This window comes from Anastrepha ludens, chromosome 3 (assembly GCF_028408465.1).
Source record: "Anastrepha ludens isolate Willacy chromosome 3, idAnaLude1.1, whole genome shotgun sequence".
Lineage (NCBI taxonomy): Eukaryota > Metazoa > Arthropoda > Insecta > Diptera > Tephritidae > Anastrepha > Anastrepha ludens.
In genome coordinates, this window is record NC_071499.1 from 18,668,393 (window position 1) to 18,812,571 (window position 144,179).

The 144,179-nt window shown below is 38.6% G+C and overlaps 2 protein-coding genes across 4 annotated transcripts; both read left to right on the forward strand.

Moving 5' to 3' along the window:
* Nucleotides 1-34,424: 34,424 nt before the first annotated feature.
* LOC128857082 (uncharacterized) lies at nucleotides 34,425-78,491 on the forward strand. The gene is made up of 5 exons (XM_054092650.1): nucleotides 34,425-34,478; nucleotides 39,358-39,501; nucleotides 50,069-50,262; nucleotides 54,304-54,400; nucleotides 72,405-78,491. Exons 3-5 carry the CDS (start codon nucleotides 50,122-50,124, stop codon nucleotides 72,548-72,550), a joined length of 384 nt encoding a protein of 127 aa, XP_053948625.1. The 5' UTR covers nucleotides 34,425-34,478; nucleotides 39,358-39,501; nucleotides 50,069-50,121; the 3' UTR covers nucleotides 72,551-78,491.
* LOC128857081 (protein spaetzle-like) lies at nucleotides 61,304-63,523 on the forward strand. Of its 3 annotated transcripts, none has more exons than XM_054092648.1 (2): nucleotides 61,304-62,703; nucleotides 62,792-63,523. In XM_054092648.1, the coding sequence occupies exon 1, from the start codon at nucleotides 61,972-61,974 to the stop codon at nucleotides 62,677-62,679; it is 708 nt and encodes a 235-aa protein (XP_053948623.1). In that variant the 5' UTR covers nucleotides 61,304-61,971; the 3' UTR covers nucleotides 62,680-62,703; nucleotides 62,792-63,523. The 3 variants fall into 3 exon arrangements, with proteins under 3 accessions (XP_053948623.1, XP_053948622.1, XP_053948621.1); XM_054092647.1 differs by lacking the exon at nucleotides 62,792-63,523 and having other exon boundaries at nucleotides 61,305-61,429; nucleotides 61,500-62,768; XM_054092646.1 differs by lacking the exon at nucleotides 62,792-63,523 and having other exon boundaries at nucleotides 61,305-61,429; nucleotides 61,509-62,768.
* Nucleotides 78,492-144,179: the final 65,688 nt, after the last annotated feature.

Consider the following 144,179-nt stretch of genomic DNA (forward strand, 5'->3'; position numbering starts at 1 on the left):
GCGAGAGCCGTCACTTGCAGATCTATGTAAATGCAGAGCTTTTCGTTATGCAGTAAAATTTAACATAAACTTAGTTAGTTAGTTAGTTAATATTTAGTTAGTTTTTAATTTCTTTGCTGTGCTTCATTCGCCTTTTATTTTGTTGTTGTCGAAAGCAGCGCTCAGCAAGAGTACATACACATTCAGAGTACGTGCTCTGAGAACGCGCGCTCAATACGACGAATATGCTGCCGATCACTCGTCTAAAGAATTCAAGCAACAATAAAATGCACGCCACTGACAAATTTGATATTTTGTGTTTGCCATTTTATAGGTTTTAAGCAACAAAATACACGCTATTGTTGTTTTAGATCTACTGCTATTACCTTGCAAGTATGAGAGAGTGAAATAGTTTCTGTACACCGTGGCTACCTCGTAGATATGCCTTGATTTCAATGGCTATGCGTCTTGCCTCTTTGTTGTTGTTGTTGTTGCCTTATTTGTTTGTTTCCATTCGAATTGAAAATTTGGTGCTCACACCTTCCATGAATTCGCCATTCTCAATTAGTGCTGCTGCGTTTCTCTGGTAGTACTTATTTTTGTTGGTTGTTGCTATGCACTTATTTAGATTTGCCCAGAGCGGGAATGAGCATTGCGAAACGAGCACGCTCTTCCGTTAAGTATATATGTATGTATGTATGTTTTGTATAAATAGCCGAGAACTTTACTCTCACATATGGTTGGGAAAAATGCTGGCGAATGCTTTGGCGATAATTTATTTTCCATTGATTTCTATTACACGTGCGCGGTTTGGGTTTCTCCTCGGAAGTATCATCACATTTTGAATCGTCAGTTTAAGTTTTTTCAGTTTCTGCATAGTCGAAGTCACTCACGATGCACAGAATGCAAAGGTGTGGTCAATATCAGACCGTTAACCGGCTCTCAGCAATTTTGAAGGAATCAACTGATTTTTTGATGTAGCCGAGGTGGTGAGAGCGGTTTGTTTACGAAAAAACTGGGATCATCTTAGATGTATACGAAAAAAAAGGCAACGCAGCCTTCACCTATGTATGTCATTTCATTGGCGATTGCATAAGTGTTGAAGGATTGTGTGAATACGTTTAAAATGCGCAGGCAGAATTCTGCATCCAGTTCCCGATGATGTGGCGGCCGTAGTTACTTACCTAATTTTGTTTCAGATGGCCGAAGTCTGTAAGTTAGCATCCCTGGGAGTCACTGCTGGTCTCACCGTCCAGTACAATGCCATAGGTTTTTATATAATCGCCCTCTTGAATCAGCGGCTCGGTTCCCTCAAAGAACTTACGTCGACGTGCCGCCATGCGCAATGCTGAACGGCGCCGCACCCTTTTAGATGATACTTCCTCCTTGTTGTTCCCACAATTTGCAGCTGTCTTACTTGGTTTCAGTTCAGTGTAGGACGGAAAACCGTTTGGTGTTAGCTGCCCAGCCAATGCGTCTGGTATATGTTGCGAAGGTGAGCGCGAGCCCATCTCTCGTATGGGTGAAACCTTACGTGGTGTGCGTGCTTTCTCTTCAAAAGCATTTTTCCATGAATCATAGACTGGATCGTAATTAGCACGATTACTGAGCGGTGATTCTGGCGGTGTGCTATCCATAACTCGGATGGCGGCGGCAGCAGCAGGTGGGGCCACGGTTGAATCAGCATTGGTTTTGTGTAGGCTCGTGAAGGAGGAGCAACGTGCGGATCGTTTGTCAACAAATGGTTTTTGCGTAATGGAATTATATTCGTTACTCAATTTTTTAAATTGCAGGCCACCCATGACTGCGACGTCGCGGACACTTAACACGAGTTAATAAATAGTAAATAACAAATTACTCCGCACTGGATGTGGTTCTTACGACAAACTGAAGTTGAATAATAATATCCTCACTACCGCTTGCCCTTTTAAACCTTTTTTACAACTATTTATTTTAATGTGCAGCAGGAATTTATCTGATGCTTACCTGAAGCACCAATGTTTTGTTCCAAGTTGTGCTTGAAATAGTTAGGCGCTGGGTTTTTTACCTGTTTATTGATTGTTAACCTAAAACGTTTCGAAATATTATGTATATTACATTGCGTATGTATATATGTGGTATGCATGTACAGTCGCTGAAACAATTGCACGTCCGAAAATATTTCCGACTGAGGTAAGTAAGAGCAAAAGGTAGTGAGGAATTTATTATTTAGCAACAAATATTTAATAGAACCACATCTCATACGGAGCTATTCAAATCACTCACAACCATTTTTGCACCACGTGCTTGACTTCAAAAATGATAGATGGCAAGATTTGACTATTCGAATCGAAAATGTGAAAGTAGCTTCGGCTGCCACGTTATGGGGTTATATACAGTTAGAAGGTCGAAAAAAAGCGAATTTGCCTGAATTTTTTCTGAGAAAACTTTTAAATTTATTGATCTAAAAATTTGTGCACATATTATGTTATCTTTTAGCTGTATTTTAAAACTTAGTACTAGTAAAAATATTTATATGGAAAGAAGCTAAAGCTCATCTCCGTGAGGTCCTCTCAAAAAACGTTATGACCACTATATCTCTGAACTGGATTCTCTGAAGTTAAAAAACCAAGCAGATTTCTTTAAAGTAATGTTAAATCTAGTAATTAATCGAAGGAATAAGCAAAATAAATTTTTTTGACAAAATGGCAGTTTTACAAAAAAAAAAATCGATTTTCGACCAAAATTGCAACCTTAAATTGTTTATAAAAAAAATATTTATCGGTGAGAAAAAATCTTCGATTAGGTTAGGTTAGCCTGGTTGGCAACAAGCCACGCATAGACCTTTTGGTCCCAAGCGATACCAGATGGAGACCGACCTCTATGAATACCTAAAGTAGACATCATGTAGGATGTTAGCGCTTTTGGCGAATCAAAGTGGAGCTGGAAGCTCCACTTTTGAGACATCCTCCAGACCCTCAAACAGTGGGGCTCCCAGGCATTTTAAACGCGTTTTTAATAATGCCGGACAGACGCGCAAAAGGTGTTCTAACGTTTCCTCCACATCCTCTCTGCATTTCCTGCATTCTCCGTGTTAGCAATCCCTATCTTGTACGTAGGTGCAGCCAATAGATTATGACCTTTTAGCATACCTATGATAGTTCCGCATTGCTTTCGCGAGAGCGTAAGTACGAATTGAGTCTGTTTTTTGCCGTTAGTTCTAAACATGACTTTTGCTGTTGTGCATGTGGTTAGATTAATCCACCTAGCTTCCACTCGCCTTTCATGTAGTCGTCCATTTCATTTTATATTGTATTTAGCGGTTTTGGTATGACGTTCTCTTGTCCAAAAGGCAGTCTAACAACACTTTTTGCTATCTCATCTACTATTTCCTTTCCCATAATACCTTTGGGTACCTGGCCACCCAATAGATATGCCGCCTACTGTTTGCAGCTAGCCTTTCTATGGCCTCCCTGCTCCGTCGAACATTTTTGGACTTAATACAATATGAACTTATTGCTTTTATTGCGGCTTGACTGTCCACGTATATATTAATTGTTGAGTTCCTTCTTGTTCTAGTGTAGGCTAGCACCGCTAATAAATAAATATTTGTAATATGACTCATAAAAGTTTTTTGGAATATGAGTTTATCCACCAGTTGCTTTATGTCCTTTTGCTTTATTTGTGGAAGCGATAGCCTTTCCGCATAAATGGCACATAAGATAAAAATATTATTGGTAAAAAAATGTTTAAAGTTTTTAAAAACAGCAAAATAAAGTAAAGCAATTTGTATTATGCTTCTCAATTCTTACTTGATGCAACTCCAAGGCTTTAAGTTGTTTCTTAAACACACTTCCTGAAAGTCGATATCTTTATAAGATGTTTTATAAAAAAATGAATGTGGGTCTTCTTTATTGACTTAGAGAACTTTAATATCACGCCATATCACTTTCTGATTGTCTTTATTTGTAGAAAAATTGTGACCCCACTCTTCTTGAAGAGCCTTTGAATCATAAAACGCTTCATATGTATGACAATTCTCGAACTTTATATGGGGGGGTCAGTCTTTTTTGCAGTTGCTATTAGACTTGTGTATTGGGCTGGCGTATAAATGGGATTACTACTTAAATGCCTTTTTACTTGCTTCTCAATAACGCTGTGCACATTGTCTCCTTCATTTTGAGAGTGACCTTTAACCCTAGAAGGGTACGGTTAAATTGTAGGCGCTTATAGGTACCGATGAGTAAATTTTACTCACTTCATAATTTTTACGTTATTATCTGATTTATTTTGTAAAATAGTAGTTTTAAATGAAAAAAATTTAAAGCCAGCATAAAATATAAGTGTAATTTTTTATTATAATATGTAAAATAAGCAAAAATAATACTTTATTATTGATTTTTTACGATTATGAATACATAAAAATTGTTTTTCAAGCACATTCAGGGCACTTTTTTGTGCATGTTCACCGCAAATAGCTCATCCACAATTGCAATAAGTGGGGTGTATCTACGTTTGGTATAACTACAAAAATTACAGTACTTTCTTGGCCCGTTTTGGTCTTCTCCGGCGCTATGGGCCTCTTGGCTTGCGCCTACAATATTCTGAATGAATTTTTTCAACGCCAGGATCATGTTTGTATTATTTGCTAATATTTTACTTTGAAATCCTTCCGTTAACTCCTTGTGTAGAGATAACATAAAATTAAGTCGGGATTCTGGCTTTTGCCCACGGCTACACATGTTGTGCGCGTAAATGATGTATGCGTTTATTGCAGCTACGTTCATCATATTTTGGAAAAATGCTAGAGGCCACCTTCTGGTTTTCCTGCCATGGTTAATGTTTTGGCACATCTGGTCAAGACTGTCAACTCCTCCTTTTGTTGAGTTGTACACATGCACTATTTCTGGTTTTCCAGTGGTCTCATGAATACTACCCATACTGTGCATACTAGACGCCAATAATACAAGTTTATTATTATTGGGCTTGTATGATACAACTGTCAAATCCTCATGAAATATAAATAATGAAGTGGATGCGACTCGTTTTTGTAGCATCAATAGGCAATTGTGGTTTATTTTTTTTATTGTGTCAACAGTTGTTATTTTGTATTCATGACGGAGACGTTGAATAAGTGGTACACTCTTAAACCAATTGTCTATCGTGACATTTTGATTGGTGCCCTTTACATTTTTCAGGAGCTCAAGAACATAATATTCACCAGCAGCTATTGCAAGAGGAACACTTTCTTTTCCAAGGTAAACAATGGCATTCAACATATACTTTGTTCCGCTATCACAAGACATGACAATTTTGATGCCATACTTGTTGTGTTTAGCGGGAATATACATCCTAAATGGACATTTGCCTCTAAATCCAACTAGTTGCTCATCAATGGTTATATACAATAGCTTCCAGCCTTATAGTTCACTCTGCAATTGTTTAGAAGTTTGTCCCAGATAGAAGAAACTGGAGCTACTTTGGTCATTTCTCTTCTAGCAGTTCTTGTTTCTTTGACATCGAACCTTAGACAATTTAGGATAAATTTGAACCTTCTCTCAGGCATGGTTGCCTTGTACCTTTCCCCACAGTAGGTAGTGTCAAACATCATATGTGTTGCCAAGTGATTATCTTTGAGAGCAGCGGACAAGACTAACAAACCAAGAAATGCTTCAAGTTCGTCCGTTTTCAAATTTGACAAAACCGCGAGAGATTTATCGTTATAGTTCTCCCTTTGAATGTTTATTTCTTTATTTGTATAAACCAAAATCTCGTCCAATATGTCTGCGGTAAAAAAAGTTTGAAGCAGCTGGCAGGACACAACGAATTTTTTGCATTTGCTGTTGGGCCCGGGAGTATGTGAACAATATTTTTTGAGGGAGTTTTTTGACCTAGCGCAGCAACAGGTTCCTTACTCCAAAAAAATGTCCATCTTTTCCGATCAGATTGTTGGTACTAGGAGTAATAATTGTAATTACCTCTTCTTTTTCACGAATTTCTTGGGCAGCTGATCTTTCATTTCTTCTCCCCTCAATAACTTTCTGTTTTTTACGTTTGCTGCTTCCAGGTGTTTCCTCCCTTTCTTCCTTTTCAGCTTCTTCTGCATTTATGATTCCGTGTATCAAATTTTCTTCGACATCATTTAATTCTTCCGGTTCTGGTTGATATTCCGGATCTGCAATACTGTCCCAAGAGTCCTCATCAAAGTTACAAAACTCCAACTCCAAATTGTCTTCTTCCTCAAATTCTAGTTAAAGTATTGCATCCAAAATATTTTGTTCTGATAGCCCGCGACCTGCCATTTGTATGCTCTGTAGTTTTTTACGGTAACATAATACAAAACATAAACATAATTGTCATAATTCAGCACAAAATATATTTTTTAGACACGTAGTAAGTTACTGATAAATAAATTTGACTCACACAATTTAGTACGTAAAGGGTACCGATGAGTAATTTTTACTCACTAACTTTTTTTAAATTGTCCAGAAGCGCAATAAATCAAACAACACCATTCAATGCTTGCGGCAGCAGACTAATGACAGAGTGGGCCAAGCACTGCTAGTGGCTTGACTTTCAGTGTGGCCAACCTGCAGATTTACGACCAAATCTATTCCTTATGTGAGTAAATTTTACTCACAGTACCCTTCTAGGGTTAATAAGGTATTTATGCGTAATACTTTTCAGATTATAAGGCGTTTTTCAATAGGTGCGCTTCAACTTTTTTCCGATAGGGAGGGCGAACGACCCAATATTTTTTATTTTTCGCTTGTCATTTGTAAACTTCATTAGTATACATTTCATCATGAAACGTTACACACTTGAGCAACGCTTGCAAATCATTGAATTTTATTATAAAAATGCGTGTTCTGTTAAGAAAGTTTAAAGTCGAAAAATCATCTTCAGTGATGAAGCTCACTTTTGGCTCAATGGCTTTGTCAACAAGCAAAATATGCGTTACTGGGCAGAAAGCAATCCACACGTGATTCATGAGGCACCGTTGCATCCCGAAAAAATCACTGTTTGGTGCGGTTTACATGCCGGCGGCGTAATTGGCCCATATTTTTTCGTTGACGAGAACGATCGCCACGTTACTGTGAATGGAAATCGATACCGCGATATGATAAACGATTATTTTTGGCCGCAATTGAATGGTATGGACTTAGACGGCATGTGGTTTCAACAGGACGGGGCCACAATCCACACAGTACATGCTACAATTGATTTGTTGAAGAGTAAGTTCGATGAGCGCATTATTTCCAGAAATGGACCGGTCGAATGGCCGCCGCGCTTGTGAGATTTGAAGCCTCTAGACTATTTTCTTTGGGGTTATGTGAAGTCATTGGTCTACAGTAACAAGCCGGCGACGGTTTGTGAGCTCAGAGCCAATATTGAACGCGAAATTGCTGGAATTTCGGCCGATTTATGCAAAAGAGTGGTCGAAAATTGGGTTCAACGATTGGACTTCGTAAAACGTGCACGCGGTGGTCATGCAAAAGAAATCGAATTTCATACTTAAATGTATATGTTCAAACTCGATAATAAAAAAAAAATTAGTTAAAAAGGTCAAAAAAAGTTGAAGCGCTCTTACTGAAAAACGCTTTACTTATGTACAGCATATGCATATATTGAAATAATGTATTTATTTTTTTGCTGTCCACAGCAGTTATCAGAATAAAAAATTAGATCTAAGTCTAGAGAATTTTTTGCCTTTTGTACCAGATTTTCAATATATAAAAGCACACAGGTGCCGATCTCATTACTCCCACGTTTTCCTTGTACTTCAGTCCAAAAAAAACATTCTACATTTTTGGCACTGAGGTCACTTACAGTAAAATGGTAACGGTTAATTTTACTTTTGTAGTAAAAACAAGAAGTAAAGCCTTTTGGCAATGGTAAAACAGCCTGTAAGTCATACACAGCTACATTGCTTTTTTTCTTATCTATATCTTTCTCGGTACTGCATAGCTCCTTTTCTTCGTGGTGTGTGTTGTAAGCTTGCACCAAATCTCTTTTTCCATTTTCATTAGCATTTAGGAAAGAGTCGCAGAGATCGCATTGATCTTTCTTTGGTTTGAAAAAAGCAATGTTGAATTCTGTGTTGAATATTCGATAAAACATAATTTTACTCCCAAACTCCAAATTTTCAGCTTCACGAGATTCTTTGTAGTCGTGGTATAGATCTGCTATACTTTTACTGCTTTCAATGAACTCGCGAGAAGTTTTAGCACGTAAATACTGCGACTCGATTCTTGGAATATTTTGAATAAATTCTCTCATACTGTTTTTGATTTCTGGGCCTACTGTAATATGATTATCATGCTTTCCACGAAGATCCAGCTCAATGAAACCACGTTCGTCCTTCTTTTTTATAACTGTTCGTATAATTTTGTCATTTACGTCAAGGGTTGATTTAAAAAAAGTCTTTCACACTCTAATAGGCTTTGAGTTGAGCTCAAAGAAAAAAGCATTATTAAGTTTGCGAAGCCCATCTGTACAGGTGTGTCTGTATTTTGGTTTAATTTCTTTCATATGCCTGGCTATAAACTCTCTCTGTCTATGCAAGTCACTGCAACCCCAATATATTTTAAATATTTCAAGGCGCATCGATTCGGAAATTAGTTCGTTGCATCGAAGTCGGCACTTTGCTCCGCAGGGTGGCCTTATACATCTGGCATTTACTTCTTTTTTCGACTTGGAAAGTGATGTATAAGAGGCGCCAGAGTTTCTTAAAGTTTTTTGTTTCTGTTGTTTCTTGTTTTGATATGTATATCTAGAACGAGTTCTAGATAGATAGTTCCTAATTAATCTTTTTATATCTTCTTCTTCTTCTTCTGAGTATTCTTCCGAGGTGCTGCTTATTCCGGACACACAAAATTCACTCCCTGAGTCACTAAATGCATTAGTACTACTATCATCATTGTGACAAGGCACACTACAATCAGTTTCCATTGTTCAAGATTTGGGCAAGACATTTTCATCAAAGGGATCACAACTAAAAATTCAATTTTGTATTGCAAATTATTTAAGATTTTACAAAAGGCATGCAAAATAAGTAAACAAACAAAAGAACTCACTTTTCACAACTAAAGAGGCACAATGCAAAATAATATACCACGAAACTTATCACTTTTTACAGTTACAGAGACAGAACTCAAAATAAAACTCTTTATGTGTAATAAAAGTAATCAGCTGTTCTTGAGCCCATTAACGCAACTAAAAATAATTCTCTTTAGTTGATCGTGCAAAAGCAACACACTTGACATAAAAATAGACATAACTGTATTTTTCCAGTTAAAGAAGATAGTTATGTGAACGAAATATTAGCAGCAGTTAGAAATGTGTACTCTGAATTAATTTATGCAAAAAACTCAGTTTTGGAAAATTTTGAGTTGTGACCCTTTTGTATTTAGGGTGCGATATGTACATAGAGAAAATAAAATAAAAAAAACATTTTTTTGGAAATTCTAGCTATAAATTTCGCTTGAAATTATAATTTTTGTTTTGCGACTGCCACTTGTTGACCGCTCCTTTCGGAAAAACGTCAATGGTTGACTGTACATGAAATATGTTTACTTTGCTTCGTGACTTTTCGTTAACTTGACAACAAGAAGTTCTATATTTCTCCATATGCTGGCTATGTCTGAACCGCATAAATAGGGTAGTGCAGGTAACTAAAGCAGTGATTTAGTGAAATGATACTTTAAAGCCTTCGATACAGTTGACACCAATTTTATTCATACATCCATACATATGCTGTCTCACACCTGACCAGTCGGTTGACAACAGGTGTGTCACGTGTTGCCAATTTTCCGTTTTAAGGCTTCGAAAATGGATTAGCTACGGCTAGTGATCATACGACACCGCCTTAATATCTATACTTTTACTTAATTCTGGTATTGGGACAAAGTATCGAGTACTGAATAAATAACGGTAAAAACTATCGCGTACATTCAAGTATCGAGTAAATGGTTTAAATTGTAAGAAATTAGCAGTTTTTTTTAATTGAAGGGAAACAGTGGCGCTTTCCTCCCTCGCGGATCCATAGGAAATTATATATTGAAAAGAAATTAATTTTTTCTTGTTTTACTTGGTTTTTACAAAGGGAAATTCACAAAAATTTAAATTTTTTATTTTTATTTTTATTAAGCAAAAAAATCAACCTCACTAATTCAAGTGCAAAAAGCAATTTCTCTAAATATTTGCTTTATGGGCGTTTTTTTTCCATGTACGAGTATTCGCATTTCCTGCTTTTGAGAAATATCTATCAAGTATGCCACGATAACTAAATACACCCTTCTTGGCCTGTACACCCTTCTTGGGTGTTTGGCCGAGCTCCTCCTCGTATTTGTGGTGTGCGCCTTGATGTTGTTCCACAAATGGAGGGACCTACAGTTTCAAGCCGACTCCGAAGGGCAGATATTTTTATGAGGAGCTTTTTCATGGCTACAACTTAATACGTACGTAAATTTTTCAAAATGCACGGAAAGAAAGTTGCATGCTTTCCCATTCCTGTAGCGAATTTACTATAAAATTCAGGTAAAATTCACAGTTCTGAGTCACCTTATCAATATTACAAATTCAAATTCACATGACCCTCTTTGCCATGATGGAATAGATTTATGATGAATGATATCGATATGGCCTTTCTATATAACAAATACTACAAAAAAGTCGCTATACTAAGTACCAAACTCGAAAAAGCATCGACCAATAAAAACTGCTTACTTCGTAGAGAAAATATCGATAGTTGCAGGTGCAGTTATCAAGGCATCACTAACAAAAGCATCAATTGTGCTTAGCGGTGCATACGCCTCGCTAAGCGAACAGGTGTTAAAACAAACAAACTGTTGGTGACGAAAATATCAAACGTCCATTTGCTTTGCTAAAATGTCCGAAACGCTGCATGCCAGCTGTGCGATTAATACATACATTATTGTACCTGTTTCCCCGCAAACACTTGGCAGGCCTTGCTTTCATGATTTTCTATGTACTCAGTTCTGCCAAATCGATACACACACACTCGTACATACATTAATTTCTCTCATCCCATCGAACCGTTGCTAACTCAATAGTTTAACAATACGTTGACCTGCTATCTTCATGCTTTTCTATATATAATATATGCTCAGTCCTGCCTAATCGATACATATGTACATATCAATTGCTTCCTCATCCCATAGTACCGCTGCTAGCTCAACCTTTTTAACAATACGCAGAGAGCAGGTCACTCTTACAAGGGAGAGTTATCGTTTAATTCCGTTATTACACAACTTCTTTGGCTCTTTTCACACTTATTTTATTTTTTAGAGTGAGATGTGTTGTAAAATACTTGACTAGCGTTAACACTTCTTTGTCAATCTCGCCAAAACTATGTGGCCTTGTCACAGCGCTTAAGGTGCGGTTTCGCAGCCAATCGTGAAGGCGAAAATCAAAAAAGAAGGAATGGAATAAAAAAAAATTGTGTTTTTTTTAATATTTTCGAAACAACATCATTATCTACTGTGGGGACGTTTATTTTTGCATGGTTTTTATATCCTGCAAAAAAAGGGAAAAAGCCGTCTAGACTTAGTCATATGAGATGCCAGAGGATGTGCAGCGCAAATTACGGTTATTCATACGTGGCAAAGGAAATGTTTCTTACAAAATCAACGTTAGGGCTTAAGTGATTTTAATACTTAGATTATATTTGTGTGTCTAAGCACTCAGTCAGGAGACCATTGTACTACACCCGGATAGAATTCAGTAGAAAGAATAGAGATAGGAAAGATGAAATGTGGGTGGTAAGACGGAAAAATTAGTTTGAGGTCACTATTCCATAAATCTCTTGAATTCATTGATGAATATTAAGAGATCCGGAAGCGGAAGAGTATGAACCTTATCCATACTCAGTATATCGCAACCCAATATCCTAAATCTGATTCTGGAAAATGTTGGACAGCTATAGAGAAAATGCTCTGCAGTATCGTCATCCTCAAGACAGGTTAGGCATATCGGGCTGTCGACGACCCCCATGGCAGCCATATGCTGATCACAGAAGTTGTGCCCTGTGATTATACCCACCAATACTCTCAGGTCCTTTCTGCTGAGTTTTCGGAGAAAGGTCGCTTTTTCCTGTTTGATTCTTTCACAAAGCACTTGGCTACTCTGCACGAGTTCAATCCTCTTCTATGGGCAGACCTCGTAAAGTCGTCAATCCATAGTTGAATCGATGCAGAATTGACACCTAACAAGGGTTCAGGGCCTAGTGGCATACTTGTAGAGCATTCATTAGGCAGTTTATCAACTAACTCGTTTCCTATAATACCACAATGTCCAGGCGCCCAAATAAGACCAACTTTGTTGTGTCTGTATTTTTTCTTATCTTACTGCCTCAATTGGTTCTATGACCAAAAAATGAGACTCCAATTTTTTATTTATTTAATATTTACCAAACAAGCGTATCCTTGAAATAAATAAGCAATCGGGCGCAACGCGAGGTATGTGGGATCGCTACCGGGAGCTCAAAAAGGAAGAGAGACGTATTACCAGAATGAAGAAATGAAATACGTGAGGGCGAGGAGCTTGAGTTGCTGGCCAAAGGAAAAATGCCCGAAAATTCTACCAGGAAGTTCGGTGGCTTACACAAGGTTCAAAGAGCTGGGCGATTTCCTGATTGCCATCCAGATCGTGCTTGTATTATGGAGGGGAACACTTTTCAAACCTGTTAAACAGTGACAGCTGCGCATGTCACAGAGAATGTGAAGATCCCGATACCCCAATCGTTGACGACGGAATTGTCGTTCCGTTACCTGACCATGACGAGGTGAGAATAGCGATAACGCGGCTAAAGAACGACAAAGCTGTGCGACGACGGACTGCCGGCTTAGCTATTCAAACATGGCGGCAAGGAGCTGGTATGGCGCATGCATCAGTTCCTATGCAAAATATGGATGAAAGCATGCCTGCCGATTGGAATTTAAGTTTCTCTACCCAATCCATAAGAAGGGTGATCCTGCACTCTGTGCCAGTTATTTAGTCTTCTAAATATCGCCTATAAGGTTCTAGCGAGCCTATTCTGTGAAAGACTGAATCCCACCATCAACCAACTGATTGGACCTTATGAGTGTGGCTTTAGACCTGGAAAGTCCACCATCGAGCAGATATTCACAATACGCCAAAACTTGAAAGAGACCCGTGGAAGAAGAATCGACACACTCCATCTTTTCGTCGACTTCAAAGCTGCATTCGACAGTACGAAAAGGAGTTGCCTATACGCCGCGATGTCTGAATTTGGTTTCCCCGCAAAACTAATACCGCTATGCAAGATGACGTTGCTCAATACGAGCAGCGCCATCAGAATTGGGAAGGACCTCTCCGACCCGTTTGATACCAAACGAGGTTTCAGACAGGGTGACTCGCTGTCGTGTGACTTCTTTAACCTGATGTTGGAGAGCATCGTACGAGCCGCAGAACTTAATCGCTCAGGCACAATATTTTATAAGAGCGTACAATTGCTCGCGTATGCCGATGATATTGACATCATCGGCCTTACCAACCGCGCTGTTAGTTCTGCCTTTTCCAAACTGGATAAAGAGGCAAAGCGAATGGGTCTGGTGATAAACGAGACAAAACGAAGTACCTCCTGTCATCAAACAAACAGTCGGCGCACTCGCTTATCGGCACCCACGTTACTGTTGACAGTTATGATTTCGAGGTTTTAAAGGCCTTCGTATACTTAGGAAACAGCATTAACACCGATAACAATGTCAGCCTTGAAATCCAACGTAGAGTCCCTCTTGTCAACAAGTGCTACTTTAGACTAAGTAAGCAATTGAGCAGCAAAGTCCTCTCTCGACGAACAAAACTCATACTCTACAAGGCTCTCATCATGCCCGTCCTATGGTAAGGCGCAGAAGCTTGGACGATGACAACATCCGATGAGGCGTTGCTTGGAGTATTTGAGAGAAAGATTCAGCGTAAGATTTTTGGACCTTTGAATGCTGATGACGGCGAATATCGCAGACGATGGAACAATGAGCTGTATGAGCTTTACGACGTTGGCTGTGTCATGTCACCTAAATGGATTCAAACGCTCTGGCTCTGAAAGTATTCGATGCGGTACCAGCTGTTGGTAGCAGAGGAAGAGAAAGGCCTCCTCTGCGTTGGAAAGATCAGGTGGAGAAGGACTTGGCTTCACTTGATGTGTCCGACACTGGCGCCGGTTAGCGCGAGAAAGAAACGACTGAAAAAAATATTACTTAAAACACTTCTATGAAACCAGTAGTTTATTCTTATATGTTTCCAAAGAGATGAAGACAATTATTTACGCAATCAGTTTTATACGAGGTGTGGCTAAGGGATAACGAGGCTAACGCTGCTTTTGTAGAAATTCGCAGCCTCTTGCTGTTTAGCGCGAAGCTTTCTATGTAACAAACCGTTATTCGGCTCTGAGCCAATTTGACAAAATCAGCTGAAGAGCTGACGTCGCTTGGGCTGTGTTTGCAAAAAGATCTGAGATTGTGCCGGTGATTTACGAAGAAACATCAACACAGTTTTGCTCGTTGCTTCGTTGTTGTGTTCCGATTTACACAGGGAAACATTTTGTTCGTGGGAGAAGTACGGACGAGGAAAAGAGAGCGGTTTTTGTTTCCCGTACCGACAATTCGCTTTGTGCTTTTTATTTGTATTATTAAACTTAAAGAAGTAAACGTCAAAAGCAACGAATTTTGCCGAAAACTATTTAGTCCGTGCCCCCCCTGTGGCATGGCAGCCGAGGTTAGCTTCCCTCTCAATTTTCTTTTTCACAATAGTTAGAGAGGTAACCTTGTAAATCTATCACCCTTGTTCTATACCTATACTTCCTGTAGGCAGAAATAAGCTTAGTCATGATATTCATTCACATTAGAGTGACTTTTTGTTTCACCAAAAAATGTTAAGTGCGGCAACAGAGCAAGACAATGTGCCGGCTCATTCCGAATTGTCTACCAAGAAGTTTTTAATGAGCAACGCATAAAATCTGTAGACATCACTTGACATATTTATAAGTACTATTGCAACCAATATTCTCAAAATCATAGGTACAAAAACAACACAATGAAAATATCTGAATTGAAATTTACTGCTTTAAGAAAATTTGTACGTCTGTGAGTATTAGAACCCAAGCTTTAATAATTTGTGTACATACATACATATGTACGTATGAGTATACATATATTACATACATAAAGTATCACATAATGGGAGTGATTTACGTATATGTATTACTTCCTGTGCTCCAACAACTCTCTCCAATTACGAAAATTGCCATTTGTGTTGCTCAGCAGCTTTTAGGCCAAATATTAGAAAACACATGCGATGGCACTACTAAACGCACATTCAAATGCCGTTTACGAGCACAAACAGACAACATCCCCACACATTCGTATAGAGGTTAGCTTGCCTAAACAGAAGTCAGTGAAATCACATTCTAATTACGCGGAAAAGCGGCGAGCACTGGTAGTTGTACAATATAGAGTGAGCGCTAATTGGAATGCTTTGAATGGTTTTTGTGTTTTTTTGTGAGTGCCCAATATGAGAGTTATACCAGTATGCGTGTAAGCATACATGTTCACAGCATTACACTATGTATTGCCACAAATAGCTGCTGCTAAAATGAGCTGCTTAAGTTAATTGCTTTATCATCAACCCAATCGAAAATCGACTGTGCAATCATCATCAACAATCTTGGTAACAGCATTGTTCTCATCATCATTATCAGCAGCATCATTAACAACAACATGGCGCGCACAATTATCGACATGATTTTTGTTAATAAGCGCCTTAATGTCATTAATGTTAATGTTGTTGTCAGTGAGCGCCTCTCACACCATGTACGAACGCCTACCACAAAAGCACACGCAAATTCTTCAATTCTCGCATATGAAAATATGCATGTATGTGTACTCAGTACTCATCGAGTAGCTGTGAGCGGCCTGGCAAATGTGCGCCTTAATTACTAGCAATATGCGACGACAACGGCGCCAAATAAAGAGCATCCAATTTAGTTTCGGTGTAGAGTAACTTTGATAGCAATTAAGTGCGCATTTCTGAATGTTGTAGTTGGGCATTCATTCAGTTTCACAAATTATCGTCTAGCTGGCTTAAATATCATACATACATACATATGCATGTATATACGCATTAGTACGAAATGATGTGGGGGAATGTCGCTGCTCTCTTGACAGCGTTAAATCGCTTTAGCTTTGCTTGATCACCTCATAAGCGCTGACTAAAAATGTTAATTAAATGGAGAAGCGGCTGCGAAGCGTTTAAGAATGGCGACTTAGTTGTGAATTATGTAGAGATTAAAATCATTAAAGCTGCTTACTGGGTGGTGGGTGGGTGGTCTTCTCATGGACATGCAGATGTGTGGATGTTGAGAATGTCTGTCAGAAGCACTAATACTAACTACTTTGAGACTCTTCACTGCATTGGTGGCGCTATGTAACTGAGAAAGTTTTCTCATAAAGTCGTTTATGTGTGGAAGTGAAAAATTTGTTGAACGGAGGCGTGGGAGAGGGAGAGATAGAGGGTATATTCTTTTAATTAACACTATTTGGCGACTTGATAAATGTTTAAATACTAAGTTCTATTCAATTCCATTTTATACCAGTAAAATATCGGCAGATGAGCAGGTCAATCGACAAGAAAGCAACAACAACAACAACAAAGAGAAAAGTGAGTTTCGTATTTTAAGGAAGTTTCTTACTGAGTAAACGAAAACGACAGCAGTCTTCATTGGAAACATTTTATCTGCTTACTGGAGCTTTAGTGTCGGAAAAATTATGAATTTTATTTGAAGTGGCATAAGTTAAGTTATTCAAGTAAGGCGGAGAGTCAAGCCGACTGAATGAGGTGACGTCCTCAAAATATGTTCAAAGAGCGGAACAAGTTGTTCTAGATGGGACTTTCAAGAAATTCTTTGTTGGTTGTTTGCTCCTCGATAGAGTGTTCTTTTTTGCCTATTTTAAGATAAAAAGCTTAAAACACTCAAAACGGAGGGATATAACGGGTTAAAATGTACTAGAAAAATATTTGTCATAAAATTTTACTATAAGTCACTGAATACACCAAAGCTCGAAATTTAACTTAAATGCCAGAAATAAGTCAAAATGGATAGTGTGAATGTTGACAACAAGTTATACTAAACACAGTAACAAAACTAGCCGTCTCCTCCAGAAACCATAATCGGAACCCTGTTTTTTTTTGTTTTTGTACAGTGCAATGAAAGTATTTGCTCATAAAAAAAAAGTACCATGCCTGCGTCCCACCTTCCAGTTTCTCAGCAGCTGCGAGACATCAATACCAAAATGTTATGAATTATTATATGAAAACTTAGTTATTTCCCCATTCTCCATTTCCCCATTCCCCATTTCCCCATTGTTATGCTCGCATTGGGCGCAAAAAGCAAATAGCCGAACCTAAAAGTTTCGCCAACTACAATGTGGTTTCTGTCGCATGGATGTATATCAATACATACTTACATGCATACATACATATACATACATTCATACAGACACACATACACACATACACGCATACACGCCTACATATTAAGTGCAAGTATGTGGTAAGCGAGCAAGTCGTCAAACTTTCTTTGGTCTGTTTATTTTCCGCGTTTTTATTTGACAACTTCTAAGTGGTTACAAACTTTCTTACATTTCATACACAATATGTGTGTGTGTGTGCGTATATTAGCAGCACAGGAAACGGTACATGCAGTGGGTGGACACATTATTGTAGCCATATAAGTTTTTTATCAACCCCATTTATTTGATTGAAAATAGAAAATAAACAAACGAGGCAAGTCAACCTTTTTTGTGGATTGTTTTTGATGGCGAGAATTTTTTTGAAGGAGGTGCAACCTGGTAACACTCGAATTAATTCGAGAATTACGAAACTGTATGAAATAATTTCTTTATATTGTAGTTTTTCTATATTACTTCACCTTGTCAGAACGCATCAGAGGAGCTCCCATTAGTGAGGGAAGTTGAGCTCTGGGTATTTTATATTTCCTCGTAAATAGGACGAACTCCGTCTTAAGAGGATTCACCGACAGGCCGCAATCCGTTGCCCATCAACTGGAGATGACCAGTTAGGAATCCAGGCCAGTTAGGAATTAGGCGTCCACTTGCAGATCTCTCTAAGCATCCTTGTGACTATTTCACTCATCCTTAGTTGCCGTTAATTTTTTAAATTTTTTCTCCTTAGGTGCCACGCCTTTTCTTCGATACAACGTACATTTAATTTTTTTTTGTACTTTCTTCGTTCAAGAATAAATATACGTTACTTCTTTTCAAATGTGCATAATAATTCGTCTACTTACTGCATGCGTTTCCCTACAACAAAGACTTCAATAACAATGACAATGTAAAATCGCCGCAAGAAGTCAGCAAACAGCTCAGTAACATTTCAATTTCTGCGACACAGCAGACAACTCGCCGAAGGAACAAACGATTTGTGGTGTTCCACGCAAATTCTGCGGTGACGTGCAGTAATTTTCAAGGGACATTTCATGTCGGTTGGTAAATCGAAAAACGAGCAAGGGAAACTAAATGCGAGCTAAGAAATTCGTAACTGCGTGTTTTGACATTGTTCTTGTTTTTTTTTGTCATTTCTGTTTTTTGACTGCATAAGAATTTGAAGTATGCCAATTTATTGCGAAAAGTTGAAAATTTGAGTTGAGAGCAGACATTTCGCTGACAAAGACCCACTCACGAGGTAGGGAAGATAAGTGACTTTTCGCCAGTAACTTTTCAAAGTCGCACGCGCACTGAAATTAACTTAAAAAATTTCCAATCAAGTGTGATATGTAATTTGTATTTCTACGTCAGCATTTCAGGTTCAATGAAAAAAGAGCGTAGCGAAAAATACAAACTGGTATATGGGGGCATTTATTCATATACAGGGTGGCCGGCGAACCTTTATACATTAATTTTTTGAATAAATTTTCTCAATTTATGTACATTTCATTTTCTCAACAACTCGGTAAATATTTATTTAAACCTAAATAGTGATTGGGTGAAAAAGAAAATGTCGAAATCAGGTGTTCAGGTAACAAACTTCAACTAAATATTGCGGTTTGTGGGGAAAGAAGTTTTAAATATACAACTCATTAATATCAAAAAATCAAGGTTAGTTTAGGTTGGACTTAGTTAATCCTGTATATTGCACATAGACCAAAAATTCATCTGTAGTGTTACCAAGTGTTTATGGATACATAAAATAAGGAAAAAAGAGGCAAGAGAAGAGTTGGTTGTTCTAACGTAGGTTTGACAGAGGAATACAACGGGGTGATAGAGAATAGAAGTAAAATGCACCGATGTTTTGATTTTGCGGTAGCTACGAAAGTGAGCACTCAGACACAATTTAATCCATTGTACTGCACTCGGATTCCCTTTTTAATTTTCTTTAAATCTATTCGATCTCCGAAGAAATCTGAGTAGATCTTGTGGTGCCAAGGAGCCAAGGTGGTCGCTTCTTAACACATCAGTGCCAAAGACCTCAAGCCTGATTCGAGCGAAGGCGGGGCAGACGCACAGAAAGTGGTCCACCGTCTCATCCTCCTCTCCACATGCAGAAAGGCAGAATGCACTGTCTGAGATGCCTACCTTTCCCATGTGCTTCGCCCACAGAAAGTGGCCCGACAACAGTCCATCCAGGTGTCTGCAGTCTCTTTTGCTTAAGGGGGGAGCCTGCTTTAGAGGCTTCAAAAAATCGATTTTTCGTGGATTTTTTTGGGAAGGAAAGAAATATTCGACTGAAGCGAAACTTTCAGAGTTTATTGTTGTATATTTTAACAGTCTTCTCAAATTTTTTCATTAAAATATGTGTCATATTATGCCTGATACAAGCATTTTGCCGAGGCGCCTCGGGTGTGCATGTGTCGTGCGGAAGGAAAGATGCAAGTCGCAATTTTCATCTGAAACCAAAAACCAAAAAAAAATTTTTATTTTAGTATAGTATAGCTTCTAGTTAACCCAAGAAAATTAAAACAAGTGAGAAATTCAACAATTTTTCGCTAATTAGAAAAAAAATCATTTTTTTGGAAAAACAAATTCACTTTAGATTGTTTAAAAAAGTCTTAAAGTTTTTCGGTTTACCTAGAAGATAATTTAATTCCGAATACAATCAATGTTATCTCGTTTCGATAGGATGTTTAACTTCGCACTTCGAGCGATCCGGCCGCTCGTATACCTGCTCGACGCTTGCTCACAATTTCTTCTGTAACTCCGAAAATATTTTGAATTTGAGAACACATTCTTGGATAGTTTGGGAAGACATTTCCGCAAAACAAAAAGATTTTTTGAAGCCTCTAAAGCAGACTTCCCCCTTAAGGTTGCAAGAGCCTCATTCGATAACTTACAAAGCTTTTGTCTACAAAACTATAGAGCATATCAGGCACTTTTTCTCCTTAAACAATTATTGAAAAGTCTGAGCAGAAGCAATGTGCTTCGTCCAAACCCGTATAAATGAGTCCTTTTCTAAGATTAATTAATTCACATTGTGAATATGTAAAACATTAGCAGTTAAATAAAAGCACTTGATAATTCGAAGTTTTATTTATTTTCTCTCAAAAATTTGGAACCACTGAATATTCCAAACACTCGATAATTCGTAATATTTTAAGAGTTCCTCGAATTTCGAATTAACGAGAGTCGGCTGTAGCAACTTGTAGGGGGGAAAAAAATAAAAATGGAATGAATTTGAAAAAAGTTAAAAGTTCTTTTATAGCAACGCTTTTCAACAGCCATCCTGTGAATATTTTAAAATTAAAACTTCTGCCTTTAAAAGCCTATTTTTTTATCTTGCCTTCGTGACACACGCCAATGCGTAAACGTATAATTTTCAAACCAACATACATACATTCATACATGCGTACATACACGCATACATATATACATATATGTATTTATGTCCTTTAAGTCGCGTTTGGACACGTGCCTGGCATTTAAATTTCACTTACTTACATTCGATTTTATTTTTATCGGCAATGTTTCATTTTTCTCACATTCATTTCCCGCCACATCGCATTTCCCAGTCTTTTCGTTTGCATGTTTCGCTTAATTCCCTTCCCCTACTTTTTTCTGCAGGAGCTGCAGACAATTTAAATTCCATCTGTGCCCCACTTAGCGCCATGCTTTCGATCTAATGAGCCATGTCTTAATTACTCCATTATTTTATATTTTACACAGCATTTAGGAATTCGGCTTAGCAACTGCGTTTGGTTTTTCTTAAGAATTTATTGTTATTTTTGCACTGAGATTTCCACTTGATAAATATTGTTTCGCCATTACGGACGAGGGACGGCCGACAGTGGAATTGTAATGAATAGCTTGGCGATGGGTCATTCAAGATATTCCAGCTATTTTAATCCCATATCTCATTCGCATGCCCGTAATTGCTGGACGATTATAGTGAGAGGCCAAATTGTGTTATATTTCATGCGTATCTGCACTGGTGTTAGTGGAGTGAATGACTTTTTGACTTTATTTTGATAAATGATAGGCACTTTGGACAATTTTGTGTGGGATTAGAGTGGTTTAATTGTATATTTGAGGAATTTTAAGTAGTAGTTAGCTCCAGAATACTCATGAATCATATAGATGGGGTCAGGATAAGTGGGGTTATATGACTGGCGCAAAAGAAAAGGCGAAGGGAGATACACATAGACAGTTGAAAAGGAAACCAGCCATTGAGAGACCATTTGGAAAAAACTAAATATAGGAAGAAATAGGAAAGAAAAGATATGATGGATAAGAACGAATGGCAATTAGTTTCGAATTGTGGAAATGAGGTATTTAGTATGCAGCTGAGAAGCTCCTCAAATTTAGCTAAAAAGTCAGAGATAAAATGCCCAAAACATAATGACCAAATGGTAAAAAACATAATGACCAAACGCAAACAGCTCGGTCCTAAACTCACTTCTCTACAATGGCTTATGAGAAGAGGCTAAGTGCTGTTTAAGAGTCGTTATTAAACCTATGTTGACTTACGGGATGCAGCTATGCGAAGCGGCGGCAAAAACGAACATTGGCATTATAGAGAGGTTCTAGGCAAAGACACTCCGAATTCGAAGGTCCCATTTTGCCCCCACAATTCTTTTGCATGTATAGAGTGCTGCGGCTGCTTTTTTTACACTATCATTAATCGTATGTTTCCACGAGAGCTTCCTATCTAATACTAGTCCTAGGTAGCCGGCCTCTTCTCTAATGGACAGTGCGATTCCCTCAAGGGTAGGGGCGCTTAGAACAGGCCTCCTGTATTTTCTCGTGAACATAATTAGTTCCGTTTTGTTGTGATTTATCCCAAGACCACTCGATACAGCCCACCGGCTTACATCGCTCAAAGCATTTTGCATTATGTTGCAGAGGGTATCTGGGATTTTCCCTCTTATTAATATTGCAACATCGTCTGCGTAGGCCACTACGTGTATCCTCCTTTCCTCTAGATTCTTCAACAATTGATTCATTGCTAGAATCCACAGCAGAGGAGAAAGTACACCGCCCTGAGGGATGCCCCTCTTGACGGATCTGCGTATAGTCGAGGGACCCAACGTCGCAATTACGAACCTGCCTAGTAGCAACTGTTCTGTAAGTTTCACAAGGCCCTCGGCGACACCCAAATCAGTCATTGCGCTTGTTATGGCCTCCGGTAAGATGCTGTTGCAAGCGCCCTCTATGTCTAGGAAGGCCACCAGAGAATACTTCTTATTCTCTATTGATTTCTCTATCTTCGAAACTAGTGAATTTAATGCTGTCTCTGTGGATCTACCTTTAGAGTAGGCATGTTGTGAATTCGCGAGTAGCGACGGTGTCAAGTTTTCTCTTATAAAGGCGTATATTAAACGCTCTAGCGTTTTCCCTCTCTGACCTCCCTCCACCTTAGGGGGACTAATTAGTCGTAATGTTGCTCTGCATATGGTTACCAGCCATTTCATAATGTTGCCCAATGTTTGTTGTAGTTGCGCAGGGATTATCCCATCTGGTCGCGGTGTTTTATATGGTTGGAAGTTTTCTACAGCCCAAGTTATCTTGGCTTCTGTGACAATGTTCAGGATTTCAGAACCTAGTACCGCATCCGAAGTTGGGATATTGGCAATTATCGCTTCCTCTGAATTACCTGGGAAGTGAGTATTTAGTAACAAGTCTAATGATTATTCGTTGGATTCTGTCCATCTGGATTCTGGCTTCTGAAGATACCCTATGGGTTGAGCAGACTTGGTTAGGATTTTCCTCAGCCGAGATGCTTCTAACGTAGTTTCGATCTCCCCACAAAAAATACTCCATGAAGACCTTTTTGCTTTACTTATTTCTTTCTTATAAAGGTATTTTTAGTTTGTCATTATAAACGTCCCATTCGTTTTCGCTTTGGGAGAGTTTGGCTCTGTTGAATTGTTTCCTGTAATTCTCTTGTAGCTTTTTCAGTTCGGATGACCACCAGGGTGGCTTATTTTTCCCTCTATGCCTAGCTGCTGGACAAGCCTTATGCAGCCAATTCGTCCTAAGGACAAACTGAGAATTCTCAGCGGGTGTTCTCACAGGTCACTGCAGATTGCGCAGCCTTCTGAACAGGACTGAGATATGGTCTACTGACTCCTGTTATTTCTGTGACCAGTCCCCGCACATTCCAGCACACATTCTTCTCGAATGGGATGCTATAGCGCGAAGAAGGAGGAGCTATCTCTACCGTATGCGGCCGAAAGAAAGGCACGTTTAGCCAAACCAGCTCTTTCTTAGGTTTATTAAAGGAACTGGGTTTGGATGAAGTACTGCAATGATTAAAATTAGCACAAAAGACTATGCGATTGAAGTGAAGACCTCATTTTCGTTCATCCATTTATTCATTTTTTTTTACCATTCTCAAGGCTTTCATAAAATAAATAATTAGATAATTAGCGCGCACACTGCTGTTAGGGGACTCCTCCTCCTATTTGTGGTGTGCGTTGTGATGTTGTTCCACAAATAGAGGGATCCACAGTTTTAAGGCAACTCCGAACGGTCATTGATTGCAGAGAGGCCACCCGTATAAGCAAAAACTATTCATTTTGTGGTTTCATATACGAAGATTCGAACCTACGCACCTCCGAATAATAGTCATGCCCCAACTCATGCGGCTACGGCGACCGCTTAAGGTTTTCATACCATAGGAAATAAATAGTTTATGATCAATCAGTCTACCAGCGCTGGTTATGAAGTATCCTCAAGTCTAGTATCCTGATTTCAATTGAACCGCCAGAGACGTTTCTTGCCTTTAGCATCGAAACTTTCTTGAAGCACCGCAACTATGCACAAAACATTGTTCCGCAAGCGGTAGTCTTCCCATGGGTTTTCAGAACCATTTGAAGGCTCTCATTTGACTCAAATTTATTTTAATTAAAAGCACAAAACGACGGATCAAGTACAACAAAAATATTTTATATCGTCTATAAAAAATCAAAAATTAAATTATGAGAAGCTGTTGACAGATGGAAAGCTCTCTTCTTGCTTCATTTTCTAGTCGCATTTACCGCTAGCGCCACCAAGAAGTATTGTGCCTCAATCACCTTTCACTCATGGAAAGAAAATATTGCATCCGGGATATCTTAGAAGACTAGACAAGATCAGGTTTTGTGGTACCGAATTTTTTTTTAATTTTCTCCCAGACGACGAAGTAAATTTAGGTACTGAAATCGTCAGCTATGTGCAAATTAACTAGTTGAGTTAATGCACCGAATAGGCCTTGTTGCAGGCGTTGAACGCTGACACCTGTAAAGACAACCTGCAGGCGGCATGCAACAACAGAGGGCGGTCACCACACTGGCGCACAAAAATTGGTAATTTCACACAGACGAAATGCTTATTTTGAAATTGAAGGATATGTTTTGAAAACTCCAGAGCATAAGTACAGCTGTGCTCAAAATAATAGAAGCGCGACAAATTATTAAGGACCAAATATTTTTTTTTGTATTTAATTTTTTGTTTTTAGTTTTCTTTTTAAGCATAGTATATGCTACAACAAAAACCATAACCAAAACCAAGGTAGGTAGGTTAGGTGGACCATTACTTTAATGTGGACCGCTACCTGCGAAAAAATTTAGGGAAGAAAAAAACAGCCATCCAGTGCTGTTGATGTAGTGGAGGAGAGAAAAGGATTCTAGGCTGCAGAATTTCTTCAAGCCATCCACAAAGGGCACGCTAAGGAATCTCAAGCGCCTAGCCGCCAGAGTCGGACGTTTGCAGAGAAAGTACTCAACAGTCTCTTTCTCTGCAGGGTCCCCACAACTTCTGCCTTACGAGTTGTGTTGAATTCCAAGCTTTTCTGCAAGAGTACCGATCATCCAGTGATCAGTGAACACCGCAATGAGTTTAAAAATTGAAATGCGGGGGATTTCCATGAGAGAGATGAGACAGACCTGCTTCTTTTTTTAGAAAGAAATTGTGTTGTTTCCCCTTAACAACGGTCAAGGGGACATCGACTTCTGAGAAACGAACAACTGAAACCGGTTCTGCGACCCCTTTCTGGAAAGCTCATCGGCAATTTCATTTCCCTCTACATTCCTGTGCCCAGGAACCCAGATAAGCGAAATATTTCCTGCACGTTCGAGACGTTTGAGTTCCTCCTTACAGGAGTTCACCAGAAGAGAGCTGCAATACGGCGACGACACGGCCTTGATCGCAGCTTGATTAGCGGAAAAAATATTAATGTCTCCCTCCCAACAGCGATCCTTAAGAATTTTGCTTGCTTGAAGGATCGCGAAGACCTCTGCTTGAAAAACGCTGCTCGTTTCCGGTAGTTTAAAGGATACCGAAAAGCTGGCTGATAGGGCAGGATAGGGCTGATGAGATAGCCCTAGCACAACCCTCAAAATCCAGTTTGCGGATGGAGAGATCAGTGCAAAGTACCGACGAGGAAGGGGAGATCTGCTTCAAGATACTACTATGTTCTACAGGAAATTGTCTCCAGAGGCCAATCTTCTTCAACCTAATAGCGCTCCGAGCAGCAATGGATTTAACTTGCAGATCCACGGGAAGTAAGTGCAGAATGACATTGAGGCCAGCAGTGGGAGATGTTCTACAAGCACCAGGACATCAGTCTACACATGCACTTCTCTGCACTCTCTCTAGTTTAGTGGTGCTGTAGCCCTTCTAAAGAGCTCTCCACCAAACTAGGCAACCATATATCAAAATTGGCCAAACCACTAAGCTGTACATCTAAATTACGACACGTGGTTTGAGATCCCAGTTTTTGCCCAACATAGATTTACAGGCATAGAAGGCTACACTGGCTTTCTTAGCTCGATTTTCTATGTGCAGCTTCCAGTGGAGCTTGGGGTCAAGTATTACACCAAGATACTTGACTTCCGATGAGAGTGTAAGACAGTGGTTGTTCAGTCTTGGAAGCTTAAAAGTTGGAGGCTTGCATTTCCTGTTGAATACCACCAGATCCGTTTTGTCAGAGTTGACTCTGAGACCCCACCTGGAGGCCCAACTACTGAGTGTAGCCAGTGACCTTTCCAAAATGTGAGCCATGACTGAGGGAAACGGTCACAATACCAACAGGACCAAGTCATCGGCACATGCTACCCCCTTTACCCCACCCCTGTTTAAGCGAGTTAAAGCTTCATCAATAGCTACTAGCCAAAGAAGAGGCGAGAGGACGCCGCACTGCGGTGCATCCCTATGTACGAACCTGGTGATTCTAGCTCCTCCTGCCACAGCATTTATTTCCCTACCAGCAAGCAGGGACGAGATCCAGAAGTAGATAGGTCTTTCTACCCCTAGCCTGCAAACAGACAAGCAGTGGAGTACGCAAAGGTGAAAATAAAGATTTTGTATAAGCCGACCAAGGAGAATTCTCGATATCGTATGCAAAATCAATTGTCAAAAATCAACGCGATTTTTGAGCGAGTTTGAAGTCTTTATTATACCAAAATTCTATGCGGCAAAAAACTGTATAAAGCTAAACTAAAAGTTTTCTAAAAATTCTAATTAAAAAGGAGAAAAAGTTTGTTGTTTTAAAATTTCTTAAACTTTTGTGAATTTTGTACGAAGCTTGAAGCTTTGAGTGAATTTTGCTGTAGAAAGCACCATAGTTATATATAAACTGCATCATTCATCACGCTACAATTATTTTGAACACAGATGTACGCATATTTAATTACACTCACTTATCCAAGGTGACGAATATAAATAAGTGCGCCTACCGGCCACTGGTAGCGACGACAACTAAGGGCCGTTTAATGTATGCTGGCGGGCTACTGTTGCACTTTGGCGCATATTGACACGTCTGACGCCTAGATATGTGCATGTATGTACCTCTTCCCTCACACATTCGATAGTGCGAATGGCGACAAACTGACTGGCATTTCATGGCGCTTGGCTTCCTCCGAACATTTGCTGTCAGTTAGTTGGCCGCAAGCAGCAGGTAGATAATGCACACAAAATACAAGCAAAAAAACAGAAATGTGCTTAAGGCTGTTTGGAGATGTTTGCACACATTAGGGTGACTCAGCAAAAAAAATTGCGATTTTTTCATTAGTATTGAAATTTTTTTTCATGTTTTAAACTGTCCACCAAAATATTTCGGAAAAATGTTAAGATGTGAGCTGAAGGAATTTGAAAATAGTACCTCCAAAAAGCAGGTTCCTATAAACAAAATTAATTTAAAAAAATACGTTATCCAAAAAACTACCTCACATGATAGAGTGGCTTCAACTTTAAAGGTCTGACACCGACTATGATACATTGGCAAAGCCGGAATCGGTTATTGCGGAAATATACCAGCAGATATCCACGCGAGAGCGCTACATCGCTTATATGGAGTACGAGGAGCAAAACCGACGGTAGCAAACAAAGGTACGGAAGATCTATGACCGAGTGGCAAAGAAGATAGGAAGAGGCTACAAAAGGCCGTTGGACGTACAGACTTATCCCAAGTTTGGAGAAGTGAGTGCATAGAAAACACGGCAACACTGACTATTAACTCACCCAATAAATCACCACTCCATGCTTACTTACTTACTAAGGTGGCCATAACAACCCGTTACCGAGTTACGGTCAACCTCACTAGCTCTTCCCCGGCGCCTCTGCTCCGCGCGCGCCCTCTCCAATTCTGTACACCAAGCGAGCATAGGGTTTCCTCCACCTGGTCTTTCCACCGGATCAATGGTCTTCCTCTGCGTCGGCTCCCTTGGACTCCGCCCTCGAACACCTTCTTTGCTGGAGCTTCTTCATCCATACGCACGACATGCCCTAGCCAACGCAGGCGTTAGATGGCGATGCGTTGAACTACGTCAATGTCGGCGGAGAACTCATATAGCTCGTGGTTCATTCTTGAACGGTAGTCTTCGCCAACACGCACAGGACCGAAGATCTCACGAAGAACTTTTCTCTCGAACACCCCAAGAGCGGCTGCATCGCTTTGTGACACTACCCATGCCTCTGCGCCATAAAGCAACACGGGTATGATGAGCATCTTGCAAAGTGTCAGTTTGGTCATGCGAGAGAGGGCTCGATTAATTGCTTACTTAGCCCATAGTAATACCTATTAGCAAAAGTGATTCTCCGTTTGATCTCCATCAGCCTGGAGCCTGGATCGTTGTTGCTGTTAACGGCGGTGCCAAGATAAATAAATTCTGGCACAACTTCGAAAGTATAGTTGTCCGCAATGACGTGCGTTCCTACACGCCGTGTGTTCCGCGTGGTAGACAGCATACACTTCGTTTTACCCTCGTTCACCGCCAGACCCACTCGTGATGATTCCTTTTCGATAGCAGAAAACGCAGCGGTGACATTTCGCTTACAGCGACCGATAATGTCAATGCCATCGGCGTACGCAAGGAACTGGACACATTTGTAGAAAATAGTGCCATTACGATGAACACCTGCTTTTCGGAGCACCCCTTCCTGGAAATCCTTTGAACAAAGCTACCGATTTGTTTTTTTCTTTTTTTTTATGGAGACCTACGCACCCTAGTGCCCATATGTTTACATGTGTGTGCACTCAAGTGTGTTGAGCACACTTCGCATTCTTAGCCGCTTCGTTCATCCTACACCTGGCGTCAGGTCCTTGTTATGTCGTTGCACTTGTCGACAATGACCTCTGTCCGCCTCAAGAGCCCTCCACTCAATGCTCGATTGTTATTACATTGTTGTTTCATTACAGCATTGCTGTTATTGCTATTTTTTGAGGATGCATAAGTGCACGCCCTACTGTCGCAAATAATTGCTGGCTACTAGTTTCGTGATTTTTTTTCGTCGCTCCTTCAGCATTAAGTAGACATAAGTAGACAAAGACAGTTCCTGTAGCGGTGAGAAGATAAAGACACAAAGTTTGTGTGTATGTAAGTAGAGTGCGGTGTAGCTGAACAGACAGTTCTAATGACTTGTTGTCGCCATTTCAGTGTTACCCAAATTTTAGTGGTATATCATTTTCATAAAAATAATAATTCTTAGCCTTAAAATTGTCTTCTTATCATCATCAATACCATTTTGACCCAAGCCAGTCATGCACTTAACTGTTCAAGGACCTTTGTGCGTAGGCGACGACGAATATCGCTGACGGTGGAACAATGAGCTGCATGGGCTTCACAGTGGTACTCGTATGCGACGCTGCCATCTTTTGTTAGGTTTTTGACTTCTCCTCTTAATGCGTGCTGTTCGCGCCGGGATCTTACACGCAGGGGCCTAATCTTTATGACGCCTTTGAGGGGCAGATGTGTTTCTTTGTTGTGAGCAGTTTTTCATGGCGAAAATGTACAGCAAAAGGAGGTTTGTCACTGCCTGCCGAGACGCACCCACTTTTTGGAAAAATTTGTTCCATTATTCGATTTTTCACGTCCTCGACCGATCGAATGGAAATCATATACAAACTCAATCGGCTATGGTGGCTGCCATAGAGATAAGTGAATAAAGATACGGCGACTTCGCTGACTAATTTGTGTGATAAGAATGAACAGAAATGCTGAACACTTTGAAAATATTCGATACGGTATCGGGTAGTGATGACAAAGGCAAAGATAGAAGAATGTCCACTCTGCGTTGGAAGACTCAAGTCGAGAAGGAATCGGCTTCGGTTTTTGTCTCTAACTGACGCCAGTTAACACGAGATAGAGAGATAGAGAGAGAGAGATAGATAGATAGAGAGAGATAGAGAAAAACTGGCAAAATTTATTGAACTCAATGAAGGTCGTGGCTAAAATTGAGTCTACATTGCTTTCTAACCATTATTACTATTCAATTTATTTGGAGTTATAGAAAATTAGAATTTTAGAAGTTCGATTTATAAAAGTTTGACTGTATTTCAATGATGAAATTAACATAGTTTGAAGTCCCCGATTTAGTTCAAATATGCGCCGTTTTGATTCACAGCTTTTGTCCATTTTGAAGGCAATTTCATAACTCCCCTAATGAAGAAGTACGGCTGGTAAAAAAATGAAAGGCTTGACAGGCTCATTTTCCAGAGCCTCTTTTGAGGTCCGACGCGACGATGGTGAGATGTTTCTTACCACAGCTATCGAAAGAGAATTTGTTAGAAAATTCTACTTCACCCAGTATTACTTGGCCGAAAATTCATAGAAAATGTGATTTTTTACGTTTTAGTATAAAAGTTTATATAAAAAACCTGTACATAAGTTGATGTCTCGTAATTTTTTTATTAAATTATTGAATAAATAGTTTTTTTTTTTTGGTGTGTGATGTAGGGTTCAAAATACATTCGCACTTACAGCGACCGTCGTCCACTGCGTCGAGTGGTGGGACCACTAAAACAATACCTCCTCTCCTCCTGGGGAGACGCCCTTCCCGGAACTACTTTCTGCATTACTTCGAGAGAGACCAGAACGACATCTATTAAAGATCAATTCTATTCACCCACATCTGGGTCCACCATATTTGTAGCCAGCTTCCATGCTGCCAGCTTTCGATTTCTTGTGTCTCTATCTGTGCGGCTTTGCTTTGTTCTACTGCGTCGAAGTCTGTCTTTTTTCCCTGTAATACGTATCTTTTTCCAGTTATCCTTGCCTTCAAACATATCGCATTCCATTTACCCATGCTATCAAGCATCTTGCCGGCCATGTGGGTCAGCGCGATATCACCAATCTGCTACCTTAAAATATCTCTTTCCACAAGCCATCTGTCACAACTAAAAAAATTTATTATCGCTGGGCTCTTCGCAGTATAAGCACCTGTGGTCGCTTACCTTACCTATGCGGTATAGGAGTTTCCGGAAATATCCGTGGCCCAAGAGGAATTCAGACATGAAATAGCCCACTTTCTCGAAGTTCCTTTGAACCCATTCACCTATCGGAGGAATCAGCTTCGCCATCCATCTGCCACTCGATTCAGTGTCCCATCGGCTTTGCCACCGCTGCATGATTTGGCGTGTTTTTTCCTAGAATCACACGAGTATTGCGTTTGTGTTGTTCATGATCAGCCTTCTTTTACTCTGGGTTGGTCCACCGATGTTCAGCATTCACGTGATCTTCGCTGCTTTAGTAGACGCATGGGGCCCAGAACGTAAGCCTGCAATTGAGTTGATTGGCCAGGTATTTTACCGCTTTTTGAGATACTAGGGACGTGTCGACTAGTTGCATGCTGACCTCGAGTGGCATGTGGCCCCTTATCATCAACATTACTTCGGTCTTAGGTTTGGCGAGCTCCAGACTATGGTCCTCAAGCCGAAATTGAGTCTTTGACATGACTTGGTTCAGCTTCCTCCTGGCATCCACGGTATCTCGAATCGGTATATGATCGAAGCTATACCGTCCGCATATCGCACCTACATATATGTATGTGTCTTCTGGCTTTTCTATACTCAGGATCTCGTCGTAGCTCAGATTCCAGGGATTGGCACCGAGAATAGGTTTTTAAGCTGCGCCATACGTTTCCGCTTTAGTTTTCTGACCATCTGGTGTGTCGTACAGAAGTTCACGCTCGCTTAGGTAGCTCTGGAGGATCCTTAGCAAGTATGCGGGTATTCGAAACCTTTCTCGCAGTACTTTTATTATGTCTTCCCATCGAAAGCTATTAAACGCGTTTCGTACATCATGCGTTGCCAGTTTTTTCTAATAGCGTTCGCCCCCGGCAGGCAATGGCGAACCTCCGAGTGCATTTCTGCCATGAAAAAGTTTCTCATGAAAAACCATTTGCCGTTCGGAGTCGGCTTAAAACTGTAGGTCCCTCCATTTGTGGAACAACATCAGCTCATCTCGGACTTTCCTTAAAGATCTTAGACGTTAGACGTGAGTCCTTAACCTCTGCTTTGAAGCGGAACTGCAGGAATTTTTTATGTTTTTAGATAGACTAATATTTGGGGAAAGTTTTGGTTCAATTTTCAAATCGCTATGATGATTTCTACGATTTCAGTTACGTCATAGAAATTCTATCGTACAAAAGCATGAGTCACACAAAAAATCTGCTTGGCTTCCAATGAAGATTTTCATAAAATTCGATGGCAGTCCATGTAGATGATTAGAAATTAGAAATTTGAAAAAGTCGAAATAAGGAGCATCAGGAGATTTGGTGGCTTCTAAAATACTCAGGTTAAAAAGAGCATTGTATTCAGAGCTCTGGAAAGAGGGTAGATAGTCAAGGAGGGAAGGAGAAAAGTATCAGAGAAAGAGATAGGAAAGAATAGAGGCAGAGACAGAGATAGTTAGTCCTGTGAGAATTTTTCAGTTTTAGAGAACGAGTATTACTCGTTCTCACGACATCGGAACCCAAAACTCGTAGTCTTGCTCTAGCAAAGGCAGGACACTCACAGAGAAATGTTAGAGAGTGTTATTCGCCTCCTCTAAGCAAGACAAGCACATCGGGGCCATCATTGACTCCAATGGTGGTCATATGCTGTCCCCATGGGTTGTATTCTGTAACAATACCGCCCATCAACCGAACGTCTTTCCTTCCAAATTTTAGTAGAAAGTTTGACAGTTTTCTGTTCGGGCTTGTCACAAAACACTTTGCAGTTCTGCAGTGTTCTAGACCGGACCATCGCTCTTTATGTAAATTGCCTACATAATCGCTGATCCAATTCATGATTTCTGCGGAACTGATTCCGATTATTGGCTCTGGTCCTTGTGGTAGAACCGCTGATCCACGGGTGACCGATTCATCGGCAATTTCGTTTCCTTGAATTCCGGAGTGTCCTGGAACCCATATAAGTACAAACCTGTTTTGTCTTGATACAGAGTTTAGCTTCTTCTTATATTCTTGAACAATCTTTGAGGTTTGCTTCGCGTTCTCAGCGGCCTTCAGTGCAGCCTGACGATCACTGAAAACTCCAATCTGCTCCATCTCCTCTCGATTATCCATTCGGCTATTTTCAGGATGGCAAAAACTTCCGTTTGGAAAACAGTTGCCACAGTTGCCAGACAGATGATTACTATCACTCATACCGAAAAAGTTGTACCTCAAATGTACACCCTTAACTGTTTTGCAAGATGTTTAAAATTTGACACTTTTGATCTTCTATCAAATTTACGGACTAACCACAAACTTTTCAACCACAAACACCTGTCTGGCGGCATTTACAGACAACTTGCCAAGTTGGCAGTTTAAGTAGAATGAAAGCGATAAACCGCAAAAGGATGTAGCCAAATAAAGCCCAAAACAAACAAATTTACTACTCAGTGCGTCTACTAAATACAGCAGTCCAAAGTTTTGGCAAAAGTTTTCTGGACGCTTTTGTTGTACTACAAACAAAACACATAAATTTAATTCTGCAGCTAGTAACGGTAAATAAATGAGAGCAGAAATTAAAGTACAGCAAAAGTTTAAGTTTTAAGGAAACTCAAATCCAGAATGCTGAAAAATTTTACTAAGGGGGTTGCTTCAAAACCATTAGAATTAATGTAATTAAAATTATCACAAAATGAGTTCTATTTCATTAAATTTAGTTAATGTTTATTTAAATTTTTTCCTCTTTTTTGCTCACTGCGATTTGCATCGTTTGCTTTTATCTGTCTCCTTCGATCTAATAGAGTTGAGTGCTGCGGACAAATACTTAATTAGGCGGAAATAAATATGTTTGTTGTTGTGCGGTATCAACATCTTCAGAGTCTGTTGCACGCCTAGTTTGTGTCAAATGTTGTATAATGGAAATTTTACTGCTTCCACGTGGCCGTGAAATTTTTGGATTCAACAAGTCTATGCAGCAATTTTTGTTGCAAAAAAGTTCTGCCGCAACTGCAGATATTGAAAATTCACTAAAAAGTTCCATGAATAGAAGACGAAGAGTTTGCTTTGGCGCATTGCCAATTTTCAAATACGTACGTATGTATGGATGTATTGCATACATGCACATAAGTAGGTGCAACAGTTCACACTTTTTTCTTCGAGTGAAATTTTCAATGTAAATAAATAAACATCAATGCAAAGCTTACCATCAAATACACACTTACATATGCACATGGATGTTCTGAGTTTATATTCTCATGCTCTTTTTTTATCTCTTTTGCATTGCAGCTGTCAAACTGGAGAAGTTATTAGCGAGGCTAGAACCAACGCCAGGAGTTTCAGAAGGTAAGCAATCACTCTAGCATTTCACAGAAATTTCCCAAATTATTAAAAATATACAAAGTAAATTATCACAAATATACAAATGATCAAAAATATATAAAAAAAATACAAAAAAATTAAGATCAAAAATACACAAAAAATTGACAAAAATAAACGAAGAAATTATCAAAAATATACAAATACTATATTCAAAACTATTCCAAAAAATGATCAAAAAATAAAAAAAATTATCAAAAATGAACAAAAAAATTATCAAAAATATACAAACAAATGTTCAAAAATACACAAAAAAAGATATCAAAAATATACAAAAAAATTATCAAAAATAAATATTCCAAAAAAGTATCAAAAACATACAAAAAATTATCAAAAGTATACAAAAAAAATTATAAAAAATATACAAAAAAATTAAAAAAAATACACAAAAAATATCAAAAATATACAAAAATATTATCAAAAATAAATATTCCAAAAAAGTATCAAAAACTTACAAAAAATTATCAAAAGTATACAAAAAAAATTATAAAAAATATATAAAAAAAATATCAAAAATATACCAAAAAAAGATATCAAAAATATACAAAAAATTGACAAAAATACACAAAAAAATATCAAAAATATACAAAAATATTATCAAAAATAAATATTCCAAAAAAGTATCAAAAACATACAAAAAATTATCAAAAGTATACAAAAAAAATTATCAAAAATATACAAAAAAATTAAAAAAAATACACAAAAAAATATCAAAAATATACAAAAATATTATCAAAAATAAATATTCCAAAAAAGTATCAAAAACATACAAAAAATTATCAAAAGTATACAAAAAAAATTATAAAAAATATATAAAAAAAATATCAAAAATATACCAAAAAAAGATATCAAAAATATACAAAAAATTGACAAAAATACACAAAAAATATCAAAAATATACAAAAATATTATCAAAAATAAATATTCCAAAAAAGTATCAAAAACATACAAAAAATTATCAAAAGTGTTCAAAAGAAATTATCAAAAATAAATATTCGAAAAAAGTATCAAAAATATACAAAAAATTATCAAAGATATACACAAAAATTATCAAAAATATACAAAAAAAAAATTATAAAAAATATACAGAAAAATTATCGGAAACAAACGAACAAAATATCAAATATATACAACAAAACTTATAAAAAAATTCCTAAAAAATATACCGAAAATTTTCAAAAATACAAGAAAAAGTATCAAAAATATACAAAAAATTATCAAAAATATACGAAAAAAAAATTATAAAAAATATACAGAAAAATTATCGGAAACAAACGAACAAAATATCAAATATATAGAACAAAACTTATAAAAAAATTCCTATGATGTTCTAAAATACACCAAAAAATTATCAAAAATATACAAAAAATTCATCAGATATATAAAGTTTTTTTATTATTGTATATTATATAAAAATATTATCAAAAATAAACAAAAAAATTATGAAAAATATACAAATAAAATTACCAAAGGTGATCTAAAATACACAATAAAATTATTAGAGGTATATGAATTAGTTAAAATATACAACAAAAATTATAAGAAATATACAAAAAAAAAAAAAAATTTCAAAAAAAAAAGTTTTTTTACATATACAAAAAAATGATCAAAAATACACAAAAAAGTTATAAAATTATACAAACAAAAAAATCCGAAGATGGTCTAAACTACAAAGAAAAGTTATCAAAAATATGACAAAAACGTTATCAAAAATATGACAAAAACGTTATCAAAAATATACAACAATTTTTTCAAAAATATGCAAAAAATCATCAAAAATATATAAAACAAGAATTACCAAACATGATCTAAAACACACAAAAATATTATCAAAAGTATATAAAAAAATTATCAAAAATATACACAAAAATTATCAGAAACAAACCTGAAACCACTTTAAACTTGCATTAAAACTGAATGGGCTATGAAATTGCATATCCAGAATTTTTCTAAAACTTCGAATGTAAAAAGTTTAAGCTTTGAGTTATTGCCACAAGCGCCATAAACTATAAATTTATACAAAAATAAAATAAAAAATTGATTAAATATAAATAAATAGTCGAAACTTTGCAATACGTTGCACTGCTATTATGTGACCGGCACTATATGTACGAGTAGGTGTAGGTTGCCCGGTGGCAGTATTAGGAATTGGAAGCTAAATTAAAAAAGAATTACCAAAATGGAAAGTTTATTTCGATAACTATTACAGACAAGACTCCGCTCTTGTCTTCAGTTTGTTTTCTTAATCATTTCCTCTAAATTTGACCGTTGCGTCGAATACACTTTTGGAATTTGGCCTCCGTACTCCGTGCCACTCGCGGAAGAACAGATGTCGAGATGTCATTAACCTCGCGAACGATATTTTCTTTTAGTGCTGGTTATCTGGTCATTCAGTTTGTTTCATAAACTTTACTGTTCAGATGACTAGCGTGACCAGAATATGCCCCTGACACGGTTTATCAGTTTGTTATGAAAGAAGTCACACAGTATCGCCATGGTTTCTCTGGTCATGCGCGCGGAGTGGCGCCAGCTTGCTGAAGCTATGGGTGTTTACTGGAGGAAGGATACTCTCTCATTATTAGGAAAAAATAATCGTTCAGAGACAAATGTAGTACAAATTTAGATATTTCTCAATAAAAAAAAAACACTATTATAGCTAAGAATTATATTACAAATATTTTTAAATTTTCCAAGTCAAAGATATTATTTTGTATTTGCAAAATCAAAAGAAAAATTTTAAAACGAAGTGTTTTTTCTAATCTAAAGGCAGCGAATAGGATTTATCGACTTTTAATTAATTTTTTGTTTAATAAACTTTTTTCTTTTGCTCGAAAATGCAAGTAGTGTTTTCTACTCGTACGGAATGAGGAGTTAAGCCATGGATTGCTCGGGTAAAAAACTCATCTACGATAATTGTTCCGTATACCTTAAAATTAACAGTTCGCATGCGATAACTCATCGCAAATACAGATGTGCGGTCAGTAAAAACGTTTTTGGAATTTGTAAATAACGAGAGAGTTCATTGTTTCATTGACATAATTATAGTTTTTTATTTATAGTTTTTTATTCCAAAGTAATCTCCGTGGTATCCAATAGACATATTGCAATATTCCAATTCACCTTTGTCGCCTCAATCTTCTCAAATCGCTTTTCGTGAAATGGTAAATTGAGTTGTGAAAAAATGAAAAACTCAAGCTTGTGGGAGGTTATTGTCGTTGTTCTGGGTCAAATAGTCGCTTACTATATAAAACCATGGTGAAAAGAATTGAGAAAGTGTGGTCCATAACAGACTATTATTCAACTCGCAATTTGACGTACCTGGGGCACGAAGCGGTTTGTTTACGAAAAGTCTAAGATTGGCTAAGTGAGATACGTAAAAAATTAACCAACTACATTTCATTACCGGCTGAACAACAAATGATTGGTCGCGTGTGTGAATACGTGTGAAATGATCGTGTAGAATTCGGCTAGCAAATTCCCAAGTGACGTGACAACTAAAGTTCACTTCACAATTTTCTTTTTGATCATAGCTAAATAGTAAACCTGGTAATATATCATGGTGGTATCGTGGTGAATAAACCGCAAGTTATTTCTCCACGAATGAGTTTGATAGCATCTATTCTAAGTGTTTACTGTAATACGCATATCAGCCTCAGATTTCCTTAGAACATCCTAGATCTACTCTACAGTTTAGTTCAGATTCATTTATATATAAAAATAAATGCATTAAAACCATGTTTTCGGATAGAGTATTACGACAGCTGTCGACAATGAGCTTGGGAGTGATGATTTTTCTAATACCAGTCACCCCTCGGCAGGCATTGGCAAACCTCCAAAGGTTTTTCTGCCATGAAAAAATTATCATAAAAAACCATCCGCTTTTCAGAGTAACCAATAAACTGAAAGTCTTCTATTTATTGGACAACTTCAAGACGCACACCTCGAATTAGAGGAAAAACTGCGTTAAACATCTAAAACGGAATTCACCTGCCTATTACTCATACAAGGATCCAATGCAATTTGTTTTACATCCAACAGAGTCCTTCAAGAATATATTCACCTCCATACCTCCTTTTCTACCACGAGTTGAAGTCCACTATCAGTACTTAAGTTAGTTTCATGATAGAGTTATCCTTGGCATTTGTGGCGAACCTATTCCCATCTATTGACATTTAATTGAAGCCAGATTAAAAAAAAAAAATAAATAAATAATTGGCGCGTACACTTCTGTTAGGTGTTTGGCCGAGCTCCTCCTCCTATTTGTGGTGTGCGTCTTGATGTTGTTCCACAAATGGAGGGCCCTACAGTTTCAAGCCGACTCCGAACGGCAGATATTTTTATGAGGAGCTTTTTCATGGCAGAAATACACTCGGAGGTTTGCCATTGCCTGCCGAGGGGCGACCGCTTTTAGAAAAATGTTTTTATTAATTTTGCCTTCACCGAGATTCGAACTAACGACCTCTCGGTGAATTCCGAATGGTAATCACTCACCAACCCATTCGGCTACGGCGGCCAGATTACAATACCAGATATTTGCAATTGTAGTGAGCAAAAGAAGTTCAGTCATACAGGGATTCAAGCTCATCCTTCCACTTGTAATCTTAGCTCTTTTAGACCTCTCTACAAGATATCGAACTAATCACTTGGTTGGACAATCCGCATACAGAAGGTGATGTCACGAAAAGTACCTTTATTTATTTGTAAAAATACTAAGTGAGAACAGAAAATGTCTTTTAACATTACAGCAGCTTTCCTTTTCGTTCAAGTTGAGGTATTCCTTAAGCTCACATTTAAGAATTATGTCTAAATAATTACATTAACCCAATTGTTCTGTATTTACTTTTAGAATGGGGCTCCGGCTGGACTGGCCCAAATTTTATTGTGGAAATCGAAGAGACTGGATCTGCCTCAGTAACGAACTCAGACTATCTCAACAGCCTCGAAGATGTGACCAACGAAACGACATTGAATTCCACCACATCGGGGAGTGGTAAGCTTAGCTGAAATACGAATAAAAACTTTTTTATTGTTTATTATTTTTTTATTTCCACTTTTCTCGTGTGATGCCTTCGTATTCCTTTTTGTTTTTTTTTTAGTCAGCTCCATTTCGTGAGATCCAAGTATAAGAGCAAACTTTTGATCTCTACGTCTGAGATTTCATCAATTTGCTGTAAGAAGGGCTTGCCGAAAGAGCGGAGTTTTGCTCTAGCTAGACCTTGACATTCGCATAGATAGTGGAAGAGACTTTCTTTCACCCCTTCGCAGATTTTGCAGATGGGAGTGGAAGGGAGCTTAAATCTGGCTGCGGGATCCTCTACCTTGCAGTGACCTGTAAGGGTTGCAGTGATGCATGAGATGCTTGGACAAGAGCATCCTAACAGATAATTCGTCCTTTGATGTTGTACGACGGCCATGCTCTTCTTGTAGTACTACACGCATTCATTTGCTTCCACCTTCTTTCGGCTTAAGCATAGTAACGTGAAGAAATGGAAGTTTTATTGTCTCGAATGGGGTAGCAATTGCCACCGTCTCTGCTATGTTTAGTGTCGAACCTTTTCATGGTAGCTCATCTGCTATCTCATTACCCTTTTTACATTCCCATGAGCGGGAACCCATATCAGAGTAATTTGAAGCCAATCACCAAGCAGTTCTAGTTCCTTTCTATACTGTAGAACTAATTTGGATGAAACGGAATTGGAATCTAAGGCCTTGAAAGCTGCTTGACTGTCTGAAAAGATAGCTACTCCTGCACCAATTTCTTTCTAGTATTTTAATGATTTGCATGCTTCTCTGATTGCTAAGAGTTCTGCCTGTCGCACGCTGGCATAGTCAGGAAGTCAGATTGATTTGGATATGTTGAGCGGAGAGGCACAGAGGCCAGCTCCAACACCACAGTTCATCTTAGAACCTCCATTCGGCTCTCGGTTTAAAAAGTACCGTAAAGTCTTTCTTGAAGTTAAGGTCGGAAACTGTGTAGTCTGATTTGTTTTTGAGCAGTGAGAGTTCCTGTAGTCTCCGTAGGAAGATCTTACTGTGACCGTACAGCATCCTATATCTCTGAGACTCACTATGAGTCTGCATGTGGCGATTTTTTTTATATGTAAGCCTAATGGTAATAGGTGTGTTAGTACATTAAGCGCTTCAGTAGGACTGGTGCTATTGTGGGCCACCAGACTAGTGCCGCATACCTAAGTTAGTATTGGCTTTATAATGGCTTTATAGGACCAATTGGACAGTTTTGGTTGGATACCCCATTTTTTACCCAACATTCTCTTACACGTGTTAAGGCATAAGGTCATTACTTAGACTCTGTTTTAAATTTTTAGAGAAATAAGTCCGATTTTCCTTATTAGGTTCAAAATTGGAAAAACACAGGCTGCGCTCATCGTGAAAAATAAAGAAAATATTCAGTAAAAATGGATGTGTGGGACAATCACTTTACTGCTTTTGAATTGCTAAGAAAATTGGAAGCTCATTTGCAAAATAGTTTCTATTTGGTGAAACAAAAAAACTTATTATTATTATTAGAAGGCCATTACGCACTGCGACCAGAGCTGATCTATTGTGAAAGGCCTATTTTGTAACCCTAGAGTTTTAGGCTTTTTAGAAATTTTAGCACAGTTTTGGGTTTGTTGTTCCAAAGATTGCATGGAGATACTACGATACCACCAAGGTGATGAAGTCTCTGACTGCCCAACGCAGGACATTCACAAAGCACTTGTTCTGAGCTTTCTATGTCCATTTCGCAAAAGCGGTAGACATTGGTCTCAGATAGACCAATATTATTTAGATGATACCTCAGGCTGCAGTGACCTGTAAGATATCCTGTTAAAAGACGCAGATGTACTCTGCTTAGTGAGAGTAGCTTGTCAGATATTCCTTTGTTGGGACTTAGGAATAGTTTGGCTTGACGCTGACCGGCACAGTTTAGCCAGTGTGCGGCAAGTTTTCTTTCCTCCCATTTCCTAAGGAATTCATTAATGAGAATCAGTAAGTTGCATATTTGGTCCTTGTTTTGCAAGGTCGTCAGCCATTTCATTTCCCTCATGTCCTTCATGTCCCGGAATCCAACATAGTGTTACTGTGCTGAGGTTTCCTAACGTGTTTAGGAGGTTTAGGCAATCGTTTACCAATTTAGAGGTGACGGTTGTTTATAGAAGGGCTTTTAAAGCCGCTTGGCTATCTGAAAGTATGAGGTATGTGAGTACCTCTCATTTTCCTGCTAAGTCATTCTCTCACACATATTTCAATGGCATGTATTTCTGCCTGGAATATTGTTGGGTAGGATCCCATCGGAATCGATTTTTTGAATTTGGGCCCATTGATTCCTGCCCCTGTTCTACCATTTTCCAATTTGGACCCATCAGTAAACCATAGCTGGGAGCCAGGTTTGAAAGTGATAGAGTTAGTTCTCCAGTCTGTTCGTTCATTGATTATAACTTGGAAGTTCCTGAAGAGTATTGGTTTGGGCGATAGTATATCATCCCTATGAAGAATGGGACTATGTAGGAAGTCTTCTAAGATCGTTAAATGTCCTTTCATATACCCACTTTTAAGTTCAGATATACCTTTTAGTCTTAAGGCACTCGAGCGAGCTTCTCTTTCAATTAGAATTGGAGGCGGTGGTATGTTCAGGAGCACACCCAATGCATCCGTGGGACACGTTTTCATAGCCCCTGTAATACCAACACATACCAGGCGATGCAGTTTGCTTAATTCGTTTGCCGCCTTTCTTTGCTTGACCTTGGGCCACCATGCTAAGGATGCATAAGTGACTATGGGTTTTACAACTGTGGTGAATGTCCAGAAGGTCATTCTAGGGCTTAGTCCCCATGTCTTACCAAAAAGCCTTGTACAGGCAAAGAATGCCCTTGTGGCTTTTGATGTAACTCTCTCAATATGGAAGTTCCACGTAAGCGTTTTGTCAAGACTAACGCCAAGATAGTTCGCTTCTGTCGAGAGTTCAAGTGTTGTTCTATTAAGGGTCGGACATTTGAGATTTATGTTCCTTCTCCTAGTAAACGGTACAAGTGTTGTTTTGGATGGGTTGATGGAGAGCCCTTTTTCTGTGCACCATTTGTTTATTATTGTAAGGGCTTGCTGCATGCGATCCGAAATGGTTTCCTCATGCCACCCTAATACATAAAATACTAAGTCATCAGCGTAACCCTGAGTGTGAAATCCTAGGTTATTCAGTTTGTGGAGAAGTTCATCTATAACTAGAGTCCACAGAAGAGAAGAGAGTACGCCACCTTGAGGGCAACCTCTTGTGGCTTTGACAAAAAACCTTACTTTAATTCCCAATTTCCAAGTTTTGTATGTAATGAATCTATTTATCTAGTTTTACATATGTAGTTTGTTGACTAAAATGTAATATTTACTTTTACTTTCGATATTAGTTTTGTATGCACTTATGAACTTAAATGCAATATGCACTTTGAAAAAACAAAATACAAATTTTTGTTTGAATGATATAACACCAATATTTTCTATTCAAATAAGAATGGATTTCAATTAATTAAAAAAATAAAAAGTTGTGAAATAAGCTACCCTCTCCTTGAGCGCACACCTCTCTTGGGCGGACACTCACCGTCAGTCAACTCTTGTCTGCCAGTCAACTCTTGTCCACCCAAGGGAGGTTTCACTGTACAGACGTATGTACACAAATACACACAGGCACAAATATACACCACTTTGGCAGTAAGAAATGTTAGCAAAGCAGAAACGCAGAAAATTGATATCAAATAAACTTATTATTTCTACGGCAGAGACGGCAATGGACTGCAGATTCACTATTGCAAGCAAACAAAGGAAATGTGGAAGCAGGAAAAGTTGAGGAAATAAAGCAAACTTACAAAACAAACAAACTAATTTGTATGACCAGAACACTCATGGTTGGTTGCAGTGGCGTATCCACTAGGAGTTTAGCGAATCATATCCCCCAGGAGAAGTGGAAGTAGAAACCGTTTGACAGTACAAGATAATACTAAAATATTTAGGAAATGGATTACGACCACTTTATGGTAGCTCGAAAATTAGCATAGGCATCTAAATTTTGGTAGTTAATTTTTTCAAAAATGTCATAGGGTAAATAAAAATGTTTCGAGGTAATTGGGCTACTCAAGGAGGCTTACGGCGACCAATCTCTGTCTAGTGCCCAGGTAAAACGTTGGCACAAGTCGTTAAGGGAAGGCCGGGAGGACGTCGAAGACGAACAGCGATCTGGAAGGCCTTCGACGATGCAAACAGACGAAGATGTGAACCGGGTTCGTGAATTTTTGAACATTGACCGTCGTGCTAGTCTACGTGAGATCAGTGAAGAGTTAAATTTAACCTATTACAATGTGCGCGAAATCGTGACCGGAAAACTTGAAATGCGCAAAGTGTGTGCCAAATTGGTTCCAAAGGTTTTGACTGAGGAACAAAAGCAATTGCACCTCTGCATTGGCCAAGATGGGCGTTCCGGTGCTTCCCCACCCTCCCAACAGCCCAGATATGTCCTCTCCGGACTTCTTTTTGTTCCCGCGCCTGAAAAGAAAGCTAAAGGGGAGGCGTTTCGACTCCATCGATGCGATCCAAAAAACTGTGACAGCCGAATTGAATGCGACTCCGGCGGATGAGTTTAAAAATGTTTCCTGCAGTGGAAGGACCGCTGCCAGCGGTGTATTGACGCTCAAGGGTCCTATTTTGAAGAATATTAGTTGTATAAGCCAAAAGGTTTAATAAAACTGCTTAAAAAAATAAGGCTCATTACTTTTCAATCAAACCCTGTAGCTGCCCAAATTAGTTCGTAGCTACAAGGCTGTCGCGAGCCTGTCTGCCATTCTGAGCGATAAGATACGCATAGGTGTAGAAATAGTCACGATTTCATTCAAAGACATTAGGAGCCATTAGCGATGAAGTCTTATCTTCCTTGTAATGTAAACTTATGATGTGAGACGACGGTAGAGTCAGAACGAATTTCAGTTCTTCAATCTCTCAGTGTCACTGCCAGAGGACCAGCTGGCTTTTTATATATTTTATATTTTATCCCACGCACGATGGCTAAGCGATCTAGAGATTACGCGTTAGATAGGGACAGTTCTGACGAATATTACTTTGAATCTGATAAGAGGAAGATGACAGCATTTCTTCGTCAAGTGGAAGTGAAATCCGTGCAATAAGGAATCCACTCAGGCATTTCAACATTAGCAGTGATGGAAGTTTATTCACAATTATTTTTTGATTTTATGAAACATTTCTCTTGTGTTAAATAAAGCCTTAGTTTTTATAAAGTTCAACGTATTTATTTTCTTCACTGCGCACTCCAATACCTCTCGTCCTCAGCGAAGCTCGCCCGTCGAGCGGCTCCGTCCCCAAAGGGTTAAACCAGCAGGGTTAAACCAACGTGATGAAAACATAATTCAAAATTCTTGCAGAATAAATTAGTTCTCTGCATACGCCACTGATTAGAAGTTCAATGCAAGCAACGAAAATTGAACACAGCACCAGTAAATATCCTTAAAACTAGTTTGGCTTATCGAAATTATTGCTTGAAGCCGGTTAGGTTAGTGGAGGCTGTATATTCAAATAAATACTTCTTGTGCTCTAATTCACTTAGGTTCCGTTTTGTTTCGCTTTTTTTCATAAATCAGGAACCAATTTTACCCGTCCTTCCTTTCCTCAAGCGGCGCATGCTTTTCACAGAAAAAAGAGAAAAGCACAAAAAAATAATTTTAATGGCGCCTTGGGCTTATTGGGAAAACGCGTTTCGAATACGATTTCAATTGTTGTTATTATTTACGTTGCACATTAAACTACGAAAGGACATATAAGAGTTACGTTAATATTGGGCATCCACTTGCTGTGGCGGCGGAAAGAAGTTGATGGAAAACAGTGAATGCGAATAATAATTAAAGGGAAGCTCGAGGAAAGCACGAGGTAGAAAATACAAACAGGCGAACGCTGGAAAGGAAAATGAGTATCAAGTATTTTTACGAATATTTCTTGTAAGCACGAACGAGACTTAAAGCAACAGCCTAAGAGGGTAGGAAGAATTGTATGAAAAGTAAGAGAAAAATGCGGTGCAGTAAATCAGGTCGGGAGTGAGGAAAAGTACAAATCAAGAAGTAATACAGGGTTGCCCATATTCGACGGACCCATGTGGCAACCCTGTATCTTTTGACAGAGACGTCAGATCGCTTAATGACATACCGCGTTGGAAGCGTCAGTCCAAGCAGATTTTTACCATGGAACAGTACACGCCACGCGAGCGGTCGCAAATTGTTGAAATTTACATTCAACAAAAGAAGTCAAAAGAAGAAGAAGAAGAACAAAATCATCATGTCCGATGAGGCTCATTTCTTATTGAATGGGACGGTAAACAAGCAAAATTGCCGTACTTAAGCCACTGAAAATCCTCACGAAATTCAAGAAATACCTCTTTACGACGAAAAAGTCACTGTTTGGTGCGGCGTTAGTGCGAAAACGATTATTGGGCCGCTTTCCTTCGAAAATGAAGATGGTCAAGCTGTTACCGTCAATCAGGAGCGTTATCGCGATATGATAACCACTTTTGTGATGCCAATTATTCGTCAAAAGCGTATGAGGCAGTTCTGGTTTCAACAAGAGGGCGCTCCACCACACACAGCTCGCACCACAATCGATTTTTTGAAGAAATTGTTTCCTCGTCGTTTGATGTCGAAAAATGGCGATTTTGACTGGACACCGCGTTCGCCCGATTTAACGGGCTTGACTTCTTCTTGTGGGGATATTTAAAATCAAAGGTTTATATTAATAAGCCAAAGACCATAGAAGAGCTCAAGATCAACATCCATGAGGAAATAGCCGCTATTCCAGCCGAAATGTTAGCTAAAACTATGGAAAATGCTGCAAAACGGCCACAATACGCCGTACAGGCTCAAGGTGGCCATTTGAGAGGTATCATATTCAAAAAGTGATGTCTACAAATCTACTTGAACCAAATAGAATGAATATTATCGTCAACATCAAAAAAATTGATTTAAAAACCCAGTACATATTATATATCGCACCGAACCATGCCATGCGGCGATTTTACGCTTCAAAAAAGTGCATTCATAGTTCAGTGTTTGGTGAAGCCAGTTGTGTGTTACAAATTAAAAAAAGAGATCAAGGATTTTTCATCAAAAGTATACAATTTTTTTGTAATCCGAATTTAAAAAAAAATTTTAATATGCAATTTTGTAGCCCACTGAATTTTTCTGGCATGAAGTGCATGCTTTAAGTAGCTCAACACATGCAGGATGTCGTCATGGAGCAGGCGGCTAACAACCTTGTTTTTGCTATTTCCTGATCTAATACAGTAACGGATGCTAAAGCTAAGCGGTGGTTCCCATTATTGCATTATGTGCTTCGAAGGCGAACACGACGATCAGAAGTCAATCGTTGAAAATTTCAATAAAACGTGAAAGTCAATGATATATTTAGTCTAATCGAAAAAAAAATAATAAAAATGTTACCTAAATCATAATAATCAAAAAATTTTAACTATGTTATTTAATTTTAGGACAGCCAAGCTGCGCTCATGGCCTTAGACAGCCCACCAACCACCTCAAGGGTAATCATGTCATCTAAATCCAGGCTGAACTATGTCGGTAGAGATAGAGATGTGAGAATCGTGGGTAACGAGATCTCTGACTCTTTAGCCAGAATGGGCTCTGAGGTCAACTTCCTTGGCCCGGAGTCCGTTCTGCCACTCCCATCTGCAGCCATCAAAGCCACGGTTAGCAAAAGGGTTACTTCAACCAACAAGCGAGCTTGGCAGGCTGAGATGGACAAAACTGATGTTACCTGTCATGTCCGATCGACTGTCGCAAACTCTCCTGTCATTAAGCAGAAGGGAGTGCAGACAGCTGGTTGGACTGATGACGGGCCACTTTTTGTAGGGTAGGCATCTCAGTGCACTCTGCCCAGTTTGTGAAGAAGAGGATGATGATGGAGTGTGTTTATTCTTCTTCCACGGGTCTCTTTCAAGTTTTGGCGTATTGTGAATATCTGCTCGATTGTGGACTTTCCATGTCTAAAGCCACACTGATAAGGTCCAATCAGTTGGTTGATGATGTGTTCCAGCTTTTTACAAAATGCGCTCGCTGGAACCATATTCGCGATATTTAGAAAACTAATCCAGCGGTAATTGGCACAGATTGCAGTATCACTTATTGTGGCTTGGAACAGAGTACACTTAAATTCCAATCGCCAGGCATCGGCTTTCATCCGACCATATTTTGCATAGAAGCTGACGCATGCACCTTACCATTTCCTCGTCCCCGATCTTAAAACCTTCTGTTGAGGTCTTAACAGCTGTGGAAGCGTGTTTCGCAGCTCTTCCAGATTCCAGATAACTTGAGGGATGGAATTCATAAATTGGAATCTCGTAAGAACAACTGTATTAATGTTCAAGCAGACTATACCTGAATTACAAAGGGCGTTTGAAACCGTAAACTTGTATTTTTCTTATCGAACCGCAGAACTTATTGACGAATCTGGTATAATCATATAACAGTACCGCAGTCACAATTTTTGATCGTCAATAGTTTATACATAGAAATACAAATAGTTTTTCCCTCAGAAAAAGTCTTATTCTCGTCTATGTCTCTTAACACTTAATTGGAAACTAAAACGGTGTATTTCAAATCCACCCAAGTGAACTTTCGAATTTGCGTATTAGCTTCGTTGCTGACACCTAAATTTATTTGATACGTTCGAATTTCAATTTGGAGCTGCTCACTAAAGCACTGCACACAAATTTTCTATACAGTTAAAATCTAAGAGCCCCATTTTTTGGCTTTAACAAACATACTATAAAACAGGAAACCAAAAAATGGATCCAAACCAAAATCAGGGAACACTGGAACGTCACAAGCGGCCTTAATCACTCCAAAAAGTTTTTGAACTTCAATGCCAACAGAGCAAAATCTGCTCTAACCCTAGATAAAAAGGGGCTCAGATTACTCTGTGGAGCACTTACAGGTCACTTTGCCTGTAATAAACACTTTAACACAATAGGGTTATCTAGTACACGATTATGCAGGTTCTGCTGTGATGAAGAGGCGTCTAAGGAACTCTTAATGACCAACTGTGAGGCATTAGACCACAGGAGACACAGAACCCTGGGCTCGTATCTCCTAGAGGAGGAAGACCTACAATTGCTCCGTCCTAAGGAGCTGGTTCGATACCTCGGTGTACTAAATAATTATAATTAAGTAATTAGGGGCGCACAATAGAACAATGGTCGCAGTACATAAAGGCCTTAGCCTAACCCGTACAATCATTACCACTAAATGGCCGCACAGCTTGGAAATAATATAATTTCTTTTTTTTTTTTAATTTTTTTTTTTAAGAATTTTTTAAAAAGCTTTGTAACGAATTTTGCAAAAGCTCCAAACGCTCAAAACTGACATGCAACCGGATTCATGCAATTCTCATAAACTGGTTGAGTGGAAAAGAGTCAGAACCCAACTTCCAACTGGGTAGTTGTGTAGTTCTTATTTCAAAGGATTGTTTTTTTGTATTTATGTGCACGGCGGGCTCATGTGCGCTTGACAGGCCAGTAATAAAAGACATGAAAAAAGAAATTAGCGGAAATTATATTCCCTTTTCCATGGAAAGGTTAGCGTAAGGATCAAATTCTTACCGCAAGCGCAAGCAATTTCAAGCCGAGCCGCTGTGGCACGTGATATGGCGACATATACGAAAACATATACACACACACATGCACATCGATGTACTTAACAACTAACATATGCTTATAAATGTTTGCTCATACTTATGGGAAACTGGCTAACAAAGAACTGCTAACACGTAATGTGATCGACCGGCTTCACCGGTGGCAAGAGTGGCGCGGAGTTCATGTCACTCATGTGGCTCCCATGCAGTTCAAGGATGTGCCACTGTTTATTTATGTACACACACATAAGAGTACATAAGCGTAATTTTCACTTGGACACGTGCACATACATACAAACATTTGTGGGATATATTCAATTTCCTGCCATTAACCATTTGCCACATTATCTTGCGACTGTTGTTACCTGGTTGCAAGTAATTAAAACAAATTACCAGTATATCTACCTGCCATTACGGTAGTAATTAAAAGTCGTCGCCGTGATTTATACAACAATGCGACCGATTGATTTTCTTGCTTTTGCCATTGGTGGAACTTCCTTTAGCCAGCACTGGGCTGCCCCAAGCTATTACATTGTCGGTTGCATGTTTTTCTTTAATATGATTTTCATTACATTCGTCTGCGTGTGTCATTACAAAAACCAATTTAAAAGTGAAATCCACAACTTAGCTGGTAGTTTGGGTATTTTCCTTTAATTATCTTTTACTCTAATTGAAACGATTCCCATTGCAATCAGAGCTGTGAATGTGTGAAGATTTTTTGCTTTTAAATGTATTTGTTTGCGCAGAATGTAAAGCTAAAGCAAAATGAATTTTCCAGTTGTTTTGAATACTAAACTTTTTTGCGAAAAATGTTGTTGTTATAATTAAATCTTAATAAATTTTTGTTCTTTATCAATTTCATTTCTGCCCAGGACCCAAAATCGTGGTACGGCCGGGAGAGGTGATCATTGTTGGCCTCGTGCTGATGCTTTGGGTGGGCGCCATTGTTTTGTTCTTTAACCGTTGGGGCAAAATACGTATGCTGGAACCATATCAGCCGAAATTTCAGCAACAGCATCGGTCTTCCTGTCCGCTGGTCGATATCGACGCAATACCAACGCATGGGGTAAGTAACTAAGAATTACCAGATACGAGTATATTAAAAAGACTTTTATTTAAACACAAAAAAACCATAATTAAATCTATAAGTTAACCAATTATATATTCGGCGTTGCTGTTTACAACCTCAACCACCACCTCTCGACCAATTTGTTGATGTCGTTCCGCCAAAAAATGCCTCGTCTGGTGTCAAAGAAGTTTCTGTGCTAGTTTTTAAGGACCTCTTTGTTATCGAAGGTAACGCCCCTTATATGGTTTGATAGGAAGCATGAAAGATGATAATTGGTCGGTGCAAGGTCCGGAGAATACAGCGGATGCTGAAGGACCTCCTATTCGAGCTCTTAGAGTGCGACTTTGACGACTTGTGCGGCATGGACCTGGTGTTGTCGTGCAGAGCTCCTTGTTGAATGTGGCTTTCTTTTCGAGTATTTCCCAGTGCACCATGCCCTCCCAGTCCCACCGAACACTTTCATGATCTTCTTTGGATGAAGATGCGGCTTGACTCTCAGCCTTGGCGTACCCACCATTTCTTTCTTTGCTTCATATTGATGTATAGGCACCATTTCCCATAAATTAGATTAGATTAAATTTGTGGGGGGTTGGACAAGTCCTAGCACTCAGTCAGTAGACCATTGTACTACACCCGGATAGATTTCAGTAGAAAGAATAGAGATAGAAAAGATAAAGAGTGGGCGGATAAATTAGTTTGAGGTCACTCTTCCACAAATCTCTTGGATTCATTGATGAGTTTTAAGAAATCCGGAAGAGGAAGAATATGAACGTTATCCATACTCAGTACATCGCAACCCAATATCCTAAGTCTGATTCTGGAAAATGTTGGACAGCTACCGAGAAAATGCTCTACAGTGTTGTCATCCTCAAGACAGGATAGACATAACGAGCTGTCCACGACCCCATGGTAGCTATAAGCAAAGCCGTTGTGGCCTGTGACTACACCCACCAGTACTCTCAGGTCCTTTCTGTTGAGTTTTAGAAGAAATGTCGCTAATTTGCTGTTTGCTTCTTTCACAAAGCACTTGGCTACTCTGCACGAGTTCAACCCGGACCATCTATCTCTATGGGTAGACCTCATGAAGTCGTCAATCCATAGTTGAATCGATGCGGAATTGACACCTTGGAAGGGTTTAGGGCCTAGTGGCATACTTGCAGAGCCTTCATTAGCCAATTTATCAGCTAACTCGTTTCCTGTAATACCACAATGTCCTGGCACCTAAATAAGACTAACTTTGTTGTGTTTTGCAACACTGTTCAGTTTTGTCTTACATTCACCAACTAGCTTCGAAGAGCAGCGTGGGTTAGCAAGGACCATTTCTCATCTCCCGTGTTGATTCGGTACAAAAGCGCTGTTGATGACCGCGTGTTGCTTGATGGCGGACGATATGCTGAAAAGCAATTTGAAGACGACTTTCTTTGCTTTTTCATTGAGCTCGTGAGGCACCCAGGCTCCCAACCGGTAAATCCCATTGAATAAAAGTGATGGAGAAACGCTTTATGATCGTAGTTCATTTTTTCAGCCAATTCACGACTGGCTTAGCGACCGTTCTACGTTCTGCTCCAAAAGTGATTTGAGGCGTTCTTCATCCAACGCTTTAAAGCGCTTCAAATATCAAAATTTAGATTTTGCTTACCATTTGAGGATTCTTAATGGGACATTTTTTTTTCATAAGGATACCCAGTTTGACAGATATTTTCTTTACCGATGGGTCCAAGAATGAAATAGGGTCAGGAGCCGGATGGTACTTAAATGATAGTAATAAGTTTTGCTATGGGGGAAATGGCAACTGCTTCCAAACAGAAGTTTTTGCCATCCTGAAAGTCGCCGAATGAATAATCGAGAGGAAATGGAGCGGGAAACAGATTGAAGTTTTCAGACTGAAGGCCCTGCAGAACGCGAAGCAAACCTCGAAGATTGTTCAAGAATGTAAGAAGAAGCTTAATTCTGTCGCAAGACAGAACAGACTGGTACTTATATGGCCGTATCCAATAATCGGAAGCAGTTCCGCATGAATCATGATTTGGATCAGCGATTATATATGCAATTTACATAATATTCGTTCTCTAAAACTGGAGGATACTTACATATTTGCCAAATAATCTAGAAAATTCTCACAAGACTAACTACCTCTGTCTCTGTCTCTATCCTTTCCTATCTCTTTCTCTGATACTTCTTTCCTTTCCTCCTTGACTATCTACCGTCTTTCCAGAGCTCTATATCCAATGGGCTTTTTAGCCGTAGTGTTTTAGGAGCCACTAAATTTCCGGGTGCTCTTTGGCTCGACCTATTCGAATTTCAATTTCATGTCCAATGGCGTTGACAAGGGAGAAAAAAATTATTTGTATATTAGAAAAGGAGTAACATATCAGCGAAAAAAAAAATTTCAAAAATTAACGGTTTTTTTTGCAGTAGCGTAAAATTTCCATTTGCACTATGAAAATTTATTTCGCTATGAAATTGCATACCCAGAAAAATTCTACAAATTTTTGATAAAAAGTTGAAAGTTGTAATGAAATTTTGAAAAATGTTTTCAAATGTTGAAGCTTTGCTTTATATGGTTTTGTTGTACTTAAAGAGAAAAATAGTGGCGCGTTTATGATTCTGCAACGGGATGTACGTATATGAGCAGAAATCGCAGGGGTGCGAATTAATAGCGGTTAAGGCAAATATTAGTTATACAAGGTGACGCAAAATTAATCATCAATTTGTGTGTGGATAACTTTTTTACTAAATAAAAAAAAATTATGAGTGAAAGGAATCTTTATTTTGACCATTTACGCGTAACGCGATAGGAAGATTAATTTTGTGCCACCTTTACGTAAGAAATATTTGGGAATATTCAGACTCAGTCTTTAATTTGACCATTTACGCATAGGGCGATGGGGTGATTAATTTTGTGCTACCTTTATTTGCGAAAAATTTATAAATAATCACATAATAATTGATGTCGTAAAAGGCAGAAGCTGGAAATTTCGATGGAAATTTTTTGAATTTTATACAAATTTTAGAAACTTTTATTCATATGGCTTTTTTTAAATAGTCTATATTTCATTGAAAATTTGCCAAAATTTCATTCACGAAATTAAATGCCAAATTTTACAATCACGAGTGATGCGACTTGTTTCGAATTTTTTTCGGTGTATATAATGATGCCTCTACTGATTAAGATTTGTTGATTTTGGGTGTGAAATTCAAATGTTAGTTATGCAAGGTGGCGCAAAATTAATCATCAATTTCGTTTTTGAATAACTTTTTTATACTAAATAAAACAATTTATAAGTGATTAATTTTGTGCCACCTTTAATTAGGAAATATTTATGCATAATCACACCTTTAGATATTTTAATGGAAAGTTACAATTTTTCTAAAACAACATTATGAGTGATTAATTTTGCGCCACCTTTAATTAGGAATTATTTATGAATAATCAAAGCTTTGGAAATTTTGATGGAAATTTAAAAATTTTCTGAAAAAAAAAATTATAAGTGTTTAATTTTGTGCCACCTTTAATTAGGAAGTATTTATGAATAATCAAACATTTGGAAATTTTGATGAAAATTTAAAAGTTTTCAGGAAAAAAACTTTAAGTGATTAATTTTGCGCCACCATTAATTAGGAAATATTTATGAAAACCTTTGGAAATGTTGATGGAAATTTAAAATGAAAACTTGGATGGATGGAAACTTAAAATTATAAGTGATTAATTTTGCGCCACCTTTAATTAGGAATTATTTATGAATAATCAAACCTTTGGAAATTTTGTTGGAAATATAAAAATTTTCTGAACACACATTTGAATTATTTGCTACTATAAGCGATATAATATTCACTATGATGTTTTTCTTATATGCAATAGTTAGTTTTCTTTTAATTGAGAATGCTATCTAAATGTATAATTTCTCATGGAGTAAAAAAAAAAATGTTTCTATATTTAATACTCAACCAAATTATATAGCCAGCGTACTAGTTTTTGCTTTAAAATAATTTGGCAAAAACAATTTTTTTTTTAATATTTTATTTTTAATATTTCAGCGCGCCTCTGTATCCCGTATGTCAATGGGCTTAGTGAATAACATCAACATGCCGACATGTCATTTCGCTGCGTATAATCCGACGATATACGCAAAAGGTAAGCATAAAGAAGTCACATTTCATTCCTAGTATTTTTCATTGCCAAAATAAACAACAAATTATATTAAAGTCAAACCTAGTTTCAGTTATTATTTTCTGTTATTTTTATTATCATCCCAAGGCATCAAACTAAAATAATTCTATAGAATTTAAAGGCTAGAAAATGAATGATAAAACAAATTGATTAATAGGATTAATAGGATTAATTACAAGATTTGTTCTCGCACATTTAAAGAGTTTGCACCGCCCAACACTATCCTGCAACATGTTTATCTCAACCAAAGGCACACACACACACACGCACGCACACACACACATTCACATGATTCATGTTCATAAAATAGTTTACTTCAAAGCGATAACATGAAACTGTTTCATAATACCCGAAGTACTTCAATTCATGCACTGACGCTGATAAATGAATGCAAAACTTCCATCCACACCTCCCACTGGCCAAAAACATTCATTCGTATGGAATCTCAAAAGCAGAAGCAGACATGTAAGCAAATTCGCATACATTCATACAAACCTACGCATGCAAAACTTTGGTGAAACCCTAAGCGTTATTTAGTTCACATGCAGCTACATACCTATGTGTGTATGCATGTATGTGTGTACGTACATGAGTAATACCGCTGCTGCACTGGAGTACCAACTGTAGCAGCTATTGCAAACATGGAATACAGACAGTCGAAACAAAATTGCGGACTATCAAAGAGGAAATCTCCACCTACAGTCATATATATTTGAATGTATGTATGTATATGCAGTACAGTCACGCAACAAAAAATAACGACGTTAGAATTTTAGATAGTATAGTAATTACCAGTACATACATATACAAGATGAAGTCCAAAATAAACAAGACTGGCGGCATAGAAATGTTTTTCATGATTGGATGTAACATCCCTCGCTGCCTTTCAGTGAAAGCTTGGTGACATTCGGTTTAGTGGAAGCGAAGTTAAGGCGTCTAAAGTGTCAGCATGTTTGTGTGATGGGTACAAAAATAAGTTTCGAGCAAAGAAATAATATCAAAGTTTGTTTTAAAATCGGTAAAACCGAGAGTTACCAAAACATTTGAAGTGATGAAAAAACTGCGATGATTGTCTATCTCGTGCCAGAGTTAATGGGTGGTTTACATGTTTCAGAGATGGTTGTGAGGACATAAATGACAATGAACATACGGGCTGCCGAAAATTAGTAATAAAAAACAAACTCTATCCAAATTGTTCGTAAATCAAAAATGAACCGAACGATGATGGAATTCATGGAATCGGAGTTGAATATCTCCAAAACAACGATTTATCGTATCTTAACTGATAATTTGGCTTACGAAAGGTCTGTGCACGTTTCATTCCGCACCAGTTAACTGAAGACCAAAAATTGCTCAGAATTCAACATTCGAAAGACCTCATTAAAGAGGCGAGACAAGACGAGAACTTCCTTTACATAGTAACTGGTGATGAAACGTGGTGTTTTCAACACGAACCTGAAACTGGCCGTCAAACTGTCGAATGGAAGGCCCCAGACGAGCCACCAGCCAAAAATCGCGTTTGGAGAAGTCAAAAATCAAGTCGATGCACATTTGTTTTTACGATTCCAAGGGAATTGTCCACAAGGAGTTCGTGCCAACGGGTCAAACCGGCAATGCAATTTTCTATATTGGCGTTTTGAAGCGTTTGTTGCATCGCATTCGTCGAATGCGCCCTGAATACCGCGAAGGAGGAAGCTGGCGCTTATTGCATGGTAATGCACCATCTCATCGATCCACTCTTGTGACTGATGTTTTGACTAGAAATCACATTTTAACCATCAATCACTCATCGTATTCGCCTGATTGGCTCTCTGTGACTTCTGCCTATTCGGAAAATTGCATTTGGCTATGAAACAAAAACGTTTTTCATCCGTAGAGGCCATCCAAAAGGCTTGTACCGACATCCTGAAGGACATTTCGCTCAACGACCTCAAACACTCTTTCGAAAAGCTGTTAGATCGCGCAAAACAGTGTATCGAGACCAGAGGGGACTATTTTAAATAAATAATCCCGAAATCATCAGAACAAAGCTCCTGTCGTTTCTATTTTAGCTCACTCTTTTTTATTTTGGACTTCACCTTATATAAGACACATAAAGAAAATTCTAAAAATCCCATTGCTTTGTCAGCAAAAGTCACACAAAAGATAGGCTCTTACAAGCAACTAGGTTGCTGAACGTGTGCATCCAACTAAATCTCACCAACGGCGAAAGCTTTACGAAAAATCAAAGAAAAATAAGGTGACGCAATAGTAAAGTGTAAACTGCTATCAATTTTCGGCGAAACGTCGAAGACTCGGCGTCTAGAGTCAATTTTAGAAAACAAAAATTCAGTCAGCATGCCTCGATAGCGCTCGCCATAACAACGAGTCCTTCCTCATTTCCAAAGAAATAAAGACCGATGATGATGGCATCGAGTAACTCCAACATAAATATACACGATACTCATATACATGACAGTCAAGCGGCAATAAAGGCAATCAACTATATGAAATTTCATCTAAAAACGTTCCTAGGGCCAGGGAAACCATAGAGAGACTAGCCGCAGACAGACGGTTACACATTTATGGGGAACCCGGACATAAGGGCATTGCAGGAAACGAAATTGTAGATGAAGTTTAGGAGCTCTACAATATGAGCGGTGAGAATGTCTCTCGGGGTTAAAGCTTCAGAGTTAACTTAGATTCGCAAAAGACGCAGGCTTATTACAAGAAGTAAGTGTCAAGCTCCATCTGTTACCACTGAGTATCAATAGGTCTATGTGACGGCTTTCAGAAAGCCATGTCAACCAACCTAACCTAAAGACCGATGATGCTGGCGGCCTGTAAACCGCACGTAGAACAGATTTTTTTAAAGTAAACTTTCGCAATTTGGAAGCATTATTTTTGCGTTAAGCGATTCATGACGGCTTTCCAAACCTTATTGAACATACAAATCAATACAGGCAACACAGTTTGCCAGTCGATATGGCAACACTTAACCTCGTACAAAACTGCCAAAATTATGCTGAGGACTTGGAATAAGAAAACTACAAACTTCACTTTATCACTGTCTAGAAAAGAGAGTTGGAGTACTGACAGGACACTGTCTCAACCTACATCACGCAAGCCAAAATGGGATTAGTCCAAAGCGATGCGTGTAATAAATGAAACGAAGCGAATTCTAGAGTTACTTTGGAATATCTACACTGCCAGTGCTCTGTTCTTTTTAGTACTCGACAAATACTATATGCCTTCGATCAACATATATTTTTTATCCTTGAAGGATATTGCTGAACAGCTTGTAAAACTCGCGAAGACGTGCATTAAAAATTACATAAAAAAATAATTCGACTCCAAATACATGGCACTGGTCACACAATGAACCCTAGACGTGTACGTGGGATGTTTTTACAGACTTAATCTTGCCACTCTCAGCTGTCGATAGTTCTCGTGCAGCTAGAAAAATTGCCTTAAAAATAAAACCAAAGACAAATCTTGCAGGTATTTAAAGCCAAAGAATGCAAAGTCTCGACCTGTGGCGTCTATGTTCTTACCTCTGCGATTGTGAGCGGCTATTATGAACCAGCCAAACATTGCTGAAAACTGATTGCTGACGTCGTCGTGTAGTTGTAAAAGTAAAATGTGGAAAGACTGGCGCCATTCAAATACCAAATCCAATTTACTAGGGCGTTACGCTCAAACTTATGCGGATAAATTTGCGGTCTTTTACATTTTATTTTAGGTATTTTCCATTTTGAGAATCAGTCGGAAATGCATTTCAAATGGGTGAGGTGCGCTAACAAGGCGACTAAATGAACAAGCAAGAAAGTGAATATCTGTGCATGTAAATGTCTGGAGCTGCGTGTGGCATGCAAATGTGTCCATTTATTTTTGATTTTCTTAAAATTGTGCAGTGCTCACCGCAGACTTGGTGTAGACGTATAAAAAACTCATAAATATTTCTTTTTGTTACATTGTATTGTGTTTATCAGAGTGGAGCTCACTTTGTAGTGCATCATTGCATTCATTGATTTTTCTTTTAAGTTTAATAAGCCCCTCGACGCGTCTTTAGCAGGAGGTAGAGAATACAGAGATGGCGCAATCCTCAACGCGCTAATTGGTTTTCGGTGAATTTAAGAGATGAAGTGACGTTACCACAGAAAATAAACAAACCTTTGCGTGAAATGTTACTAGTTTGTGAATTAATCAATCAATCAATCGATTTTTAATATAAATTAATCGAAATAATAAAAGCGAAAGCCGCATTTTCAATTGTGAAAGTCCATATTTTATATTCCTGACTTTGCACCCACTTTCGCTTATTTTGTTTCGTTTGTTTTGTTTCTGTGCTGACGTTGTGGCCTTGAAATGGCGCACTACATCATTAATGAGTCGGCAGTAGTAATTATCACCATCGCTTTCAGAGAGAAACGTAAACGAAATCCGATCATTTACATTCAAATGTTGAATTTTATGCATTGTCTTAGCTCTAACGAGATATGGTCGGCTTGTTTATGATTGCATGCGAAGGCAGCGAAGCTAAGCATCGTCCACAAACAAAAGTTGTGTTTGCAAGCACAAAAATGTGTAATAGTTATTCCTAATTTACGCCAGCTGGTGTGCGATAACGCCAAAAATTATCCATTACATACAAATTGAGAGAGCAAAGTAAAAGGTGTTAAAAGTGCAAAGTTGAGAGAGTTGTGAAGAGAAGTGAAGTTGGGAGTGAAGTGAGTGTTACATACTGCGGAGTCATTAAGTTTGTGCTGGAGAAGTTTTAACCAACAAAAATTATGCATCACAAAAACATCTGAAAGCTTAGGATCGAACTTTTTATAAGCTGAAAATTTATTTTTTATGGAATCTGGTATTTGGTATGCAAAAACTATAAAATGGAGAATATAACAACAAAAAGCGTGAATATATACAATAATATAAGTTCGGGGGTAAAGAAACCCATTATTTTCTCGGTAGATGGTTGTAATGAGTGATAACGCATAAAGTAACGGTCAAATAATTTAAAGCTTAATTTCGTTGTCAAAATAACATTTCTCACTAAAGAAAAGTTATTTTTAGGGTGTTACAGGGTTACGATGGAAGTCAACAAAAAGAAAATTCGGTACAGTTTTCCTTTGATAAAGCCGAAAATTCAAGTCGGGCCGCTTAAATTGTGAATGATGTTCACGGAGCCGATACTGTAACAGCTAATTGCGTGCATTTTTGATTTCCTCGATCGAGTTGAGGCATTTTTGATGTTAAGGGGACAGATACCTGTAAAATTTCGAAAAAAAATAAATTTTTTTCTTCAAAAAATCTTAATATAATCCTTTAAGAATATGTCAAAAAAATTTTAGATCATAAATTTAAGTATTTCTTATATTATAGATCGTCAACCGTGACGACTCTTTTCTCTGCGTTCGGGCGCTGGGATCATTGTATAGGGTGGGCCATGTAAAATTTTCTTTTTGAATCGGCTATAAAAAAAATTAATCAATATTTTTTCAAACTTTTTTATTTTTTATTTTGAATATCGTTCAAATGACTGCCACGACTGGCTTTACAGTAGGCCATTCGATCAACCCAATTTTTAAGCACATTTTCGATTGTTTTGGCTCCAATTTCATGAATGGCAACTTCGATTTCGTGTTTTCAAGCATCAATCGTCTCTGGATGGTTCGCATAGGATTTTTCCTTACCGGCTCCCCACAAAAAATAGTCCAACGGGCTTAAATCATACCTCCGAGGCGGCCAATTGATTTCGGAATTCAAAAACGGTAGCCCAAAGTTCGAGTGTAACTTTGGCAGTGTGACAAGTTGCATCGTCCTGTTGAAACCAAATGTCGTCCATGTCATCCTCTTCGCTTTTTGGAAACAATATTACGGTAACGCTCGCCATTTACTGTAACCGCGGCTCCTGGCTCATTTTCGAAGAAAAATGGCCCGATGATTCCGCCAGACCAAAAACCGCACTAAACAGTGACTCGTTGTGGATGCATTTGCTTCTCTACAGTAACGTGTGGATTTTCTGAGCCCCAAATCCGACAATTTTGCTTATTGACGTAGCCACCGATATGAAAATCAGAAAAGAAGAAGAAGAGTCATCACTTTGGAAATAGGTTTTCAATATTTCCCAATTTTGTTCAAGCGTATAGCGCCCCATTTCGTAAATGTTAAACCTTTAAGTAAATTATGAATACATTTGACATGTCATTTGTGTTACCATTCTCAAAAAAATAGGTGGTTCAAAAAGCAAACGCTATATGGTCCACCCTTTATATAGTGGTATTGGCTTCTAAATACTGTTGAAACCCAAAAATAAAGAAAAATTGTAAATATTTTAAGATGAAATAGAAACAATAATAAAGGGTTAAAAAAAAAAATTCTGGCAGGTGCTACAATGGGAAATTTTTTTTTGAAAAATAGCAAAATGGAGGACTTTTGAAAACCACCTTTTTTATTTTCTTAAAAAAAAATTCCTAAAAAATATCTATAAAAAATGAGTATTTGACCTTAAATTGATAGTAAAATGAAAAACCGAGTATGCAGCACTACTACCAAAAATCTATGGTTTCGCATGCATTTTAAATGTTTGCTTCAATAACAAAAAATTTGGCGGGGAAAAATGGAACGCATTTAATAAATTCTATTTTCCGTTCAAGGCTGGCAATTTTTTTTAATTTGCGAGTTATTTTAAAAAAATCAGTTCGCGGTGCTCACACTTCAATTTTAGTCCCTTTCTTAAGCTCCCACATAATAACTTTAAAACGAAACTGTGAATACCCTAATTGCATTGTTGTTGGTAGAACTAAGCGCAAAAGCAAAAAGTGCAAATAAGTATTTATCATTGCTTTGTTGTTAGTTCAATACCTGAATAATTTTGCATCAAAGTGCATATTTTTTCGCATTCCGAAAACAAATTTGTTGTCCTTTGTCCAAGTGTGTTGTTGGCAACGCTACTTTAGAATTGGAGTTCCGAAGGCAATCTCATCTCTCCAACGCATTTTGAGTGAGCAGGTAAGAATCACTTTGTGTAATCGCGCGCATAGTTTCATAACAACAATAGCTCGTAAACAACTAATGGCAGTGATTCTAGGAATTTCGCGACAAGGACGTAGTAAAAACATTTCCAGAATTGCATCGCATTGTGTGCCGAAATTTAATTGCAAGCCAAACTGACCTTATCGAGTAGTCTCTTTTGCGCATTTATGAATGTAATTTCGCCTCTTTAAAATTTTAACGGCACCTGCACTTACACTCATTTATCATAGACGCTACTCTCTAGCAGCGGTTTGTAGTATAAAGAGCAAGAAATCCAACACAACTTGTCAGTTGTGGGAAAAACCTAAAATTAAGCGGAGTTCATCAGCGCACAGTGGAAAATCCTTAAATTTAATGCAAATAAATAGCGAAACTGTGTGAAAACCACAAAAAGTTGGCGGAATTCATCAATCACAACAGCTAACAACTGGGCTCACATTCATTCATGCAGCGGTGGGAAAATCTCAACATTTGGCCGATCTATAAAACAATAAAGCAGTCGCCATCACAGCAATAAAATGTGGTTTTATCGATTGCTGTTGCAGCTCTCGCTACTTGGTATTATGTGGCCTATGAGATCCACTGCCGACAACCGGCAACTAACAGCGCTAAATGAAGTTTTTGATGAGAATTTGGACAGCATTTTTAAAGTAGGACCTGGTTTTGCTGTATTCAATGAGACGAAAGTAAGGCCAGCAAGCTTTGATGATGTTATTTGCCCAGAACGACTTAACGGAATGCCATTTTGCACAGAGGTACCAGATTATCTGGACTTACCTAAGTTGGATAATTTCAACCGAGAAGACTTTGAAAAGTTCAAATCCTATTTCAAAGATGATTTTGTAATACCAAATGTGAAGAGTCGCATTGATGGTGAGCCCATGGAGAGTTATTTTTGCGACAGTAGGACACGTTTAATATACCCGAAGGTGGCTCAATCAAGAGAATCCAAGTGGCTGATGGTGGTGCAACACCCACAATACAAACAAGGCGTTTTAGTGGAGCAGTGTGAGAACGAGGACGCGCCTTGTAAATACGAGGAACTCTTACCTTTCTACATAACTACGAAGTGTAGACAGCATTTTGTCTATAGAAATTTGGTGGTGGTGGTCGATGGCCGAATGCAGGAGAATATGGTGAAATTGCCAAATGCGTGCAAGTGTGTTTTGAGGAATATCGATAAGCCGAGGCGCAAGAAAGGAAGGGAGAAAAAACGAAATTTGTAGCTTAAATTATTGTAAAAAATATGTGTAAGTTGTACAGTAAAATGACGAAATTTAATTAATAAAGCATTTTTTTATTTATTTGTTGAAAATTATTTTCTTTACTATTTGATAGGTGAATATCAGGTGGCCGCCGTAGCGGAATGGGTTTGTGTGTGTGGCTACCACTCGGTAATATCCGGGAGCGAAATCCACAGGGGGAACGAAACAGTAAAATGAAAGAAAAGGTTTTTTCTAATTGCCATCGCTCAGGGGCAGGCTTTGATAAACAACCGAGTGCAGATTTGCCATGGAAAAGCGACTCCATTCGGAGGCGACACAGAAAAATGTTGGTGCCCACATTTGTGGAACAACATCAAACTGCATCCCACGAATTGGAAGAGGAGCTCGATGAAATACTCCAACATAGGATGTAAGCGTCAATGATTTGAATGTATGTACCTATTAGTTTGCGGAAAGAGGAATTTCTTCTATAAAAATGGTTGATGAACAGGATTTAATACTGCAATAAAGGAGAAGGAAAAGAAATCCATTATTCTTGCATCAAATTTTTGCCAAATAGCTTAAAATTGTTTAATGGTCGCTCTTCAACTCCTGGACGATGTTGAGACTACTAACATTCCGGTCAACTTCGGTTATTTCTGTGATTTTATCGATATTTTCGACATTACCGACATTTTCTTCAACATCAACGGAATCGACGAAATCAAAAATGTACGCAATTAGCTGTTACAGTATCGGCTCCATGAACACCTTTCACAACTTCAGTGGCCTAGCTTGTATTTTCGCATTTTCGCCTTTACCAAAGAAAATTTTTAAAATGTACCGAATTTTACAAACTTGACCCCAAGGAAGCTGCATATAGAAAATCGAGTTAAGAAGGCCAGTCAGTATAGCCTTCTACGCCTGTAAATCTATGTTCGGCAAAAAATGGGGTCTCAAACCACGTGTCGTACTCTGGATGTAAAACTTAGCGGTTCCGCCAATTTCGACATACGGTTGCCTAGTTTGGTGGGCAACTCTTCAGAAGAGCTACAACTCCACTAAACTAGAGAGAGTGCAGAGAACTGCATGTGTGGGCATCACTGGTGCTTGTAAAACATTTTTCACTGCTGCCCTCAACGGCATTCTGCACTTACTTCCCGTGGATCTTCAAGTTAAATCCATTGCTGCTCAGAGTGTTATAAGGCTGAAGGAGATTGGCCTCCGGAGGTAATTTCCTGCTGGACATAGTAGCATCTTGAATCAGATCTACCCTCTCTTCTCTGTACCTCGTACTGATCTCTCTATTCGCAAACTGGGTTTTTAGGGTTGTGCTAAGGCTATCTTTCCGAGCAGGCCAGATTGGAAAGAGGGGAGAGTCGGCACGGTTATAGGTACCTCTGTTTTCACTGACGGTTCTAAGATGGAATCTGGAGTGGGAGCAGGGGTTTTCTCTAAATCAGCCAATATTTCAGTCTCCTTTAAACTGCCAAAAACTGGTAGTGTTTTTCAAGTACAGGCCTTCACGATGCAAAATGCTTAGAGATCACTGTTGGGAGGGAGACATTAATATCTTTTCCGATAGTAAAGCTACGATTAAAGCCCTGTCATTGCCGTATTGCAGCTCTCTACTGGTCTCGAACGTGCAGAAAACATTTCCCTTATCTGGGTTCCTGGGCACAGAAATATAGAAGGAAATGAAACTGCCGATGAGCTTGCCAGGAAGGGGTCGACAGAATCGGTTCCAGCTGTCCCCTTCTCAGACATGTGTACCCTTGACTGTTGTTAAAGGGAAACTGCCCAATTTATTTCTAAAAAAAAGCGCAAGACAAATGGAGGTTTGTCTCATCGTGTGCTATTTCAAAAACTTTTCGCAGGTAGTGGTCCACATTATGGTATCAAAATGGCACGTAAGTGCTACTTCAAGTGTAGCTGGGCTACTCTTGCCATCTAACCTACCTACCTACCTACCTACCGAATTTTCTCTTTGTTGACTTCCATTGTAACCATGTAACACCTTAACACCCTTTAACTCGTAACTGAATGGAACAAACAAAAAACAGCAAAAGAATTTTAGAGCTGCGAAATATCACCTTGACAACGAGAATAAACTTTAAATTGTTTGATCGATACTGTATGAGATATCGATCACTACAGCCATTTACCGAGGAAATAATAGATTTTTCCCTCCAAACTGATATACTACATATGAATACTTGTTGGGCCTCTACGTTTTGTTCTCATATACACCCCGTTGTAAAATTTGAACCTTATAAACATTTCGCGGAGACAAATAAAGATTTTTCCTGCAGGTTGTCCAGTGGTTAAAAGCTAAATTAAAAAATAATAGCTAATGACTTCACAGTGCGACAATTTTCAGGTCATCGGCTCGCGCCCAAATCAAACCAATTGTAAATGAAAGAGCTCATGTAGAAGAGTAAAACCCCTACTTGGTTTTGGTCTATCGGTTCACAGTTTTTTTTACAGTGCGTTAAAGTTTCGCAATATTGATGAAATGCCATATTAAATAATATGGTAAATCCAGTACAAATATTGATGTTTCTTAAATTACAAACAACATCAAGGAGTGTCTTAGGTTGTCGTCAATCTCTAGATGAGATGGCCAAGCAATATCGTGCAATCTTATGCTGGGTTCCAGGCCACAGAGATATACCATAGAACTGTGGGACAGACCAACTTGCAAGAGAAGGTACCTGTATGCCAGACATAAGTAATTTTATGGAGATACCTCTCGCAGCTTGTAAGCTTCTCATTAAGGACGCACTAATCAGTTCTGTAAATCAAAGATGGATTAGCGCTAACACCTGTGAAATTGCTAGGCAAACATGGCCAAGGCTAAACTTACGTCTGTTCAAGAGTATTATAAAACTGAGTAGACTTCAAATCAGGACCTTAGTAGGAGCCCGCACAGGACATTTTCTCATAGGAAATCATGCAAGGAGATTAGGCGTTGTATGATTTCTGTCGTAGCTGTAGCGCAAAAATGAAGATTTTCCAAATTTTTTTTTTTTTGCTAGTCAATTGCTTTATTTTACAAAAATAAAAACATGGCATGAAAACATAGCAAAATTTCAACAAAAAAATAATAATTGTAAAAGTTAGCGCTGTTTGTGTGGAACCCGTTTCTCCAGAAGACCCTTGCGGTGATCATCACAAGCCCTTGGAGATTCATCTAAAATCAATCGGGCAAGAGAAATTAGGTTTATTAATAGATAATCTTGTGCCTGATCGAAGCTTTTTTTTTTCAAAATTAAAAATATAACGGTTTCAGAAAATATTTTTCAGATTTTCGAAAATAAACTGACAACTAATTGTTTAAAAAAACTCGAAATATTTGGAAAAAAAATCCTGCGATCAGGCACGAGTTTTTTATGTTTTTATTAAAATGTACCAAGCGGTTTTTAAGTCAAAGTGATCACAAGTTCAAAAAGTGCGTGTAGCGTAGTACACATAACAGAAGTGAAACTTTCAAGGCAGACAGACAAAGAAAGATGGAGAGACTCGAGAGAGAATGAGAGAGAGAGAGAGAGAAAGAATATATATCTAAATAAATTCACAACATTTGCAGAGAATACAAATAGACAAAATTTACAAAAAACGGAGAAGGGTCGACCGGTGTAGGTAAATGCCGGACACAAACCGTGGCAACAACGCGCACTACTCTGAGCGTTTATCACCCGCACAAACGCAGCGATTCCAGAACTGCAGCAACAACACAAATTACCGCAAGGCAATAGCATTAAATCCGACGACGGAATGGATAGGACTTTATAGTACGCACAAGCACTAGCCAGGAAACGGAAATAAGCGCCAAACAGCAGCCACCAGAAAACAAAACCCCCTAAAAATTGGGACCAAAAAAACGCCTCAAACAATAGGCACCAAGGAAATATAACGCCAAAAAGTAGGCACCAAAGATATATTTCCTACAAGTTTGAACGTTAAAAAGTAGGCAATGTTATTTCTCACTAGAAATTAGCAACCACAAGGAAAACCTCAGACAAAATAGCCTAAAGTGTAACTAAGATATATATAGTGTATAGCTCTCTCTCTCCTTTTCCTTTATGTTATATCTTTTTTCTCTCTCGCGGAACGAAAATGCCCAAAACGTTGCATGGCCTTGAAATTTTACTCTCCATTCTCGCTCGTCCATCGACGCCTCAAAAACATAGTTTTGAGAAAAACGCATTTAAAGATTTGCTATCTGCTCCGGAACGCCCGAGCGCCCTTTGTTAATTGTTGAATAACTCGAAAAGTATTTGTCGCATTCTCTTCAAACTTTCACACAATTTTTTTAACATATTACACTTATTATTGTAAGAAATTAATAAAAAAACCAAATTTTTTGAAAAACGCGACTGCCCCTAGAAACTGATAAACAAAAAAAACACACACAGGGACTTATTGAAATTTATTTGTTTCTCATTTAATTTTAATAATTCTTTTATGAAAATATAACTCATTTCCTACAAAAACCATAAAAATCCGAGTGTTAGATATTTAGCAAATTTATTGTAAAAACAACGCAATGAATTATCATCAAAATACCACACTTTTTAATCAGAGTTTTTACAAAAAGTTCGAACATGCAGTTTTATAATCCCTAGAATTTTGATACAAAATGTGAAATGGCTCGAAACACGCGTTGGTTTTTTTTGTTTTTTTGTTTTCTGGCGGTTTTTTGCATTTTCTCCATATAAAGAATACTCAACATTTTTTATATGAAAAAAAAGCACCGCGTAAACTTTATGAAGTGTTTATATAATATTAAAAATAATAAAAAAATTCGATGGCCTTCAAGTTGCATTAATTGAATTGTGCTTCAGTAATTCGCACATTTCACATTCGATATCCCGCCTTATTTATCACTCACTTGTAAGCCCTTGTGTTGTGCTCGCATGTGCGAAAATTAACTTCCATCTGCATATTCACGTGCGGAAATTGCATTTTACTCGTATTTTCATATTTTGTAGGAGCAGGAGCAGCAGCTCCTTCACAATAATTTGCATTTAAATGCAAAAATCATATCGTGCGAGTTGCGTTTTCGTTGCAAATTATGAAAGTCGTTTATTTTCTTAGTTGCCAGCTTCGTTTGCACTCGCAGCAACATTTGTTGTCGACACTCGCCAAATTTGTACGGCAGTGCAGCTAAAAGTATGCAATAATAAGCGCATTAATATCCGGGAAGTAAAAATAGTCCCTGGGTAAGCTCATATTGTTTGGTAAGTTATGAACTGTAAAACCCAATAGGAAATATCCGAAATAAATTTTGGTTTCAAGATATTTAGGGAATTTAAATAATCAAGCACTAAATTAAAACATACGATTTCAATGGAATTAAATTTGAAATGACTAAATGATAATTTTAAAAAGCTAACAACTAGCTCTTGGTACGTAGAATCTGTTGTACAGTGATGAACTTAAGTCTACACACAGCAGCATATTTTCCTACTTCCCTGAAGGTATACAATAACTGAAAAAACATCAAGAGTTTATTAAAAAATAGAGAGAGTATTCAAAAATATAAAAAACTTAAATTGTTTCTCTTGCTTTATAACAAAAAATAGCAAAACAAGAAAAAAGCTGTATGACAAAAGTCTGCATAGGTTAGGTTAGGTTAAATGGCTGTCCTTCCTAGGAGCCCACTTCGAAAAAAGTTTAAAATTTATCCGTTGTGATACCATACAGGTGGAGGGGAAGGGAAAAGGCAGGTGGAAGAAAAAGGTAGAAGGGGCTTGTACTAGAGGATGACGTCCAGCAGTGGCGATTTATGTTTGTATTAACCGCTTAAAGCTGCTGATGAATTTCACCAGGCGTATGATATTTAAACCCGTAATATCCGCTGCGAAATAGCGAAGTAGTGAGAGCCTTCAGGGTCCGGCACTCGAAGTGTAACCAATTAAAAATACCATAAATTTAGTTTCGAAAATTACTTTTATTCAATTCGAAGTAAAAATTGTGTGAAGATAATACAAAATTAAGAATCAGTTCACTTTTGCTCGATGTGACCACGTTTTGCCTTGATTATGGCCTTGAGATGGTCCACAAACGAATCGCAAGTTGTCGCAATGTGACTTGCAGGCATTTTGGCCCACTCGCGGACAATGGCTATTTTCAGCGGCTTGAGACTAGTGAATCTTTTAGTTCGAACCTCGCACGTCCAAGGCCACCGAAATGTTTGCCTGCTCACGACCACGACAAGCCAGGCTTGATGAAAGCGATTAGAGAGCGCCTATCTGCGGTTGCAGCGGTCCAAGTCATTACTCGTGGCGTGTACTGCCTCCTGGAGGCGAATCGCTAACTCAAATTCTCGTATGTTGCTGCTTTAGAATGAGATCAAACGCCTTTTGGATCTTGTAAGGCTTGACTTTGAGACCATACTTTAGTATGCGGCAGATGCTACGGTCAGACATCTTCAGTTCTTTCGCCATTTGATTGGCACTTCGTCGGGGATTTCAGCCAAGTCGCTTCTTCACTTTTTGAACCTTTTCACATGACGTTGCAGTGTCCACCTCCATGACGTTTTGCGATGGCGCCAGTATCAGTGTGACGAGTAATGGTGCGATAAACAAAAACTTTCTTTACTTTAAGGTGGTCGAGCTCACAAACAATCGTTGGTTGTGATTTTCTAGCCAAATAAAATGCGTTTGAAATCCATGACTGATTTTCTTTTTTCGCGATTACTCTCGGAAAAATGCTTCCGGGCGCTTCTAAACAATACTCTGGGCTGTCATTTAGCCAACAGCTGATATCGTTGCATCAGCTTGACGAGCGGTCTGAAGTTGCTTTCACTTCGAGTCCCGGACTCCGTAAATGTCTTTGGCCGTCGAGAGCAGGGCAGTTGAGAAGAAGGCACTGAGATGACTACACCTCGTCCTCCAGACAGCTCCTGCAGAAAGGAATCTCAAGCCTCACAACATAGACACCTAGCAGACAATGTCTGGTAAGGATACCTATCAAATTCGATTCCAGCGTCTTTGTTAACTTCAGAATATTTCTCGAGCGGCCCCGATCTACCCGTGGCCAGAAGGATTTCGCGACTTTGCACGTTTGCGCACTAGCTCAGCGCACGTTGAGTTGATGCGAGGCCCATCTTTCCAGTGGCACACCACAGGTTCTCAAGAAAACTCCAAGCCTCTGATATTGCAATGCAACCATCTCCAGAGTTCCCTTGACTAGCCAGCTCATCGGCCCAGCATTTGATCTCTATGCCGCTTTGACCGGGAACCCAAATGAGCTTAATATTCTGAAGTATTCTAATGTAATCGAGAAGGAAGTCAGATAAATATTTTTAACGCAATTTTTTCCCAGTAGTCAGCAAAAAAATATTTTTAATGCAATTTTTCCGAGTAATCAGTAAAAAAATATTTTTACTGCAATTTTTTTCAGTTTTTTTTTGTTCCTTGTTCACTCCTCCCGGGAGCATAGGGCCTCGACAAGACTCAGGCTTGCGTTGGTTTCGTTAATCTATTTTGCTTAGTGTGATTAGCCTGCCGCTACCAGTTCTAAGTACTGGGAATGCCCACCCGTCGTTGCTTAAGAACAACGCCTTTTAACTGTTTAGAGCGCCGTCTGTGTTTCACATTTTTCTTCCAGCAGGATCGCACAGCTGGTTGAGGGCTTCGCTAAATTTGGTGTGTCTGCGCTATTGCCGCGGTTACCCGCTTCCTCTGCTGGCGCCACTGATGCAATCTGTAACTGAGTCTTTTTCTTTGTTTTTGCTTGTTTTAGCAGCCATAATGCAAATAATGCGCTGATCAGTGTGCAGGAATAAGGATGAGAAGGATAAGTTTTCTGGGGTTGAGGAATGAGACTTTTTGTTGTGTGTTTTTAGAAAGAAGGAAGGTAGGTAAATTTGGAAAGTGCGAGGACCGTGCTTTACGTGGGATTCGAATCCACAACCTCTGGGATGGCAGGCTAGACTACCGAGACCGCGGTTTTTTCAGTAGTCAGTAAAAAAATATATTTCGGCTATGTCAGCCACTAAATAAAAGTTATTTAGTTTAATGTATTAAATATTAAATCTGGAGTCTGTAATGAAATGTTTCGCCAAACACAAAAATAATCCTCAAAAGGCTAAAAAAAACCAGCTCTCATGAAGCGTGACCCCCTTTTTTTTTTGTGTTTTTGTTTTTTTCGGGACAACGAAGTTGTTCTCAGAGCCCATCGTAGCTAAAGAGTCAGAGGGCTTGTTAACCGCGATACCCAAGTGTCCTGGGACCCATGTTAGCACCAGGATTATCTGTCTACCGACGTAGTTCAGCTTAGTTTTAAAGAACTCAACTACGCTTTAAGTGGTTGGAGGGCTGTCCAAGGCCATGAGTGCAACATTGCTGTCACAGACTGATACAGAGCTGCCTCTACATCTGTTTTCCACAACAAAGTTCATCGCTTCTTGAACAGCATACACCTCTGCTTGAAACTACTTTCAAGTACGACTACTGATGGCAAGGAGTCAAGGAACATGGAGTGAATCGTTGGATCGAGTCCCATGCCTTCTCTTTTGTCCAATGCCGGACAGGGGCCGTACCAATTCTCATTGTGTTTCACCTGCAGATGGCCTTCAAGGTCTCTCCGTGCATGAAAATATCAAGTGGTGATAGACTATATATACATATATATATAATTGGCGCGTACACCCTTTTTGGGTGTTTGGCCGAGCTCCTCCTCCTATTTGTGGTGTGCGTCTTGATGCTATTCCCCAAATGGAGGGACCTACAGTTTTAAGCCGACTCAGCAGCTGAGGAGCTTTTTCATGGCAGAAATACACTAGGAGGTTTGGCATTGTCGGGAAAGCTCCGGTGCAACAGATGGCCACAGTGCGTTGTAGTCTCGATAAGTCCTGCTAACTCCCACGAGAGAGAGTCTACACATCCAGAAGTAGATCTAAAGGATCTTGATAGTAGAAACGTCCCACGTTTTGCAGAATGTTGTCACTGATTTGGATGTCTTTGTTTCAACGTGGGACTTCCAATGGAGTTTACTACCGAGGATTGAGACTCCTTTTAGCTTAGGCAGAACGAGTCCATCAAGCTTCCTCCTTCTAGTAAGGAGGACAATGCCAGATAATACCCCCTTAAACCTTTTTCTTTTAGCTTAGGCAGAACGAGTCCATCAAGCTTCCTCCTTCTAGTAAGGAGGACAATGCCAGATAATACCCCCTTAAACCTTTTCCAATTGGGTATGTGCAGCTGGTTAGATGCAGTGGAATGTGGCAACACTAAGAGCAAATGGAAATAAATGTTGTTGTCAACTCACTTCACAACCTCAGCTCGACTCGACATGCTCTCCGCCTTTTCTCGTTTATTAAATGCAAATGCAAATTGCGTGACACGCCGACAATGCGTTGCACGGACATGTCACGCAAATGCATCCTTTCGTTGTGTGCTGTAGCTCATTTTTTTTTTGTCATTTCGCAAATTTCTGCACTAACCGGCAGTGTTGTTGTCGAGTCGAGTCGAGTATCATGCGATGGCTCTGAAGCGAGTGTTGGCACTTAACTACAGATTACAGTTAAACGCTTTTCATAAGCAACAAAGAATGTCAATTAAAGCATTTTTTCCCCTCTTAATTGGGCGGCACTTTGGAGTGCACAAAGTGGCTGCAAAGTATTTTTTTTTTTAATTATGCGCATCGAATTTAAGTTTATATTGGTTTTACACATCACAGCCTGCCTTAATTAATTTTTATAAAAATTTCATTTATCTTTTATTCTTCTCTTGCAGGCTATGCGACGCATGCGCGTCCACGCCAAAACTCGGTGTTCGTCGGCCCCAGCCCCAATCAGTTCATGATGCCACGACCGCCGCGTAAAACGCGCTCCGCCATGGATTTGCATTCGATGGTGCTCGATGAGGCGGCGGAGGTGTAAATAACAGAAAAATAATATGCGCGTATTGGAGATGATAGCGAAAGCTTTGTAAAATATATCGAGCGTCAAAGGGAGTTGAGTAAGAGCAAAATCCATTCGAAATGCACTGTCACTTTACGGCGATTCTAAAGTTTCTTACATTTAAGAGTTAAAGTAGAAAAGAAAAAAAAACGAATATTTTTTTTTGCTCACTATCTCTACTTAAGCTGTAAGCGTTTTAAGCAAGCAAACTTATACTTAGCTACTGGAAGCTGTTTTCTGTTGCACTGGTTACTTTCTACAAGTCACTACTACTATTTGCATAACCCTCGTATTTATGCATAGATATACATATATATTACATACATATACGTTTAGGAATTTTTCTTACTCTACTCTACATCTCTACTTCTTGGATTGTTCATTTTGCTCTATCAAATTGTATTTAAATATCTGAAGTTATTCTTAACCTAAATAAGTCACAGAAATTATTCAAAGTTACTTTAAGTAGTTGAGTGTTTTATACATTTATATGAATATGTTTGTAAGTGTCAAAACTAAAAATTCAAAGATATTACCAAGTATATGAAATCCTATAAAAAAAACTACAAAAAAAAATCAAATTAAAAAGTATACATTTTTTTCAACGAAATCTCCTAACTAAAATTTTAAATATATTACCAAGTAAATGTAACAACTACACAAGAACAAAAACAAAAAAAAAACAAGAAATTGAAAAATAATAGGCAGAGTGAACCAATGAGAACCTGGGACGTCAATATTCAAAAAATTCAAATTTTTATAAAAAAACAAATTATTCTCAGATTTTAATCATCTTTTGAATCAGCACTAAACAATACGAAATCTGCTCCTAAGCCCACCCTTCAAACTGCATCAGAAGACCAACTACTTCCAAATAGAAAAAGGAAATAACCATTCGAAAGACCCAAATATTCTGCACCAAATCTTAGAAAAACTCACGAAACAAAATGAGTTCGCGCTAGCGCTGCAAAGAGGCTACTAATCTTGCAAAAATCTTACAGGGTTTGATTGAAAAGTAATGACCCTTGTTTTTTTAAGCAGTTTTATTAAACCTTTTGGCTTATACAACTAATATTCTTCGAAATAGGACCCTTGAGCGTCAATACACCGCTGGTAGCGGTCCTTCCACTGCAGGAAACATTTTTTAAACTCATCCGCCGGAATCGCGTTCAATTTGGCTGTCACAGTTTCTTGGATCGCCTCGATGGAGTCGAAACGCCTCCCCTTCAGCTTTCTTTTCAGACGCGGGAACAAGAAGAAGTCCGAAGAGGACAGGTCTGGGCTGTTGGGAGGGTGGGGAAGCACCGGAACCCCCATCTTAGCCAATGCAGAGGTGCAGAGGAAGGCGGTGTGCGCCGGCGCATTGTCGTGATGAAGGGTAAAATTTGGCACACACTTTGCGCATTTCAAGTTTTCCGGTCACGATTTCCCGCACATTGTAATAAGTAAAATTTAACTTCACTGATCTCACGTAGACTACCACGACGGTCAATGGTCAAAAATTCACGAACCCGGTTCACATCTTCGCCTCTTTGCGTCGTCGAAGGCCTTCCAGATCGCTGTTTGTCTTCGACGTCCTCCCGGCCTTCCTTGAACGACTTGTGCCACCGTTTTACCTAGACACAAGACAGAGATTGGTCCCCGTAAGCCTTCTTGAGTAGCCCAACGGTTTCGGTACTCGTTTTGTTTAGCTTTACGCAAAATTTGATCGAGTAACGTTGCTCCAAAGATCGCTGCACTTTCGCCACTGCAAAATCCTAACACACTTTTAAAACAGCTTTCACGCGCGGAGCGATATTGACTGCACCGCTGTTGCCAGGGAACTGGGACCGGTTTCTAGTGGAAGGGGAAGGTCCAACGATCATTTTTTCCCACCAGCCGATTTGGTTGATCGCTTGGCAGACGCTCCGCGCGGGAAGGCTCATTACTTTTCAATCAAACCTTACATCAACCTAAATGACTAATGTTTTTTAGAATTATGCTATGGAATGCAAACGGCTTAGATTAGATTAGTTTAGATTTGTGGGGGGTTGGACAAGTGCAAGCACTCAGTCAGTTGACCATTGTACTGCGCCCGGATAGCTTTCAGTAGAAAGCATAGAGAGATAGAAAAGATAAAATTTGGGTGGTAAGACGGAAAAATTAGGTGAAATGAGGCGACTCTTCCACAAATCTCTTGGGTTCATTGATGAATCTTAAGAGATCTGGGAGAGGAAGAGTATGAACCTCATCCATGCTCAGTATATCGCAACCCAATATTCTAAGTCTGATTCTGGAAAACGCCGGCCAGCTACAGAGAAAATGCTCTGCAGTGTGCTCATCCTCAGTACACGATAGGCACATCGGGCTGTCGACGATCCCTTAAGCTGACCACAGGCGCAATTTTCCTGTTTGCTTCTTTCACAAGGCACTTGGCTCAACCCTGACCAACGTCCTCTATGGGTAGACCTCATGAAGTCGTCAATCCATACTTGAATCGATGAGGAATTGACACCTAGAAAGAGTTCAGGGCCTAGTGGCATACTTGCAGAACCTTCATTAGCCAATTTATCAGCCAACTCGTTTCCAACTTTGTTGTGTTTTGCAACACTGTTCAGTTTTGTTTTACATTCACCGACTAACTTCTAGGAGCAGCGTGGGTTAGCAAGGGCTATCAGTGCAGCTTGACTGTCACTACAAATTCCAATACTGCTAAACCGCCTTAATTATTCTAATTAGCCAGTATGCCACATTCAAGATGGCATAGACTTCCGTAAAGAATACCGTGACCATCTGTCCTGTGGCATAGGAGTACTTAGTGTCTTCATCTAAGTACCATCTAGATCCGCTACCATCACTGGTTTTGGATCCGTCGGTGTAGAAATTGTACTGATATCCCGTTAATAGGTTCTCTGGACCTAACCATTGATCTGGGATCAAAACATCATACTTCCCACAGAAGCTAACGAAAGGCACCCGATTTCCCATTGGCATCGAGAACAGTGTGCACTGCCCCAACAACTCGTGGTATATCAAATAGTGGACAGTGTTTTCTTCATTTTCCCAGAATTCCTTTAACTTGAGCTTGTACGCCGCCTTCATTGCTTCCTTTCGAATTTGAAGATCTAGAGGTGGCAAGTTCAGAATGGCATTAAGGGCATCACTAGATGTCTTACTCATGGCACCTGTGATACCCAAGCACATACTTCTCTGCAGCTTGTTTAGGGGTTTTACTCTGCAATTAAGCATTGTAGCCGTCCACCATACTACAGAGGCGTTTGTAAAAATGGGTCTAATCAGAGTGATGTACAACCAGTGTACTATCGCCGGTCTTAGACCCCATGTCTTGCCAAAGGTTCTCTTACACTGACAGAAGACTTTGAGTGTTCGAGAGACCTACTGCTCGACGTGCTTCTTCCAGATAAGCTTACTATTTAGGATTACTCCTAAGTATTTAACCTCGGAAGACAGTTGCAGTGTGTCCATTTTCAATGTGGGTAGTATCAAGCCTTCCTTATTGCGTTTCCTAGTGAAAAGCGCTATGGTAATTTTTGTAGGATTCACCGAAAGGCCATGCAATGCGCACCAATAATCAATCTTATTTAGAGCTACCTGAATTTTATTGCATATAGCTTCAAGTGATCGTCCTGAGATTAGTACGCACACATTGTCTGCGTAGGCTTGGATGTGTCCAATTTCCTGCAGATCATTAAGAAGAGAGTCCACAACAAAATACCAAAGTAGGGGAGAGAGTAGCAACCCTTGTTTTTCAGCCCAAATATGCGAATTTTGCTTACTAAAGTAGCCATTAACCCAAAAACGGGTACTCAAATGGCTACACATCATAAGTGGGCCTGAGCGCGAGGAACTCATTTCACAGATCGTCGACTTTCGTAATTCGAATGAACGATTTGTAAACTTCGTTGAGGCGTAAATCATTCCATGATGAAATGTTAATGAATACTGATAAAAAAGTATGTATTTAGTTTGGCAGTAGTCACTCGTCATCTGCCTTTATCCCTCCTGGAAAAAGTACCTCTAGTCTGTCCACTCTTTATTTACTTGGTAGCCATAGACTTTTAAAAGGTTTAAACAACTTATGAACCTTCTGAAGAACAAAGTCAAAATGCTTACAGGCATTCTCGAGAGCCACAACGGATAGTGAAGCCATAAACTGCGTTTGTCGATTCTGTGACTCGTCAGTGCAGTCTAAAGAAGAAGAAGCATGCATCTTGGCCTGGTATTGCCGAAAAAATGGGCATACGCTCAACTCAGCTCTATACCGCATAAGATCTCTTAAGAGAACTATGCCTGGATGAAATATTGTTAGAAGTAGGAGGTATAGTAGGCCTTATGAGACAGCGGACCACTTTCTGTACGTCTGCCCGGGCTGCGCTCGAATCAGGCTTGAGGCCTTTGGCACTGATGTGTTAAGAAGCGACCACCTTGGCTCCTTGGCACCACAAGTTCTACCAGTACTCAGATTTCTTCGGAGGTCGGGTAGATTTAAATAAAAATAAAAAAAGAAACCGGAGTATAGTCCAATGGACGTAATGTTGTTTGAATGCTGTACTTGCTAGTTTGTCCCGACGAAAAAAAGGAAATATGATTGGGATGATATTTCTTTCATATCAACCGTAGAATCGAAGCTTTCGTTTCCTTTTTGCTCTAATTAATGTTTTTTCAGGGAAACCAAAACAAAAAAAAAAAAAGAATCAAAAGCAACTCCAACGAAGGAGTATCTCTTTAGTAGATTTATATTTCGCAAGAAGAATATGACGGAAATGCGGCTCCCAAGAACGCTTACTCTTCATTAAAAAGTCTGAGAGACCATTGGACATTGGAATTTAAGGGGCATGGTAGCTGGAGCTTACAGTGTCACTCCTCTTTTTAGCACCTAAATATTTTATCTATCTAATCTTATCTGCCGTGAGACAACTAGCACAGCTTCCTCAGATAAAATTAATTCACATTTGTGCAATAAAATAAAGTAATGACTAAAAATCTAGAATAACTGACGTTTTAAAGCTTAATCTCTCTGTAAAATAAAATTGTAAAAATAATCAAGCCAACCTGCAATTTAACCTTTGCAACAGAAAATAAAAAAATACTATTTCAAGCAAATTTCTACTGATTCAAGACGATTGCAAAGTGAAAAGAACGAAGTTAGGAGAAAAATTATTTTCGTACTAAATCAATTAAGAAACTTGAAAAATGGAAAAAATTACAAAATTACAAAAATTAATCAAAACATTGGCAAAAAAAGTACATTAGCAAGATTTGTAGTTGTAGTGTGTACAGTTAAGAGCAAAAGGGAAATATCAGCAACACAAGCAAGGGTAAAAACAACAGCAACAAATTTAACTAAGAATAAATTAAGCCAAAGTAAAAATAAAAAAATAATAAAAATATTTATATAATAAAAAATGTTAAGAAACTGAGTACTAAAAATTTAAAGGATAAAAATATATTTCTTAAACTTTTTTTTTAAATTTATTACTATGTGAACTTATGCATATGAAAGCGAGAAAACTAAATATTTAGAGTGTATTTTTACAATATGCAACTATTTACAAATATGTATACATGCCGACATATACACCTGTGTGCACAATAATAGCAGCGCGTCATATTGCAAAGTTTTGACTATTGATTTTTATTTACTTTTTTTATGCTTTATTAAAAAGAGAGGCTTTATATTACGACAAAAGCCATATAATTGCAGGTTTCATACTTTGGGCACTTAAAAGAATAAAATAAAAACTTAAAGAAAAAAATTTTAATTAATCAAAATTTCAAACTTATTTTTTTATAAAACAGAACTGTTATTTATATAATTTTTTTTATTTTTTTATTAGAAAATAAAGTTTATACAACAAAAAATAAAGTTTATACTACAACAACAAAGTATGATTCCAGGCTTCAAATTTTTTTTATTTTTTTTGTAAAAGAAAAATAAAGTTTATACTTAAGAAAACCACATAATTGCAAGTTTCACACTTCAAAAAGTTCAAAAAATTTCATAAAAATTTTAAAGTTGGTTTTTATATAATTTTTTTATCAATTTTCATCATTTTTCTATTATGAAAACCAGATAATTGCAAGTTTTAAACTTTACGCAAAACTTAAATAAAAATATTAAAAAACAAAATAAATACTAATAAAACTAATTAGTTAAATATTAAAAAGAATTTTAAAAAACTTATTTATAATTTCAAATTTTTTAATTTATAATATAATTTAATTATAAATAATAATATACTTAAAAAAATGCATCAAATTTTCAAGCTTGTTTTTTAAGGAAGCAAAATTTTTTTAAATATTTTTTTATTTTTTATTACAAAATTATAAAAAAATTATTAAATTAAAAATTATAAAAATTTATAAAAACCAGATAATTGGAAGGCTCAAACTTTGCGCGAAACTTAAGAAAATTATATGAATTAAAAATTTTTTTTTAAATTTAGTTAACAAAAAAAAATTTATCAAAATGTCAAACTTCTTTTTTATAAAACAAAACTGTTTATATATATTATTTTTTTTTAAGTTTAACCATATAATTGCAAGTTTTAGACTCCTAAAAAATCAAAAACTTTCATGAAAATTTCAAACTTGTTTTTATATAATTTTTTATTTTTAATATTATACTTAAAAAAATTAATCAAATTTTCACACTTAGTTCTTTGTAAAACAAAATTTTTTTTTTTAATATTTTTTTATTTTTATTACAAAATTAGAGTTTTCCGAAACAAAAACCAGATAATTGCAAATCTCATACTTTGCGCAAAATTTAAAAGAGTTAAATAAATTTAAAAAATTTCAAAAAATGATATTTTATCAGTACTTCTTAATTTTTAATATCATACTTAAAAAAATTAAAAAAACTTCATAAAATTTTCAAACATATTTTTTATAACACAAATTTGTATTTTAATATTTTTTTTTATTTTTTATTACAAAATTAGAGTTTTCTATAACAAGAACCAGATAATTGAAAGTCTCAAACCTTGCGCAAAACTTAAGAAAATTATATAAAAAAAAAAAAAATGTGAACAAAATTTCAAATTTAGTTTGAAAAAATTAAAACAAAAATGCATGAAAATTTTAAACTTATTTTTTATAAAAAAAGTGTTTTTGCATAATTTCCTTTATTTTTAATATTATGTATATCTAAAAAAATTCAAAAAAAAATTGATCAAATGTTTTAAATTTATTTTTCATGAAGCAAACTTTTTTTTTATAATAAATAATATTTTTTTTTAATTTTTATTGCGAAATTAAAATTTTCTATAACAAAATCCTGTTAATTGCAAATCTCAAACTTTGCGCAAAACTTAAGAAAGTTATATAAATTAAAACAAAGTGTTATCAAATTTTCAAATTTAGTTTTAAAAAGTTAAAAAAAAATTCATTCAAATTGCAAATTTGTTTTCTATATAATTTTTTAAGTTTATAGTGCAACAAAAACCACATAATTGCAAGTCTTAGACTCCAAAAAGATCAAAAAATGTTATGAAAATATCAAATTTGGTTTTTATAAAGAAAATTATTTATTAGATAATTTTTTTATTTTTAATGTTAAACTTAAGAAAATTTAATTTTAATGTTATACTATAAAAAAAAAATTTATATAATTATTTTTTTATTTTTTATTAAAAACTTAGGATTTTCCTTAACAAAAGCCAAATTGCAAGTTTCAAACTTTGCGGAAAAGTTTTCTTTTTAATTTCAACAAAATTTCAAATTCTTTTGTCAGAATTTTGAAAAAAATTGTGGGTATGCGATTTTGTAGTTAAATTTTTGCGTTATTTTGCGCTCATTTAAAGAGGCCCGTAATTTGCGTTAATTTTTGATACTTAAAATTTCGAACATTATACGGAAGAAAATGCACTAACAAAATTGGCAAAAATCAACACGAATTTTGAGCCACCTCAAACTTTCAAACTATTTTTTTGTCCCTATGCTTCCATATGGAGCGATGGGAATAGCTATACTCGTATATACATCAAACTAGCACTTTATTATACCGAAATTCAAAGGGTTATAAAAGTGCATGGTCGAAGATTCTCTAAAAATTCTGCTCTAATTTTGTACGAAGTGTGAAACTTTAAGTTATGTGCTTTTTGTTGTAGCATAAGTTATATTTTTATAAAAAAAATTAATAAAAGAAATAGTCCAAACTTTCCAATATCCACGCTGCTAGTATAGCGAACACAGCTGTACTTGTGGTAAACTATTCTACGTAGTATAGGACGAATCGTTGACCTTTTCTACTTGAAGTTCCGTTAGTAAAAAAGTTTACTATTTAGTAGTAGTTTGTTACACAGAAATATCTGAAAGATTTGTATAAAACAACAACTAATAAAAAGTGGCCAATTACTTATGTAAGTACGTAGCGAAAAAAGTATAAGTAGCGTATATTAGATTACATTAGCGTGAATATCTTTTTGTTTCAATAACTTACTTCTATTGTATTCTAAAACAAAACAACTACAAAAACACTTTACAAAAAGTTTTGGTTTCACTCACGAAACCAAAACAAGAGCAATGGCAAAAAAGCTTTATGAAAATGTATGAAAAAATAAAACCTAAGAATTAAGCAAAGCGTACTCCGGAGACGTTATCAGGCATTGAAGTTAGTCGATAGTTGAGTAAGCAAAAAAAAAAAAAGTATATGTAGATTAAGAAAATATTACATTAAAATTTCAAGAGCAACTTTTTAATCAAACTATACCAAATATGTACATAATATACATACATACAAACAAAAAACTATATTTATGGAGGTCAAATATTTATAATGAACTAAGCACTCTAAAATTTGTCAAGAGTTTTTAAAACCCCACATTTGTTTCTTCTCATTATCCTTTCACTGCAATTTCGTATGTATACTCGATAATAATATATATTAAAGTTTTCAAGAAAAAAATGGTATTTTTTCATAAAAGGTAGAATTGTACAACGAAAAAATATTAATCCATATATGAATACTTGAATGTACAGCAACCAAATATCATTGTAATAAAGTTGATGATAAAAAAAATTAATAAAAATTGTTGGAAAATCACAAATGAATTGGTTTATTTGAAATTACGGTATATCTTATAGAAGATTCCAGGTAAGAAATTTTCTCGGTTAAATACTCCCATTGCACTCATTAATCCGTGGCGTAAACCAGTTATACACGAACAGGAACGTGGTGTTTCTATGGCAGGCCTCCTAATTATTTCTATTTTTATTGAAATTGATTAAATAAAAAATGTTATTGATTAAAAAAAATTATTACAAAAACTAGTTCATTTAGTTTAAAAAACAATATCGAACATGATATATGACCATGTTCAACTGAACGACCTTCTTGTGGAAGAACAAAAAGTATGCGTCCGAGCATCCCAAGGGTGTAAGGAACAGCTAGTTATAGACCAAGTAATTCTGGGGCATTTGAAAAAACAAAATCGACACCTGTATGCAGCATACATCGACTGGCGTTCTGTCCCACTCTCTTGGCTAATAGCTGTGCTGCGGTTATATGGGGTTAAAGAAACAATGACATCGTTCTTACAAAGGATAATGCGAAGTTGGAGAATCAGAATCAAGCTTCCATACTACACCAATGAAATCCACATCCGCAGTGACATTTTTCAAGCCGATTCGCTTAGCCCTCTGTGGTTCATTTGGAAAAATTGATAGATTGCGTAATTAGTTTCTCTAAAGATATCCGAATGCCCATGGGATTTGATAAATGCCGAAAAATAAAAATTGCAAGGGCAAAGCTATAAATATTGACTCGGTTGCAGATGACCACCAAAGCAGGCATTAAGGAAATGGAAAAAGGTGAAGTTTATAAGTACCTTGGTGTATTGCAAAACAACGATGTTGAAACAATACAAATGAGAAAAAAGCTTATACTACAGTAGCTGTGTTCTCTCTGACCAGAGCAGACGTGTGTTTTCTTTTTCCTGCAACTAAGTGAAACTAAACGCAACGGTGAAACGAAAAAATTGCAACCAAATTGAAGACGAAATGTCTTCAAATAAATTAACCAAACTTTTGGACACTAATAAACCAAGTGTGAGTAATAAAAATGATAACAGGAGAAATTATTGGACGCCCAGGTAGATAATATGGAGTGCAATGAAAACGCCCCAAATGATAAACCACCAAGGTGGTGCTCCCACCTATCAAGGTTTTAGTGCAAGATAGTGACTTTATAAAGAATCTTTTGCTAAAAAATGGTATATCCGATTTTTTCTTAAAAAAAATATCAATCGGTGTTAAAATTATAAGTGAATCAAGTGATACGTACAACAAAATAAAGGAACTGTTAAAAGAAAAGTCGTGCCAGTTTTTTACTCATGACCTTAAAAACGAAAGGTCGTTTAGTGTTGTCCTCTATGGACTTTTTCCCCCGGGCCCGGAGTTTTCAGCGGGGCCCGGACTCGAGGGTAATTCCAAGAAATTTCCTGCTTGAAAAAATATAGTAAATAATACTTCTACCAGAGTTCCGTCACAGACTTTTTTTGGTGTCATCATTTCAAATGTTATGATCACGATTACGAAGAATACATATAATATGGTGATTAGGGTGTCCCAGGCTACAAGGGGGAATTTTTTTTTTCGGAATTTCAATACGCACACCCTTTATTTTTTTTTCCATTTGACTCTAAAAACTTAAATATAAAATATTATTGAGATCGGATGTCATTAACCCGTGCCGACTTGATGTCAAACTTTGAGTTTAAAAGTTAGTATGAAAGCTATAGGCTCACAATAGAGAAAGATTTAATTGAATTTTTAGATTAATGAAATAAATAAAAATAAAACACATATTTCGTATTTATTTTCTTTTTATTATAAAACATCGAATTTTCTTTTCAAAGTTTGCTTTTTACAGTCGGGATATACCTGTCGGTGTTCTTGTACGCAACGTAATAAAAATTGCTTTTGCTCCTCTTGAACAGTGATCAAACCATGGAAGTCTTGCATTAACTTAACCGCTCTTTCTGCCGTATCATTAACTGCTTTCAGTCCTAGCAGCTTCTTTTTAGCCTGTAGAAACGAATCATCATTTGACCACGAAGAGGGGCACTTGTTCAGAAAATTGTCGGCAATCTGGAGTCGATTAAACAGGAACTTGCTTTTGACAGAGACGAAGTCATCAATGTTTCTCTCTGAAATTAAAACAGATAGATCAGTTATCAATTATACCTATTAGCAAACTTAGTCATAGAACAAAATCAAACCTTAATTAACGTACCAAAAAGTGGGCCACAGAGTTCTTCTTTGGATGCAATGTAGCGTTTATTGTGGGCTGTTGGGTTTTCTCTAGTTAAGTTAGCAATCATTCTTACTTTAGTTTCTAGATCGACATCATCACCAAATAAAGCCAGAATAGATACTTCATCTGTCAAATACCACAAATGCTGGCAAAACTTCTGCAAAGCTGCTTTTGAAATGCTTTTGTCTATTGTTTCGTAATTTTTCATGGCCTTCAAAAAACACAAATCCTGATACGGCGCCTTTACTGCTAAAATACATTGGAGCCAGGGTTTTACGTAGGATGTCACGATGAACAGACATACGTCCAACAGAGCTGCCTTATCCTTGTTTGAAATTCTGAATTGAGAGCTAAGTAACGATATTTTTAATGAATAAATGGCTCTCGCCATCCATCGAGCCTGGTGCATAGCACCTGGAGGCCGAATCTTATATTTCTTTTCTGAATCTCCGCCAAGAAATATAATTGAAAGCTCAATTAATTCGCGATAGTCATCTCTAACGATTTCTTTGGTTAATTCAGTTTTGTAGAATTCTAGCACCTTGTCAATTTCCGAAACATTAAAACAAGATAGCTTTTCTGTACAGCTTTGTTTTTTCTCAGGATCGATATTTTTCCAGTTTTCTCGGAATTTCTTGAATAATGGGATGTCTGGGCTTGTAGTTATTTGACTGATTTTCGCTTCAAACACGCCTTTAAGTACTAATTCGTAAACGTGATGACGGCAAGCAAAAATAAGCACTTCTCTACCCAGTTTTTGTTCGAGAAGCACACATGCTCCATTTATGCGGCCTATGTTAGAAGCAGTAGTATCACAACAGAGAATCTGCGCTTTGTCTTCAAGGTTCCAGTTCGTAATAGCATCCCAAACTGCGTCTGCCTGTCCTCTTCCTGTCGAGCTATCCAATTTAGGAACAGCAATAATTTGTTCTTTATTATCGTACGTAATAACTACCGGTAGGCGTTCTTCTTTACAGTTTTCCGTCCCAGTGGACAGTTACCGTGTCCGGGACCTTGTTTTGAAAATCAATTTTTATAGCTTCAGCACGTTCTTTTCGCATTTCCGTACGAACTCTATAGATGGAGGACTTGCTTATAGGGAATTCATCCGTATTGTGACCCAGAGCCTCAATAGTAGCTTCAATTATAAAGACAGAATCTCTCACACTTAATTGACACCTGTCTAATGCGGCAACTAACTTGGGAGTTATAATATTTTTCCGCATAGAAGTTTTATCGGGCTGAGAGGAGGCTTCTCTTGCGCTGGGCCTATTTTCTTCTAATTCTATTATTTCAGAGTCAGAAGATGACTTTTCTAGTGGTGGTTCGTAAGATGATGTTGATGGTGCTAAGGATGAAAAATTTTTAGCACGTCGCTTTTCCTCCTCGATGATTCTAAGGCGCGTCCTTTCCTCTTTTTTTGTTAGTTTTTTGTCCACTCCGGCTAAGTGACCGGGCCGCCCTGGTTCTCTTTGGCGCTGCAAGAAGATCTTATCTTCATTTATTTTAATCGATTGAAGAGCATTGGCATGTGCGATGTCAAACAAATTGTTTAAGTTTGAAACAAACTCCTGTCGACGCTGTTCAAACACTTCTTGAGTTTTTTTCGCATTTTTTTGCAATTCTCTCCAAACTTGGTATAAGTTAACTAGTTTCTTAACACAGTGAGATATTGATCTGGTCGGTATACGTGCCTTTTCCCAATAAATAATACACTCACGAATTGTGAGATTTGCACTTTCATTGACACTCAAGTTCACTTCACGAATATTATAGAACAAAACTGCCAGTACTTGCCCGTTAGAGGGAAGTTTAGAACCGGTAATTTGATGTTTTACGTCCCCTATTAAAAATATTTCCTTTTTGGAACTTCGTAACTCCACTGACATGTTGACTACACGAAAAACCCGCGATTACTAATAAAACAAACAAGTAATTACACGCAATCAATCCGACAGTTCGCGCGCGCCGTACTATACAAGTACCGTTAGGTTTCCGCGCAACTCGGCACGGGTTGCCGTGATTCTAAATAGACGAAACTTTATTTTTAGATGTTTTGAGACCATTCGAACAAAATAAGAGGGTGTGCGTTAAAAAAAAACACTTTAATTTTTTTGGGACACCCTAATGGTTATACAAAAATGTATATTATTGAGCTCTTATTAAAATGGAACAATTTATGCTACTGATTTATAAGGTAATTAATAATTATAGTGATGATTAGATTAAATTTAGATAGTTGTATTTTAAATGAAGACCAATTTTGAAACGTAGTTATTCTTTAAAGCAATTTGTCCTTACGTTGATAAAGAATCAAATGTAGAGATAGCAATAATACTTTTTATAGACTCAGAGTCGAGTAACAGGATTGGCAACTTTGTATTTGGAATCTGATATTATAAGAGCTTTTGCCTCAGCTAAAGCAAGAAAAGCAAAATTCTAAGCATCGTGGAAGTCATTTTCAAATATTTGTAAGGCTCACAAAATGAATAAAAAATTTTAATTTTTTTCAGCTGCGTTTTTATTTCAGATCTGCTGAAGAGTTTTCTAAAATTCATTTTAATCAATATTTCATAATTAATTCTATCAAAAATTGTATCAATGAGTTTTTCAATGTTTAAATGTTATACCACTATAACATAATACGCATTTTGATAAATAAAAAAAAATTGAACGGGCCCGCATCTCAAGTTTCCCCCGGGGCCCGAATACTCTCTCCACGGCCCTGGCTCGGCCAAACACCCAAAAGGGTGTACGCGCCAATTATATATATATACGAGTATATATATAATAGTGCTCACACTCACCAACGTAAACTAACGAGAGCCCCATGCAAATGACAAATCATCACCGTTCCGTAATATCGTGCATATATCGTTGACATGGGATTTTGGATTGTTTCCGTGGAAACGTGTCAGCTGATTACTCTCTCACCACACAGTGTTGCCAAACAGTACATTTCGAAATAATTTACAAAAAAACTTAGAAAAATTTTAATAATAATTAAAATATACCCATACTGCGAACGAGCCCACTCAAACTAAAAATACGATTTTTAGTATATCTTGATCGTAGCGCCATCTAGAGGGTATATTTTTCTCGAATACATTACCTTTTATGTAGTTAAGATATACTATATGCCAAGTATGAATCGAATCGGACTACGAAATAGCGCCACCTATACCAATTTTTCTAAAAGTAGTTTCTCCAACTATATATGGTACCTACATATTAAATTTGTATAATATAGTAACTCATTTAAAATCAAAATATTATATGCACTAATTTTCCCCCATAAGTAACCAACTGGCTTTCTCGCGTGCAATTTTGCAATTATCAGAAGCATACATACAAACGCATCGCAATATTCACATCGTCTGTTCGCCCTGTTCACAACTGCAAGCACAGGAAAGAGCGCAGAGAATGCATACTGATGCATGTGTGTGTGTATGTTTGTCCTCTTGTATGTATAACCCGCTTCAATATTTAACGTCATGAATTATCTCTCACTGAGCGCTTGAATCACAAGTACGACCGCCGCCGCTTATTAACCCCGACAAGAACAACAAAAACTGCGAACGCACATAAGTACATCAAGAGCTCATCAACGTCATAACGTTGACAACAGCTGATGGAATGACTGGCGACAGCACTAACTTGCTGACTGGCAGACTGATTGTTCGCTGAGCACTCGAATGCCGGTTCACGCACAAGGTCAGGTGGTGGCAAGAGTGGTGTCGTAATGGGTTAACTGGTGAAATTTGAGAAATAGCGAAAGGTCGATTAAAATTCCATGTAAGAGTGCATAAGTAAATGTACAGTACGCAAGTAAATGAGCGGATTAACAATAACAAAATTGAGTTGAGTATGCAGTGGCTTATGAGAAAGTTTTGAAGGTTAAGATCATAGCGAATTAAAAATAATTCCTTTTTAATTTCGATTAATTGCAGTTGGCTTTCTGCGAAATGTGTGAGGATATACACAGGTGGACATTAAAATAGATGCACCTCACTTCGGTACGAAAAATTAATTTTTTTAATTAATTAATTTTTTTTATTTTATAGGATCTTTTAAAATTTAAACTAGTTACAATAGCAAAAAAGGGGAAATTCATGTGGTCATTGAAATATGTACGAACCGTCTCAAAGCCATAGTCAAGGCAAAAGGTAATTAATTCTTAATTTTGTATTATTTTCACACATTTTTCCCTTTGAATTGAATAAAAGTAATTTTCCAAACTAAATGTATGGCCTTTTTAATTGGTTTAAAGATTTACCCCAAGCAGTTAAATACCTTTTATATATTTTTGCCTGTACTTTATTTAAGTTCAAATAAATCTAAGCTGAAAACTTAGTGAAAAAAAAAAAATGAACCCAACGAATTTTTATAAAAATCTAAAACTTTTTATTTCGCATTTTTAGGAAAATTTTGGGTATGCAGTTTGAGTTCGGTCAAAAATAGCGTTAATATTTTCTATGGAACGACAGATTTTTTTTCTAACCAACATCGTTACAGCGAAAAAACCGATTTTTGTAAATTTCTGATATGTTTTTTTTTAATTTTAATTTTTAACCACCTTATATCAACTCAAGTAAAATGTTTTGTGTTGTTGTTTTTCATGTAATTCGTTAAATTTTCTAGTATCATGTTGTTGTTGTTGTAGCAGTAACTTTGCCCTGTTAGTGTAGTGTAGTCATCGATAGTCTTCGTCTAGCTCGTCTAAAGGTAGGCCCAAGAAACATGCTATATCGACAGGTTGGGTCCAGAGGGAGAGAGGTGTTATATGAGTGGGTTTGATGGGGCATGTGAAAAGGTAGTTCAAGCTACTAAATCAAAAATATTAGCCATCCCCATTGATTTTTTAGATTTTATTCAGAAAAAAGTATTATAAGTCATAAAAACACACCCTGTGCCAAGTGAATACAGTTTTCTCTACTCAATAAAAAGCAATAAAAGTTCAGCACTTCAGAACATGCAATTGAAAGCCGCGATTTCACATTTCATGTACGCCACTACATTCACATTAAAAGGCTTTCACTACTACCCCTGCAAGCACTAAAGTATTCCATTTATGTGTTCAATGTAACGCATCTGCGAACTGCCAAGTGCATAATGCCGGTAAATTCATGCGAAATTCGAACCAAACTCCTTGCATGAGCCACAAACCAACTTAAGGGCACACGTCTTGATAATAAACTTTATTTTCAAATTTCATGTAAGCATCGCAATTGCTTTGCTCCCCTTCATTGCACTTTTCTTTTCGAAGCACGTTTTGGCAATTTATTATCAGCGAAGATTTGTCGCAGTTTGGCACTGCATGAAAATTAAAAAAACTTACAATCGTTTTCATATTCCAATGTATTTCCGTTGTATTGCACGAAATAAAAAGTTTTGACCCTTTGCCGCCAAATGTCTTTAGTGAGACGCAACTCATCATGCGCACAGTGCATCGGATGGGTTCTTCAATAGTTTTATGTTTGATGAAGGCAGCTGTGCGCTACAACGCTCTGCGATCACCCGCGAGGTACCTATATATTAGTTTGGGGAAAAAGAAATCCATTATTTTTGCGTACAATTTTTGCGCAAATGGTGGACGTGGTGGTGTTTAATGGTGGATCTTTAGCTCCTGGGCGATGCTACGACTGCTGACATAAAGGTAAACTTTGATTATTTCTGTGATTTTATAGACAGAACGGAAACGGCGAAGCAAAATTGCAGTATCGGCTCCATGAACACCATTTACAATTTCAGCGGCCTGGCTTACATTTCCGCCTTTATCAAAGAAAAACTGTAAAATGTACCGAATTTTCTGTTTGTTGACTTCCGCTGTAACATCCTAACACCCTGTAACTCACAACTGAATAGAAGAAACAAAAAACAGCAAACGAATTTTTGAACTGTGAAATGTTGATTTGACAACGCGCATAAACTTTAAATAGTTTGATTATACTTTACCAGATATCGATCACTGCAGCCATCTACCGAGAAAATAGTGGATTTCTCCCTTAAATAATGCAATTAAAAAGGCCATAAACTTTGTTTGGGAAATTACTTTTATTCAATTCGATATGACCACCCTTTGCGTTGACTACGACCTTCAGACGGTCCAGAAACGAATCGCAAGTTGCCCGAATGTGACTTGAAGGTGTTTTGAACCACTTGCGGGCAATGGCTTTTTTCAGCGCCTCGAGACTAGTAAATCCTTTAGTTCGGACCTTACACTCCAAAATGGCCCAAAGAGGATAATCCATCGGATTCGCGTCTGGTGAATTAGAGAGCCATTGTGTGGACGTTATAAAGTTCGTAGCGTTGTTCTCAAGCTACTCTGTGTTCTCTCGAGCTTTGTGAGACGGTGTCTAGTCCTGTTGAAACGTTAATGTTCTCCCACCGAAATATTTGTCTGCTCACGGCTCCAAAGCAACTTCCGGAATTCTTGTTCAATAATATTTCGCATGTATCTTAACGCCAGGCTCAATGAAAACGATTGGGGGAGCGCCCATCTGTGGTTACAGGTGCCCAAACCATTACGTGTGGCGGGTGCTGCCTTCTGGTGGCCAATCGTTGACTCAAATTCTCGTATGAACGGTCGGTCAAATAAATAATATCGTTTTTGGAGTTTACGAATTGCTCAGTTTGAAAATTTTTCTCGTCAGATAACAAAATGTTCGGAAATTGACCACTTTCGGCCAAGCGAAGCAGCTTCTTCGCTCTCTCAAGTCTGACTTGTTGCTGCTTTGGTGTGACATCATGCGCCTTTTGGATCTTGCAAGGATTGACTTTGAGATCATTTTCCAGTTTGCGGCGGAGGCTACGGACAAATATTTTCAGTTCTTTCGCCATTTGACTGGCACTTCATCGGGGATTTCGTTAAAGTCGCTTCTTCACTTTTTGAACTATTTCACGTGACGTTGCAGTCTTTTGATGACCACCTCCATGACGTTTCGATATGCTACCAGTTTCATTGAAACGAGAAGTGGTGCGATAAACAGAAACTTTATTTACTTTAAGGTGCTCGAGCTCACGAACAATCGCTGACTGTGATTTTCTGGCCAAATATAATGCAATCAAACTTTTAGGTTTGAAATTCATTACTGATTTTCTTTCTTCGCGTTTACTTCTAGCGAAATGCTTCCGCGCGCTTGTAAACAATACTCTGAACTGTCATTTAGCCAACTTATAGACAGCTGATGCATGGGCATGCGCGAACGGTGTGAAGTTGGTTACACTTTGAGTGCCGGAACTTGTAGTTTACTTTATACAATTCGTCCAAGGCTATTCTACAATAGTTTTTTATCGAAAACTGAAAGTTTGCCAGTTGTTTCTGCAATCTTCTTCACGTTTAAGTAATTTTTTTTTTTTAAACCAGCCATTTCGTCAAATTGGGGAACAAAAAGTAGTACGAGTGATCTGAGGGAGTCAAGTCTAGAGCATAGGGGAAAGGTGAAATGAGCTGGAGCTCTATTTCCATTCTATTAGTTAATTAATTAATGCGACCACAACTATTGGTGAGCTGGTGCGTTGGTAGAAAAGCCAAATCACTCGACTTACTCGATTCAAACGAATGCCAACACAAATTGATATACCACTCTGGCCGCAACTTGGTGTGTGTTCTTCCAAGAAATGCTGCTAATAAAACACCTCGCACGATATCTGGTGCACAAGACAAAGTCTTTCCGTCAGTCCGAACAAAACGAACTTATTCTTGTTCACCATAAAACGGAAATTGGATGGACTTAGTATTCTAGAACTGAAAGGTGTGACGCTCAGTCCCACTGAGAAAGTTAAATATCTAGGAGTAATCTTTCCAACGCAAAGGAGGCTTACCTCTACCTCGAGTAGCAACAGCAGGTACCGCATCAGAAAGATCAAGTCGAGAAGAACCTGGCTTCACTATGTCTACCCAACAGGCGCCGGTTGGCACGAGAAAGATATGACTGCCGCGCTTTCTTTAACTCGACCAAAATCGCGTAAGAATCTTTGATAAGAAACTGACTTGGGAGCCACATGTTTCATTAAAGATGGATCGCGTATTAAAGATTTTTCAACAATTCCATAGAGCCTTCTAGTAAAACCTGGGGCCTGAAACCTGCTGCGGTCTTGTAATTATACTCAACACTTATCAGACCACTCATCACTCTGAGGTTTGGTGCTGGCGACGCACCATGGTTCCCTTTGGATGTAGACTTCATAAATATGGTTACTGGCACAAATACGAAACTTCGGGACACAGTGAAATCTCTAAAATGCTAACTGAGCAGTATCCACAGTTTTTGGCTCCTAGGGACGTTCTTGCGATATTAGTTTCATTTGGAAGAAAATTTTATGAAAAATTTGCATGAGCGATGCAGTAATGAAGTATTTTCTTTACCGATGGGTGCAAGAATAAAATAGGTTCAGGAGCCGGATGGTACTTAAACGAGAGTAGTAGGTGGCAGGTAATAGGAAAGCCAGCAGCAAGAGGAAGCGGGCAACCACGGTAATAACGCAGACACACCAAATTTAGCGAAGTCCTCAACCATCTGTGCGATCCTTCTGGCAGAAAAATGTGAAACACAAATGGCGCTCCAAGCAGTAAGAAGGCGTTGTTCCTAAGCAACGACAGGTGGGCCCCACTATTTAGGGCTCGTAGCGGCAGGCTAATCACCTACCCTGCCAGAAATCAACACAGATTAACGAAACCAACGCAAGACTGACTATTGTCAAGGCCCCGAGAAGAGTGAAGAACAAAAAATAAGTATCATTACGCTAAGGGAGGAATGGCAACTGTTTTTCAAACGGAAATTTTTGCCATTCTAAAAGTTGCAGAATGAATAGTCGAGAGAAGATGAAGAATATTTCTCTCTGACGGTGTTGAGCCTTTTTCGCGACATTTTTTATTTTTATTTTTTCATAAATAGTTGGCAATATTGTTAAGTTATCCGCTTTAGTTAGAGTTTAAACACCCATACGACACCAGACATCATTCGAAATTAAAATGAGACAGACAGACTAATTCTCTCCAGTAACACAGCAACTTACAAATTTTTTTATATGAATGGTTTATTGCAGTTTTCCCACTTGGCTGCCGGTATCAGCAGAAAATTTAGGGCCACAACAAAGCGCTTGATTCAATGTACGCGTAAACAGAACGATCATCATCGTCAGTGTCATGGCTAACAGCACTGCTATCGCTTCGTTTACGCGCCATTTTTATTAAATTTCGCTGCTTTATTATTTGGTAATGCCTTTGGGCCTTTCACCCAGCAAGCAATTCTAGTAAAACAAAAAGTCAAAATGAAGAAAAAAAATTCAGGACAAATAGAAATTTTAAGTGGAGTACGAGTACTTTAATTCACATTCCTCTTCAACTATTTTTTAAAAATTGTTAACAAAATAATTGTCCGTAAGATTTGCATGGAATTTTTTTTTATAATTATGCAACTCTAATAATTATAATGTCAGAAAATGAGTAGTTTTAAGGGCTTTAAAAATTTCAAATAATATTGATCACTAAACTTCTCCCATGAGATTATGTTATACTACTACTTTTTATGCCAGCAAATACATATGTAGCAACTTCAGAACTGAAAAAACAAAATTCCATAAAATTTCTCCCATGCAATTTTATATTCTATGCAAATTTAATAATTATAATGTTACCAAATAGTAGTTTTAAAAGCTTTAAAAATTAAAAAAAAATTCTGCCATACGATTTCTCCCATGCGATTTTGTTGTTTAGTATGTCGGGTCAATTCCGGAAAAGTAGGAGTTTAACCTGTTACACTATCCATAACGTAGCTGTGCCAAGGTTACGCGGGACTCTCGGGGAAGTTGGAGCTCTTCATCAGCAATGAGGGGTAGTTGGACTCCGATGATGGCATTCGGGGGTCGGGAACTTAAGCAGGTGGTAAGAGTCTCCCGATAAATATCGTTATTTGTCTGTCTGTACACTATCCGATCCAGTGATTGTTGGTCTGTTTTGTTCTGGATCTCGTCTTTGTAGTTGAGGAGGTGCCTCCTAACATGGCTGGGAGGTGACTCAGACTCAATCAGGTATCTGCATGGGTGAGACCTGTGGTAACACCCTTAAAGGAACTGCTTGGTGAGCAGGTTATTATGCTCCTTGACAGTAGTGGGATCAGGAGACATCCTGTCGCAGTCGTAATGGCAGTTTTTTGACAAGTCTGTAGCTTCGTCCACTGCGAATCACTGGCTCCACGTGACAAGACAGGTGCAGCATAGTTTACAACCGGCCGGCGTATTGCTTTAAATATCGATAGCAACATTTCTGTGTCTTTGCCCCAAGTGCTGCCGCCAAGCGATTTGAGGACCTTATTGCGATTTTCGACTTTAGTGGCAAGAGAGGTTGTATGCGCTGAGAAGTAGAGCAAACTGTCAAAGGTAACTCCCAAGATTTTGGGGTTGCTAACAGTCGGAATTGGAGTGTAATCGACTTTTACCTTAAGCTGCAGTTTGACCTCTTTTGTCCAGGTGGCGAAGAAGCAAGAAACGCAGGCGAGATAGTCGTTTACCATGGCGCACAGGCCATCAAGGTCATTGCCCGACGTCATTATCGTACAGTCGTCGACGTAGGAGACTAGGGAGACTCTCTCTGGTGGCTGGGGGAGTTTCGAGATATAGAAGTTGAACATCAAGGGTGAACGGATACCATCTTGCGGAACACCTTGATAGATCTTCTTCTGTTTTGATGTTTGGTCTCGAAATATCACCGACGAGTGACGACCACTCACGTAGTTCGCGGTCCACTTCTTCAGCCCTAGCCGAAGTGTCGACTATAAAATATCATCTAGTTGCGTGGCGGGGCTGACTGTGTCGAAACCTTTTTGAAGTCCAACGCTACTAAGACAGTCCTCTCGCAGGGGCGGTTGAGCCCGCGGTTTATCTGAGTGTTAATGACGGTGAGTGCTGTGGTGGTGCTGTGCACTCTTCGGAAGCAATGCTGGTGTGAGGGTGGGGTCAGGTGTTTCGTGTAGAATGGGAGTAGAAGAGCTTCAAGAGTCTTCAATATTGGGGAAAGAAGAGTTATTGGACTATAAGATTCCCCTTGGTTGGCGGGTTTTCAAGGTTTCAGTAGTGGGACCACTCTCCCTGATTTTCACTTGTCGGAAATTATAAGGGTGGCCATTGAAAACCCTTGTGAGACAGAGTGTATTTTATTTTGCATAGCAATCCGTCATGCCAGACGCAGTCAAAGGATTGGGATATGTCAAGAAATACGACTGTGCATTACTTTGTTTGCTCAAAAGCTTTGTGAATATTATTTACGACAAACATCTTATGATTTACAGTGGGCTGTAAAACTATTAGGGACAGCAAATTTTTTGCTTACTTTCTTTCTTTCGATGCACTTGACTGCAGTTTAAGTGATTAAAGTGTTAATGAAATTTATTATTGCGTTTGGCATGTGTCTTATGCTCACATTTCAAGTGAGTGCTAGAAGGTCTGGGGCGTAATCTTTTTTTCTAAAAATTTTTAAATATTGTGCGACCCTCAGTATGTTGAAAGCGCGATGCAGTGTAAGACGAATTTAAAGAAATTCCTGGTGTTTCTACAATAAATCAGTAGTTAATAAAATAAAAAACCAAAATTCTACAAAAACTCTCCTCTATCGGCTAAGAGAAAAGGCAACCGCGGAAGAAAACGTAAGACGGCGCCACGTTCTGACAGAGCAATTCGAGACATATGTTTGGAAAATCGAAAAAAACGGTAGTTTATTAACCCAGCTAGTTCAAGAGTCCGTTTCCAAAAGAACTGTGCAGCGAAGATTGCGAGAGGAAGGCTTGATAGGGCATCGTCTAGTAAAGAAACCTCGCCTGACTGAAGCCATGAAGAGGACGCGACTAGCCTGGACTCGGGAGCATCGCCAAATGACTGTTGAGGATTGAAATACAATAAGGTCTGTTTGCCTATTAACAATTGATAAACATTAATTTCGATACTATTTTTAAATATTATTAAATTTTTTCGGTGTGTTTCTCAGATGAATCTACTTTTGAAATTCTAAGCGACAAAAGTAGCTTCGTCATAGGGCACCCAGGTGAGAAATACCATCCTGACTGCATCGTGGTTAACCCTCTCCACCATCCCATCAGAATAATGGTGTGGTCAATATCAGTGCCAAGGGTGTTGGACGCCTATACATTGTTCAGGGGACAATGAAACAAGACCAATATAAAAACGTGCTGCAGACTCAATGCTGAGGGAATGCTTGCAGAATGGTGAAGACTTCATGTTTATGCGCCGCGTCATAAAGCCAGAAGTGTTCCCAAGTTCTTGAAAGACCATAACATTCCAATCTTACCTTGGCCGGGCAATTATCCGGATATGAACCACATAGAAAATCTTTGGGAGCTCACCAAAGCTGAGATTCCCAAAGCAATGAGAACAACCAAGGTAAGACTAATAGAAATCTGATAGAGGTTTTGCATCACAACCCTAAAATAAAAGAAAGTGCCAAATAATGCATAGAAAGTTTGTCCTGGCACTTAAAAGCCCTTATTGAGGCTAAGGGAAATGTTACAAAATACTGACTCGTAAGAAGTAACATTTACCCCAACACATTGAAATTTTTTTTACTATTTTTAACGGTGTTTTTTAGTTTTTGTTATGTATATAATTTTCTAAGTTGTTGTTCCGTGTTTAATTTAATAATTTTAGCCAAATACTCAACAAATACATTTTTTTTGCGACTGACTCTAATAAGTAGTAAATACAATTACAATCCAAAATATGTTCGCATTTTATTCCATAACTTCCATTGAGTATGCGAAAAATTGTACTGCTCACTGGGTTAACTGCAACAGCAATGATGCCCAAGATAAGATTGCTTTGTTTTGTGTCATTTTCCTTTTCGCTCTTTATTTTGTTATTCTATTAAATCGTTTATTGGCCATCAAACATAACATTTTGCTGCTACGCCCTCGAGTAGCCTTAACACACACACACACACCATCACACCCGAAATTTACACCAATTTACTGCTTTTATAGTGTAGCCATCAGTGACTACATCAACTACATAAAAGCAGTAAGGCCTTGGTTTTCACGACATTCCCTTGTTCGGAGGAAAATAATTTCAGTTGAAAACCACTATTCGCAGTCAAAGCGTTCGCCATAAAATGAAATACGCCAATTGGTTCTTTTCAGCAAAATTATCAGTACTTTTTATTGAGACCACAAAGGCAAGGAATAGGAATTCAAGGCTTGAATATTTAAAAAATACGTTTGTTGAAGAATTTCTTTATTTTCATCGCGCTGATAAATATTTACATATGTACATACATATGCCTGTTCTTGTCGCGAAGCTCATTAGGATTATTTTAAGGGAAGAGACGCATTTCCGTTTAAGTGGTTAAGTCAATAAGCAAAATCTTCGTTTTAGGGGCACTGAAAATCCGCCTGTGATGCACCAAGAGCCATTTTACTGTGTTTTCATCTACTGCATCGCGGCGTTCACTCGGTAGCAGTGATCGCGCCGTATTTTTTTGAAGACGTCATCGGCAATACGGACACTACGCCAGGTCGATTTGTGGAGAGGCAAAAAAATCGCCCATTGCTCTGTGAAAATCATATTCTAGGGATCAAAATAATAAACTTTGCCGAAGGTACCATACCTCTAAAACGAATTCTGATGTCCCCCAATTTGAGTTTTATTGAATGAGTTTCATTGGAAGTTGGTCTCAAGAAGATGTTCGATGTACGTACGAGAGGTATAAGAAGTGACATAAAAGAAACTTTTGGCTCAAATTTACACCTCCAACTCCTCATTAAACCTTTACATAGTTGAACCACTATTGAAGTAGATGATAACAGGTGATACAAAATGAGTCGAAAACGACAGCAGAGAAAGATTGCAGTGAGCCGGCGTAAGCAATCGCCAAGCCCAGATTGAAGGCCAAGAGAATTTTACTGTGGATTTGCAGGGATTGGAAGGAAATTTATCACTATGAGCTACACACATCCCTTCAAACACCCAATTTGGACCTCTGCCATCAACAACTGACGAGTTTAAGGCACATGATCGACCAGAAGTGGTCAATGTTGGCGAATAGGAACAGAGAGTCAAGCAGCTTTGTTCTCGTTGAAGAGCGCGATATTTGACAATTGATTAAAAAAATACTCGTGACGATTGGTGTAAGGAAATGTGAAAGAAACTCCGCTGCGGTGGTTCAAAGCATGTCTATTATAGCGTGACAGGTGACGAATCCTTAATCTATGCGCAGGAAGCAGAACGGCAAACGACACAAGCGGTGTTCCAAGACGAACTTAATCCAAAAACAGTTGCTCGTGGAAGAATCGCCTCAAACCAAATGGTTTCCTGTTGTTTTTTTTTTTTTTGAAAATCTGGTCAAGTCGCAACTCTACCACTACAGAATCTTGGAACAGTCAATTCTGAAATAAAAACTGAGAAAAGATGAATCATCCGAAGACGAATCATCTGTTACAAAGACAATGCGAGCTCTCCCGTATCGACTCACAGAAGAGACTTTTTGAGCACTCAAAAAATCGAATTAATGGAGCATAGGCCTTACAGCTCTAATTTGATACTTAATTATTTCTTTTTGTTCGCGAACAACGAAAGCAAAATGCAAAGTCAACATTTTCCAACGCCTGAAGAAGCAGTTGAAGCCTTTGAGTAGCTCGGTTTGGAGGTATCCAAAGCTCATTTGAAAATCAGTTCAAGGGAATGCAGAAGTGTATTCACTTCCAAGACGAATATTTTGAAAAACAATTAAACCAATTTCAGCAATGTTTTAATGAATTTTCTTTATTGGACGCAAAGTGTTAAAAGCAACCCTCGTACCAGTTGGGAGGACCTGCGGAACTACAGGGTCTGGCACTCGAAGTGTGAACAACTTCAGACCGCTCGCGCAGCTGATGGACGGGCACCAACTATCTGTTAGTTGGCTAAATGATAGTCCAGAGTATTGTTTACATTGGAAAATCACAACCAGCGATTGGTCGTGAGCTTGAGCAGCTTAAAGAAAATAAAGTTTTTGTTTATCGCACCATTACTCGTTACAATTATACCAGTAGCATCGCGAAATGTCATGGAAATGGTCATCCAAAGACAGCAACGTCACGTGGTCGAAAAGTCAAGAAGCGACTTGTGCCAAATCCCCGACGAAGTGCCAGTCAAATGGCGAAAGAACTGAAAATACTTGACCGTAGCATCCACCGCATACTGAAAAATGATCTCAATGTCAAGCCTTACAAGATCCACAAGGCGACTAGTCTCACACCAAAGCAGAGACAAGTCAGAGGTGAGAGAGCAAAGGAGTTGCTTTGTGAATTTCCGAAAATTGTGTTTTCTGACGAGAGAATTTTTCAAAGTGAGCAACTCGTAAACTCCCAAAACGATAGGGTTTACCTGATTGACCGTTCACACGAAAATTTGAGTCATCAATTAGCCACCAGGAGGCAGCACGCGCCACACGTAACGGTTTGGGCCACCGTAGCCGCAGATGGGCGCTCTCCAATCGTTTTCATCGAGCCTGGCGTCAAGGTAAATGGGAAATATTATCGCGAGATATTAATTAGAGGTTGCAGTTGAAGCCATTAGCAAACAAACATCTCCACAAACAGACCATGCTTCAGCAGGACTCGGCACCGTCTCACAAAGCTCGAGAGAACCAAAAACCGCAAAAGAACAACGTCCACACAATGGCTCTTGTTGTTGTTGTTGTAGCAGCATAAACATTCCCCACATTTACATACGGGGAATGCTGTTCAAGGACTGTCAGCAGGATATAAATTAGTAGGGTAGTTTCGGTAACGTAGAACCGACTGTCGTGGAAACGTGGCTCTCAAATTCACCAGTCCCGAATCCGATGGATTATTCTCTTTGGGTCATTTTGGAGTGTAAGGTCCGAACTAAAAGATTCGCCAGTCTCGAGGCGCTGAAAAAAGCCATTGTCCGCGAGTGGGCAAAAATATTTGCAAGTCACATTCGAGCAGCTCGCGATTCGTTTCTGGACCGTCTCAAGGCCATAGTCAAGGCAAAAGGTGGTCAAAAGTAAATTGATTCTTAATTTTGTATTATTTTCACACATTTTTTACTTTTAATTGAATAAAACTAATTTTCCAAACTAAATGTATGGCCTTCTTAATTGGTTACACTTCGAGTGTAACTGCACGTTCATGCCGATCTTCTTCCCCAAACTTTTTATTCGTGTCTTTTCCATTAAATAAAGAGTATGCGACATCCAACTTCAAATGATTCTTATTGAGTGCTGTTTCTTGGCAAAACAACTCTAAGAGCAGCAGTAAAACTTGAGATTTCTCATATAATATCTCTCTTCCCTTTTCTCATGGGAAACAACATTATTCGGAAGTTCGACTCTTTCCCCTCGACTTTAATTGTGCGATACGGAGACGTATTAACACCCTGTGAAAGTTCCCATTAGCGACTTTTGAATAAGCGATTATCCACATCATAAAATTGCTACACACACACACACACACACACAAGTAAATCACAAAACAACATTAAAGTAATATAACTATTCCACACGTCTAAGCGTATCCACATAAAGATGTCTGTACTTACATGTGCGTGTATGTATGTATATAAACCGCTTGATGCTGCCACGGAGAACGCAAATTGCTGACAACGCTTCAAAAATTTTATTGGCCAACAAAGCGAAAAACAATCAAAAACAGAAGCTGGCACACAATGTCTTAGCTTAAAAATAACAAAATGAAATTAGACTTGAAGCAATGGTTGATGGTTACGAAATTTATGCAATTCATTTTATTTTCCATTTTCTATTAATTTAATTTCATTTTAAAGCTCACATTACCAACACCAGCGTAAATTCTCAGCATATGTTGGGAAATTTTCAATTAATATGCTAATAGGCTAATAAAATGAGATTCTGATGAGACTGACTACATTTCTTACTTATCAAATAAATTCTTGTAATACCATCAATAAAGTTTTGCTCTACTTCCTTGAAAATTTCTTTTGAATTAGATTGCTTTGGTATTTTTCTACACTTCACAAAATCCATTCAAGTATTTTTGACATTTAACGTAGCTTGAATTTCATTGGAGTGTAGAGGTGTCGTCAGACGTAGCGAGGAAAGTGCTTTGGGAAGGCTGCTCACACTGCTATGGACAACGCTTTTCCACATTACTTTTCCAACATGGCTACATGAAGACTGGCAAAAATGGTATACAGATGGGTCCATAATGCGCCAGATGGTAGGAGCAGGAATATTAGGACCTAGAACGCATAAGTCTTCAACAATGAGCACAGCTATTAGAACTTTCCATGCGGATCTTTTCGCCATAATGCAAAAAATAGTTCGAAAAAGTAAAAAGTAAAATACTTTCGGACAGTCAATCGGTTCTCATAACTTTAAATAGCTTCACATTTAAGTCAAAAGTCCTAATAGAGTATAACAATCCACTCAACAAACTGACCACTCATAATCAGGTATCACTGATTTGGGTGCCAGGACATGAGGAACCCGAAGAAAACGAGAAGGTAGACTTTTAAGCCCAAAAAAAGGGGCGGAAAGGCCTAAAATAGGAGACAAAAAATGGCTCCAAATAAGAGCCAAGGAATACTGGAACGTCACAAACGGCCTTAATCACCCCAAAAAGTTCCTCAACTTTAACACCAGCACATCCAAATCTACAAGATATAAAGTGCCTCAGATTACTCTGTAGATCACTTGCCATATTGCTTGCAATAAAGATTTTAATACATTTGGACTAGCTATGACTAGTTTTTATGCAGTTTCCGCAGTGCTGAACAGCAGTCCATGGAACATCTAATCACTAATTGCGAAGCAATAGTCCACAAGAGACGCGGAATCCTGGGCTCGTACCTACTAGAGGAGGAAGACTTACAAACGCTCCCACCTGAGCAGCTGGTTCGATACCTCACAACACTAAAAAAATAAAAAAATGCTCTTAGAGGCGCATAATAAATCAATCTGGTCACAGTGAATAAAGACCATACCTCAAACCCTAGAACAATTATCATAACCTTTCTCCTTTTTCTTAATTGGTGCGATTAATTCTTAAACGTTTTCGATCGAGTTTAACAAAGCGCGCCAGTCGTTTCTTTCTCGTGCTAACCGACACCAGTTGGACATGCCAAGTGAAGCCAAGTCCTTCTCCACCTGATCTTTTCAACACATAGGAGGCCTTCCTCTTCCTCTACTACCACCAGCTGGTACCGCATAGAATGCTTTCAGAGCCGAAGCGTATGTATCCATTCGGACGACATGACCCAGGCAGCGTAGCCGCTGGATCTTTTTCGCTGCACCATGTCTTTATCGTCGTAAAGCTCATACAGCCCATCGTTTCATCGCCTGCGATACTCGTCGTCGCCAACGTGCAAAGGTGCAAAAATCTTGAGAATAATCTTTCTCTCGGGCACTCCAAGTATCGCTTCATCGGATGTTATCATCGTCCACGCTTCTGCGCCATACGTTAGGACGGGCATGATGAGAGCCTTGTAGAGTGTTAGTTTTGTTCGTCGAGAGAGGACTTTACTACTAATTTGCCTACTTATCCCAAAATGGCATTTGTTGGCAAGAGAGATTCTACGTTGGATTTCAAGGCTGACATTGTTATCGGTGTTAATTCTGGTTCCTAAATAAACGAAGTCTCTTACAACCTCAAAATCATAACTGTCAACAGTGGCGTGGGTGCCGACGCGCGGGTACGCCGACTGTCTGTTTGAGGACAGGAGGTATTTTGTTCTGACCTCGTTCACCACCAGACCCATTCGCTTTATTTCTTTATCCAGTTTGGAAAAGGCAGAAGTAACAGCGCGGTTGTTAAGGCCGGTTGATGTCAATATAATCGACATTCGCTAACAATTGTAGGCTCCTATAAAAAACTGTGCCTGAGCAATTAAGTTCTACGGCTCGTACGATCCTTTCCTTTCCCCCTGTCTGAAACCTCGTTTGGTATCAAACGGCTCAGAGAAGTCCTTCCCAATTCTGATGGCGCTGCTGGTGTTGAGCAACGACATCTTGCCTAGCCGTATTAGTTTTGCGGGGATACCAAATTCAGACATCGCGGCATACAGGAAACTCCTTTTCGTACTGTCGACTGCATCTTTGAAATCGATGAAAAGTATGGTGTGCTTCGAAACTCCCTTCATGGGTCTTTTCCAAGGCTTCGCGTATTGTAAATATCTGGTCGATGGCAGACTTTCCCGGTCTGAAGCCACACTGATAAGGTCCAATCAGTTGGTTGATGGTGGGCTTCAGCCTTTCACACAATGCGCTCGCTAGAACCTTATAGGCGATATTTAGAAGACTAATCCCGCGGTAATTGGCACAGATTACAGAATCGCCCTTCTCATGGATTGGGCAGAGCACACTGATATCTCAATCTGTAGGCATGCTTTCATCCGTCCATATTTAGCATAGAAGCCGATGCATGCACCGTATGAGCTCCTCGTTGAATAGCTCAGTTGGCAGTCCGTCGGGCCGTTGGCGCCCGCGGTTTTGTTGTTCTTTAGCCGCGTTATCGCTATTCTCACCTCGTCATGATTGGGTAGTGCAACGACAGTTCCGTCGTCAAAGATTGGGGTATCGGGATCTCCACATTTTCTGTGACATGCGCAGCTATCACTATTTAGCAGGTTCGAGAAGTGTTCCCTCCATAATTTAAGTATGCTCTGGATATCAGTCACCAGATCGTTGTTTTTGTTCTAACAGGAAAGCGCCCCGGTTCTGAGTTTTTTGTAAGCCGCCGGGCGTTCTGGTATAATTTTAGGTAATTTTTTTTTATTGGCCAGCATCTCAAGCTCCTCGCGCTTACGTATTTCGGACTCTCGTTTCTTCCTTATGATAATATCCCTCTTCGTTTCTCGGCTCCCGGTAGCGATTTCACATGGCTCACGTAGCGGCCGTTCGCAGTGTGGAGATGCTGCCTATCATTACCTCGTCGTGCCAATTGTTATTTCGGACTCACGGAAATCCGGTTTTTTTTTTCGAGAATTACTGCTCCGTTGCTCGTACATGCCGGATTCTTGGGATGTACTCTCCGATAGCAGCAGTGAGGGTCGAGTGGCGAATCTTTTGGCTGTTTGTTGTGATCGCAGCTTTTCGATGTCGAACATTCTTTGCGAAGTTAGGTGAACGTTTTTTGCTGGCCTGAGAGTATTTTAAATTTGCATTTTGACATTAACAAGAGAATGATCTAATATTGGATCATCGGATCTTACGTGCATCTAAAGCACTAGCAACGTGACTTCCATCAATCGCAACATGGTCCATTTCCGATCCAATTTCGCGACTGTGAGACCAAAAAGTCCTTCCTTGCCCACCCTGGTGTTGAAGTCGCCAAGCACGACTTTAATGTCATGGCGGGCGCAGTGCTCATAGGAAAGTTCCAGGCGCTCATAGAAGGAATTTTTAGCTGCATCGTGCTACTCTTCCATTGGGCCGTGGGCGCAACTGAGTGAGGTTGTTAAAGAACTCCCTTTGATGCGGATTATTGCGAGACTTTCGTACACCGGAGTGACCGACGTACTTGTCGACGAAGTCTCTCTCCCACAACAAATCCGACACCGAATTTACGCTCCTTTACATGGCAGCTGTAGTAGACGTCGTAAGGTCCTAAGTTGTTGCTGTCTTGCCCCGTCTATCGCATTTCTTGAATCGCAGTGATGTCAGCCTTTAATCTCACGAGGGCATCAATCAGCCGGGCAGAGGCACCTTCCCTATTAAGGGACCGGACGTTCTAGGTGCATGCCTCCACATCGTAATTTTCAATTCGTTGGTAGTGATCGTTCGTCAGTGTAGTCAACCCTCATCCGAGGGCTTGTTTGCATTTTCATTGCACAACCAGATACACTGGGAGGCATCACCTTCTCACATTAGCTCACTCTCGAACGAATGTTCGGAAGCTACCCAGAGGCTACTTGGGCGAAACCCAGAAGTTGTGAGCTGCTTGGACCATATGGAGAAGAGTCGTCCTGGCTACTACCAAGTGAATGGCGATCAGGTACTTTCCGCATATGCGTGAACTTCTACATATGGAACCATCTTTCACAGCCTCACCGCAACTTAACGCAGCCCCATCAAATGTAATCCAGAGGCGTTATACCGCACGAACGGTGGGGCCAGTGAACAGGACTGTTTCGGGATTAAAAATTGTCACCAAAATGATTTTGCAATAAATCGATTATTAAGCGCGACGCATGGCAGGTGCACCTTGAACTTCGTGAAGTGATTTATTTAATTTTTTTTCAAACTAAATTGCACAATTTGGAAACGTTGCTCTGGCAATTCGATTCACGATGACTTCCGAAGCCTTATTGAACACTCCAAGCTGCACGTACCACAATCAGACAATGAAACCCCTCAGGTTTGGGCTATAGGCTCAATCTCACGTATGGACACTTAAACATCCTTAGACACTTTGAGTTCATCCCTACGCCGACCGATCAGTGTGTACCTTCGCTTAGTCCAAGTGGAACTTTCTCCATCCATATTCCATCAAGGGATGAGTAGACCGGGGTCAACACCTGGGGACAGGGCCTGGTTAACCTGTGCACGGATGGCTCGAAATTGGACGGTAGGGTTGGAGGAGGAGTGTTCCGTAAAGAGCAGTGTGTTCCAAGCAGATGTGGCCGCAATCAAAGAAGGAGCTGTGAAGAAAGTGAATATTTACTCTGGGGCCAAGGGGCAATTAGGATCCTAGGCTCTATTATGGTGCCTCAAAACTGGTCAGGGATTGCCTGGTCTCACTTTCGGCATTGTGGAAACTGTGAAGCGACGATCTGACCAGGCAAGGCACCTATGAAGTAGTGTGCCCGCGAAATGCGGGGCATGCATACCATGAGACTCGAAATTACTTCGAGTCCTTTTTGCGTCAGCTGTATGGAGGATGAGTTGGAATCATCTAAGCACCTGCTCCTTAGCTGTCCCGCTCTCGCAGGACTAAGATTAAGGCATCGTGGTTCTCACATCGTTTCTGCGCCTGCTGACATAACAAGTCTTGATCTTAATATAAAAATCTGATTAACTTCATCAGCAGTATTAGCGCAAATTAGTCAGCGTTCATATTCCACAAATACTCAGCTAATGGTGTGAAGTAGCCGGGGCTATGAGTCGATTTGTTTACGAAAAAACTAAGAATGTGTTAGTGATGTATGTACGAAAAAATCAACACAATGCCAGTTCCTTGCCGTTTGAGCAACGATTGATTGACGAGTGAGTGATTACGTGTGGAATGATCGTGCAGAATTCGATTGCCGAATCCCCGATTACGTGGCAGCCGAAGTTCCCCTCACAATTTTCTTGTTTACCATAGTTAAAGAGCAAACCTTGTAAAACTATCATCCTTGCTTTAATACTGCACTTGTATGTTAATCCACATATTGGCATCACTCTCACACATGCTAAACTCTTCATTCTCTTCATACATTCTTTGAGAACATATGCTCATATATACACACACACATCCATTCATGCCATGCACTTCGGGCAATTTTTGCTCAGCGCGAACTTCCGCTGCACGCGTAGCGACAAAAAAGGCAGCGAAGTAACAAAAAAATATATTAAAAAAATTGTCCAAAAGGAAGCCTTGTCATAGAGTGGGTAAATGCTTTCGACAGCAAACGCATATTTTGCCATTTTTCAGCTCGTTTTCGTATATTTACACGCTGTCATTTAAAAACAAAAATGCCAAGAAATATTGTCACTCTTTCACTTTGCGATGCGTAAGCGACTACGGTGTTTACTCAACCAACACTCATACATACACATGTTTTTATGTGTAGTTATGTACAAATACATGATATACTCGTATATGTTTGCGTAATTCTCGATGCGCAATGCACGAAAAAACAGGGGAAGTTCTTAAAATTCATGTTGACATCCGCACCTACAGATGCATACTCACGAACGATTGGGCCCGTCGGCTTCGCTGGGACTAAGGTAATCATATTTGAACAAAAGCCGGTAAGATAATTTGACATAATAAAATATAAAAAAAAAACAAATACAAAAAAAAAACACCAAACCAAACAAGACAAAATATCAAAAAATGCGTCGTTTCTGTTTGTTAAACGGACAGAATAAATATTGACATTTTTTGTAACAAAAGGGATACAATAATGGACAGCTGTGTGCTTCTTCGGGTCAGAGGACCCTAGTAGGCTCTCACTGTTCGCTAATTCCGTTAGCAGCAGAACTATAATAAAATGAAAAATGTTCAGGAGAACGGAGTAAAAGTTATTGCGAACTCATACAGCAACAAAATTTTAAACAAAGAGAGGGAATTTTCATAAAAATGTTTGCACAAAGGAAAAAATTTATTTGTTCTTTTACAATTTTTATTGTTTATAATAGTAAATAACAGTAAAAAAAACAAGTTAAAATAATAAAAAGAGACTTGTAGGAGTTTAAAGGTGAGAATGCGATTTTGGAATATGAATATTTTCATATTTATTTTCTTCATCCGCATCTTAAATTGGGCAAGCATTTTGCTCCGCATTCCTACAGTGGAAAGCGAAACTACTCAGTAAACCTCCTGCTTCATGAATTCATATTTGATGGCAGAAGTCATGAAATAGTTCCTAAGCCTGAGTTTAACTCGGGAAGTGGAGTTGACAACTTAAACCCAGTGGCACTTCTTCCTAGTATTGGCAAGGTTTTCGAGGTAGCACTTTCTACACCGACGGATCCAAAACCAGTGATGGTAGCTGATCTGGATGGTACTTAGACGAATGCACTAAGTACTCCTATGCCACAGGACAGATGGCCACGGTATTCTTTACTATGCCGTCTATGCCATCTTGAACGTGGCATACTGGCCAATTGAGAAAAAGTGGCGTGGCAACAGCATTGGAATTTGTAGTGACAATCAAGCTGCGCTGAAAGCCCTTGCTAATCCCACGCTGCTCCTCGAAGTGAGTCGGTGAATATAAGACAAAACTGAACAGTGTTGCAAAATACAACAATGTTAGTCTTATCATTCTTGGGTGCCTGGAACGAGTTAGCTGATAAATTGGCTAATGAAGGCGCAGCAAGTATGCCACTAGGCCCTGAACTCTTTCTCGGTGTCAATTCCGCATCGATTCAACTATGAATTGACGACTTCATGAGGTCTACCCATAGGGATAGATGGTCTGAGTTGAACTCGCGTAGGGCAGCCAAGTGCTTTGTGAAAGAACCAAACAGGAAAATAGCGACCTTTCTCCTAAAACTCGGCAGAAAAACCTGAGAGTACTGGTGGGTGTAATCACAGGGCACAACGGCTGTGGTCAGCATATGGCTGCCATGAGGATCGTCGACAGCCCGATATGCCTATCCTGTCTTGAGGATGACGACATTTCTGCATTTTCTCTGTAGCTGTCCGGTGTTTTCCAGAGTCAGACTTAGGATATGGGGTTGCGGATCCCTTAAGATTCATCAATGAGTCAAAGAGATTTGTGGAAGAGTCACCTCATACTAATTTGTCCGTCTTACCACCCAGATGTTATCTTTCCTATCTTTAATCCTATCCTCCTATTTCTATTCATTCTACCGAAATCTATCCTGGTGTTTGTACTACTACTGTTTGGTCTCCTGACTGAGTGCTTGGACTTGTCCAACCCCCCAGAAATCTTATATAATCTAACCTAATCCACACACATAATTCCTTTCGCATCACAAAAAAACTGATGCTAACATCTTCCTGGCCGATTTCTGAACACGAACTCGTTTGGGAGCTGAAGAACCAGGTTCACACCCCTCCTTAGCCTTTTGGTTGGATTTAGGATTAAGGTGATGCACAAAATCCACTTTATCCATTCGAAAACGCTCTAAATGTTGCTGAGAAAGTCGCACTCGAATGTGTTTTTGCTCCATTGTTAGTGAATGCGGCACCCCTTGCGGTACACAGCTTTCTGAAACCCAATACTTCAGTGAAAATATTGTTTAGACTGCCCAGTGAGTTGCCTAGGGCTTCTACTAATTCTCTTTCAGTTACTGGACAATTTGTCTATACGAGTTTCTGTACGATTCCTACGATTTCCGGTAGTGTTGCTCTTTTTGGACGTCCTTGACGTGGATCGTCTTGAAGGCTTGTACGACTACGTTTAAATTCAGCAACCCATCTATCTACTGTACTAATGGATGGCCAATCGTAGCCGAATGAGTTGGTGTGTGACTACCATTCGGAATTCACTGAGAGAACGTAGGCTCGAATCTCGGTGAAACACCAAAATCAAGAAAAGCATTTGCTTTCAACCAGCTAATGGCAAGCCTCCGAGTATATTTCTGCCATGAAAAACTCCTCATAAAAATATCTGCCGTTCAGAGTCGGCTTGAAACTGTAGGTCTGTCCATTTGTGGAACAACATTAAGACACTCGCTACAAATAAAAGGACGAGCTGGGCCAAATACTCAAAAAGGGTGTGCGTCCCAATTGTATACACATATATATATATAATGGATGGCCAAAAGGCCTTATCTTTTTCAACATTAGTTCACAAATTTCCGTTGCTTTTGCATATGGGACTGGACATTTTTTGTCTATTATGGACTAGTTCATTAACTGGTATAGTGCTGATGTAGGCAGGGCATTGCCATATTAAAAATACCAGTTTCCGGCACTCTTAAAAGGTAGAAGACACACTACTTCAGCACTTACTTCAAAGCAAACTAATAGCAAAGGAGTTCAGATCTACTCAGTTTAATTGCAGGGATAGTTTTCGACATCCGCTTGTGAAAAATCAGAATGCAGTATATTTGTGTTAGTTGGAGCAAACCCAAGTCGTTTGTGGCACGTGCGCTTTTCTGTTCCGGCTTTTAAATCGAAAAGTTTATTTGTTTACACTCAATAGTTTTTGCAGTTCATTTGAAATATTTATTAAACAATTTAAGGGCACAAACGACCATGAGAACAAAGTGAAAGCCTTGAAGAAACAAAAAAAACAATTCGAAAGGTCAAATGTATTTGTCCATGACAGCCTAACAGGCAGCTACTGTTTCTTTGATTATTTTACTTTATTATATCTGTATTTTTTGTTGTTGTTAAGTTGTTTTTACAAAGAATGCAGCAGATGTGGCTTCTCTCGGCTTTTAGGCAACTAAAATAAGATTTGCAAATAGTTTATTGAATGGTTGGCTTATTTCCACCACTTTCTCTACAAGTACGTGTGCATGTGTGTGTGTGTCTGTATGCGGTCATACCAAATTAAACGTTTGTGCGATGGTCTTCGACGTGTGACGCATTTTTTCCATACAAATTACATGAACTTTTCTTGTGGTATGGAAGAAAAAGCACCTAGCACCGTCAACAAAGTTCCAGATCAGTTGAAGAAACGGCCCTCAGTCATAAGTTCATTGTTTAGTTAGTTAATTTTTTTAAATCTTTTTGGACTTGTAAAAAAAGTTATATCTTAGAATTCTGCCAAAGGCATTTTATATACTGCAATATTAATTTTCACCAGCTGCTCTACTCAATACCTGATGGCAATTTAATTCTCTTCATTGCAATGAATTCTTTCAATGTGCTCGCATTTAATTTTTATCTTTTTCAACTTGCTCGACTTGCCACAACTTGAATTATTTGCTGTTTTTCAGTGATACAACACTCGTAGCGCCACTTGACTACTAAACTTCAAATCAAATGGCTGGCGAAAGGTTCATTTTCAACAACTCTTGCCATGACATATTTACACTCGAAATGACACTTGACAGTCAAAGTGGCGCAAATGGTCGGTCATTAGAAAGGTCGTCGAAAAATGAGGTGAATGTATGGCAGTCATATGAAATTTATTGCTAAGAATAGGCAATACTACTTTTTTTCTGTTATTAAAATTTTGAAATTAATGGATGGAGACCAAAAATTGTTCGCTATATTTTTTTCGGAATTTACATTCATTTGCATATTTCGTGTAAATTTCAAATAATTTTTACTGCGTGACAAACTTGATCAAAACAGCAAGAAAAAAGTGATCCAATAAATTGTGAGTGGTGTGTTTCCTAAGTTATTCTTGTAAGAGAGGTAGAGAAAGAGATAAAGAAAGAAAGAGAGAGAGAGGGAGAAAGAGAGAGAGAGAGGGAAGTTTATTTACAGCCAAGGCAAATTAAATAGAGTAGAATGGGGTAAGATAGATGGGGGCACAATAGGTAGGTGGGGTTTTCGTCGCACTGTTTTTGCAGAGGTCACTCGTCTTATGTGAATTGAATACGTGTTGGGGAATAACGTTCGCGACTGTCATTTCGGCCGTCACTATTGATTAGTTATCCTAGGTCTGGCGTCGTTTAGTTTTTTGTGAGCTTTTCTCCGACACAGCATTTTTTTATTCTACGGTGCAGTGCATTTAATGTATGTAAATATTTGTCAGGTGAGTTTTATTTTACGTAGAAAATAATGCTGAACACGAATAATGTGTTAGTTTTTTGATATTTTTGTTTTTAAAAAAACTATCGACACTAACATAAAACATGTGCTTGGGGGCATTATAGGTCACTACTTTTAATTGAATAAAATAAATTTTAATTGTTTTTGCAGCAAAATGGTGCGTACTTATGTGCGAAAAACGCCGAAACGAAGTGAAGAGGACGTAAAAAACGCAATCGTGGCAGTCCGAGATGGCGCTAGTGTTCGATCAGCCTCTAAACAATTTAAAATTCCGTTCGAAACATTACGTGCTCGCTGAAGCACTTCAAAAATTATGCGATTCGATTCAGTACTGAAAAAACTTTGCTCATCATGGATGACCACGAATCTCACATGACAATTGCTGGATTAGACTTTTGTAAGAATAATAATATTGAAGTATTAACTCCACCTCCGCACACCAGCCATCGTTTGCAGCCTCGCATGAATATCATCGCTGGATTCAGATCAACTGGCATTTGGCCATTTATTCGCGACATTTTTTCGGAAGATGATTTCACGCCATCCATCGATCAAGAGCCAGATCGATCGAATCTCGACCTATTAATTCCAATTGAGGACATTCGACCGTTTCCTAAAGCTCCAGGGAAGGCCGGAAGCGACCTAAAGCTGCAGTTCTCACAGATGCAGTGATGCTAGAGTCATTATGCGCTGAGCAAGCAGCTGCAAAGCAAACAAACAATTTGCCGCCGAAAGAAAAAAAGAAAGAGAGGCTGCAAAGAGGCAGAAGCTCATACAAAAACGCCACAAATTGACCAAAGAAGAGAAGAAAAATGAATTAAAGAAAAACTCCTAACTTTTATAACATGTGCAGTGTTCATACTCTATAAATAAAAGTTAAAACGTTAATTTCCAAGCCATGTACATTGTTCTTTTCCCCTCACATATAGTGACCTATCGTGCCCCCCGATTTTGAAAATATCGAAAAAAAGTACCTTTGTCTTATTGAATGCAGCTTCCAAAATATTTAGCCAAACATAAGTCAGTATAACCAAAATGTTAGCAGATAAATAACCTTTCAAAATCTTGCTTATTTTTCAAAATCAATGCAAAAACACCGTAGCAAGAGCTCTCAGAAAAAAATGACCTATCTTACCCCATTCTACTCTACTTAAGGTGGCGTCTTCCAAAAACTGTTACTTTATTTTACGCAATTTTGACACGACTGACGTCAGGTTTCTTTCCAAAACAAAGAAAATGAGGAGAAATTGCATGTTTGTAAAAATTCCGTCAACGGCTTGGTAAATTGTCGAAATGGAGGAATATAAATATGTGGAAATTTTAAAATATGCCTACTCTTCCTCTTCGCAATCAAGTGATTCCCCTTCCTTTTTTTGTTTATTCATGGAGCCTGACGACACAGCGAATCCGGAAGACGCAATCTCTTATTCCATTACTCTTGTAAATTAAAGTTATAAGGACTTTTCGCCATCAATTCGTACAGTAGATAGATGGGTTGCTGAACTTCACCGTGGTCGTACAAGCCTTCAAGGCGATCCACGTCAAAGACGGTCAAAAACAGCAATACACTGGAAATCGTAGTGTCTGAAAGCGAGATTCGTCCAGTGACAGAAAGAGATTTAGAAGCCCTAGGCATCTCATTGGGCAGTGTAAGCAATATTTTGTCTGAAATATTAGGTTTCAGAAAAGTGTTTGTCGCAAAGGGTGCCACATTCGCTACCAATGGAGCAAAAACACATTCGAGTGCGACTTTCTCAGCAACATTTAGAGCGTTTTCGAAAGGATAAAGTGGATTCTGTACATCGATTCATTACTATGAATGAGGCTTGGGTCTATCACCATAATCCTAAATCAAACCAAGAGGCTAAGGAGGGGTGTGAACCTGGTTCTGCGGCTCCGAAACGAGTTCGTGTCCATAAATCGGCCAAGAAGGTGTTAACATCAGTTTTTTTTGGATGCGAAAGGAATTCTGTGTGGGGATCACTTGCAAACTGGAAAAACAATAAATCCTGAATATTATTGTAACCTTTTTCGGCCAGCTGAAGTAAAAAATTCGTGAAAAAATACGCAGTTTGCAAAAGAAAAAATTCTTTTGCATCAGGTGCGTTTTGACAATGACTAAAATCCATGAATTAAAATTCGAATTGTTGGAGCATCCATCGTATTCATCAAATTTGACCCCTAGTGACCGTCATCTACATATTTCCAGACCTAAAAAAATTCGAGCATGGCAATCGTTTTTCTTCAAATGATGAGGTCACAACAGCTGGGGAAGCATATTTTGCAGCCCTTCCAGATTCTCACTCACGATACTGAATGCTATTTTTCTTGTCGAACCGCAAAACTTATTGAACAACCTCCTTGAAGCTTTTAACGACTTGCTGCCCAGCTTTCGAGAGACTAAGATTTATGCATCTTGGTCCTCACTTCTTTACTTGCTGATATAGCAGACCTAGATATTAAAAAACTGGTAAACTTCATCAGCAGCATAACTTATTTTTAGTTTTGTCGGTAAAAAGTATTATATTACAGAATTTTACGCCTTTGCTTCTATCAGTGACGTCCTCTTCTCATTTTCGTGTCCAATAAGGATTTTAAACGAAACAATTAGATTTGCAATTATAATACACATTTCGAGTAAAACATGGGAAGAAGAAACATTAAAAAAGTTAACGGCACTTATTGTCCGATATTAGAGAGAAGTGATGTACAGCATCGACATAAAAACATGTACGATTATTTGTTAATACTCTTAAAAATTAAAATTCGTATAGAGGAAACTATGTATGTATAAGTGCTTTTGCTTTGTCCATAGCTGCGTGTACAAACACAGCTATAAAAGTTCACTAATAAAATTACAATAAGTGTAGCGCATGCAAGCCGAACTTCCGCTGCTTTTGATCGCTGGCCACTGTAATTTTTATGAGAAGCCTTTTGTTCCAGAAATACAATTGAAAGCCCTTTTAAGAATTGAATATTTCATGCCCAACCAACCTTCAGATTACCAGCCCATTTACCATGCACAAGTACAACTGGCCGTCATAGTTGTTGGTATGTACTGGAAACCGTAAAATAAACAAAATGTATAAAAAGAACTGTGAGCTTTTTTCATTTATTTTTTTATTTTTTTTTTTTGAAGTAAAAATCAAGCAACAACTTTTTGTAATCAATCAAATGTTGATATAAAAGGAAAAGCAAAAAAAAAATGAGAAAAATATCTTGAAGCGGAAAAACTGTCGGCACTCATTAAGCAACATGCAATCATTTTGAAGTTCTTTTGAAATTTTGCATTCATTGAGTTTCTCGCGTCATAAATTTCGCAAACAACGAAAGAAAGTAACAAAAAAGGACCAAGTAATCAACATTTCAGAGCTTTTACATTTCACCTCTCTTTAAGCACTCTGCCCTGCCAGCAAAAAAAAAAAGAAATAAAAAAAGCAAAACCAAAAAGCAAAAATAAAAAGCAAGAAACAAATTCTTTACTGTAAACAATTCATTTCACTACTTAGCCATCGAAGGCCACACATGCATGCATACATGGGTATGTTGCTCTTACTTTACTCATGTATGTGTGTATGTACATATATCTCTTCCTAGTCCAAAATATAATGTAAACTCTCAACACCGTTTCTCTCCTGCTCTCTTCACTGCACATCCACTATACTGGCTCAATCGCATAAAATATTTACATCATCGAAAAGCATTCCTTTTACATTTTTTTGATGCGCTGCGCTGCGCATATTTAGTTGGGACGCTTACATCGCCACCCTTTAATTTACGTTAGGCTATCGATTTGCACATTACTCGAATTACATTAAAATTGGATTTTCCTCATGTGAGCAAATTCATCTCGTGGCCGAGCATTGACTAATGGCTCTGATTTCTAAACAAACATTGTCCGATAGTCAATTTCAGTTAATGGTCAGCAAAGTTTGATTCAGTTAAGGAATTCGTGTTTTGCATGTGGCAGGAATTTCAGAGGGGTGAGGCTTGTTTGTAAAAGTGAACTAGGATTGCGAGCCAAATGATGTGGAACAGTTTGCAAAATTACTTGAACAAATATGAATTTAGATACCCTAAAGCTTTTATCATTAATTGCCGCCGGCAATGAAAAAGACGGCCGATGTTAGGCCCCCACTTTTTTTTTTTGTGACGCGAAATCACACAAAAATATGCGACAGGGTGTTCTCTTTCTTGATTGGCGGGATAACGCGTCAGACGTTTCTTCTCGTGCTAACCGGCACCAGTGCCGGACACACCAACTGAAGCTAAGTCCTTCTCCACCCGATCTTTCCCACACAGAGAAGGTCTTACTTTTCCTCTGCTACCACCAGCTGGTACCGCATTGAATACTTTTAGAGCCGGAGCGGTCGCATGACCCAGCCAACGTAGCCGCCGGATGTCTATGTCAGCGTGAAGCTCATACAGCTCATCGTTGCATCGCTTGCGATACTCGCCATCACCAACGTGCAACGTCTCATCGGATATTGTCATCGTCCAAGCGCAGAACGCCATACGGGCATGATGATAGGCTTATAGACTGTTAATTTTGTTCATCGAAAGAGGACTGGTGCAGGGTGTTAAAGAACTGGGGGACCGGCGATAGAAGAATACTAATAGGATAACTTGAGCTCGTTTACTATTTAATTTATTACATAGAGTCTTATATCCCATGACGGCCTATGCTCCAATACGAGCTAAAGGAAAAAAAAGAGTACAATAAATATATGTGACCGGACTTACTCATACAACCAATATGGAGCGGCTAACCAGGCTGAAGAGAATTCGAAAAGTGTGGCCAACATTTGACTATTTATCAGCTCTCAATGATTTTAAGGGAATCAGCTGCTTTGCTGCATTTGGGATGTGCGGGTTTGTTTCAGACAAAAAATAAAATTGTGTTGGTGAAATAATATAAAAAAGTAGAGTAGAATGGGGTAAGATAGGTCATTTTTTTCTGAGAGCTCTTGCTACGGTGTTTTTGCATTGATTTTGAAAAATAAGCAAGATTTTGAAAGGTTATTTATTTGCTAACATTTTGGTTATACTGACTTATGTTTGGCTAAATATTTTGGAAGCTGCATTCAATAAGACAAAGGTACTTTTTTTCGATATTTTTAAAATCGGGGGGCACGATAGGTCACTATATGTGAGGGGAAAATAACAATGTACATGGCTTGGAAAGTAACGTTTTAACTTTTATTTATAGAGTATGAACACTGCACATGTTATAAAAGTTAGGAATTTTTCTTTAATTCATCACGCGAGCACGTAATGTTTCGAACGGAATTTTAAATTGTTTAGAGGCTGATCGAACACTAGCGCCATCTCGGACTTCCGCGATTGCGTTTTTTACGTCCTCTTCACTTCGTTTCGACGTTTTCGCACATAAGTACGCACCATGTTGCTGCAAAAACATTTAAAATTTATTTTTTTCAATTAAAAGTAGTGACCTATAATGCCCCCAGACGGGTGACCTATAGTGCCCCCAAGCACATGTTTTATGTTAGTGTCGATATGTTTTTTAAAAACAAAAATATCAAAAAACTAACACATTATTCGTGTTCAGCATTATTTTCTACGTAAAATAAAACTCACCTGACAAATATTTACATACATTAAATGCACTGCACCGTAGAATAAAAAAAATGCTATGTCGGAGAAAAGCTCACAAAAAACTAAACGACGCCAGAACTAGGACAACTAATCAATGGTGACGGCCGAAATGACAGTCGCGAACGTTGTTCCCCACCACGTATTCAATTCACATAAGACGAGTGACCTCTGCAAAAACAGTGCGACGAAAACCCCACCTACCTATTGTGCCCCCATACCTATCTTACCCCATTCTACTCTATATACGTAGCTTTTGTCATGCTACTTCGTTGCCATCTGAACGACGGCGGATTGGACGTGTATTAGAACACTTCTGAAATGTACAGGCACAAGTCTGTTGCCGAGTGTTCCTGGTGACGGGCAGCTGAAGTTTTTTTTTATATCCTTGTTCACTCTGCTCGGAAGCATAGAGCCTCGACAAAAATCTTCCATCGTACTCGGTTCTGCGCTGTTGGTTTTGCGCCGTCCCATGTGATGTCGGCATCAGCTAGCTGGGGAAGCATCGACCTTCCCCAAGTACTCTTTGGCCAACCGCGAACTCTACTCCCTTGCGGGTTCCAGTCTAGTGCCATTCTTGTGCTGCTATCTGGTGGTTTTCTAAGCGTGTGACCTATCTTATCTATGATCCTTGGCGACTAACTATCGTTTTCAAGTTCTTTTGATCTTGTGATTCGGGAACGAAGCCACTCTTATGGGTAGAGCCTAGTGCTATTAGGTTAGTTGCGGTATGCACGCAGTTTATGCTTTTTATGTACCCTTTCATAAACCTTTGGAAAAGTGCAAAAGTGCAGCTTGTTTTCTTCCAATAAGAAGAGTTGTCTTTCAGATTTGACCACGAGATATTTACAAAAAAAAAAGATATCTTTCGACTCAAAATTACGCTGGAAATTACTTTTATTGCAGGTGCATTTGATCATTGAAAGTTTCTTAAGTAGAACTTAATAAAGAAAGCAATGTCTTTTTGATTTTAAAAATATTCTTCTTGGAAGTCAATATGCTTCCGCATTCGCTTCAAGAAATTTTCAAAGCCCTTTTTCCAAAAGTGGATACCTCCAAAACGAGTTGCTTAAAGAATTCTACAGCTTCTTCTGGCGTTGGAAAACGCGAACGAAAGGATCTGCGAACAACTTACCTTGGAACACCCATACTGTCCATTGCTGTTTTGAATCTGCGGCTGAATTTCTTTAACATTTTCTTACCCAATCAACTCGAGTCCTTATTTGTGCAATTGTCAAATTATGTGGAATCCAACGAGAACAAATCTTCTTGACGACCAAATATTTATGCTGGTGAATGCATCCTCTTTTTTTTTGGAGGGTTCAAAATGCCTTCGCACTTACAGCGACCGTCGTCTACTGTTTTGACCTGGGTAAACTCCCTTCCAGAAACTACTTTCTGCATTACTTCGAGAAGGCCCAGAACGGCGTCCGTGGAAATGAAGTGGACCAGTTCTAATCACCCACTCTGTGTCCACCATATTTGTGTGATTGATTGATGCACAAATGGCGCAGATCAGATTGTTCATCTGCAACGGATGTTTAAGTAGCATCTCACGTGTTTGATGCTCGTCTCGAAAACGGTCACATTAGAAAATAACATGCTCTGCATCTACGATCCTGTTGGAGTAGTGTGCGCAGTAGGAGTTGTCTGCCAGTTTACAATGGTGGAGATACGACTGAAAGCATCCGTCTCTGCTGATGAACTGTGTTAGATAAAAATCAACAACGTCGCCGTATTTCCTGGTCACCCATTGTCCATTTTTCGGTATAAGCCTGGGTCCAATGCCCCAGTGACTGATAGATCCTATCTATACTGCCATTCTTCAATGGATTGCAAAAAGAAGCCTCCTGTCAAAGGTGGTCAATTCTGTTGTTCTCTATGCTGCTCCCATTTGGGCGGGAGCTAAACCATCTAACGTACGACACGTAGCACATGTGTTACGATGGAATGCACTAAGAGTCGCTTGCGCATTCAGGGCCCTCTCTGACGACGAGATTTGCGTTATCGCGAGAAAACTCCCTATGATTATACATGCGCGAGCAATGAATCATGCCTATGACAGGCAGGAAGCAAACCCATCAAAAGAGAAAAAAGCTAATGAATGTATGTTGGTTTTACTAATGTCCTAGGAGGCCCCCATCTCGCGATATATAACATGACGATCTTGTGTTATCAATTGACACACAGCATCGATTGTTTCTGGCACAAAGGACGGCCATCGCAAAATTCTTCCTGCACGGAACGATGGCCACGATAGAACTTGCGTTGAACCAGCGTTTCACAGTGCCAAAGTTGGTCAATATACTACTGCCTCGATAATCCACGCCGAAAATCGTAGTAAATCATCGCAAGAAAATTTTCATGAGCTCAATCTATCTTTTAGGCGATATGAATCTTTCAAATTACTGAAAGTAGAGCAAATAAAGTTCGTATATGAAAATGTTTTATGTTAAAAATAGCAAACTTTTCGATAAAAATATCACATAACAGCTCATTATTCGTAGTGTTACATATAGGCAAAATATAAAAAGCAACCCTTGTATGAGTCTGTGGTTTTGACTGTCATTGTTCTCACCGGTCGACGAACAAAAAGGGAAAATATTTTAAATGATAAATATTATAAAAATAATTATGCCCGTAGAAGAAGCACAAACACATGAAAACATATATAAATCGCATGCCATTGCAGCCAGCATTTCGCAAGTTCAAAGGTTTATTTCACGCCTCTGACCCACCAACTGATTATAATCTCAATGAAAATTTTCATAAACTAATAAATACATTTCAATACACACACCAACACAATGCCAGTATAATAATTAACTGAAGTTAGAGGCCTTTTAAATATCAAGTCTTCGTTTACATTCAACATTTGTCCATTTAAATGGCGCTGCAAAATGGCAAGCATCCAAAAAAAAAACGAAAATATTTGCACCATTACCGCTGGTATTTTTGTGTCAATTGCAGACTTTCCCACATCAATAACATAGAAACCAGCTTACATAGAAGGGTCCCCACTTTTACATGCTCGATAATACAACACTACAAAAAGGCGTACACTGTGTATGCTACGCATGAGAAAAAAAAATATATCCATATACAGCAGGATAAGATCAAATGAGGCGAAAATGTGCTGTTCAATTTGCTTTTTACGGCCTTTGCCGCTGTTGAAGCTGCTATGGCGGCGGGTGCTTTGTTACATTATTGCTTTATTTTTGCCTTTACTTTCCATTGACATTGGATACTACAGCATAGGAAGGGACTACTCTATTGATGCTTTTGACAGCGGTTGACGAACAAGCGTGGCGAAGTGGTGAGCGGCAGTGTGGCGAAATTTGTAGACACAACAACTTCAGTGGTCCACTCAGAGTGCACGCAATTCAGTGAGCTCTCCCTCTCTCGCAGTAATCGATATGGGCATTAAATTGTGTCATGTATGAGTGTACATGGATTTTTGTTGTTGTCGTATTCATAGATGTGTGTGAACATTAATTTAAAGTGCCTCTTTTGCTTGTTATGACTAATTTTTACTCAGTACTACGCTATTTCTAACAAATCTATAATGGCTATTAAATAGATTTCTGGCAGCTAAAACTTTATGTGCCGATTTGCTCATATTTAGAATGTGAAAAATTGTCAGGAAGTGAAAGAAGTGAAACTCATAGAAAATTTAATTAGATTGACGCTTAATTAGTACAGGAGTGTTCCATCTTTGGGAAGGAACACATTTTACATAATTTTGTAGTTTGTGCGTGAAATAAAAAAAAACTAATATTCTATAAAAACAAATCATCCACTTGCCACTAAGTTGCCGTTACACACACTATACAGTTTTAATAACGTCGACCTAAAAAACGCAACTAACAAAGCAACAAATGTAACAACAACGATGGCAAAACATAAACCATTATTATAAATGCATTAATCCAAGCTTCAACCCTCCAATCTTCCCAGCAACAACTACAAGGCGAAACACGATTATTTATACCCGTTTTCGGCTTGGACATACACGCCTGACCCACAGCAACCTCTTTCAAAACAACAACCCACAAAACCACGTCTGTCAATTCTGCAACGAAGAGACACTTTCTATCCAACACATCGTTACAAATTGTGAAGCATTACATTCAATAAGACAATAACAATTGCTAAAATGATTTCTGAGGAAAGCGCAGAAAAGATGGAGTTTTATTTCTTTATGTGCTATTTGGAAAACCCTTTGGTCCCAATAGGATATACGAAGTACTCAGAAAGTCCTTTGGACTCCTCGCCATTCAATTTCCAAACTCGTAGCTGTGTTTACCAGTCACTGGACGATCGGCACACATGCGGAAAAGCTAGGGTTAATATTTAACCACCATTACAAAAGCTGTGGCGACCTTTCAGGACACTGTAGAGCACTTTCCCTTTCAGGAAGGACACTGTAGAGCACTTTCCCTGTAAATGTTCGGGTTTGACAGCTAGACGATTAAGATCACTGGGTGCTCCTTTTTTCGACAGCCAACGTGAATCTCATCAATCTTCTCCATTATATCAACAGCTCTGGCTGGCTGTAGATATCTGCCCCAAAACAGCGCTTCAGTGCTAGTTGAGGAGACTGGTATTTCAACCATTTCACCTTCACCTACCTACCTACTTATATAATTGATCCACTTAGTCCCCTCTCATCAGAATTTTAATCTAAGAGAAAAATATAATAAATTTACATAAATTTGGAAAAGACAATGCACTTTTTACGGTCCTGGAAAGTTTTTAAATTAAATTTTTGAATTGCGAATCGCTAATTCATTTGGCTTGCTGATTCCACATTGCATATGGAGCGCATTGCATTTTTCTCCTTTAGTGGTTACCTCAGCCAAATATTTTCATTCAAGAGTCACCATACACGTTTTTGCTGCTCCGGTTGCCGTTTCCTTCAGCTCTTCTGTCACTGCTGCCTGGAATTCACTAGTGCTGTTATCCGTTTGCTTCTTCAACTCAAGGAGTAGTTCGTATGTGCCCGTTCTTCGTATCATTTTCACGGCCTTGGATTTCTGCATACAATTTGCCCTTTTCGGTTGCGTTAATGACAATCGCATCTGTCCTAGAACGAATGGTCGTCTTTTATTGCGTTTGACGAGCTTCCACGCCCCTTGCCTTCCTGGGGATTGTGTCTCTTTCGCTGGTGCAGGGCGAATTTTTTTGGCTGCTTCCGCAATAAGGGCTTGGAAATGTCTCTCCTCGTCAGCAGTCGCCCTTGATCTTTACGCCGAATGTGGTGCATTCTTTTTGCTGCTAACTGGGTTCCTGACCTGTCTTGTTTGTTTGGAGCGGTGTGCCTTTTGGTGATTCTGCATCTGCTGATGGTCTGCGTAGTCTTGTGTTCGCTCTTATGCTTTTCGCTGTTTTTTTGCTCGAGCAAAATCATCGCCTTTGTGTGTATGTGCTTTATGTCGGAGCCCATATTTTTGATGGTGATCAGCTTATCCTTCCAAAAATCTAACATCATGTAGATCTTTAACCCTAGCTTGCATAGGTGGCGCTTGGGAGTCTTGGCTATGTCTTACCTGATGAGTGCACGCATTCAGATCCAGGCTGGTGTTAATCGAGACAAAGTCAACCAAACCTGCACGGCCAGATTAGTGGCGATGGGTGTCGAACGTATACTTAGGCTCTGCTAAAGTTTTACCAGGATGGAGGCAGCTGAGGCATTAGCCGAGCAGCCGCTTCAACAAGATGTCATTCTCGCTTACTAAGGTAGCCGAGTACCACAGTTGTCAGCACGGGATCGTCGTTATTGTTGTCGTCGTTATTATCCATCATCATAGAATACAGCCGCCCCTTACATGGGAAACAGACGCTGACCAGGGAGCCGCCCGTCGCGCCTGGATTTTTGTTTGGTTTACTAAGATCTGCTCACCTTTGACAATTCGTAATTATTCGTAACTCACCTGCTACTAGAGGCCGTCCGGCTATTCGCAACCTACCGACCTCCACGGTAGCTTAGAACACAGCTTAGTCGTTCCCTGGAGCGAAGACCTCCATTTGAGGTTCCCGGGGTATGTGAGGCCTTTCGAGCCGAGCCCCCTTCCCCTCCAATCGGGTTTTAGTCGCCTCTTACGACAGACATGCCTTACCGCGGATTTGATCTTTCCCCGGCCCGCAGGGGTCTATATCTCTATTTCTATCTCTATCTCTATCCCCCTCTCTGTCTCTGTCTCTGTCTCTGTCTCTGTCTCTGTCTCTGTCTCTGTCTCTATATCTATATCTATATCTATATCTATATCTATATCTATATCTATATCTATATCTATATCTATATCTATATCTATATCTATATCTATATCTATATCTATATCTATATCTATATCTATATCTATATCTATCCCTATCCCTATCCCTATCCCTATCCCTATCCCTATCCCTATCCCTATCCCTATCCCTATCCCTATCCCTATCCCTATCCCTCTCCCTATCCCTATCCCTATCCCTATCCCTATCCCTATCCCTATCCCTATCCCTATCCCTATCCCTATCCCTATCCCTATCCCTATCCCTATCCCTATCCCTATCCCTATCCCTATCCCTATCCCTATCCCTATCCCTATCCCTATCCCTATCCCTATCCCTATCCCTATCCCTATCCCTATCCCTATCCCTATCCCTATCCCTATCCCTATCCCTATCCCTATCCCTATCCCTATCCCTATCCCTATCCCTATCCCTATCCCTATCCCTATCCCTATCCCTATCCCTATCCCTATCCCTATCCCTATCCCTATCCCTATCCCTATCCCTATCCCTATCCCTATCCCTATCCCTATCCCTATCCCTATCCCTATCCCTATCCCTATCCCTATCCCTATCCCTATCCCTATCCCTATCCCTATCCCTATCCCTATCCCTATCCCTATCCCTATCCCTATCCCTATCCCTATTCCTATCCCTATCCCTATCCCTATCCCTATCCCTATCCCTGTCTCTATCCCTATCTCCATCTCTATCCCCATCTCTATATCTATCCCTATCCCTATCTCTATCTCCATCTCTATCCCCATCCCTATTCCTATCCCTATCTCCATCTCTATCCCCATCTCTATATCTATCCCTATCCCTATCTCTATCTCCATCTCTATCCCCATCCCTATTCCTATCCCTATCTAACTCTATTTGTATCTCTTTTTTTTAAAGCATCGAAATGGCCATTCTAGTCGTCAGTGTGGGACTTTAACCCGAACTAAAACCCCCTCTTGTCCGAACGGTTGCTCCTCCCGGAACCTTGCCGTTAAGTAATTAGTTGGAGGGAGGCCGTTATGCAGAATATTAACTCAAATCAGTCAGTCTCTGTCAGTACGCGAATCTGTCCGGTGTTCGTCTTGCAACGACTCTTCAGCATTTCTATCAGCCTAGAGATCAAGCTGTAGTTGGCGCAGACTCGCCTTTCGCACCCTTTCTTCATCACGCAGCGTTTTCATTATACGCGCTGCTACACCACTTAATGCTCCCCATTTTTCAGGTTTATCGCACGTTGGCATCGTAAAGTTTGCCGCAAAATTCTTCTCTTTCGGTGGCGAAACGCTGGCACCGGAATAGCACATGCCTTGCACTCTCTGGTTCGACAGAGCAGACCGGGCAAAAGGTGTCCAGCTCGGTCTCTATGTCTATCTAATAAGATGAATTTGTAAGAAAGTCGTATGTTAAATTCTTGGCGTGTGTTTCTGCCGTCTACTGTGACCACTTATTTATACCTGTGAATCAAAACTTGATGGCCCGAAATCTCTTTGTTCACAATATACGAGTAAGTAATTGGTGAAAGATGGGAGTAGAATACAGTTTGTAGGAGATCTGGGTTAATTATATTATATCGGAGTGCAACGCGCCTCGTTCATCACGTTTGTGGCTTTACTATCCTGGGGCGTAAAATGAAAAATCAAATATCAGAATCTTAAGGCGCGCTTTTGTGTTAGCCTGTAACAAACTTGGAAAATGGTTCTAAAAATAAACAGAGTTTCACCAGGAAGAGGGCTAAATGAAAATTTTCGTAGTTGGTTCAAACACAAACAAAAAATTGCATCAGGAAGAAGACTATATCAAATTTAAGGGTCGTTATTGCTTTGGCGGCCTACTCACTTAGCTCAAACAAACGAAGCGCACGAGCCAAAATATTTATTCACATACATATGTATAATATATTTATAATACTTTAGAAAACGCAGCCATAAGAATACTTAATTATACTTATGAAGAATATTTCCACAAATAAATTTTCTGTCCCAAAAACAAATCAAAAAGTGCATATTGTGGAAAAGTTCAAAAGCACAGCTATAAATACTTCATGAAAGAAGGAAGTACAGGTACATGAATACCTAATGAATTTACCTTCGATGCGTACAGGGTGCGCCATCTTTTATGTCGGTATGAAACCATTGAATAACTTTGAAAACAAAAAACAGCTGATTTGTATAAGTGAGATATTTTTATTTGGTTTGGTTATTTACAACTTACTAAAACTATTTTTTGAATGCAATATCAATCAAGTGGCCACCTTTATTAGCAATCACAAACTGCGAACTTTTTCTGCGTTTGTCATCACTTTGTCAAGCATTTCGGGGTCTATATAGGGTGGGCCATGTAAAATTTGCTTTTTGAATCGGCTATAAAAAAAACCTAATCAATATTTTTTCAAACTTTTTTTTTTTTATTTTGAAGATTGAACATTGTCATTTATGAATGAAAAATAATATCGTTCAAATGACTGCCACGACTGGCTTTACAGTTGGCCATTCGATCAATCCAATTTTTAAGCACATTTTCGATTGTTTGGGCTTCGTGAATTTCATGAATGGCAACTTCGATTTCGTGTTTTAAAGTATCAACCGTCTCTGGATTGGTCCGAGGCGGCCAATTGATATCGGTTTTCAAAAACGGTAGCCAAAAGTTCGAGTGTAACTTTGGCTGGCAGTGTGACAAGTTGCAACCAAATGTCGTCCATGTCATCCTCTTCAATTTTTGGAAACAAAAACTCGTTGGGCATGTGACGGTAACGCTCGCCATTTACTGTAACTGTGGAAGAAGAAGACTCACCACTTTGGAAATAGGTTTTCAATATTTCCCAATTTTGTTCAAGCGTATAGCGTCCCATTTCGTAAATGTCAAACCTTTAAGTAAATTATGAACACATTTGACATGTCGTTTCTGTTACCATTCTCAAAAAAATAGGTGGTTCAAAAAGCAAACGCTATATGGCCCACCCGTTAGCTTTATAGCGTCGATTTCGGCACGAATGTTTGCCTTAAGCTAGTCAATAGTCTGCGGTTTGTTGGCGTAAACCTTACTTTTCAGATAACCCCACAAAAGGAAGTCCGGCGGGGTTAAGTCAGGTGATCAGGGACGCCAGTCGATGTTGCCTCTTTTTGACACTAGACGTCCCGGGAATTTTCGTTGTAGAAATTCAATTGCTGCATTCGCAGTACGGCATGGCGCACAGTAACCGTCTAAACCTTTCTCACGCATTTGCGGGCAGACATAATCAGCCAATATCCATCGAAATCGGCTTCCATCGACCGTTTCATTTTCTCGGTAAAAATATGGCCCAATGGTGGGTTTGACGCAAATGCCGGCCTAACCAATTACTCTCCGGTCATGTAATGGCGTTTCATGGATCTAGTGTGGATTCTCAGTTACCCCAATTGCGGCAATTTTCTTTATTCACGCTCCCAGAGAGATTAAAATGTGCTTCGTCAGTCATAGAAATTTGCTTCCAAAAATTGGGTTCAACCATTCGAGCGACTGTTTGGCCGTATTCCAAGCGACGTGAATGGTCTGTCGGCAATATTCTTTGTGTCAGTTGCACTTTATACGGAAACAAATTTAAATCATCCTTCAAAATGCGCCGCATTGTGGTTTCACGGACGCCAAAATGCTGAACGCGATGACGATACGACACTGTTGCCTCCTGGGCAACGCTCTCCCTCTCTGCTTCAACAAGTTCATTGGAACGTCTTGGTCGTTGACGATCTCTTACTGTCCCGTGCTGAAAAAAATTCGACACCAAACGACGAATAGTATTGTCAGCCGGTGCCTGTTTGCCGCGATACTTTTTGCGATATGCGCGTTGAGTTAAAAAAATAGAACGACTATTTTCGATGTGTAGCGTCTCTATTTCAGCGCGTTGTTTCGGTGTAAAGTGATCCATGGTTGAAATTCCACTGAATTGACGTATCGAAAACATGTATGTTGAACCAACCGCTCGGGTAAATGACAAAGTTATTCAGCGTTTACATACTGGCATAAAATATGGCGCACCCTGTATGTAGTTGAATTAACGTGCCATATGCATGTGGGTATAAAATGTTACTGATTTATATTTGTATGCTCGCCTTTATCATATTTGCTGTACGGCTGTGGGAGGTGTAGTCCTAATATAAATACATTCGCACACATATGTACATAGGGGATACAAAAATGTCCAAAAAATACGAATTAAATGAATGCAAACAACCGCATGACCACATTTGAAAAGACCAAAAGCATTTGGTTAGTAATTCAAACCAGAATTTGGTTATTCGAATTGGGCCACACAGTCCATTGAGTAGTGACCGCCGCTCTTTGGTTGGAAAATATGGCGATATCAATTTATTCTAATACATCAGAAAAAAAAAAAATTATGTTTCTGTTTTGAGTATGTGTGTATATTTATGGGAACTTATGTACAGTTCAGGCCGGCGGGCCAATTAGATGTCCTAAATTTAGTAGTTTTCGCGAAGCGTTGTAGGATGAGAAAAAAAAACAATTAGCCAAATGAAGTTTTGGGGATAGTTTAATATATATTTGAACTAAAAAAAAAAAATGTGTACAATCTCCAACAATATATTGTAAGCCGAGTTATCAATAGATTCCCAGAGCGCCTTGCCACTGAAGTATCCAACTTCTGTACAAGATACAACTTGCAATTTTCATCTGAAAACAAAAAAAAAAAAAGATTATTAATTTTGATGTAATTATCTTCGATGTGAACTAAGAAAATTGGAAGAAACACGTAAAATTCGAATTTTTGGGGAAGGTAGAAAAAATAGAGGTTTTTCAAGGAAAAAAAAACTCTTCAACTGGGTAAAAAAGTCGCTTAAAAAAAGTTTTTGGATGTTTTTTTTAGTTCACATAGAAGAGAAAACAATACTGAAGATAACGCATTTTGAATGAAATGGATAGCTCGTTTAGTTTTTTTGCAATCGTGTACATAAATGAGGTAAAATCGTGAAAATGAAAAGCCGAGAAAACGCGCTTCAAAGTCAATGGTCAATGCGCGGAGCATTACAACAATAAGCGCACGGTTGCTCGACGCCGCACTACGCTCGGCTCTGTAGCTCTGCAAATAATTACTTGGAATTTAACTCGGAAAATTTGTGTCTCATGCTCTTGAATATCTAAGCTATTGATTTCTGGAAAAAAAAATCGATTTTTTTGACCTTTTAATTGGCCCGCCGGCCTTCAAGCACAAAGAAAGTGTACACTATTTGTAAGAAGTCGGCAAATTTTCATCAAAATTTCATACGTTTTACCCAGAATTTCTGCAAAGTATGCAATTTTATAGCTGATAAATTTTGGTGTAGTAAAGTGTAAGTTTCAAGTAAGTTTAAAATCACACTGATTTATGAGTATTTTCTCGGTCTCGGTCTTGTGCATTTTCTCCATTTAACGCCTACAACACTTTCTTTTTATATGGAAAAAAGCACCAAAAAAATTGTTAAAAATCAACACGATTTTTGGACTTCTTGAAACTTGGGTTTTAATGTACCAAAATTTAATCAGCTATAAAATTGCATACTTGAAATTTTGAACTAAATTCAATAGTCTATAAAAATATACCCCAAATTTTTCTAAAAATTCTGATTAAAAAGTTTGAAATTTTGATGGAAATTTCTCTATTTTTTTTAAACTTTCTACAAAGTCCGAAACTTTGCTTTAAATGGTTTTGTTGCACTATAAACTTTATTTTTATAAAAAATTATTAAAATTATAAAATAAATAAATAAATAGTCGAAACTTATGAATGTGTGGTGTACACTTTCTTTTGACGCTGACAGTATGTAAAGAAATTAAGGCTAAAATACCAACAATATTTTCAAGTAAAACTGATTTTTATAACTAAATTGAAAATCATTTCGTACATTCTTATCATTCAAAGCATTGCTATTTCATAGAAGAATATTTGTTTTCCATACAGCTCTGAGTGATTATTTTGTAATTCACGATATTATAGCCACCCTTGAATTATAGTAAAGGGTGTTTTTTTTAGAGGTTAGGTTTTCAAGATGAAATAAAACGTATATAATTTAATGTTATGGCCAAGAATTTAGCTTTATTATAAAGATAAGGGTTTGCTATTATGTTTTAAAAATGATTTCGGGCAAGTGGCCGCCGCGGCTGGCTCGAATAAATTCCAGCCGAGAAGCCCAATTTTCGACCTCTTTTTGCAGCAATTGGGGCCGTATGTCACCAATAACGCGCCGAATATTCTCTTCCAAGACGTCAATCGTCTCGGGCTTATCTGCGTAGACAAGCGACTTCACATATCCCCACAAGAAATAGTCCAGCGGTGTTTTATTGCACGATCTTGGAGGCCACGCCACAGGTCCACGGCGCGAGATAATGCGCTCACCAAAAGTTTCCTTCAATAAATCGATTGTTGCGTTGGCTGTATGGCATGTAGCGCCGTCTTGTTGGAACCAAAGGTCGTCCACATCAACATCGTCCAATTCAGGCACGAAAAAGTCATTAATCATGGCTCTATAGCGCTCTCCATTGACTATAACATTGTGGCCGGCTTCATTTTTAAAGAAATATGGACCAATGATTCCCTCTGCCCATAGAGCACACCAAACAGTGACTTTTTGAGGATGTAACGGCGTCTCAGCAATGGCTTGTGGATTATGTTCACTCCAAATGCGACAATTTTGCTTATTGACATACCCATTCAACCAAAAGTGAGCTTCATCGCTGAACAAAATTTTCTTGTGAAAATCGGGATCGGCGGCCATCTCGTTTTGGGCCCGAATTTGCAAGATTTGCAAACGTTGTTCAGGTGTAAGCCTATTCATTATGAAATGGCAAACCAAACTGAGCATAAATCAAGTGACAGCTGTCAAAAAGACCATCTACGAAAAAAGTAGTGCCAACTTGAAAACCTAACCTCTAAAAAAAACACCCTTTAGTAGGGCGGGATGCCTCCACTTGTAGAACTATGGTACATCAACATGTAAAAACACCAAATATACAGCCTTGGCCAAAAGTATCACATTAGGCCCCCATTAATTACTGAATTTTTCGTTTTAAAAAGGGAAATAATCAACTTTTATTACATTACATTAATATTTAGTAGTAATTTTAACTCGAATACAGTAAATGAATGTATCGAGGTTTTGACAGAACTATCACAGTACTTTGTAATAAACCTGCTCTGGGTGCCGGAACAGGGGTCGCACAAACCGACTGTTGAAACTAATTGTCTGATTGGCAGGCATGCCAGTAGACTGGGAGGGCCCTATAACGACTATTGCAGAAGCTGTAACGACATCGAAGAAGAAGAGTCTACAGAACACTTTCTATGCGGGTGCACGGCTCTGGATAGAAGAAGGTTCAATATTTTAGGAAAGAGCTGCCTGAAGAACTTGGCAGAAGTAGCCAATTTAAAAATAACAAGCCTTGTTAGATATATCAAAGCCACAGGTGGGTCCAATGAGGACGATGTAGAGTGAGGAGAGGGGACAGCCTCGGTGGTATCACAATGGGTCTACAGCAGGCCTGGGTGTGTCAAACGGCAACCACTATACCTGCATATCTACGTTTGTGGAATGTCTAATTCCAAAGAACGACGAGGAATGGCCAAACCTGGGTTTTCTTCAACACTTTCTACAACAGCCATATTTCGGGCTGATCTTAAACGACGTGCACGGGTTTTATTCTTCACATCACTAACTTGCCCCAACTGCTCGAATTTTCGAATTTTTTCACCAATTTCTGTATTGAGGTCCGACAAGGTGCTTCACGATGACCCAAAAATGTTCGAGTTTTACGAACCGTCTCTGCCAAATTTTCAACATTATTTAGTCAATTTTAATAATTTCAATGCGTTGTTTAAGCGTGTATCGTTCCATTTTTATTAATGGCGTAGTTTCCACTTGTCAACTATCAAAAAATGACAGGCTCAAAAGTGACATCTACCGAAATAGTTTGCTATTCAAAATAACCCCTGTTATTTGAAAACTCTTTACATTTAAATACACTAAACGCGTTTTCCCAGCTCTCTCTTAATTCCTGTCTTCCCTGATGGGACATAGGTCCTCTGATGTGACATAGAGCCTTAAGTTCTTTTTCGAGTGTTCCCTTCCAAGTGCTCCTAGGGCGTCTTTTTAACACTGCCTTGCGGGTTCCAATCGAGTGCTTACCTGCATATTCCTGTGGGATGCTTTCGAAGAGTATGATCGAACCACCTCCATTTTCCCTGTTTTATTTCAGTCTGAATGGGTAGCTGCTTACAATTCGCTCAAGCTTCTCTGTTGTTTATTGTTCTGGGCCATCAAATGAGCAATAAACTTCTTTGTTTGTTGCGAAACTTGAAGCTTATTTACGTGCAAGTCTGTCATGAGCCAGGTCTCACAGCATACAAAAGGGTCGATTTTACATTTGAGTTGAAAATACGCAGCTTTGCATGTGCGGAAGTCGGTGTAGAATTCCAAATCTTGCTCAGCTGAGCAAACGCGCTCCGAGCTTTTGTGATTCTGCTGCACCTCCGTCCGTTGAAATTGCGATTCCCCAGCTTAAATATTGTATCTAAAAAAAAGTATATACCTCTTAAAAAAACACCCATTATTTAGGCCGCTTCAAGCGCATGGGAATATGTTTCCTCGAACTCTAAATTTATATGTCGTTTATTTTTAGGAAATTTTTTTGAAGGCTTTTGGCTTTTATTGCAAGGATTACGGTGAGGTGCAAATGAACATACGGAAATAAGGGCAAAAATACAAGCACATCAATGTGAGTGAGTGTATGTGTGCACACGCTTCCGCACCTAACGACGCAAAAAATATTTTATGGGAAATATTCATATATTCACGGCTGTGTAATAAAAATGCCTTGTGCGTTACTGCATTCATGTCAATACCCACACATTTACGCAAAAAATTCAATATAATTGCACACAAATACATTCGTGGAACAGAATCTTCGCACACAATACAAAACAGCCAAATAATTGCGGTACATGATTTTCATTTGTTCCACAATTCCGCTACACGTTGTTACTTTATATTTCGTTATTTTATTTTTATTTATTTTATTTTTGTTTATTTATTTTCTTTTTTTGTTAAAGCTAACAATGCGCGGAACGATCTGCAAATATTACCTGTACACATACGGAAGTAAGTACATACAAGCGTGTGGCACATATTGGTGGAAACTGGCACAGCTCAGCATTTTTGAAAATCGAGGTTTTACATTTTCCCATTCATACTGCAGATTTTTAGTGGTAAGCAACTCGAATCAACTCGGGTTTTGTTCTAATTGTTCCACAACTAGCAAAGTTTGCCCTCAAGCGATTAAGTACAGCGTTTTTTTACCGTTTTCTGGCTCACAAACAATTTTGAGTTGTGCCCCTTTTTCTGGATATGCACGGCATTGCAATTTTATTAATGTTGCGTATACGCCCTGCCTAACGCCTGCAAAGGAAGCTAACGTGCGTGTATTCTTGTCCGCCACTCCATTTGGAAATTTTTTATGAGAATCACCATCATTGTGTAAATTTGTGAATTCATAAGGTAAATTTTTTGCTACTTTATTTTCTACTTTCTCTTATCAGCCTCTAACTTTTCCTGCATTAATTCTCCCCTTTCTTTACTTTTATGCGAATATTTTCTTGGCACTTGCAGCCTCACTTAATGCGTTACTCATTTGTCACCTTAAAGTACCTTCGCGCAGTCCTACACACGTGCTTCAATGGTGGGGAGCGGGGAGCTTTTCGTTTGTAAGTGTGTAGCGCTTACCCGTACGTGGGTAAGTGCAAATGAGTGGCACGCAAATACCCATTACCAGGCACGTCAGTCATCTTCGCTGCGACTCCATTACATACCAAATTATGCTTGACATATTTTCGCTTAAAAATTATTTTTTTCTGCTACATTGGAGATGCCGAAATTTCGTATACTCTTTGGCACTTAACAGAGAAAATGTTACAATAAAAATGAATCTTTTTAATGGAAAAAGTCTTAATGGATTTCTAATAAGTTGAACTAGGTAAGTGAGGCAATTTTTTTAACCGCAAATATTGTTCCCGAAATATGGAACCTCCATCTCCATACAAAAATTATAGCTGTGATAGAAGGTTGAAGGCTTCGTCACGGATGAGTTAATTGCATACAGCTGTGCTCAAAATGATAGTGACGCAATGAATTGTCAAGTTTTAATTACTTTTCTAGGATTTCAGTTTTCATTATATTTCATAAATAATAAGACTCAATAACTGACTGAAACAGATACATTTGCATAGCAAAATCAAGACCAAGGCTTCTAGAAAGCCGATTAAGCTCTTCAAGTCCTCTTATATGAGAGGCGAAATTAAGCTCATTAGATCTCAGAATTTCCACATAAAATGGATTAGAAGAGCGAAGTACTATATTAGGAACATTGAAACGGACTAAAGCATTATATAAGGAGAAGTCCAAAATAAACAAGACTGAGATGAAATAGAAATGACAGCAGCTTTGTTCTGATAACTTCGGGTTTAATATTCAAAAAAGTCCACTCTGGCCTCGATACACTATTTTGCCCAATCTAAAAGTTTTTCTAAAGAGTATTTCAGGTTATTGACCGGAATGTCCTTCAGGATGTCGGTACAAGCCTTTTGGATGGCCTCTACGGACGAAATGCAATTTTCCGAATAGGTAGAAGTCACAGGGAGCCATATCAGGCGAATACGGCGAGTGATTGATAGTTAAAATGAGATTTCTAGTCAAAACATAATTCACAAAAGTAGCTCGATGAGATGGTAGATTATCATGCAATACGCGCCAGCTCTCTCCTTCACGGTATTCTGAGCGAATCCCCTTAAAAACGCCTATATAGAAAATAGCATTGACGGTTTGACCCGTTGGCAAGAAATTCTCTTGGAATCGTAAAAACAGATGAGCTTCAACTTGATTTTTAACTTCTTCACACGCGATTTTCGAAGTGAAACTTCTTAGGCATCCATGGACGATCGAGAATGGAGAGTAAAATTTCGACGCCATGCAACGTTTTGGGCATTTTCGTTCCGCGAGAGAGAAAAAAGATATAACGTAGAGGAACCAGAGAGAGAGAGCTATATCTTATATATATCTTAGATCCACTTTAGACTATTTTTCCTGAGTTTTTTCTTGTGGTTGCTAATTTCTAATGAGGAATAACATTGCCTACTTTTTAGCGCTTGTTTGTTGGTTCAAACTTGTAGGAAATATTTCTTTGGTGCCTACTTTTTGGCGTTATATTTCCTTGGCGCCTATTGTTTGGGGCGTTTTTGGGTCCCAATTTTTCGGGGGTTTTGTTTTTTGGTGCCTGCTTTTTGGCGCTTATTTCCGTTTCCTGGCTAGTGCTTGTGCGTACTATAAAGTGCTATCCGTTCCGGCGTCGGATTTATTGGTATTGCCTTGCGGTAATTTGTGCCGTTGCTGCGGTCCTGGAATCGCAGCGTTTCTGCGGGTGATAAACGCTCGGAGTAGTGCGCGTTGTTGCCACGCTTTGTGTTCGGCGTTTACCTACACCGGTCGACCCTTCTCCGTTTTTTGTAAATTTTATCTATTTGTATTCTTCTCAAATGTTCTGAATTTATTTAGATTTGTATTCTTCTCTCTCTCTCTCTCTCTCTCATTCTCTTTCCGGTCTCTCCCTCTTTCTTTGTGTGCCTTGAAAGTTTCACTTCTGTTATGTGTACTACGCTGCACGCACTTTTTTTGGGTGTTGGCTCGTCTGGGGCCTTCGATTCGGCACTTTTATGTTTATTTTCCGCTTCATGCTGGAAACACCACGTTTCGTCACCAGTTACAATGTTGTAAAGGAAGCTCTCGCTTTGGAATGTTGAATTCTGAGCAATTTTTGGTCCTCAGTTAACTTCTGCGGAATGAAATGTGCACAAACCTTTCGTAAGCCCACGATGTTTTGGTGATATTCCACTCAAATTCCATGGATTTCAACAATGATTTCGGTTCATTTGTCATAAATTTACGAACAATTTCGATGGAGTTTTCGGAGATTACTGAATTTGGACGGCCCGAATGTTTATTGTTATTTACCTATGTCCTCACAACCATCTCTGAAACGTGTAAACCACTCATGAACTCTGACACGAGATAGATAATCATCGCTATAAACTTTTTTCATCAATTCAAATGTTTCGGTAATTTTCGGTTTTACAGATTTTAAAACAAAAGTTGATATTAGCTCTTTGTTCGAAACTCATTTTTCTACCGATGACACAAACATACTGGCACTTTAGACGCAATAACTTCGCTTCCACTGAACAGAATGTGGCCAGGCTTTCACTGGACGTCAGCTAGGGATCTAGCTTTCAACGTACTAACTCCTTAACTCATAGATGGCGCCATCAAAAACATTTTTATGACGCCAGTCTTGTTTATTTTGGACTTCACATTATCTAAGACTTTTCTAGAGTATGGGTCGCAGAAAAGCTAAGTTGTGCAAACTTATAGCATAAGCAGACAAGTCGTCCCTAAAATAGTTGATGTTTGTAAGTGATAGACCAGGATACAAATCGTGAGATGTATTTAGATTTTTTCGCTGAGTTTAAAAATACCTATCTACCAAATTATTTTTTTATAAACTGCTGATTGTGAGCTCAGGTTCAACCTGGGTAAAGCTCAAATTTTTGTGAAAAGCTATAATTACCTTATAGGGATTCTTAACAGCGCCAATATATACATGCAGCGAATAAAGGTCCAGCGGCTACGTTGGCTGGGTCATGTCGTCCGAATGGATACAAACGCTCCAGCTTTGAAAGTATTCGATGCGGTACCAGATGGTGGTAGCAGAGGAAGAGGAAGGCCTCCTCTGCGTTGGAAAGATCAGGTGAAGAAGAACTTGGCTTCACTTGGTGTGTCTGGCACTGGCGCCGGTTAGCATGTGAAAAAAACGACTGGCGCGCTTTGTTAAAATTTTTGTTTGTTAAACTTTCGCCCATACGGGAACTTAAATGTATCCACTAACCTGAAAGTCACAAGCAGGCAGCGCTAAATTATAATAAGAACAAATTCTTGATTGCCTTTTTAAACTGTCACTTGGTTGCTCTGGCCATCCTTAAAAAAACGTGCTCCACCACTTAAATTGTCACAATTTTATTTCTTTAATTCTTCTCCGCGCAATGCAATGGTATTAGTGGCAATAAGAGAGACTTTAAAATGTCGCTCATGGCTACATTTCGGGGCTACAGATTCGGGGAATCTAAATGCCAAGTATTTCTGATTTATGTAAGTCAGTTGACGATTTTTTATTGTCATTTATATTACGTGTTTGGATGTTTTGTTGTTTTTCTTTGCACTTTTTTGGCTACCGACGTAGTAACATAAAACGCGAAATTAATGAGCACATTTCTGCAGGCTGGTATTTACATTGTCATTGGCAAAAGCACCGCAATTTCATATCATAGCCGGCATTTTTATATTTTCGTTACATTACGAGCTTATGGCAATCAAAAAAGGGCAAGGAGAGTCATCGCATTTTTAATGACTGCCGAGTACGAGTAAACTCATAAAACAAAGCTTACGATGTGGTTGTGCCACTCGACTTTAAAGGCAATTAAGTAAAGGGAAAAACTTAAATTCCAGCAGGAAAAATTTTAAATATGGAAATGTCGGCAATTTGTCGAAATTTTGTTACACTTACAAATCAACTAAGTGGGATATTCTCTTGTGCGAATCATAACGACTGTTTGAGTGAAAAGTTTGAATCATTAGTGAGGTAAAATATTTGAAAATAAAAATTCTTAGATAAGTTTTGAAGCATATCTCGGGATTTCCCATTTAAGGAAAAACAGAATTATATTTCTGGTTCGTTCATTTTCCAATGTAGGTAATTTAATTTATACTTATACTTATACTTATACTTATACTTATACTTATACTTATACTTATACTTATACTTATACTTATACTTATACTTATACTTATACTTATACTTATACTTATACTTATACTTATACTTATACTTATACTTATACTTATACTTATACTTATACTTATACTTATACTTATACTTATACTTATACTTATACTTACACTTATACTTATACTTATACTTATACTTATACTTATACTTATACTTATACTTATACTTATACTTATACTTATACTTATACTTATACTTATACTTATACTTATACTTATACTTATACTTATACTTATACTTATACTTATACTTATACTTATACTTATACTTATACTTATACTTATACTTATACTTATACTTATACTTATACTTATACTTATACTTATACTTATACTTATACTTATACTTATACTTATACTTATACTTATACTTATACTTATACTTATACTTATACTTATACTTATACTTATACTTATACTTATACTTATACTTATACTTATACTTATACTTATACTTATACTTATACTTATACTTATACTTATACTTATACTTATACTTATACTTATACTTATACTTATACTTATACTTATACTTATACTTATACTTATACTTATACTTATACTTATACTTATACTTATACTTATACTTATACTTATACTTATACTTATACTTATACTTATACTTATACTTATACTTATACTTATACTTATACTTATACTTATACTTATACTTATACTTATACTTATACTTATACTTATACTTATACTTATACTTATACTTATACTTATACTTATACTTATACTTATACTTATACTTATACTTATACTTATACTTATACTTATACTTATACTTATACTTATACTCATACTCATATTCATTCTCATATTCATACTCATACTCATACTCATACTCACATTCATAGTGGTTTTTGTTTTTGTTGAGGTTTCACAAAGCATTGAAAGCCGAAAAGTGTGGGGCTTGCTTTTCGACTCACGCTCTAAAAACCCACCCCGCTAAAAACCCACCCAACCGCGGGACAACCGTTAGCCATGACTTCACGGGAGGGGGAGCGGCCTATTGCCAATTCTTGAAAATTTACGATTGCTGTTCAGCGACGTCAACCGTCAAATATCACTTGACGGGAAGCAGTGCGGCATATTGCCTCTTCATGAAGGTCTGCGCTGTTGATCAGCGCGACGCAGTTTGGAGATCACTATTTTTGCCATATTACATACAGCGGACCAATGTTCTTCTGACTCTAACATAATATCCACTAGGTTATCAGCCGAAATTGGCCTCCCCACCCTAGTGCTTAATTCATCCCTTTCGAACACAAATCGCGAACAGACAAACAAAACATGTTCTGCCTCTTCTACAGCTAGTGCACAATGAGAACAGTACGAGTCGTCTTCGTGCTTAAACCTATATAGATAGAATTTAAAACACCCATGCCCCGTCAGTATTTGGGTCAGATAATAGTCTAACAGTACATGTCTATTTGTCTATTAAGGGAATCAGGCGGTACGTCCAGCGTCCGTTTAGGGACGAACACCAATTTTGCTACCATGAACGCAAGCAACGCTCTCTTGCTTCGTTGCGTATTGCTGATAGGTCAGGAGCTATTTGTCGCACAGTTCCAGATTGACGAGTTGCCAGTACTATCACAGGCCCAGCCATTGCCTTCTTGGTGTTTATAGGGTTCACTGAGTATAGCAACATCTATTTTGTGTTCCCGTATAGACTGCATGAGTAGGTCTTGAGCGCTTTCGCAATGGTTAAGGTTTAGTTGCAAGATCTTCATTTCTGTCGTATTTCTTTCAAAGCACTCTAGTATTCTGGGCACTTGCTGCTGGCCATCGCATGTCCTGTGTCGCTTATATTTTTCTTCTTGCATATTCTGCAGCTTGCTGCTTGTGTGCAGTTTTTGGCCCGATGTTCTTTGTTGCCGCATTTAAAGCAGACGCTAGTGTAGTCAGCTGGGCTTTTGCAACTTCCTGCCACATGCCCATATTCCATACATTTGAAGCATCTTTTTGGTTCTATTTTCTCTCGTATGCGACAAATTACAAGGCCTATTCGGAATTAGTTTGCTTCGAGCTGCTTGGTAGCGGTCTCCGGCATTACTCTTAACGTCGCTGTTTGCGTTCCTCCGTAGGCTTTTCGTAGACCCAGAATCGCTGAAGCAGGTACGTCAAGTTCCTTGAAATGTTTTGTTATCACCTCATGTACTTCTTCTTTTGTGGTGATTTCATAAAGGTCTGGAAGTTCCACTTGCCGCAGCTCCGTTAGAGCCCTGATTTCTACCGATTCTCCTAAAACCGCCTTACCAGCTTCATGGATTTTCAGGGTATTTGGTTCAGATGGTTTTGCCAGCACCAACAGTAACTCTCCTTTGGCAGTTTTTTTGACCCATTGTATGTCGTTATTCAGCTCCCTTAGATTTGGTTCTGACTTAACCAGCTTCAGAATTTCAGCATATGATATGCTGCCAACGCTTTTTACTACTATCGGCTAACTAACCGGCGTATTTCTCTAGACTTCGACGTGGTTATTTTTATTTCTTTTGGCAGGACTTTTCCTTGCAGCAGCGTTGTCGATTGCCCTTTTTGGCTTCGATTCTATACGCTTAATAGGAGGTGAGATTTGGGTACATTCGTCTTTGACAGTAGATGGTACTCCATGCGCACCTCTTCACGCTAGGTTTTTCGGAGTAAGGATAGATCCCTCCAGTTTTTTGTGTAGGTCCGTTATATTCGTGACCAAATCCCGCATTGGCTGGTTTATGTTTCTCTTCGGAAGCTCCATTATTTCAGCTATTTTCTGGTTGTGGGCCCCAACTCATAAGCCATTATCCATATCCTGATGCGTAGTCACTTGTAAATGAATCCATGGTTATCTTTGCAAGCAGGGAGGCCAAGGCAAGGGTTGACAAAAGCTCCTTATGAGAGCTTGAGTTCAGAGCCGAATCAGTATTAACTAGGTATGTTACATCTAGACCTACGCCAACACTTAATGGCGACAGGATATGGAGCGTTCTTAGAGACTTGCCATTATTTTAATGGGGCGGTGGCAACTGGATAATTAGCCTGAATGCCGTTTCAGCTAGACATCAGTCCGCTTACTAAGGAAACATAATAATACGGCCGTCAGCTCATGGCAGTATGCCCTAACGTATTCCAGTATTCCCTAATTAAGACCTTACTGGGCTCGGTCTTAATGTAGATCGTATTGGTTTAACAGCCGCCCCTAACATGGAGGACAGACGCTGATCAGGGAGCCTCCCAATATGAGTCAGTCGTTTCTGGATTTTTTTTTTGCATTTTTATCGTGCTTTTGCATGATGTAAGTGGCACTTATTTTATTAAAGGCGATGTCGATTCGCCTTTGTCACAGAAACGTCTTCGGATTAGCTAGTTTTTAGACCACTTCCTCCGTTCCTGCCGCTCATTGTCGGGGGCTGCTTATTTGTTAGAACTTATTCACAACTAACCTGCTACTACAGGCCCTCCGGCTATCCGCAATCTGCCGACCCCCACGGTAGCTTGGGATCTAAGGCTTAGACGCCCGATCCCAAGCGAGCGCGGCCTCCGTCGTATTGGTACTTATTTGTATTCAAATTCATATTCTCTATTTTCTAATATACCTCATTCTCATATTCCCAATGCATAGTTTTTCGATACCTGTACACAAATGCATACATGAAATATTTTATTAGTAAAAAGCAGTAAGCAAGCAGCTCCTTTGCCACCCACGAACACATTCTTAAAGCGCTGCTTTGCAACAAATAAAATATTCGACTCAAATGCATGGCAGACATTTGCTTTTTAATCAAACGGATTGACTGACGTACAAGCAGGCTGCCTATCATCACTTCAGCAAGTGGCCAACAGTCACAAAGTAATGCGGAATTGCCTAACAAATTAAATGCCGAGAGCGAATTTCGTGTTGAGTTGATGAGCATTCCAATGGCACATAGACTCGCATACATAATAATGTAGCGACACACCCACCAGAGACCTATTTTGGAACACAAAAGTAGTACTATGTAAGTGGTTGCAAACTAGTCCGGTAGGTACTAGATCTGATTAAAAGAAGAAAAATTATTTCATGGTATAAAATGTGGGAACAAGGTTGTAAGAAGTACGCTCATGATCGAAAAGTTATGCGGAATGCAAAGCAAAAATATCTGACGGTAATCAAGACTGGCTAAGAATATTCAGAAAGAAAATAATTGCCGGCGCTACTCGTATTCCCTATATGCTTGTATGGATCGGGGAAGCTTCCAAATTATCAAAAAACTCAGTGATGATGAAAGAAAAATATCAGGGATTGATTCTAGCCATTTAAGCCACTGTAAGCAGCATCCTAAAGTTGGTGTTTGGAAAAGCTTGAAAAATTTTATATCGCAGCAAAAGAAAGGTAAATGGCTTCACAAAAAACTGTTAGTCACAAGATATATTTATATGTACAGTGTGTATTTCCCTTTATAAAATGTTCAATTTTTTCAAATAGAGGACGCATTGATTATATGAGTTATACTATTACATCCAGTGGTATCACAATGCATCTACGACACGTTAATCATGTTATTACGACAACCGCCCTATCTACTTTAATATAATTTTACAAATTAGTACCTTTCTGATCTACGTATTTATGAAGGTGCCTATCTATGTACGCTATGGACTTACTACTCTTTATAAAGAAATACAAAGTTGCAGCATGGACATTACCCTCGCTCGACGGCGTTTCTTTATCACTGAAATCCTGCACCAAATACCTAGAAGTAATAGTGGGCAATAAATTGACATAGAAATCGGGCTGCAAGTTCAGCTGTGAGCGTACAAACAACCGATCAGCTTACCTCTAGAACCTTCGAACATGCGCTCTATTATTGGGAATGCCTCGATGAATTCAGACTATATGGTTTCAGTTACGAGTTTTGGAAACCGCTAAAGATGGATGGATCAAAGATTTAGTTCCGAAAAGTTGCACTATAAATGTATCATATTTGTGGATGGATCAAAAATGGAAAAAGGGGTTGGCGCTGTCATCTATTGGGTGGAATTAAACATCAAAAAGTCACTGAAACTCACTAACTATTGCTGAGATCTTTGCTGTAACGAAACAAACTTTTACGTGGATAGCCAAGCGGCTATTAAAACGAAGAAATCATACTGTCTATAATCCAAAAATGCCCATTAATGCAAGGAAGCAATTGACAAGCCTGCTGGTAACCGCAGGATTTGTGTGTATGTGTGTGTGTGACTTAAATATTGGGTTCATAAAGGCCAATTGGGAAATTATATAGTGGATGAAATATCATAGGTAAAGAAGGCAAGAGACTTGCAGAGGATCAAATAAGAAAGGTACTTAAACCCGTGCGCAAAATTTAAAAAGAAGTAGATGAGCACATGGTGAGAAAGGCGAAAGGTAGATAGATGGCTTAGTTTAACCAATTGGAAAGTTGCCAGATTGATGTGTAAAGGCGCATATAATGAGAGGCACACCAAATCGGTTGTATCGATAGAAGGAACTGTAGAAGTTTATTTGGTGTACTAACAGGGTACTGCCTAGTTGCCGCACACGCTTACAAGCCAAGTCCAACTCTTAACGATGCTTGCAGGAAATACAACGAGCCATGTGCAAGAGAATCCCTGGAGCATCTTCAATGCTATTGTCTGGATCTCTTGAAAAGTAGACTACGCAACCTGGGTGCTCGCTGTTTTGAAAGACTAGAATCTATCTCTGAACTTGAGCTTAAGCAACTCCTAAAGTTCGCGAGCAGTACGCACATCTTGAGTGATGCATATTTTTGCTAAAACGAAGGACTCTAATCTGGTATCGCTAGGGACTAAAATGGTCTCTGCGTGGCTTCATCCAGCCCATATAATCTCACCTAACCTAAAATTCCACTTGCAAGTGCAATTTTTCTAACTAATAAAAAAGCTGATTTTGGTGGCACGATGTTAACAAACACCAAAAACATAACCAATGGTTGCTATTTTTGATATACCAAAAAAAAAGAAAAAAATTAGCCCACTTATGGTCCTAAAATCACTAAACAACACTATGGCTTTCCTTACGGGCTATATGAGATTACTCATATGTGACATATGGATGCCTAAAAAATGCATGCCCAAAAGTAGCTACGTACAAGTATGCATAAGAATGCATACTCGTAAGTATGTGGACACGAGCCAAGAAAGTGAGCAGCGGCAATAGAACTGAGAAATGAAAATTCCACTGAGACACTGATTGCCAAGCAGCCTAAACATTTCAGCACAACAAACGCAGTGACTGCTCAGACATTCGGTTGTTCCGGAAGATGCAAGCGAAAACTATTCAACTAGTTGAGCTGCTATTAAAACGCATTTTCCAATATAATTAGCACTTAAAGACCGTTTTCCCAGAATGCATTCGTTGCATACAAACTTTCGCCGCTGAACTGAAAGTTTTTCAATTTCAGCCGCACGCACGAAATTCCCGCATTTTATACATTTTAGTATGCGAATGTAATTATGATTTCTTCTAACTTTTGCCGACTTGATGAGCGTCTGTTCTTCTTATTCTCCCACTCTGCACTCACAATAAATTCATCAACTTGAAGTCTGTCTGCGCTCGTTCAGCAAAGGCGCTCAATGTTTACCGGAATATCTAATTATGTATGCAAAATGAGGTAGACGAGCACCGCTGCACTGTTGCACTGTTGCAATTCACCTTCTCCTTTCAAATATGTATGTATGTATGTATGTGTGTGTGTGTGTGTGTGAAGCGCGCCTCATTATATTCCCCCGACTTAATTAATTATGTCAAGAAAGTTTTGCAGATCAACACGCCTTTTATCAACACGCCAATCTCAAGCCATTCTTGGCTGTATGCCGAGCGACTGACTTTCTAACTGGCAGACTGGATTGTTGGCAGACTGGATTGTTGGTAGACTGGATTGTTGACTGCCTGAATTGTTGGCTAACTGTCTGCCTGTGACCTGATGAGTGCAAGGTAAGCTAGCGAAACTTTTTGTAACTTAGCGCCAGCTAATCAGGTTGTAGAGGGCGCGTGTTTGTATTTTCCTTTCTGCCTAGTGGCATATGAATTATGTGTGTGTGTGTGTGTGTGTGTGCATATGCAAATAGGTATTTACCTCGTGGTAACTTGGCATTATGCTAACTTTTGGATGTGGCAAAGTAAATTTTGATATTTCACTTTAGTTGCCAGTGAATGCAATTTGCGGCGAACGCCAATACATTTCACTCAATACAAATATTTATAAAGTAGT

Coding starts and splice junctions, on each gene's coding strand:
- LOC128857081 (XM_054092648.1), top strand. CDS start 61,972: ATGTGGTTTTATCGATTGCTGTTGCAGCTCTCGCTACTTGGTATTATG.
- LOC128857082 (XM_054092650.1), top strand. CDS start 50,122: ATGCTTTGGGTGGGCGCCATTGTTTTGTTCTTTAACCGTTGGGGCAAA. Junction 50,263..54,303: donor ACGCAATACCAACGCATGGG/GTAAGTAACTAA, acceptor TTAATATTTCAG/CGCGCCTCTGTATCCCGTAT. Junction 54,401..72,404: donor TCCGACGATATACGCAAAAG/GTAAGCATAAAG, acceptor CTTCTCTTGCAG/GCTATGCGACGCATGCGCGT.